We start from the raw sequence: 144,179 nt of genomic DNA on the forward strand, positions 1-144,179 counted from the left end.
TCTGGAGTCCTCATCCAAGAGGACAATAGATGCCATTCACTCCCCGCCGAAAGGTGACTACTCACAGTGGACCTGATGCCGTTACATATACCCTATGCGAGATAGGGTGACCACAAAGAGTTGCGTGTTTGGGGATTATTTGACTTTTAACTAACGGCAGGATTTTCTGTTTCTTTTTCTACCTATGGATAGGAGGGTTCCTAGAATATCAAACCTTAAATGTGTACAGTGTAAATTTTAAACTGACCTCTTCCTTTTGGTTTATTTAACCACTATTTGGTGGACTCTGCTTTCAGAATTATTGCCCACGTTTTAGAGATTCGGCTGCAAGGCTGGTTCTCCGATGAATTCCATCCTCTCTTTTATTTTAATGGCTGAACGCGGTGAAAGATTATCAAGCTACTGCGTATAGTTGTAGTCACATTTTTTCCAGCCTGGGAATGTTCTATTCAAAACGACACTTTAAAAATATTACTGGGGTTTCTCACTGGGCATAACAATACTTAAGGTGAAGAAAGGGGGCAAAATCCTCCCGCTAGAAAAACTCTTTAAAGGCTGGATAAATAGTAAGGAGTGTGTTTAATGCAACTAATTTATAGATAAATGTGGTGCCAAACTAGAATACATTAACAAGGTAAGGCTTCGGGGTCTCTAGGTAAGATAATATATTGCTTTCATTAAAAAGCAATCTGCATGGACGCTATCCACCACCACTGGAAACTGCAGCTGTCACTACATTTTAATCACTGGGGTTTGTCAGGAACGAAAAACAGCCAGCTTCCCGCAAATCAACAGACATGTATCCTGATAAGGGAAGTGCACTGGAAGAGGACAGCTACATACCACATGACACCACCTATTCCAGGGTGATCAAAGCCCCGTAATTGTTGAAGATAAATCTAGTGATTTGGGGCTTCAGGATGAAACAGTTGTCTCTGAGCAGAGCAGACACATACTTACACGGATTATCCGTGACTTAGAACATGTTTAGATCCGAGTGAATTTTGCGGTGTGGGAAGTAATGGACGAGAAAAGGGCAGTGTGAGGCATACACACCCTCACACTGATTGCTCATCTCAGGCTGTGTTATACTTTGATTAAATTGAAAAGCCATCAGGGGGAAAAAAAATGGAACAAGAGTCAGGACAAGCATATCTGAGTAGAAAAACAAAACAAAACAGAAAGAACCTGGACAAATAAGACAGGCATGGGGCCTGTTTCCCACACGCTCACACCTCTCACACTGGCACTTAGGGAAGCAGAGCCTAACCATTCAACCGAAAGTAGGGTCCTCATGCCAGATCTCCTTATTTAGGAAAGCTTGAGAGGGTCTCCATGTTTAAACATAAGAACTTGAACTTAAAAAACAAATAGTTTTTTTCCCAAGGTTGCAAACAAGCAAAAACAACCCAAAAAGTGGATATATATAAACACTGCGATTTTTTAATTTTTTTTTTAACGTTTATTTATTTTTGAGACAGAGAGAGACAGAGCATGAACGGGGGAGGGGCAGAGAGAGAGGGAGACACAGAATCGGAAACAGGCTCCAGGCTCTGAGCCATCAGCCCAGAGCCCGACGTGGGGCTGGAACTCATGGACCGCGAGATCGTGACCTGAGCTGAAGTCGGACGCTTAACCGACTGAACCACCCAGGGGCCCCACCACTGCGATTTTTTAAAGAATTGAGACACCATAAGGAAAAACTGTGCTATAGAAAGGTGGAGCTAATGCAACAGGGTTAGAATTTACAAATCAGAGTGCCTGGAAATGAATGACATCTTAAAGATCAGTCAAGTGTAGGAAGATGAGACACACAAGGACAAAACATCCCGGTAAAAAGGGGACCATTTACTCACAGCAGGGGGTCAACTGAAGGGAAACTGCATTCTAGCTTTGAAAGTCATTCAAGGTCCCAACCAAGGGGATCGTGATCTATTTTCGAAACCCAAACAAGGCTCTGGTTTAAATTACAGCTGTCAAATGCTGGCTACCCAAATATCAGTAGAACAACCTGTTAATAATACAAAACAATTTATTCCTTATCAAGGTAAGGGAGAACATAGCTCCACAAACTTAAAAACATTGTTTTACTTGAGGTGAAATTCACATGACATAAAATCAACCATTTTAAAGTGGGCAGGTCTGTACATTCAGGAAATTCACAATGTTGTGCAACCATCACCTTTATCTAATTCCAAAATATCTGCATCACTCCCAAAGGAAATCCTATAACTATTAAGAAGTCACTCCCCGCTTCCCTACGTCTATCCCAAATTCCCGGCAACCATTTACTGCCCTCTTTATCCATAGATTGACCTACTGTGGATAGTTCATTTGCATGAAACCATACAGTGTATAACCTGTTGCGTCTGGCATAATATTTTTGTGGTTTATCCACACTGTGGCATGTATCAGTACTCTGTTTGTTGTTGTTGTTGTTGTTGTTTCTGTTTGTTTGTTTTTGTTTTTTTATGGCTGTGTAGTATTTTATTGTATGGCTCAACCACACTTTGTTTATCCATTCTTCTTCCACTGATGGACGTGTGAGTTTGGTTTCTTGTTGCTGTCTCATCTTTTGGCTGTGAGGGAAGGGTAAGTTCTGATTTACTGGAATTATGAAGTCTGGGTTCAAGGGTCGTCTTCTAAAGCCAGGACATGAGTAGGACTGGGTAAGGATTATTATATAATAGTGTGAGATTCCTAGAAACAGCAAGCATTTTGAAGCACACGCTTACGGAGTCTTGAGATTGTGAGCTGCCTGTTGATGCTTTCAGTTAAAGACTTGATGGATCTTTCAGGAAATTCCTGTAATAAACAGTCCATTTATTTACTTGGGCAAGAGACTCTTGAAATAGTAGTTCTGCTTTTGACAGCAGGGGGATCATAAAGTTGTATTACTATAGATACTAGGCTTTGTGGTGTGGTCCTCATACTACAAGAGATCGAGATAGATGAAAAAGGATGCATTTTCTGGCAGCGCTGGGGACAGAACTGCTCTTGAACCATTCCAACTACAAAATTCTATAAAATAAGTTAACCAAGGACAATTCATATAGGTGCCTCTGATAAATGGCGAGATCCTTGGAGCAAGAAACATATCTGTCGGCCATTTCTATCCCAACATCGTAAGTGATCTAGCATACAGAACAGCTTCCTAAAATCTCAAAGAGTAATAGTAATAGGACATTCTTGCAGTGGTGATTAAGCAAACATTCATCTCACGATACTATGTATTTTGCCAATAAAAATGAGCACCACCTTAAATATCTTCAATTTGTTGCTTTGTACCATCTGTGCTCATGGGAAGCCATTTTATCATTGAATAAATAATGATCCTTTGCAGTTTGACCATTTACCCAATCTCTAAAAGGATATGGGAGTAGTTGGAATGTCCTTGCAAGGTACCAGCCAGCCGTAAAGACTAAAATAAACTTGGCAGCTAAGTTAAGTATCCAGTAGCCGATGCTGCCTGATAACACAGTGTATTTATAATAAGAGTTTCCCATAATTAAAGAAAAACTAACTGTAAAGGAGTAGAAAGAACAAATATTTCATTCCTGCTGCCTTTGGATCGATCAAAAAGAATATTGCAAGAGTCAAGACTTGGCTATTTAATTTCAAATAGAAATCACTCAATATTGTAAGGCACAAGGAAAAAAATAGTTGCGCTCGATAGGGCATATACTTCCGAAATCCTTGGTATCTTTTTTAAGCTAAAAAGAGTGCTCTAGTTTACCTGCCTCTAACCAGTGTCTATGGGGAAAGAAAGTGGAATCACCCCCCAGGCCACTTGTCAATGAAAAACATTGGCTTATTTTGGAATGAGAAAAAATTGCCTTTGCTGAAAATAATGAATATTACTTCAGAGAGATTTTTTTTTAAGATCTTCCTTTTATTTCTTTTTCTTTTTAATTTTGAGACAGAGAGAGAGAGAGAGAGAGAGCAAGCAGGGGAAGGCAGAGGGAGAGAGAGAGAGTATCTTAAGCAGTCTCCACCCCCAGTACAGAGCCCGGCACAGGGATCCATCTCATGAGTGTAAGCTGAAATCCTGAGTCAGATGCTCACTTGACTGAGCCACCCAGGTGCCCCTGGAGAGATTTTTTTTAAGTGGATATGAAGGATAAGGGTCATTTACATTTTTCATGTATTTCCCCGGTACTTTTCTTTCCTTTTCTTTTTGTTAACAGTACCCCTTTGTTTTTAATTGTGGCGAAATAGACATAACACAAAACTTACCATTCTAACCATTTTTAAGCAAACAGTTCTGTGCCATTAATACCTTCACACTGCTGTGCAACCATCACCACTATCTATCTCCAGAACTTTCTCATCTTTCCCAGAAGAGACTCTGTACCCATGAAACAACCACCTCCCATTCTGCCGCCCCCCCCCCCCCCCAGCAACCACTCTTCTATGGTCTGTCTCTATGACATTGACTCCTCTGAGTACAACATAGAAATAGAATCACACAGTTCTTGTCTTTTTGTGACCAGCTTATTTCACTTCGCGTAACGTCTCCAAGTTTCATCCATACCATAGCATGTGTCAGAATCCCCTCCTTTTATTTTTTCACCTAGAGAATCAGCTTGACTGTACTGGCATCATTTTGTTTACGAATGTTGGCACATTTTGTGGCATTATGAGGCATCCATGAGATGTCTGAGCATTTCAATTTTGAATCCAAAAAATAATCCCCTCTGTGACTAGATGAACACGAAGTTATCCATTGGGCACACCTTCATGGATTTCACAGAGATAAGGTCAAAATAAAATTTTGTAAGTTTTGCATGTGAAGGGCTCTGCTAAAATACATACAGAAAAGACAAAAGAAGCAAATGGTAAATACCTGCATAGTAGAAAGAGCCAGTCTATGGAGTAAGAAGGATCTAGATTTAGTCTCAGTTCTTCAGCTTTACTGATGCTTCAGAATTAAAAAAAAAAAAAAAAAAAAATTACATAGTCTTTTTCATCCTCAGTATATTCACCTGAAAACCAGATTTAATAATGCCTTTCCTGGGGCGCCTGGGTTGTTCATTCAGTTAAACATCCAAGAATCTGGATTCTGGCTCAGGTCACGATCTCACAGTCATGAGATCCAGCCCCACATCAGGCTCCACTCTGGGCATCGAGTTTGCTTAAGATTCTCTCTCTGTCCCTCTGTCCCTTTCCTGCTGGCACACGTACTTTGTCTCTCTCAAAAAAAAAAAGTAACAAAAAAATAATAATCCCCACCTTGAATGGTTGTTGGAGGGATTTACAATAATATATGCAAATGCCTTAGCATGGCACTTAGCAGAGTGAAAGCTATAGAAATTTCTCCCCTTGCTAATATTATTTGTATTGTTATTCTACTTTGGGCTCTTTTTTCCCCTTTATTTATCTATTTGGTTATTTATTTTATGTATTTATTAATGTTTATTTATTTTTGAGAGAGAGAGAATGGAGGAGAGGCAGAGAGAGAGGGGGACAGAGGATCCAAAGTGGACTTTTTGTTGACAGCTGAGAGCCCGATGCAGGGCTCAAACTCACTCGCAAACGGTGAGATCATGACCTGCGCTGAGATCAGCGGCTTAAACAACTGAGCCATCCAGGAGCCCCTATCTAGTTTATTTACAATTGGAGTGTAGTTGACATGCAATTTACATTCGTTTCAGATATACATCGTAGTGATTCATGAACTCTGTACACGCTCTCTCACCACAAGGGTGGCTACAGCTGTTACCATACGACACAACGACAATACCATTGACTCTATCTATTCCCTTTGCTTTTCATGAATAGACTTGAAAGAAGAAAGAATTTCCTTCTTTTTTCAGGCCGAATAGTATTCTCTTGCATGTATATGTCACATTGTTTTTCCATTCATCCATCAATGGACATTTGGGCTGCCCCTACGTTTTGGCTACTGTGAATAATGCTACTGTGAAAATAGGTTCAGGTCCTTGCTTCCACTTCTTTGGGGTATATAGCAAAAAGCACAATTGCGAGATCGTATTATAATTCTACATGTACTTCCTCTAAGAATCACCATGAAGTTCTCCACAGATGCTACACCATTCTGTACTCCCACCGAAGGGCACAAGGGTTCCAGATTCTCCATATCCTCACCAACCTTGTTATTTCCTGTTTGATTTTATTTCATTTATTTTTATTTTTCATTTATTTTTCATTTATTTATTTATTTATTTTCATTTTCATTTTATTTTTTCAAGTTTCCTAAACATTTCTTTAATCTCTACACCCCATGTGGGGCTCAAAATCACAACGCCGAGATCAAGAGTCGCCTGCTCCTCCGGCTGAGCCAGCCGGGCGTGCCCCTATTTTATTTATTTTTAAATGCATTTTTTAAAAGATTTTATTTTCCACTAATCTCTACACCCAGTGTGGGCTCAAACTTACAACCCTGAGATCAAGAGTTGCGTGCTCCACCAACAGAGCCAGCCAGGCACCCCATTTTATTTTATAATGGCCATCCTAATGAGTGGGAAGCGTGTCCCGAGGCTAAGTTAGACATCTCACTTTGTCCTGTGCTTTTTCTCCTCTAGAGTTCTTTTCTTACTTGGTTTGCTCCATTCTCCCGCTTTCCCATTTCTCCTGCTTTCTTCGGTCAAATCAGGAAATAGGCTTTCAAATTCACTGGGTCCATTTTGTTTCACAGGGAAGACAGGTACATGGCAATGAGTAACTCTCCACCTGTGCTAAGGGAAATGACGATGACCAATATTGACTGTTCAGAATACTTGCACATACACTTTGGGGGAATAATTTTAAGTGTGACCTTGATCTTTCTGGGCAAGGTTAAGTTTGTGTTCCCTTGAGAGGGGAGGCAAAAGAATATTCCAGTCTCTTTCAAGGCTCACAGAGTGTTTTAAGGAGCATAGTACAATGCCCTGTATGTTGTTTACGCCAATTTTGATGTTACAAACAGTAATCCGAGAGCATCACTGCATTTTGCTAGAGTGTGGTCACTAAAGTTCTTTCCTGGCTTTGCCACAAACTTGCCCAGTGGTCTCCGGCAAGTACTTTCGAAGCTTCAATTTCTAGATTTGTGAAATGAGGATATTTGAGTTTATTCCATCTGAGGTCACTTTCAGTGCTGAGATCCCCTCCCTCCCCACCCCGCCTAATATGCCATAACCCTCAGTAGTTATACAGGGATAACACACAGGGATAACTGGAGAAGAGGCACCAATCTTCTAGATCAAAGCAATGCAGAAAGTAAAACTGGATGAGTCCATTCATTAAAAAGAAATTATTCCACTGTATGTGGCTTTCTGTAAATTGAGAGAGAGCTCACAAAAAAAAAAAAAACACATATCAGAACATAGCCCATGGCTTGCTCTGGTAGAAAACCACAGAAGTGTTTTGTAACAATATTGGTAGTAATGGAAAAATCTGAATTTTATGGTCTTTAATCTTGTTCATCCAAAAATCTGTTTCTCAGCTGGGGTTATGGGGTTTCAGGGATTTCTGGGTTATCTGGAATTCTTAAAGAACATCTGGAAAATTATAGGAAAGTTGTAAGAATGTAAAGGCAAGGGTGCATTTCATTCCCTGCGTATCTAAGCATTATTCTTTAACTTTGAACATAAGTCTGCTCACAGGTAAATAGAGCTCTTGAACAAAAATTATGGTCTGGTAATTAAAATCTGTGGCCAAAATAGTTCAGAAATATCTAAACTACCAATTAATAGGATTTTTTTTTACTAATTTTCATTTTAATCCACTAAATCATGAAATCCAATGTCTTGTTTATTCTTGTTTATTTTCATGATGTACTAAACCATACTGTTAACAAAATAGGATTTTGGAGTGAGCTAGATAACCTCAACTCTACCACCTACTCGGTGCCCTTCTAAATGTGTCTCAGTGTCCAGGGGTGTCTGGGTGGCTCACTCAGTTAAGTGTCTGACTCTTGGCTCACGTCATGATCTCGCAGTTGGTGAGTTCGAGCCCTGTGTCAGGCTCCGTGCTGACAGTGAGGAGGCTGCTTGGGATTCTTTCTCTCTCTTCGCTCTTTGCCCTTCCCCAGCTCACAGGTTTTGCCTCTCTCTTTCTCTCTCTCTCTCTCTCTCTCTCTCTCTCTCTCCCTCTCTCTCTCTCTCTCTCTCAAAAATAAATAAATAAACATTTCGGTGTCCAGACTAAAATAGATGATGAATATTTATGGAATGAATTCATGTTCTATCCCTCCCAGATGCTCCATATCTCCTTGTGACCATCACTGTTACATGGTTCTGGGCAGTATTAGGTCTCCATTGGGCCATTTTTTCCTCTGTAGTGTGTCACATGCACACATGCAAGGTAGCCTCTTTCTAGGCTTTTCTCTTATCCATTCAGAAGACCCTTCTCAGGAGCACCTACCTTCAGGGTAGGAGCTTTGCGCTTACCAGTGCACCACTAGACAAACTCACTCTCTTAGACTGCAAGCTTATTTTTTAAAGTACACAACCAAATGTTGACTGGAGTTTTTATGGTTAATGAAAAGAGAGGCTCCATCCAAACCCACATGCTCATCAAGGATTCACTTTCCATGATCATACCCACTGAAAACATATGTGAGTTCTTGTGTGGTCCTATTGGTTCCATTTCCATCCCTCCATTGATATTACGAACTCGGGACGTTTTCTAGGATACAAAGAAATTCTGCTTGCTCAAGTTTAGGAAGTTCAACAAAGGGGAGTTCTGGATCACAAACCCAGATTTAAGAGTAATGTTATACTCTGATGTCCTGAATGGAACAAGCATTACATGGTTTTCTTTGACTATCATTTTCTCTTGGAATAAAAATCTCTGTGATCCATCATCCAGAAAACTACTTAAACATCACCGTTGGGCTGTTGGCCCAGGAAAGAAGCCACATTGTCTTTTCTTTTTTCTTGTACTTTTCAAGAGAGAATCTGAGTATTTCATGTTGATTGCTTGATTGGCTGCAGAGGGACTCTTTAAAAATACTAAAAAAAAAATCAGGAATCCAGTACAAATCAAACATAAGCTGCTATCAATCATGTGCTCAGGGCATTATGTGAGGTTTTTACTCAGAAAGATGTCATTAAAAGTTGCAGAAATTAATTGGTGCCATTGAATGTAATGGCCTTTCCTGCCATAGTTTCTCAAATGTAAAGAAAAATTATAGATAACGTAAATTCCTCGTGGGATCCTTGTAGATGTCTGCTTTGTTCTGTTATTGTTTATTGCAAATGTTATTACTGTGATCTATGGCCCTATCATGCTTTGTCTATACTGCACTGCTATTCTGCAGCCCACAACAACGGAGGGCTTTACTCATAAGCGAAGACTGTGTTTATTTGGAAATTCTTTGCTTTTATATATTCCAAAAGTGTCTCAAGGTGTTCATTTTGCGTGTTTAAATTTTTATACAAAAACACATTTGTTCTGATTGATTAAATATTGACTTACACCATTTTTAGAACAACTCTGAATCTTATTTAAGTTCAGGCTCTGTGTTCTGCTTTCCCAGAAGGTTTGAATTCAGTGTAATAATGGCTATTACTTTGTGTGAATCAATGGATCGAGACCCACAATGTTTCTCAATAACAACATTGGTTTAATTAGTAGTAGTTTAAATATTTGACTCTTAATTAAGGAACCATTTTATATCTCTAAAAAAAAAGTTTAAGGGAAAGGAAATTCTTTTTTGAATATCCAATGCTTTCTTGTACTGCATTATCTGTTACTCCATAGCTAAGTTATATTAAATTTTTATCTAACACCACTAGAGGTTAACCTTTTGCTTCCAGATACTTTGAAGGCAATTGTGGATGCCTGGTGATTCTTTTCTCATTCTATGGTACAAGATTCTAGAAATTCATGAAAAGGGACAAGATGCCCCTTGGAAATGAAATGAGTTACACCTAAAATTTAGTTTTCTTATCTTTTGGTTGTGTTTTGTGAAATTTTAGAGTATCTCTGGGTTAAACAGTATAAGACACCTCGAAAATTTTAATTAAGATCATGTCAAATGTGGAAAATCTATAATAAAAAGTTAAATTAGATTCAAGGTCAAGATGACTCCTTAGGTTCTCGTACTCTGTTGGCCCTAACATACAGATATGGTCAGGAAAACGGGTACCTGGGTGGCTCGGTCGGTTAAGTGGCAGTCTTCAGCTCAGGTCACAATCTCATGGTTCATGAGTTCGAGCCCCGCATCAGGCTCTGTGCTGACAGCTCAGAGCATGGAGCCTGCTTTGAATTCTGTGTCTCCCTCTCTCTCTGCCCCTCTCCCACTCGCTCTCTCTCTCTCTCTCTCTCTCTCAAAAACAAATAAACAAAAAAAGAAGAAGAAAAAGAAATGGTCAGAAAAAGAAGAAACACGTTACTATAAAAATTAGAATAAAACTTAGCGTATAGAAGAATAGTGCAACTAAAGCTCTGCGAGAAACAATATTTTGTTTGCGGTTGTATGATAGTATTTAAAACCTGGCAAGTTTTAGGGCGTGTTTGGGAAGAGTTATAGAATAACTTTCTTTGTTGTTACTAAAAATATAAATAAACATGGATATAAAATAACAGTGGCTACTAAAAAAATGTGGATGGATGGTATAGGTATCAAACCAGCAAGGGAGAACAGAAGCAGAAATGTTGAAAATGTTAACAGTCCAATTAAATGCAGAAAAAGAGAAGGAGGGAAAGCAAATGAAAAAATAAGTGTAAATAGAAAACAAAAAAATTAGATGGTGTAAATAGGTACATCACTAGTCACAAAAATTCAAATAGGTTACTGACTCTACCACAAGACAGTTTATGGAAGTATTTTTGTTTTAGCTGCAGGTACATCTTGTTTGCAAGAAACAACTTGAAATGAATTTGGTTTTTAAAGGTTGTGTGGGCTAAAACAGCTTTATGAAAAACGAGGCCAAGGCTACGTGGGCCAAGATGAAGCTAGTCAGTGGAGGACTGTATCAAAGTTCAACCGGAAAAGCAGAACCAGTATGGTATTATATTAAGAGATTTATGGGGCACCTGGCTGGCTCAGTTGGTGGAGCATGTGACTCTTGATCTCAAGGCCGTAGAGTTTGAGCCCCATGCTAGGTGTGGAGCCTACTTTAGAATAATAATAATAATATAATATTTTATAATAATATAATATAATATTATATTATAATATATTATATATATAATAATATATGAAAAAAGAGAGATGGGTACCTGGGTGTCTCAGTTGGTTGAGCATCTCACTCTTGATTTCTGCTCAGGTCATGATTTCACGGTTCCTGAGTTCGAGCTGCACATCAAGGTCTGCATTGACAGTGTGGAAACTGCTTGGGATTCTCTCTCTCCTTGATCAGAAATCAACATTCCATACCACTTCCCTGTTCAAGGGGCACAAAATAAATGATCTTGCTTTTTCTACTAACTTGAGACTCCTAAGAAGGAACAAATTTTAGGCAAACAGCCACTGGGGATAAAATAAGATATGAAATTTACCATTAGAAAGATTTTGTCTGGATATCCCATTTTGATAGGGCAGCAAGAAATGTGTGAAAACTTTAACCAACGGTGGGGTTTGAGGGGACAACAGATAAGTTATATAGAGAATGAACTAATGTGGTTGTCTCTCTTCCAGCTCAGTTTTTCTTACAAAGCAGCTAAAATGGATGCTGAGCTTTTAAGAGCTTTTGGAACAAATGCATTTGGTTACTACAGTAGTCCACCGCAATCTTAAAGAGTATCCTTCTCTTCTTAGGCATGGCCCCCACAGTGGGCACCTGTGAGTGTCCTTAAGTCCAGAGACCTAATCCAGGATGTGGAGGAAAAGGAGTTCTGATGTACTTTTGGTGGGCATGTGCAGCCACTATGGAAAACAGCACAGAGGTTCCTCAAAAAATTAAAAATAGAAATACCATAGACGAATGGGTAAAGAAGATGTGGTATAGATACGGTGGAATACTATCCAGGCATAAAAAAGAATGAGGTCCTGCCATTTGCAAAACCATGGATGGACCTACAGGGCATTGTGCTAAGGGAAATAAGTCAGCAAAAGACTAATAAGATATGATTTCGCTTCTGTGTGGAATCTGAAAACAAAACAAACAAACAACGTGGAAACAGGTCTGTTTCCAAACTGGTGGGTGCCAAAGAGGAGGGGGTGTGTGGGATGGGCGAAATGGGCTAAGGAGAGTGGGAGTTACAGGCTTCCAGTTATAGAATGAATAAACGACAGGCATAAAAGGTACAGCATAGGGAATATGGTCAATGGTACTATAATGGCACTGTAAGGTGACAGCTGGTAGCTACACTTGTGGGGAGCACAGCATGATGTATGGAGTTGTCAAATCACTGTTGTCCAGCTGAAAGTAATGTAACGTTGTGTGTCAACTATACCTCGATGTTATGTATATATAAAGCATAGATAAAACATAGAGGTCTAATGCATATAAAATAATTCCATATTTCCCTCCATAAAGAGAAGCCTTTTCTAACATACTAAATGCCCTTTGACTCTTGTGGCTGGAACTAAAGCGAAGGGATTACAAGTTAGCCAACTGTGAAATCAGCCCTTTTCATAAGCATTGGATTTCTGCAAGAACGGAACGCAAACCTCATGTGATCCCTTAGGGCTTTCCTCCAACACTGCCCATTAGCTACCGGGCTTGCGAGAGTAAATGTCTCCTGGGTATGGCTGAGTCGAGTTTGGTATCTGAGTCTCTCAGCTTGGTAGATGTCCAGGACAAACGAGAAACTCAACCCTCCTGTTCAGTAGACGCACCTCTCTTGTCAAAACAAGTAGCCCACACTTTCTTTTTCACCAGATCACGAGCCCCCTATGTCTCACCGCCAGCGCTCTGACTTGTGACCAGCTCTTCTCGTCTCCAGAGGGAAAAAAAAAAACACACCTGGACCTTGGGTTCCATAAACACTCTTTTTCATTTGTGTGCTTCTGTGCTACCTCATTTCTCTAGATATACATGGTAAAACGTCCTTTCTAAAATACTATCGACTGCTCTTCAGAATTAGGAACATCACAAGTTCCATCTGTCCTCGGGAAACAACATAGATCAAGTTCACATCTCCTCCAAACGCCCGAAGGGATGCTTTTCTTGGGCTTCTTCCTAGTGACCCTCTATATAGTATGGAAAATATGATCAACTACACCTTTAAAGAGGAATGAACTTCCAACTGCCTACTTATTCTTACATATTAGCATTTACATTCAAATATTTTGAGTTGTACAAACCTTAAAGAAAAATTTCAAGGCATGTAATACATGTTAGCTAAAACTAAGATTTGTAGCTCAGTATTCTATCAAATAAAGATCCATACATCCTAGTAGCACTTTTTTTGGATATCCTTGATATAGCAGAAATTGTGAAAAATTCAGATCTCTAAATTTTCCTGGAAATCTGGAAAATCTGGCAATGTATTGGGCATGCACTTTGTTATGATAATTGTTCACAAGAACTGACTTGTGGCTCCTCTGACTTACGCTCCTTCGTTCTCCATAGCCTCCCAAGAGAAAGGATGAGTTTCACTGTGTTTTATCATATTATGGCTTGACCTTCTATAAGCCCCTGGCCCCTGGAGACATCTGGAACTAAACCTCATCTCGTTTTCTACACACTCTGAATCAAACTTTTGGTGCCCATAACAAGGCAGCAACTGCCCTCTTGCATATAGCAATGTGGAAAAACTTAAAAGAGTCTTTGAATTCACAACTATGAAAACTAAGACGATAGAAAAATGTGTTGAGAATAACTTTTTGAGTTATGACACATCCTCTGTGCGTAAGAGCAATGCACTTACCTATATTACAGTAGGTATTAAAGCCATGCTCAGCATTTTTTTTTTTGCATTCTCAACACATCTGAGAATCATTTCCTCGGGGGGAAAAATGCACATTTACACAACAACGATACAAATTTTTCTAACAATTTTAAATGTTTCCGGTCCCCCTGAGGTCATTGGGGAAAGCCTGGAGCTCACAGATCTCAGGTGTGGACTTCATGCTCTAAGAAAGAGAGATGCTTATGTCATATCCCCCTTCCTCTGCACTCAAGAGCCTGCAAATGAACCTTTGCCTAGTATGACCAGTGGGTGACTCTGGGTCACTCACATTCCATCCAGACCCTCCTTTGTGTAAAAGGTTTTATCTTCCTACGTCTTGTTTCATACCATTCATCTTGCTTATGTGCTTAGTAAAGACACAGCCTCAGCTGCTACAGGGGTTCCCCACAGAAGGCTAGGCTTCCTTCCACTGTGCTCTGCAAATGCCAATCTCCAGCATTCCCATCGGTGAGGCTGTGCCCACCCTCTCTCACTACAGGATGAGAGAGTTCCTCCATAGGCCAGTGGAAGGAGTGAAGATTTCATAATCTCTGCTTGGAGCCAAAGCTAGGGATAGACCTGTTGCACTTCCTGACGGATGCTTTCGAACATTGCTGTGGTTGCGACAGCTCAGATGTAGCTGCTCAATTACTGTCTACGCACCGTCCACCTGGATCGTACGTAGATAGCCTTACGTAGGTGCCTTCCTTTCTGTGGAATGTGTTGATATCAGGACTCTTTTAAGGCTGTGACATTTTATCATGATGTATCCAGTGACGCCATGTTGAGCTCTTCATCCAACCCTTTTCTCTCAACCAATTCCCCGGTCCCTTCTCATTCTGGTGTCTTTGAATTTTTACGTTGCAGCTGGGCAGATAGGCTGGGAGATCCCAGATAAAATGACACAAATAAATAATTCTTTAAGTTTTTAACAACACATTTTTCCCCGAAGCTTTTTCCTTCAGAAAGCTGTTGCCAAGCAATTCTGTATAAAGTGAATTGCAGAGAACAATCATGGAAAAGAGCTCAGGAAAAAAAAAAAAAAAAAAAGAGGAAATTTATCTCGGTCTTTTTTTTTAATGTAGCTTCTCCTGTTTTCCTGGTAACATCAAGTCTTTTATCTTTAGCGTTATAACCTCTTGCCAGGCGAGAGAGTTGACATAGCTTCTGTTTGATGAGGACGCCTTTTGAAGGGTCATGCCCAATATCATGGTTTCTTCAAGGGCTCGAGATTGCTTGCACTGTTTGATGTCTTACCTCTTGCAGGCCTGATAAGCAGTTAGATGACCATGAAAAATGAGTATCATGGGAAAAGTGATAAGAATTCAAAGGCTCGGCATGAATTATGTCCTCATTCATACAGAAGTGAAGATCCTCTTATCTTTCTCTTTAATTTCTTAATTACAAAAAAAAAAAATATTTCCTATCTAAAGAGAGAGAGTTCACCGGAATATTTTGTGACCATTGTCTGATACCAACTAATTGGCTCTGAGAACCTTTTCTCGTTTGTGATCTTGTTGTTTTGTTCTTTTTGTTGGTGTTGATAGGGTTTGTCGTGAAAGCCAAGGTTCCCTGTGATATATCGAGTTGCTTTCCTGTAATAGAAACGCTTGGTTACTAAAATGGCAAACTAGCATAAATTGCCCTCCAAACATGGGCGTCAGGAACATGCATTATGTACATAAAGGCTCCAGACTCCTCTTCTCTTTTTCTCCCTCTAACCCAGCACAGCTGCATAGTATGCTCACTGCCAAAGTCATCAGCTTGCACACGAATGTGGAATCTGGCTCAAATCTACCCCCTCATGCTTCCCTCCCACTGGAGGAGGCAGAAGGAAAGAGTTCAAATCCACCTGTGCTCACATGGTTCTCCGGTAGCACACGGGGTCTTGTCAGAGAAAGAAAAAGACAGGAGCATGGTCAGTCATTGTGTGTGTGCCTCTGAGGCCCACACCATTCCCCGTCCCTGCTTTCTTCTGGTTTCTCCAGGTGGAAATGATTCATTTCCTTCTCTATTCTCCAAAGCAGCACGCTTTAGCAATGGGATAAAGGAGAAGAGCGTAGAGACTGGGAGTCTTCAGATCTGGTTAAAATTCTGGCTGTGCTATTTGTTAGCTATGTGATCTTAGGCACATTACTTAACCTCTCTAAAATCCAATTTTCTCATCTGTAAAATGGAGATAGTAGCCATTATTTATAGGACGGCTGCGATGAGGGCTTGAGATAAAATACATCAAAGTTCCTGTGACAATGCCTGGCACACAGTAGCATTTGATCAATGTTAGCTCGGCAGGAACGTGCGTCTCCCTGTAACCAAGTCCCACAGCAGAGAACTAGAACGCTATGACATGTGTATTAAGTTGGTCACTTAAATTGTAAAGTACACGAAAACTATGGGTCCGTTTGTTTCTTATCTGTACACATTGCACATTATTTTCTCTTTTGACTTTGAAAGAGGAAGACGGGCATTTATATGACTCGACTGTCACTTGAATGGCAACACCTCAACTTAGCTGTGTTATTCACCTGTAGAGACACCATTCATTTTTTTTTTCCCCTTCACAGTCAAGATCCACTAATGAAGAGAAATTTTATATCCATGTAATCTGTTCTCTCATGATATTTCTTTAGCTACAAATGACCTGTGGCTACCCCCTTGATGCACATGACTTTGATCCTCTGAGATCATTTGCCCTCGCTTCTCATCCGCCGGCACGTGAGCTTCCTGTGGTCATGCGGTGGTCTTCTGTGCTCTCTACAAGCACAGTGATTTGTACACAGTGGTTAATTAATCACTCTGTCACTCTTCTAAAAGAGAAGACTCAAAGCAAGCGTTAGGTGCCCTAGTCCAAGTACGTTAGCAGAGAAGTAACTCTTCTGACCAGGAAAGAGTCAAGCTTGCTTTAACATCTCAAGCCTTCTCTCGTGTATGTGTTTCTTTGGTTTGCTTTATTTTTATTCTCTAGTAAGGGTGGGTCTGTAGAGTATAGGCATTCTTATGGGTATGGTAGGATCCACCCCAGCTCTCCACCTTCTTTCCCAGATGCTCTTAAGAAAGTCCTTTACCCTTTCTAGACCACAGTGTGTCCATTATGTCCATATCTGTCCCTTTAGAGATGGTTTCTAAGACCCCTTAGGTCTAATACTTCATGACAGCATGAAAACCCACATAGTGGGTTTGAGGTATGCTGTCGAGCCATGGCATGACAAGGGAGCCTCCTCTGAACCTCCTAGGGAGTCACATCAGACACTTCTGTGATGGCCATCAAGTGCACACTGTGACTTCGACAGGCCACCAAGGGCCTTAGTGGTCTTTCTCCCTATGCAGGCAAGAGTGACAGGGGGCTGTTGCAGTGTGGTCACGTCAACCCCACTCTTGTTGACAAGGGCACCTAGCTTGACATTGGCTTCCCTGAACAGCTCACATTTAGAACCTTCTCTCTGGTGGATCCAGGGAGAAGTCAGAGAAGTCGGGTTTGTTCTGTGTTGGGGGGGAAAAAAATTAAAAGCCCTTAATCATAACAACCCTGGTTTGATACATTTTCCAACATGGTGATGACATTCTGTTCAATAAAGACTCTTCAATAAAGACCCAAAGAAACTGGCTACAAACCAGTTTCCCTGAATTCCCTAGTCCCCCTGAGTGAAAAGTAATGTAGCCAGAAACCAGTCCAGTTTTTGGCACTTGGTATGACCATTCTAAAGTCACATTTTGCGTGTGACGCAAAGAGCACACTCTTAACCCTGTTCTCATCATGTGAAAGGCTACGTGCTTTCAAGCGGTCTTCATGGAGCTAGAGTTTTATCTCCATTTTAAACATGAATCTCTTTATTGTCCCTATAAACTTCAATTCTCAACACATTGTTTTGCTGTGTAGATAGACTACAGAGGGACATTTTCCTTTAAAAAGTCTATACCTTTTACTTTTGTACTGAATGGGTCTTGAAGAGCGTGAATAAAAATATTGCAAGCAGTTCTCAGCTCCAACTTGGGTATCAGCACTGTTTTCAAAGACACCAAGAAAATGAAGTATAGAGTGAGGAGTGGAGAGACAAACAACCTGGGTATAAATGGTATCTTTAGAGATGCAAAGGGAAAGCATTTTGCACCATAATTATTCAGATTTCTTCAGTCTCCTTCAAACCAAGATTTGTTTACTGGAGGCATTACAATGTAGTGAGACAAATTAGACTAAACTTTTTTATCTCGGGTGGTTTGCACATGCACTGATTGAACTAGTATTTCTTCCAAAGATTGTCTGGGAAGATAAATGAACAGGAGGAGCAATTAGGGTAAGGAAAAACTAAAGATTGGCTGACATGATTTAAGTTTACCACTAAGGCAGTTTGTCATTTTGTCTCTATAATCTCTATCAGAATTGACTAAAACAGTAAACATAAATCATTATACTAATTTATTTCACTACACTGTGGTCTGGGAAAAGAAGATTTCATTTTTTTCTGAGAGACTTTGGGAATTCAGGCAGCCACTTTGAACTCATTTTCATTTATGTATTGGGAGGGAAAATGAGAAAATCGAAGATGAGCACCTCGGGTTCCTGAAAACGATATTTTTTGGTGGCAAGCCAAGTTATTTGTATTGCACGATGCTGAAATAACTATGGGTTGTGAATTAAAAAGCAGCCTGACATGGATTACATCTTAAAAGAAGAGCAAAACTTAATTCTTAAGGTAGAAATGTAATTAAACATATTACTGAAAGTGATTTTTCAAACAGCCGTTACTAAGCCTTTAAGTTTTTTTCTCTGAAGAAGGCTTTGTGACCACAGAGAATCAGAATACCATACAGTGTCTGGGAGTTCTTGTGAAATATCAAAACTCTCCACCATGAGGGCTGTAACTGTATACCCCTCTGATTATGGAATGCACCTGTGCTGACTCACCAAAACCAAAGCACCAACCACAGGCCCTTGGATGCATGATCCACCTGGCTATTTGAACAAAAAATGGCGCCATTGATTAACCTATGAAAGCAAGGTATTGCTTTTGGTTTTATTCCTTGTTTTCCTAGGTTAAAATTTTCTATCAAAGATAAGTCTAAGGGACACCTGAATGGCTCAGTTTGTTGAGCGTCGGACTTTGGCTCAGGTCATGATCTCACGGTTCAAGAGTTCGAGCCCTGCATCTGGCTCTCTGTTGTCAGGGCAAAGCCCACTTCAGATCCTCTGTCCAACCTCCCCGCCCCTCCCCTTCTTGCACTCTCTCTCTCAAAAATAAATAAAACATTAAAGAATGATTAGTCTAGGGGCGCCTGGGTGGCTCAGGAGGTTGGGCGGCTGACTTTGGCTCAGGTCATGACCTCGCAGTTCACGAGTTTGAGCCCCGCATCAGGCTTTGCGCTGACAGCTCAGGGCCTGGAGCTTGCTTCACATTCTGTGTCTCCCCACCCCTCTCTGCCCCTCCCCCACTTACACTCCGTCTTTCTCTCTCTCTCTCTCTCAAAAATAAACATTAAAAAAAAGATAAGTCTAATTATGAACTTATTATAAATGAATCATTCTGAAATGTTTATTTATTTTCTGATATTCGGATATTTTTATATCTGCATACATACTTATGTGTATACATAGGCATATACATATACTTATACATACATGTATATTTTCAGTTATAATAACTATGAAACTAAACTCTTAGAAGTATGATTATCACAATTTTCTTTAGAGTTTCCAGGAATTTCAAAGCTGCAAGCAGTACGTACAAACTTACCACACTAATGTTTCATTGAGCATCCTCTCTATCAAACCCTTTTATGTGAAAGGAATAGTCAAATGAGTTTTAAAATTGAAAACTTCTGGTCCTCCGGGAAATTACTGTACAGGACAGAAAGTAAGATGTAAACCTAAATGACGATGGTATAAAACAGAATCTCAAGGGCCCTTCGGCTGGATACTAACCGGCTGCTAGACACAGACAGAGGTGAAGATCCCACTCGACTACGATAATTGGAGGTTATTCTACAGCTGAGATGGGTATCATAGGATGGATATGATTTCACCAGCTCTTTGAAGGCGAAAGCGATAATTGGAATAATGGCCCAGGGGATGAAAAGTTTGAGACATTTCTGGGGAGAAAAGGGCTATGCCAGGATTCAAAGGGTTCATCACACCAGGAGCCACCAAGAGCATGAGGGTAAAATTGGCTGAGACTGGAGTAGGATTCCTACCTAGTTCATATTGGTGGAGGGCTCCCTATATTATGATTTAGCTTTGAAAAAGTGAGACCACTGCTTAAAAATGAAGGGCGCGCATGTGCGTGCACACACACACACACACACACACACACACACACACACACACAAATAAGATGGATAACCCCTGAGGGAGACATTGGAGAATATTTACTCTGCAAGCAATGTTGCACCATGCTTGTCAAGAGCCTTGAATGCCAACCAAAAAGGAATCCTGAAGTTTATTTAGGAAAGGATAGAGAGCATCTGAAGATTTTTACATGAGGGAGGGAGAGTTTCAGACAGTGCTTCAGGAAGATGCATTTAGCAACAGGGCTTGGAATTAAAGTAGATAGGAGTGTATTGCAGTAGCCTTGAAAAGGGCTATAAAGCTCTAAACTAGTTTGGTGATTCCTAGAAGTAAAATTATAAATGGGTACATGATACGTTGTGGGTATAGAATCGGAACCAAATTGCACAATGGGGCCAAGGCAAATCACACACCAGAAGAAGGCTTCCATGGTTACTAGAAACATAGCTTCAGGTAGAGACAAACATTTGGGGAAGGTTAATAAATTCACTTAGGGATGATTGAACTTGATGTGCTATTGGGGCACCTACCTTAGATGTCTAACAGAGAGTAGGAAATACTAGATAGAGATAGGGTATGGGCAATATGAGACTGGACATTTTAAGCTTACTGAATTTAAGGTCTGCCTCTTTGTACAAGGAAGGAGAGAAAAAAGAACTGATAACTTGAGCTCCAATCCAGTGCCTGCGATATGCTGAACACTTTACATATTATCTCACTTAATTATGAAAACATACCACCAACATGCAATCTTAGCCACATTTTATAGTGAGAACATTACTCAGTGGCAGAAAAGTAGGATCCATCTGGCTCCACAATTTTTTCTAAGGCAACTTGCTTCCTCTAAAAGGATACGGAGCACTTGCTTACCAAGGAATTTTTGAGATCATCTGTTAAAAAGGTGAAAATGGGAGTCAATGAAGATGCCAAGGGGGGAAGAATAGATAGGGAATCATTAAAAATTAGGCAAAGGGTTTTGAGGGAAAACGTACAAAATAGGGAGGAGTTCTAAGCCACAAGGGGTAGCCAACACCATAGCATGATGTATACAGAAGGTAAGAAGGATGAAAACTGGAAAATGCCCATTGTTTTGCTTTGTTTTAATGTTTATTTCTTTATTTTTAAGCGAGAGAGAGAGAGAGAGAGGGAAGGAGGATCAAAGAGAAAAAGAGAGAGAATCTCAAGCAGGCTCTGTACCATCAGTGCAGAGCCTGATGCAAGGTTTGAACCTATGAACCATGAGATCGTGACCTGAGCTGAAATCAAGAGTCGGATGTTTACCCAACTGAGACACCCAGACGTCCCTGAAAAATGCCTATTGTATTTGGCTTATAGGGATTTATTAATGACTTTTGAGGGGGAAGTTTGCTTTGAATAGTGAGAACAGAAGCCACATTGCAAGCAGCATAATGAGATGGGAAGGAAACATTGGGCTTAGCTGCTGTGTAATCGTCTTCCAAAATGTTTAAACACTAAGGGGAAGTAAAGAGCCATTATCTTTCAGGGGAGTGGCAGAGTTAATGAAAGCAATATTTGTTGTTTGTTTTGTTTGTTTGCTCTTTTCAAAAGGAAGCCTTACCATGTGTTCATTCAGAAAGGAAAATGGCAGAGAAAGAGAGTTCCAAGATGAGAGGGGAATGGATAGAGCCAGATCCCAGAACAGCAGAAAGAACTACATTTGGAAATAATGGTAGCGACTCAGCCATTCAGAATAAGAGCGTGTCTTCCTCTGAAAACAAAAACCAAGGACCTCTGAACATCGAGAGTGATGACCCATATTAATTCAAATCAGAAAGGAGAAAGAGAAAGAAAAGACCAAAAAAGTGTTCCCAAGAACTTTATCTATAGTCTTTTATATAAGTAAATGTTTCTGTTATTTGTACACTTAAAGATAAATTTATTTTCATTTTAAAAATAATTGAATATTGTCAACACTCCTGTGATAGTTGAATAATGACCTCCTGCCCCCAAAAATGTGCATGTCCTAACCTCTGGAACTAGTGAACGTAACCTAATCTGGCAAAAGGGATTTTGTAGATGTGATTCAGTTAAGGGTCTTGAGATAGAAAGATCACCCTGGATTTTCCAGGGGTGCTCAATGTAATCACATGGGTCCTTAAAAATGACAGAAGTAGGGCAGTGTGAGTCAGAGATGTGAAGATGTTGTGCTTCTAGTTTTGAGGATGGAGGAGGGGGGCATGAGACAAGACATCAGGAAGCCTCTAGAAGATGGAAAAAGCAAGAGAATAGTTCCTCCCTTAGAGCTTTCAGAAGCAATGGCAACCCTACCTACACCTTGATTTTAGCCAAGTAAAACCCGTTTCGAACCTCAGCTTCCCAGATTGTAAAATCATAAATTTGTGTTGCTTTCAGCTGCCAAATTTGCAGTAATTTGTTACAGCAGCAATAAGAAACTAGTATAACTCCTTTGTCACTGCTGTCCATTTACTTCTGAACTTCAGTTGGTCAACCAGCTTTATCATGACGGATTTTGTACCACAAATGCCACCACCATCTGAGGATTTACTCTGTGGGTTTCCTGTAAGATAGATAGTGTAAAAACAAAAATTGTAAGCCCCAGATATTTTGACTCCACCAGGGTTAAAATTGTATGTGAAACCATACACCCAAGTCACCGCAGTCTTTAATGAACAACTTTGGAAGCCTTCGATATTTTAACAACACAAAGCACTGGGCTAGTCATTAACCACTTTTGTAAATGTAAGACCAAAGGTGAGTGACTATTTATAAGCCGGTTACCATAAAAGCATAAAGATTCGAGATCATTAGCCAGGTGGGAAGAGGGTCCTGTTTAAGGTAGATGTAAACATATTCTGTATTTTGTCCTCAAAGGGACCTTGAGTTTGGTCTTCAGTTAGTCTCTGTGCTGAGAAGGATGATAGACTTTCTTGTGTGTTCTCCTTTTTAAAGCAAAAAGGCTTAATCCTATCTCCTATGGAAAGTAACCTTGAACTCAGGCCTTGCGTTATCCTTTGAGGCATGAAATTATATTATTGCGTTACATGTTTTTGTAGGAAGCCATATGCGTTTTGATGTGCCCCTACAGGAAACTAAGTTTAGTTATCCAAGCTTTAATAGACCCTGTAGCACCAGAGACGATTATTTCATTGCATCCTCACTAATTTTATTCCATAAATCTACCAGTATCTAAAGGACGTACGTTCAGTATGTCTTTTTCCTTTCCGCTACAGATCCTTAAAACAATCACGCAAAATTTTGTAACTCCTGTAAATTACATAACATAACACAAAGCCAGCTTCCTTAACGAGAGCACCTTTTTCTTTGTGTTGCTATTTGTGGTATACTGTGTGGCTCTGACAGGTGAAAAACAGGACGATCCTCATCTGGGGCAGGTGTGACTCCAGCCAGAAGGGAAAGAAAGTGATGTTTGTTTAAAAGTTTGAAAATAAAGCTTTTTTTGTTCATTGCTCTATATACGTGCAGCTGTGGTATACGCTTATCAGATATTATAATAAGTTTGGTAAAGCATACATTTTGCTAAATAACATTTTCAATGTTACCTTTATGGTACGTAATGAACAAAGAAATCCTTCAGAAATGCTGTAATTGGGGCGCCTGGGTGGCGCAGTCGGTTAAGCGTCCGACTTCAGCCAGGTCACGATCTCGCGGTCCGGGAGTTCGAGCCCCGCGTCGGGCTCTGGGCTGATGGCTCAGAGCCTGGAGCCTGTTTCCGATTCTGTGTCTCCCTCTCTCTCTTCCCCTCCCCCGTTCATGCTCTGTCTCTCTCTGTCCCCAAAATAAATAAACGTTGAAAAAAAAAATTAAAAAAAAAAAGAAATGCTGTAATTAAAACTACAAGAGGGGCCTAGGTGGCTTAGTCGGTTAAGCGTCTTACTCTTGGTTTTTGCTCAGGTCATGATCCCTGGGTTGTGGGATCGAGCCCCGTGTCAGGCTCCGTGCTGAGCGTGGAGCCTGCTTGGGATTCTCTGTCTTTCTCCCTCTGCCCTCTCTCCTCCGCTCATGCTCTCTCTCTCTCTAAAGTAAACAAGAAGTTAAACATTTTAAGAGCATGTGACTCTTGATCTCAGGGTTGTGAGTTAGAGCCCCAAATTGGGTGCAGAGATTACTTAAAATGTAAAATCTTTAAAAAAATTAAAAAGCTATACGATGGAAAAGACTTCAGAAAAATTAGAACTAAAATTTGACTTCACTGTTACTGAAAAAACAATCATTTAAAAAATTATATGTTTGTATATTGCATACCCATACAGTTCACACACAGGTAAGACAGATGTGTACAAGTGATGGCTTTCCCCACTTTCTTCTTTTCTTTAAGTCATATTTTCATAGCAGGTCTCAGGTTGTTTTTTTTTTTTTCCTAGAAAGTCTACTTTTCACTCCGTGAAAAGGGAATCCCCTCAGGGGAAGCAAGGTATAACTCACAGGACTCCTATGAGCTACAAAAAGAAGTCTCAGTTATGAAAACTGATTTGAATTAATATGGTGTCAGAATGCCCCACAGATCACTGTATGGAGGGCTTGGCCCATATAACCAGCCCATCAGATAATCTGATGTGCTTTTTTTGCTGTGATCTATGACCCATGTATATCTTCAGAGCCCCTTGTATCTATGAGCAGGAACATGACAACCATGAGGACGAGGAACTCAACTCAACTCTGCCTCATCTCATTGTGGAATTAGTACACCAGTACTTATGGCCCAAACCACACTTGGTTCTTATCTAATTAATCCCACTTATTTCTTTTTTTTTTTTGAAACATATTTTTATTTTTTATTTTTTTTCCAACGTTTATTTATTTTTGGGACAGAGAGAGACAGAGCATGAACGGTGGAGGGGCAGAGAGAGAGGGAGACACAGAATCGAAACAGGCTCCAGGCTCCGAGCCATCAGCCCAGAGCCCGACGCGGGGCTCGAACTCACGGACCGCGAGATCGTGACCTGGCTGAAGTCAGACGCTCAACCGACTGCACCACCCAGGCGCCCCAATCCCACTTATTTCTAAGACAAGATTGGGGGATATGAATCTCTGAATCAAAGAGGTAGTTAATTCATATTTTAGGCCTAGGTCCTATGACACCAAATTCCTTTTGCTTATTTCATCAGCAAGGCCAAATGCTGCACATGCAGGACATTGTTGCCCCTGTGACTCCTCACTTCTGGAAATGCTTCTGAAAATGTGAGTCCTAGAATGTGGTACGTACATTAGAGGCCCATAAACATTTGCAGAGTTTTGAGTTCCACACAACTTCAAACGAGACCCTGACACAGATAATCTTTTGACAGATTTCTGAGGTCCTGATTTTCCTAATATCTACCCAGATGCTGTAATGATGCTCGCAGATCCCAATCTAAACAACAGTAGTGCTGAACATTGTCATGAAGTGAAATTTTCCAAACTATGGAAACCCTACCGTTCTTTACTCTAAATCTAGGAAATTCTGTAGCTCATTCTCACTCACTCGTTTCCTGTTTTGGCTTTCATGAAATTGTAACTAAGGACTTTCTGTTAAGTTTTATTTTCTATGCCCGTGTTGTGCTTTCCTTTTTACACAAAATACATCTGACTCTATCACCAGTAAGCTAAGCCTCTGAAGTTTTAGTTATATTTATCCTACTCTTACCTTATCCTATCAACGCTGTGGCGATATACAGATTTCCAAATTCGCCGGTAAAATAACAAATCTTAATCTTTTGAAAGTTGAAAACTTTGTGAGAATCTGACAAAAGCCAAAGACCCTAGTTTTGGGAAAAGGCACACCCACACGTGCGTGCGTGCATACACGCACACTTTTTTATTTATTATAGTCACGTGATAGATTAGTTCAGAGCTTAGGGTTCAGAGATTTAAATTTCAAGCTCCGTCTCTTTCCAACCTATAGTATCAGCATTTGCTAAGTCAGGGCATTAAACTTGTAAAAATCTATTTTGGCCCATGAGTTCGTTATATTTCTTATAAACAAGATCGTTTCACATTTTGCCTCCAGTAAGTATATGTTTTAGACTAAAAAATGAAATCCCGATAAATAAATCAGAACTAATCCTGGAGTAAGGTAGAGGAAAAAGGTATTTTTACCCATCAGCTGGTTGTGAATGTTCTACTAAATAATTTCCTTATGATTTTTCTATACTTCCAGTATAATTTCTTCTATATAATTGTAGCCAAAATTTTAGAAACGCCTATCAATCTAGTTTCTAGATGCCGATTATCTCTAATGAGGGATGGAATTATTGGATGCTTAATTGAATGCAATCCCTGAACATCATGAAGGCTGTGATATTTCCTTGTCTAGGAAGTTAGCAATATACCACCTTCTACATGACCTGTTATTATGTTTTTAAAATATGTTTATGCCACAGAGTTTTCTTCATTTTGCTGCTGGACTTCCCTTCGGTTCTTGTGTGCATATGTACATAGATATAGCCATAAAACTCAGTATCCTAATGTTTGGACAAATGTGAATTTTTGGCCATTCTGTTGTCAAACATAGTTTAGATCACAATAAATAAGAGCTCTGACAACAAGCTCGCTAAAACAAAAATACTCCCAAGTCCCAGCTCAATGGCTGAGTTAAGGTGACTTTATTATGAAAATTTTCAGTCTTTACATTATAGGAAGGAACTTAAAGTCTTGTCTAATCATGGAAGGAATTTTCTTTCTTCACCACCACCAAAAAAGGGAAATGAGTCAAGATACTGCCTCAATTGCAGCAGGCCATTATATATATATGTGTCAAGGGGATAAAGTGTTTCTTTCTTTTCAATAAAAAAATCTGTGTGTGTCTTTATGATTATTATCAAGTGATGCATTGGAGTCAGTACACAGGGCTCTGTTTCCAAGTAGGACACTGTCTACAGAGTTTGGAAATAAGCTTAGGAAACAAATACCCTATGTTTGATACTATATGTAGAAGTACCATCCCTATGAGGTGGCATGTAAATCTGCCCCTAGAAAAAGTGGGTAGTCTTCTCATCCAATCTAATCTTTAAAACCAGTATATAACTTACTCACTTCTTTGGTAACATGTCAGGCAGGAAGAGATGATACATGGGACTTGAAGAGGAAGAATCGATCAATTTTTTTCTCCATCCTGGCTACTGGAAATTTCAAGCTCAAGTCCACTTTTGTCAAGGATGCAGGATTTCACAGACTATATTTCCCATGAAACCCTCAAGTTACTTCTGTCCCCTCTTTTTTTTTCCCCCTCGAATCTGATATTTCTAATTTTTTTCTTATTTTCTTACTTATTGTCCCATTTAAAATCTTAAAAATCTTATCATAGTTTAAATGTATGTATTATTACAAACAACTCAGTACTTCGTATTAAAACTATAGTCATCTGTGCTTATCCAGTTGTGTAAAGGAGGGGGGTTCTCTAAAGAGAAGACGTGAGTATTTCTGCAAGGTGACTCTAAGCACTTGACATTATTTACATCCCTCGAGGACCTGAGCTCTCCAGACTCTCAAAACTTGATCATGCATCTACCTACCTGGCGCCTACATTCCTAAGCAGCCTTTGGGTATGAATTCACGTTGCTCCATAGGGTAGATTATGCTGACCAGTAGACTAGAGTGTTCTGGTATGCTTGGCCTAACTTTCTTTGTAAATTTTCAGGTTTAGCATGCCAGTCCATTTACTGCTGTCTTCTGAGTTTGATTCGTGTGAGTCAGTTCTCTGAAACCTTACTAGTTTAATGATCTGGTAGAATTTTGTTGCTGATCATGTGCTGGTGATGAATGGCCCCTGAAGCCTTTGTTCTGGACCCAAAGCCCTGCCCCCTGTGGGCTCCCAGAGCAGCCAGAAAACCACTCTTTGGCTCCATTTCTCTTGAAGGAAGAAAAAATACTGTATTACACTTTTACATTCACTACTGATACATTTTGGAATGCCATTAAACACAAATGTTTCCCAGCACAAAACCCACTCCTAAGCCACTGGTGGAAAATGGTGGTGGGAAAATGGTGGGATTTACCCCAGACACCAAAATGACAAAGCAACATTGATTAGGTCTGAAACTGACCAAAGCCATCCATTCTCTGACTTTTTGCTTCCTTTCCAAAAACCCTACTTATATTGGGATCTTGTTGAATAATCAGTCAGATGCCTCTGAGTGGTAGGCTTATTCATTCCTTCAACCAAAAAGCAGTAACTGAGCATCTCTACCATGCGTTGAGTGCCATGGTGGGTATAACATCCTGCCATACAGAACAGAAAAGTTGGCTGACGAATTCAGATATTTTTAAATGCATAAATAAATGTGTTCTTATGCATTGCAAGAAGATACATGAGAAAAAATGAATTGGATGTTAAAATAGAAAATAAGCCCGGGAGAGGGGGTCCTGGTGTTAGATTGTAGAGCCTTCTCCCGCCCAGAGACATCTTTTCACAGGACATCTAATATATGTGCCTGTCTGATTGGGACAGTCCCAGTTAATGCCAGTTGTCCTAGCATAATTATTAATAGAGCCTCCTTTTCCAGTAAAAGTATCCTGGTTAAGGTAATAAATTATATGGTCACACTAGTTTTGAAACAAAGTGGGAACTTAGCAAACCACTCGGTCCCATAAGCCTTAATGACTTGTAAGTACTTTGGAAAACATCCTGAGGTGAAGATAAGCATTAGTAGTGTAATGGGCTGAGATTAACTTCATTCCTGGCTTGATTGCAGGGCAAAAATCACAGCTTCACACGTAATGTATTTAAGGGCATGAAATCAATGTTGAGGGAAGAGAAATGAAGAAAGTACTCTTTGGGAAACAAAACTGGAAGCCTTTTCAACATTGTCAAGACAGAATAAGAAGAAGAGCAAAGCCCGAGGCCTTTAGCCTAATGGTAACCAAGAAACTTTTTCATATGAAAGCAGAGAGCAGAATGTAGTCATAAAACATGTAAGTGGAGGGAACCTTGGAAGTCAGTTTGCACAGATGCCCCCTCTTAGGCAAAACGATGCCACAGGACAGAAGTGTGAATGGTGTGCTTGAAGGCTGAGAATCACTGGATTGTATCGTGCATAATACAAAGAACACAGGCACGGGCCTCCTGTGTTAGGGTCACTGTTCGTTAATCACATGGCTCATTCTCTCTGCACCTCGGTTTCTTCAAATGGAATCCTAGGATCAAAATTCCCTCCCCACCATGTCCCCGGTTTGTTGTGAAGATTAAATGAAATCATACAAGTTCTCAAGGGCTTTGTAGATTTAGTTGTTGGTAGGAAGACATCCAGTAGCCTAGCCCACGTTCTAAGCAAAAAGGTTTAATGTTACCATGAAGATGTGGCAAAAAGTCTCCATACCCTTTCGAGTTGAGTAAAGGGGATCTTGATTCGGGTTTCATGGCTTTCCTATTCCTCCCTTCTCAGATCCCTCAAAATCACCGCGTCAAATACAAATAAAAGATGATAATTAGGCAACTGCCAAAAATTAGGGCTTTACATACACTCTGGTTTGGGCTGAGCAGGCCATATCTGTAAAAGATACTATGCACCATGGTTACGCAAATGTCTTCCCTTTCAAGGCTGGATTACTACAAACCTACACAGGTTCAGCAAGAGTTGCCCGGGAACAACTAAATACATTGTAAACAAGGAAAGTGAAGTGGAGAGTGAAATATGAGCTTTCCAAATGAGCGTGGTAATACAGATTGGAGTCTAGAGTGAGCACTGCGAATGGCAGCACTGACCTGTCAAGAATCGGAGACTTGGAAAGCCCTACGGGATAGGCTAGTTGTTTGTTTTCACGCTGAACAAAATATTCTTGAATAAATACAAGAGATCTTTTAAAACCTTTATAAAGAGTTAAGTGAATCGGGTGAACATACTGAATGAGTTGAGGTACAAGGCCACAGGGACAAAAATGCTCAGGGACCAATACAATAGAAGTTTATCTTTTACTCCTGGAAAAATCCAAGCAGGGGCTCCTGGTTGTAGGAGTTCTGCACAGTGGCTCAGGGACCCCCTTCTGTGGCCCTGAGTACCCCTACAGCCTCGCCATCAGTTGTACCCAGCCCAGCCAGCCAGCCAGCCAGCATAAAGGGGGAAAGACTAGAAGACACACGGAAGCGACATGGAGTGTCCTCTGATTTGCCTGGCGCTCAAGCTCATGGCCATGTCCACCTTCAAAAGAGTCTGGTAAAGGAGTTCTAGTTGGGAAGAAAAGAAGAACCTGAATTTTTATAAACAGCTAGCCTTGTCTGCAAGAGATCAGATTTTTAGTGACGTAAATTCTGTACCAGGACCAACAGTAGATTGGAAGCAAGACAAAGAAGGGAAATAGACTATGAAATGACCCACTGTCATTTCGCTGCCATGGCAGCTTTCCATGAGGCATTGTATGTAGCACAGGCCCCAGTTTTTTGCAGAGCTGACAAAGCTCGAGCTAGCGACAGAGTATTTGTTACTCCACTGGCAAATCCTTTGTCTAATACTTTGCTAGTAACAAAAAGGATCCGTTTAAGGTATCTTGGTTTTGTGATAGCGTTAGAGAAAAGTCTTTGGCCAGATCCATTCCCCGTGACCTCTACAGAACCCTGGAATCCATAGGCTTTCTAGAACTTTTCATTTGAAAAGTTTATACGCCTTGGCAATGATTTGCAAGGAGCACAATTTTCAACCACAGAGAGTTTTAGGAACTCTAGCCATTGAGACCCTTGGGCCCAAAACCAATTTAAGTTCCCTCCTACTTTTCTCATCATTTTGGAAGGTGATCCCTGACTTAGCCACAGACTGCTTTGGAAGTGGAGAGACCAGTGGGAAAGAAGAAAGTAAGGCTTGGCTGCAGGGCCTGGAGTTTAAGTGAAAGGCAATACCTCAGGAAATTGCGAAACCACCCATCATTAAGTAGATGGTGTGAAGATGGAGAATATTATCTAAAAATACAAGACGCTGGAAGAAAAAGTGACTTTTCAGTTACCATTTGTGTCTCTGATTGTCTGTCTGCCTATATTTCTCTTTCTCAAATGAGGGAGAAATAGAATTCCTACATTTAATCTTTCCTTAACTGAGAATTAATAGGATGATATACCACAGACTTTAAATAGAACAAGAAAGAAAGTCTAAGGGGGTTTTAGGATAGAACATGGCAGGAGATGATGCCACGTCCAGTGGGCTGGCCCCTTGTGTTGGAATCATGGAGGTGACAGTTTTAACTCTTCTCCTACTGGGGGAACCAGACTCAGAAATACACCTCAGGGGCGCCTGGCTGGCTCACTTGGTAAAGTATGAGACTCTTGATCTCAGGGTTGTGAGTGTGAGCCCCATGTTGGGTGTAGAGATTACTTAAACATAAAATCTTGAAGAAAGAAAAATGAAAAAAAGAAATAGACCTCAAGTATCAGAATAATTTCTAATGAAGCTGGGTCGGGAAACAGCTTGGATCTATAGCCACAGTAAGTTTGCTCAAAATTACACACTCCTATTCAGACCGACTTGCCCATCCACTTGCAAGGTTACTCATCTAAGAGGGAGCTCCCCAGAGCTGTCTGGAAGGATCTGGGAGAGGGGAGAGGGAAGGGATGTGGATACGTGGAGGGAAGGGCAGACACACGAGAGGTTGAGACTTTGGAAAACAATAGATGACCTGAGATGCTTGTCATCAACTGTGGAACAGAGTTCAGAGGCAGAATGGATTTGGTCCTGACTTTGACAAAAATTAGGCCTTGCACACAGACAGGCCCAAGAGGGTCCAGCTGAGGGCAGGCCGGAGCCACATCAACCATGGCTGGTTTTGCATCCCACATTGAGAAGGGTGAGAGTCAACAGCAGAAAGCCATTGACCAGGAGCATGGGATTGTCACTGGGGGCTGTGGGATTGGCAGCAGCCTCCAGCTGGGCTAGGTTGCCTTTCTCCATGGTTAGCAGTGTTAAGGAAGAATTATTCCTGACCCTTGTTGAAGAACAGTAAGGCAGACTATTTAAAGAGACTATCGGGATAGATGTAGGGATCACTACAACGTGGTCTCGCAGTAGGGCAGAGAGTTTGGGCTCAACTCCAAATACAGCAAGGAAAAGAGAGAACTTATAGTCAAGGAACAGGATGGGGCTCAGTGGATGGGAAATTATTAAGAAAACATTAGAAGTAAGAAGAGCTTCTGACCAAACAGGATTCTTGCTGTAGGTAGGCCAGATGATCACACATCAGCAGGGCTTATGTCGGGGAATGAGGAACCTCATCAAATGACCAAGGAGATCAGAGATGGAGGGCATGAGATTCTGCCTAACTCGGCTTAGCAGGAGTCTTGCTAAAATTGGACAATCCGGAGGTGAACACAGAAGTCCAAAAGTTGAGGCTTAGTTGAAAAGAGCTCAGGGGGGGCGCCTGGGTGGCTCAGTCGGTTAAGCATCCGACTTCAGCCAGGTCACGATCTCGAGGTCCGCGAGTTCCAGCCCCACGTCGGGCTCTGGGCTGATGGCTCAGAGCCTGGAGCCTGCTTCCGATTCTGTGCCTCCCTCTCTCTCTGCCCCTCCCCAGTTCATGCTCTGTCTCTCTCTGTCTCAAAAATAAATAAACGTTAAAAAAAATTAAAAAAAAAAAAAAGAAAAAAGAAAAGAGCTCAGGGGAATCTGATGATAATCTGGTCCAGGAGAGACTCTTTGTCAGTAGACACATCTCCAACAGTTTCAGAATAGGGGGCGCTGACAGAAACCCCCATCTCCTCCAGCCGAGCAGATGGTCTACAGCTATCTTCCGGTGTGAATTTGCCTCCAAAATCATTTTCAAAATATTTGAGGCCCTCAATGTCTATAAAACGTTATTAGGTTGAACCATATAAAACTGCCCGTTTTGAAGTGAACAGTCTGCAAAATCAATTTCAGCGATTTCATATGACTCAACTTACTGCCAAAGCAGGCACTTGACATGGTCACTGTTGTACAGGACACATCAGGGTCGAGGAACCCCTAGGGTCCTCCTAAAGCTCTTAGGGTTCAGGCTGTCCTCAGAGGACCCAAGAATAACCCTGATGATCATGGGCACTGAATTCCTCCAGATGATAGAACACGCTCCTGGTGTGATGAATTCAGTGACCTAATCGGACCTTTAAACCTTGAAATTAGAATCCAAATTCCACCTGCCCCACTGTTAATGAATGACCTCACCACCCACATCTCAGAGAAAGGAGGGTATGGGGTAAGAAGGTCTGCAGTCTCTCACCCAGACACTATGGATTTGTCTACAGCTGAATTCACACAGATTATCTGGATGTCTTTGACTCTACTGCTAAAGAATCAACTTGGAAATCACATTTGACTCTACTGCTAAAGAATCAACTTGACTCTACTGCTAAAGAATCAACTTGGAAACATTCATTCTGATTGCATTCTATTGAGCCACAATACAAATGGATGGCAGTTTGCAACGACTGTGTATAATTAAGTTCTCATACAGGAGCCTGCTACCACCTACCCACCCTGCATACTGCCGCCAGGTGATCTTACTGAAATATAAACCAGAACGTGTCCTTTCTGTGATTTAAAGAACCAAGCCTGAACCTTGGTTGGGTTCAGGAGTCCCACCGCTCCCTTCTTCTCCAGGGTTACCCACCCACAGCCTTTCCTTCGCCATGCTCCATTACTTTGCTTCCTGGAATGTGTCGTGCATTTCATGCTTCTGTGTTTTCCACATGCTAATTCTTCAGCCTGTGCATTTTCTTCCTGTTAAGACTTTGCTCGGCTTGAGTTTTCTCTCTTCTCGACAATACTTGAATAAGATGCCCCTTCGCCGTGGTCCCATGTCCTCTTATGCATACCTCCTTCTTTGCTTTCGTGTTTTTAATGTTCATTTATTTATTTTGAGAGAGAGCGAGCTAGCAGGGGAGGGTCAGAAAGAGAGGGAGACAAAGAGTCCCAAGCAGGCTCCCCGATGTCAGTGCAAAGCAGGACACAGTGCTTGAACTCATGAACCATGAGATAATGACCTGAGCCAAAACCAAGAGTCCCAACGCTTAACTGACTGAGCCACCCAGGCACTCTCTTTCTTTGTTTTTATCTCACATTATATTTAGTCTTAGTTTACTAACTTATTTAACTGATAGGGCATTATAGGAGGTGGACACAATGCACTTTGTGAAGGAACTACGTGAAATCACTTGTGCTCACAATATGAATGGAGAATAATTGTCTACAAGTTTCCAATTTTTTTTGCATGGTTCTACTTCATAATGCTAAGATAGTTTACAATGCAAATTAATCTTTGCTGATTATTTTTGTGCACTGAAGCAGTCCTTCCGACTTTGATCAGAGCTAACAATGACTGGGTACCTATTCTGAGCCAGGCACCGTGCTAAGTGCTACCTATCTCTGGCTAAGTCCTTGCGGCTACCCTCAGAGTTCTCATTTTAAAAAGGAGAGAACGGAGTAGAGGTTCCCTTCCACTTACTGGATTGATAAATATGGGTTTTACACGTTCTTTCAATTTGGGTTTTCACCTGAATTCCAACTGAAGCACTATAATCTAATACTTGAAACCCATGGCATCTTGGGACAAAAATGTAAATATTTCCATCTTCTAGTAATTCAGCCTCTCTCTCTCTCTCTTTCTCTTACCCCATCTACAATTTCTGCTTACTTCAATAAGCACCTGGTGACATTTCTCCTAATTTGCCTGTTGTTTGGATCTTCCTTTTTTCTTCATCGAAGAGCTTAGAATCACTGCACAGCAATTGGTTCTCCAGTGCTAGCCGGATCGCTCAAAAGGTATATCCCTGCCTGGTGGATTTTCGATTGAAATAAAATAAGATGACAAGAAAGTACAGGGAAGATGAATGGCTTGAGCTGATGGGCAGCATTTGGAATTGGGTTTTGTTTTCTTCGAGAACTGCCCTGTCATTTTTCTTCGTCTTCTCCTGTCTCTGCTGCGTCTGTCTAGGGGATGTCTTTTAAAGTGAAAAATTGAGTAATAGCTTCATAAGAAGTCCTGAGAAAATGCCTCCTGGATCCCAACTTAGCCTCAATTCACATGACCCGCTCCATGGAGTAATGTGCTTTTTTTTCTCTTTTATTCAATTAGGCCTCAATTATGACCCAGGAAATCAGCCTCTGGCCTAAATGGGAACAGCAAGCAGGTAAGAAACAGACAAGGCATACCATGCTTTTGCCTTGGACATCTCTCTGGATCTTTTGTCTCCTCTGGAAAGAGTTGTGATGTGGTAGTAAGTTCTAAGTTTTCAGAATCGTCTCCAAAGCTGTAAAGAGAAGCCTCCAGAGTCATTTTGCTAGGACTCAAAATAGGACACAGGTGAGGTTAGAGCAGGTGTATGCACGGGCACGCGCACACACACAGGGAGCTAAAGGAAACGAGAACAGGCAATCCTCTGTCTAAACCCCAAAAAATCAAAGGGTTGCAACAATCATTTTCACGCATTGAACGGTAGTGTGCAGAAAGTAAAATTTAAAAATAAACACTACAACACCAAGCTCCCATCACCTGCTCGCTGCCACCCCCCCCCCTTCTTTCCCAGCGAAGGGACCAAGGCATCAGTCCCCTGCTAAGGGGGAGCTTACTGGAGCCACCTGCTTGATGATCAGAGTTGTCTGTGAAGTTATATAAGTATGGATCTTCTCCCCTGTGTATTCTGATTCCTGGTCTAGGAGAATCTATATTTTTTTAAAGCTTCGTATATGGTGGACCTTACTGGCAAAAAACAAAAAACAAAAACAAAAAACAGAACTGGCAACAAGTGTAGAACTGGCAGGAGTCTTTTTGAAGATTCTCAGTAGTTCTTCTCACTTTCTGATACTCACTTTGCCTTTTGAATGAGGGGATATTGGGTAGAGCAGGCTTCCCCGGTCTGCAGCATGGGTTTTATCATCTTGCTCCTCCAAAGAACACTGGTATGGTCTGCATTTTGGGGAACTTAGTAGAAAAACAGAATCTCCGGCCTCACCCACAACTGAATCAGAATCTGTGTTTTAACAAGATCCCCACAGTCTTTGCCTGCACATGAAAGTTTGGGAAGCTTCCCGGGGCACCTGGGTGGCCCAGGCACTTCAGCGTCCGACTCTTGGTTTCAGCTCAGGTCATGATCTCACAGTTCGTGGATTTGAGCCCTAGATGAGGTTTCTTACTGGCAGGGTGGAGCCTGCTTGGGATTCCTTCTCTCTCTCCTTCTCCCCCTGCCTCTCCCCAGCGTGGTCTCTCTCTCTCTCTCTTTCTCTCTCTCTCTCTCTCTCTCTCTCTCTCTCAATAAATAAAGTAAGTAAGTAAGTAAGTTTGGGTAACTCTGCTCCATCACTCCATCTCTGATAGACACTAAGGTGGTTTATGTAAGTCAACCCTAAGCCATGTTCCTCTGGGTTAGCATCTTTGTCTGCAAGTCTGCATGGTTCTAAACCCCTCCAGGGTTGGGCCTGCCCATTTGTTCTACCATAGAAAAGATGAAAGCTTGACCTTAAAGCTGAACTGCTGCTTTGAACCTCACTGTTGGCCTACAAAAATCCCTAAGGTCAACTGGGTCCTCCTCCAACCTGTTTTCATCAGGCTCATTTATAGCTGGGTTTCACTGCCCTTGTGGCAGGAACATGCTATTAAATGGGCACAACATTTCTGAGAACAGCCGTTACTTAAAATTCCACCTGCGAGCTGCTCTCCCTTTGATGAAATGGAAGATCTGATCTGAAGTTGCTCAAGAAAAGCATGAAGATTCGTTACAGCTGCCCATGTGCTTTGCTGTTCATAGTCCAATGCTAACCAAGAGTTAACGTATCCTTATAGAGGATACTGAAAACTATAGCACTGAAAAATCATTAACGTTGATGTTAAATGAAAATTCCAAATGAATAACGTATTTGATTAATTTAGAGTTTCCTATAAGAATTTATTCAAATAGTACCATTTGATCTTTGGAGGAGTGAAGTACACATCCGTGAAATATTTGAAATACTGATAGACTCAGTCACTTAAGTGCCCAACTCTTGGGTTCAGCTCAGGTCATGATCTCATGGATTGTGGGTTCAAGCCCCACATCGGGCTCTGTGCTGACAGTGCAGAATCTGCTTGGGATTCTCTCTCCCTCTCTCTCTCTGCCTTCCTCCGCTTGCTGTTTCTCATGCACTCTCAAAAATAAATACACTTAAAGAAAAAAATGGAAGTTCCAATAGAGAATAAATATTAAGAAATTGAAATCTGAGGCATTAAAGTGTCCAATTAAAAAAAGTGTCTAATAATGTCTCTCTTGGTTACACAACAGCTCAGTTGCAAGCTTAATAAAAAGGATTGTCCAGGGGCATCTGGTGGCTCATTCAGTTAAGCATCTAAGTCTCAATCTTGGCTCAGGTCATGATCTCACAGTTGCTGGGTTCAAGCCCCACATGAGGCTCTGCGCTGACAGCATGGAGCCTGCTTGGGATTCTTCTCTCCCTCTCTATCTGCTCCTCCCCTGCTTACTCACTCTCAAAAAAAATGTATAAATAAGCTTTAAAAAAAAAAAGACAAAGGATTATCTGCTTATCAATCAAAACCTGGCAACTTACTATGCTCGGGGGTTACTGTAGCTGGGGGGTTACTGTAGGTCTGGAGAATGGCCATTTCTCACTCAACATTTACTGAAAACCTACTCTGTGCCTCATCGTGGGTGCTCAAGATACAGAGATGAGTAAGACATTGTTCCTGCCTTCAAAACGTTACAACTTACCAGAGCAAGGCATGTAAATAACAATAATGTGATCAAGTTCTAAGAAGCATTTATGCTACAGGAATGCTCTCAAAAAGGAGGATCTAGGGGAGCCTGTGGTGCTTAGTCAGTTAAGCATCCGACTCGTGATTTCCGTCCAGGTAGTGATCCCACAGTGGTGAGACTGACCCCCCCCAGTTGGGCTCCTTTCTGATCATGGAGCCTGTTGGGGATGCGCTCTCTCCCTGTCTGCCCTCATCCTCTTGTGCTCACTCGCGCTCTCTCTCTCTCTCTCTCTCTCTCTCTCTGTCAAAATAAATAAACAAACATTAATCAAACAAAAGGTGGCTCAGTCGGTTAAGCGTCGGTCAGGTAATGATCTCACGGTTTGTGAGTTTGAGCCCCGTGTCAGGCTCTGCGCTGACAGCTCAGAGCCTGAAGCCTGCTTGGGATTCTGGTTCTCCCTCTTTCTCTGCCCCTCCACCAATCTCTCTCTCTCTCTCTCTCTCTCTCTCAAAAATAAACGTTAATTTTTTTTTTTTTTGAAAAGGATCTATTCCTCTTGGAGAGACTGCGATTTCATAGAGGATTTTGTTAAAGGATTTTCTAGACAGAGTGAGTAGAACCGTAAAGGAAAGGAAACATGACCTAAGCATGTCACATTCACAGACCTATGGGAAATTTAATATGCTTGGAGTTTAATTTTGTGAGGGGAAGCAGGCAGATGCTGCTGGAGTGGTAGACCGGAGCTAGATCATGCGTGTTTATGTTTGGACTTCTTTTCCATGGGTTGATGAGAAGTCATCGAATATTTTTGATCAGGAAAAAGTATCCATTCCTGGGTAAGGGCCATTACATGAATTAATTCACCTGATTCTCAAGACAACTCTATGGGATAAGTATTGTCCCTATTTTGAGGTGAGGAACCAGGTTTAATGTTTATTGGCCAACAAGTGGCAGAGTATGGAGTCAAACCCGTCTGGGTGCATCAATAAATTGACAAGCTAAGTAGAGATTCAAGTCTACCATAGATAAAGCGAATGGCAAGTAATCAAGCCCCATGTTATGTGAAGTTGATTATGGTGGCAAGAGGAATTGGAGGAGGTAGGAATCTTTACGGGTTGGAGCAGCCAGAGACCTCTGCTCAGCAGCTGCGGGCTTTGAAGTTGGAAAGTGAGGACAGCTTGAGAAAATTAACTCCAAGACAGCTAAGCCCCTGCATCAAACCATGCTGCCCTACCCAGTCTAATTTGTGTGTGTGCTGTTCTCTTCACTCACTGTTACGTTCTTATCTCACACACCACACCCTCTCCTCATCAAGGCGTTTGCTTGCTCTCTTCTCAAATTTTCTTTCTTTCACCACTTCTCTAAAGAGGGGAGAAGAGAGGAGGAGGGAGGGTAGAGGAGAGAGAGCAGCGTCTCCTCGTCTTCTTCTTTGTATCCTATTGTATGGTCCTGGGAGGTAGGAATCTTGTCCACACCACAGAGGAACTCTGAGCTGGATCCTCCTGGTTTTTGATACGTTAAAGGGGAAACCAAAGAAATCTATAAAATACCATCCCAAGCTACTTGATAGGGTTATTCTTTGCGCTATAAAATCCTGTGCATGTCAGGAGATGCAGAATATGTTGTTTCCACTGGCTTTGTTTTTGTAACCAAATCTTAATCTTCCTCAGGCAGATGGTTGCCTCAGGTGGATCAGGCAAAATTAATGTGCGCACAGACAAAGCAAAGAAAGCATAAAATTATAAAAGTTTGTCCCCAGGATATATCATGGGTGGTGACTTTAAGAAATATTTTAGGATCATGGAAAAATGCTGAGACTCCAGAATGCTGTAAATTTACTTAAAAATGTCATTTTTATCCAAACTCTGGTTACCCCTTACCATGGGATAGAGCTGCAGATTTAAGAATATTTGCAAACATGTCTTCCCATTAGGATGAAAACATCTCCACAGTCACTATATACTCAGTCACACTTTCTTACAGTACAAAGTACTGCCCCTTCACGTCAGCCCACATTTTATGTATAGCTGTACTCCACAGATAAATCCATATTCTTAGAAAGACATATATGGACATTCATATATACACACACTTACAAAAGGATATATACATATATGTGTGTGTGTGTGTGTGTGTGTGTATATATATATATATATGCACCTATATAAGGAGATAGATATACAGACCTATATAAGGATGTATATATGTGTATATATATATATATATATGCACACCTATATAAGGACATATATATATATATATATATATATATATACACCACACACACACACGTACACGCATATATATGGATATATATATGCATACCTATATAAGATGTATACAGGGGTCTGGATGGCTCAATTGGTTAAGCTGCCAACACTTGATTTCACCTCAGGTCATAATCTCACAGTTCGTGGCTTTGAGCCTGGCATCTGGCTCTGTGCCTACAGCATTGAGCCTGCTTGGGATTCTCTCTCTCCCTCTCTCTCTGCCTCTCTCCCTCTGTCAAAATAAATTTTAAAAAAGGATATATATATACACACACACATGTATGTATATATGCGTGTGTGTGTGTGTGTGTGTGTGTGTATGCATCTATATAAGAATATACATATAGGGGCACCTGGGTGGCTCAGCAGGTTAAACATCTGACTCTTGGTCTCAGTTCAGATCATGATATCATGGTTCGTGGTTTCCAGCCCCGTGCTGGGCTCGGTTCTGCAGCATGGAGCCTGCTTGGGACTCTCTCCTCCCCTTCTCTCTCTATTCTTCCTCCACTTGTGCTCTCTTTCTCTCAAAATAAATAATTTTTTAAAAAAGGATATATATATATATATATACACGCACATATATAAGAATATATACGCGCACCTATATATGTACGTATATATATATATATACACACACACACACACACCTATATAAGGACATACATATATACGCATGCACACATATAAGAATATATATGCACACACATACACCACACACATACATAAGGATATATACACATGCACATATATAAGGATACATATGCACACCTGTATAAATATATATACGAGCACCTATATAAAGATATGTAAATACACATCTATGTAAGAATGTTATATACGCACACCTATATAAAGATGGATCTATAATAACACCATTTAAGTCTCCGTGTAGGTCTATGTCCATATCCATCAAGAAACATTTGTTGTTTACTTTTTTAAGTTTATTTATTTATTTTGAGGGAGAGAGTGAGCAGGGGAGGGGCAGAGAGAGAGGGAGAGAGAGGTTCAGTGCTGTCAGCACAGCACCCAATGCAGGGCTCAAACTCACAAACCGTGAGATCATGACCTGAGCCAAAATCAACAATCAGACACTTAACCTACTGAGCCACCCACGCACCCCAAGATATATCTTGCTCATTGTCTTTATTTGATATTAAGATAAATGAATTATGAGTCATTCTAATGTGGTTAGTATTTTTGAGCTTTAAATTATAGCTTTTTTGTCTCATCGATGGATTGCATGATTTTCGCTCATGAGCTGTTAATTAAAATTTCTGGCCGGTCTATTTATAAGCTTTTCTACTTAAATGGTCCTTTTTCCACATCTGTACCTGTTCACTTTATTTAAGGACAAGACCCTTTGCGTTAATTTCCTGTTCTGTTGCCAAAGTTAACCTCCCGGGGTTTTTAAAAATGTGAGTCTTTACACTGTGACAGCACAAAGGCACAGGGTAAAGAAGAGAGAATGGTTCTGCTTCTCCTCGCCCACTGTTACACCTACCCGCACCAAAGCCAGACTCGGGTTTTATGTTGGCCTGTGGGGATTTTGCATGTGCCTGTGTGTGCAAAGTGGTGCAAAAAAGTACAGAGTTGGAGAGGGCACGCTGACCTGAGGAGAAGGGGGGGAATTGTGCCCCCAACAAAATGTGCAGTTGTTAGGAGACGCGCCATAACTTTTGCCCCCACGGCTGGTTGTGGCAGAGCCTGTAGGTGAGTAGCGCCCAGCACTGTGAAGCATTAGGTTTTTAGAAGTGAAGTTAAACTGATAAATTAGACCTCATTTATTGAACAGCAGTTAGAGCCGATTGCCTAGGGAGTCGTTTGACACCTTTGAAGACCCTGCTAACTTAATTGGTGATAGTTTGGGGGCTGCAGGAAACATTTAAGCCAGGAGCAGCAGGACACCGTGCCGCATGAAAATGGAAAAGACAAGCATTCTCTCTGACAAGGGGAGTCATATATAGATTTTTGTGTCCATTGTTTTCGCTTATTTGTGTGTGTGCTTTACTCAGTCAATCAAATATAATTGACACCACTGGGTTCTGTTGTTTTGTAGATGACAGGAACTAATGCAAGGGGAAAAAGCTGGAAGTAAACTTCCCCCTGAAACGCTGTGAAAAGGTTTTTCCACCCAGCCGTGACATTTTTTGCTCAATTGTATTAATTGATGTAGTGACAAGGCACTTGGAAAGATGATGGATACTGATCACTGCACCCTTTTTAAGGTTGGGTTATATCTTGCTATTAGCATAAGCACTTGTTTGTGCAAGGAATGAACAGTTGCCAGACAGAACAAAAGAAAAAATAAGACAGCAGCTTACCTGCGAGACGCACCTGACAGAGGCAGAGCATTGACTTGGGTGCCAAGGCCGCGCTGGCGATGAGCACTTCGTCAGAGCCAAGATCCCACTTTAGAGCTCAACATTCTCCAACCCTAGTCCTGTGGCCCTTGAGGAGGTCCTGCCCCAGTTTTTTAATCACTTGCCCAGAGCAGCAAATAACTGTAAGAGTTTTTCTTAAAGTCTCAAGTGTTTAAGTGCCAGGAGAGAAGAGGGAACCCTACCAGCATTGAGGCACCCTGGGACTAGTCCTGCCAAATTATTCAGGCAAGGGGAGCTGTAGGTTTCGGGATGTTCATTTCTCAGAGCCCATGACAGTGGCAATGATGCGTTAGAGTAAGCCACATGGCTTAGCGAGACCTTGCCAGGGATGAAATTACTTTGCTCATGGATAGAGTTCTTCAGAGAGGACCTTGAATACTAAAAAAGAGAGATGCAGAGCAAGGAGTTTTGTTTTTTTTTTTGTTTGTTTTTTTTTTTCTTTTTCTTCTGTAGAAGTCTCCCTGCAGGTTGCAGGAATAATCCATGTTCATTTGAGGTATCCGGAGTCGCATGCTCTCACCTCAAGTCTTCCTTGGACCCTCTCCGGGGTGTGAATCACCTTGAGTTGTCTGAATTTATCCTCAATTCATAGTGGAAGTGCGTTTCCACCCACACGTGGAAAATTCACTTCATTTTAACATTTAATTCCATTAGTTGATGGGATTCATTCGAGTGCTTTCCATAGTTTCTATTGTTTGGCATATAAATTTTGGATTGCTTCATTCAATATCAGAAAACTTAGAGGGCTGGAGTAAGGATAAAGGGGAAGTGTCCATCATCCGAAGCTAGATGAATGGTTCAAGTAGGGTGGAAGCCCAGGCGTCACCGTTGTTTCAAAAATATTCCAAGAAAGCATTTTATAAACCTCATCACGGAAGAATTGCCACAATACATTCTGAGCAAAAAGCGAAACTCAGTTTTCTGGAACAAATCCAGATACCTTCCTCTTTTTCAGGCATCAGTAGAGTCATGGAAAGTGTCCAGGAGAAATATCTAGAAGGTCTAGTCATTGTGGGTACTTCATGCTGTTCCTTGCAGAAAATCCGTGCAATTTTTCATTCATTCATGCATCCATTTACTCATTCTGTCATTTATTGAGCACCTGCTATGCACGAGTACTGGGGATGTAACAATAAGGAAAAAATATGACATCTCTGCCCTCCTGGATCATTCAGTGTAATATAAGAGACAGGCGTTAATCAGATGACAAAACCCAAGTAAACTTAAAGTAAATTTAAAATGAGGCACGTGTTCTGAATGAGAGGTAAGTGGTCCTATGAGAGTTTATCATTGGGAAACTTTACCTGAAATGAGGGTTCAGGGAAGTCTTCACTAAGGAAATAATGGCTGACCTGAGATGTGAAAAATGAAGTGACTTACGCAGGAAGAGTTGAGGGCAGGAAGGAAAAGGAGAACAGTTCAGTCACCAACACATGGGAAGAGGGACTACTTCAGTTCTAGGAACTCAAATAAGCCAGGACTGCTGTCACACAGGGAGTAACAGGCAGTGTGACAGGGGCCAAGTGAGCTACAGCCATGATAGACAGGAGCTAGACCAAACCGAGGCAAATAGCTTTAAAATAATGGTATCACGTAGATATATTGTCTTCCACCAAACTGCCCTCCTTATTGACCTTTTACTATTTTTGTTTTTGAGATCTAGTCTAGTGGTAATAGGTTTTCCAAATAGCAGTCGGGAGGCTACCTTTACCAGAGAGTCCTAAAAACACCTGCTGTCGCAAGAGCCAGGGCAAGGGCATTGACTGAAAGGAGCCACAGGCTCTCAGTGGCTAGGAGATTCCAGGATAGCAATGCATGTTTCCCTTTGAAGTGAAATGAACCTTTATCTTTGACTTTCTGCCTTCATTTCAATTTGGGAAAAGATTCAGAGTAATTTCACAGTGAAGAATTTGCCAGAGGGGTGCCATTATACTACAGCAAGAACCAGCCATCTTGGATTGTGTTCTCCATACCACTAATGGGCAAAATCCTTTTTGTTTTTTAAAAAATATAAGGAGTGAGACTTTTCCTGGAATCCTTGCTCCCAAGACCCTTCTAGAGAGGATCTACTGGCAGAGGAACAAGTCTTGGCTGTCACTCATTGCTGGCACCTTGGGTGTGGTGACAGCAATGACAGAAAAATAGAGCAGAGACAGTGGTTGGTCCTCAGAGAGAGGCTGCTTGTTAGCACCAGCAGCCCTTGACCACTGTCATCTTTAAATTCCTATGAAAAGTGAAATGTAAAGGCATGAAAGTCATCTGTGTCTGGCAATTAAGTCCTGAAAAAGAAAACTGAACATGAATATGATCCCCTTGGTAGAGATTCCTGGTGCAAAGACATGTCTCCCTGGGCAAGCTAACATACTGCACTGGACTTGAACATCTTCCAGTCAAAGAGTGTGGAACTGACCATTCACAGGTCTGCTTGATAAGACATTTAAGAAGGAGACTTAATTAGCAGAAAACAAGTTCAACAGAGATCAAACTGACCACACACCTTTGGCAACAAGCCACCTGGTGTCCTGTAGGATCGGTCAAGTTTCATTTGTTTCCCTACACACACCCTACCTTACATGCCTATATGGTGTTCAGAAGCCCCCCATTCCAGGGAAGCCTATCTCGTCACTGTCCATGACCCATACCATGTTCTCCTTCCTATCTCCACACATTTCTATGGGTTTTTCCTCTGCCTGAAATGGCTTACACCCACACATCATCCTGCCTAGCTCGTTAGACCCTGCATGGCCAAGAGGTTCCACCCAAATCCCTTTCTTCTTGGTGTATCCTTTCACTCCCCCACCTACTCTAGTTCTTTTCTCCTTTCTGGTTTGAATGACAACTCAGTGTGTTCATCTGACCTACCCAACAAGACTGTAAACGTAACAGAGTAGTACATTCCAATGATGATTAGTTATCTGTTGCTGCGTCACAAACCACCCCCAAATGTTTGGTAGTTTAAGCAACACCCGTTTACCAACAACCATTGTTTACAAGTCTGCAGGTCAAGGGTATGGCTCTGTTGATCTGGGCCAGGCTTGGGTGATCTCTGCTACATTCCTAGCAGTCAGCTGCAGGTTAAGTGGATGGATCCAGTGATCTTGGCTGGGCTGTCCAAATCTCTGTGGCCTTGGATGGGACAGCTGGCTGATTGGACTCTGCCTCAGAGAGCTCTCTGTCTACGGGTTAAGCTGGAGGCCTTGTTCACCTGGTGAAGGTCCTAAGGGAAGGAGGCCTAGGCTTAGCTTGGACATTGTCACTTCATTCTATTGGCCGCATATGTGCACCTAAACACATACAAAATAGACACAAATAATGAATATATATAACAACAGGGCTGTTACGTGGATTCTGTACTTACATATGGCCAAGGGAAATGCTGTGGGTCCCCTTCTGACACTAACCTTTGTCCATGTCATTTGCCATCCCCTTCTTTGGTTTAGGCCGGTCCACGATGCACTGATTTACGCTGAACCACAATAAAATGGCTACTTCCTTAATATAACTGAGAATTTTAGATTTTCTGGAATTTAAGTTTACACTCTACTATAAGGTTTCCATCGAATTACATATGATTCCTTCTCACTACTGCTATCAAAATCTGTGCTAATACCAGAAAAAAGAAAAAAGATCAGAAGCATGGCTCACGTTCTGTACATAGGCATGCCCTATATCCCTGCATATGCCCCAAACCATCCATTTATCTGGCTTCCTTTTTACTTTTTTTTTTTTAAACGTTTACTGACTTATTTTTGAGAGAGAACGCAAGTGAAGGAAGACACAAAGAAAGAGAGAGAGAGAGAGAGAGAGAATCCTGAGCAGGCTCCACTCTGTCCTCACACAGCCTGATGGGGGGCTCGATCTTGCGAGCAGTGAGATCATGACCTGAGCCAAAATCTGGAGTTGGACACTTAACCGACCCAGCCATCCAGGTGCCTCTTTACTTTTAACAAAAGTTCTTCTTTACTTTTAACAAAAATAAATATTTGTGTCCTGGGAGCTTCCCAAAAGGCCCTCTTCCCACCAGGAATTGGTTCTTTAACTTGATATGTACTTTGTCCTTCACATTCCCCTTTCCACCACCGCCCCCCTTTCCAGAGCCCTAGCTAAAATTGCCTACTTCTTATTTTGCGAGGATTTTGCTGCATAACTTAATTCCTATATCTGTTCTGGCAGGAATTGTGTTTCATATATCGCTTTCGTCCACGCTGTGAAAGTTAGCACTGTCAACAAGTATATGATTATAAATCTAAATCTTTGGTAAAGACACAGGTTGGGAATGTCCTCCAAACACTGGGTTGGACCAACCAGCTTGAAATCATTATTTCATGACAAATTCTGCAAAAGAAGGGGACTAAATGTCACAGCTTGCGAGTCTAGGTTCCTCCCGTTTCTTTCAGGTCCACAACTGCAGTGTTAAACAAGACACACATGGTCCCTGTCGGTAAAGAGCTTATTCTAAAGGAGGAAAACACACAAACACACACAAAAACAAACTCTAGGAAGAAAATCAAAGTGGGTGATGTGGCAGACCCTGCCTGGAGGCGGTGTTAGTCCGTGCACCAGGAAAAGGGTTCACTAAGGACATAACATTTCATGTGAAGCCCAAGGAGGAAACCAGTCAAGCAAAGAGCAGAGGAAAGCACATGTCACAAGGAAGAAACCACTTTTGCAAAGGCCCTACTGTAGATGCCACATCAGGGTGTCTGGGGAACAGCAAGCGAGGCGGGACTGCATGTGTGTAATGGCTCCCGTGGCAGGTCTGGTGATCCTGGAAGTAGATCCAAGACCAAATTAGAAAAGCATGAGAGGTATTAAGGGTGTTGCCCTCGGAATAGGAGAGAAGCAGCAGGTAAAGGATGATCCACCTTCAGATCATGATGTGGGTCCGACACCTGTGGGAGGAGAGGGACAGGGAAGGAGGATGAAGTAGGAAAAGCTTCAGACCGCCATGCAGAGCGGAGGGCATTTCAGCCAGGTCACAGGGGCTAGAGAAAACATGCCCATCAGAGGGCTTCCATGTTGGGCAGCAACGGCCCAGCGCCAGCGCCCCTGCTGTGTTGAGCCCCTAGCTGAGAGCAGCACGGGGAAAGCATGGCCACAGTGTGACTGCGGTAGCAGCGGGAGCTTCCTTCCCTTCAGGTTGTCTCTAGAAGGGACATCTGAGTGGCGCACCTCCTTGACTGGCATAATGGCTTCAGATCTTCTTAGTAAACCGACTTAGAATGCCAATCTGCCGGGAAGAGAGAATCTTAAAGCACACGTACTATATTACTTTACTTTATTGTTTCCCACTTGGGGGGTAATTTTGCCCCTGGAGGGGGGGGGTGGATATTTGGTGATGTCTGGAGATATTTCGATTCACATCAAGTGGTGGGGGAGGGCTGACATCTGGAGAATAGAGGCCACGTACACTGCTAACTATCTTCCAGTGTACAGTGTAGCCCCCCATGACAAAGAATTCTACGCATGCCTTGTTGTATTGTGCTTTGCTTTATGGTTCTTCACTGATGCTGCATTTTTCACAAACCGGAGGGTCATGGCACCCACGTGTTGAGCAAGATTGTCAGCACCCTTTCTCCAACGACATTTGCTCACTTTGTGTCTCTGTGTCACATTTGGTAATTCTCACAGTATTTCAGACTGTGCTTACTGTCTTATGCTTACTTTGTTGTGGAGATCTGTGGTCAGTGATCTTTGATGTTACTGTTGTAAACATTTGGGAGCACGACAAACCACACCCATGTAAGATGGCAATGGCAAACTTAACCAGTAATTGTTGTATATGTTGTGACTCCACAGACCAGCCGCCATTCCTCCATCTCTCTCTCTCTCTCTCTCTCTCTCTCTCTCTCTCTCTCTTTCTCCCTCTCTCTCCCTCCCCTCCTTAGCCTCCCTATTCCCTGAGACACAACAATATTGAAATTAGGCCAATGAATAACCCTACAATGGCCTCTAAATGTCCAAGTGAAAGAGTCACATGATTCTCACTTTAAATCAAAAGCTGTAAATGATGAAGCTTAGAGAGAAGGCATGTCAAATGCTGAGACAGGCTGAAAGTTTGGCCTCTTGTATCACATAGCTAGTCAAGTTGTAGATGCAAAGGAAGAGTTATTTTTTTTAATCCTTATTTATTTTTGAGAGAGAGAGAGAGAGAAAGAGTGCATGAACAGGGGAGGGGCAGAGAGAGAGGGAGACACAGAATCCAAAGCAGACACCAGGCTCTGAGGTGTCAGCACAGAACCCAACGTGGGGCTTGAACTCATGAGCTGTGAGATCATGATCTGAGCCGAAGTTGGATGCTTAACCAACTGAGCCATCCAGCCGCCCCTGCAAAGGAAAAGTTCTTGAAGAGAAATAAAAATGTTATTCCAGTGAACATACGAATGATAAGAAAGTGAAACAGCCTTATTGCTGATAGGGAGAGAGTTTGAGTGGTCTGGATAAAAGATCAAACCAGACACAACATTCCCTTAAACCAAAGCCTAATCCAGAGCAAGACCCTAACTCTCTTCAATTCCATAAAGGCTAGAAGAGGTGAAGGCCCTGCAGAAGAAAGTTTGAAGCTAGAAGAGGTTGTTTCATGAGACTTGAGGAAAGAAGGTGTCTCCATAAAATATAAGTACAAGGAGAAGCAGAAAATGCTGATGTAGAAGCTGCAGCAAGTTTTCCAGAAGATTCAGCTAAGATCATTCATGAAGGTGGTTACACTAAACAACAGATCTTCAATTGCAGATGAAACAGCCTTATACTGGAAGAAGATGCCATCTGGAAGAAGATGTCAGCTGGAGAGGAGAAGTTGTTATCTTGGCTTCAAACCTTCAAAAGACACACTGACTCTTGCTAGGGGCTCATGCAGCTGCTGACTTTAAGTTGCAGCCAGTGCTCATTGACCATTTCTGAAAATCCTATGGCCCTTAATAATTATGCTAAATCGGGGCACCTGGCTGGCTTGGTCTATAGAGCATGTGACTCGATCTCGGGGTTGTAGGTTCGAGCCCCACATGGGGTGTAGAGACTACTTAAAAATAAAATCTTGGGGTGCCTGGGTGGCTCAGTCAGTTGAGTGTCTGACTTCAGCTCAGGTCATGATCTCTCAGTCTGTGAGTTCAAGCCCCATGTCAGGCTCTGTGCTGACAGCTCGGAGCCTGGAGCCTGCTTCAGATTCTGTGTCTCCCTCCCTCTCTGCCCCTCCCCCGCTCATGCTCTGTCTCTCTCTCTCTCTCTCTCTCTCTGTCAAAAATAAATAAACATTAAAAATTTTTTTGAATAAATAAAACCTTAACCAAAAAAAAATTATGCTAAATCTATTCTACCTATGCTGTCTATATAGAACAACAAAGCCTGGATGACAGCACATCTGTGTATAACATGGTTTACTGAATATTTTAAGCCCACTGTTGAGACCTGCTGCTCGGAAAAAAAAGATTCCTTTCAAAATACGACTGCTTGTTGACAATACGCTCGGTCATCCAAGAGGCCTGATAAAGATGTACAATGAGATTCATGGTGTTTTCAGGCCTGCTAACACAACATCCATTCTGCAGCCAAGGAGTCATTTCGACTTTCAAGTCTTATTGTTTAAGAACTACATCTCATAGGGTGTCTGGGTGGCTCAATCCGTTAAGCATCCAACTCTTGATTTCAGCCTAGGTCATGATCTCACGTTCGTGGGTTCAAGCCCTTCGTCAGACTCCATGCTGAGCGTAGAGTCTGCTTGGGATTCTCTCTCTGCTCCTCCCCTGTTCACACTCTCTGTCTCTCTCAAAATAAATAAATAAAGTTTAAAAAGAGGAATACATTTCATAAGGCTATATCTGCCATAGATAGAAATTCCTCTGATGACTCTGGACAAAGTAAATTGAAAACCTTCTGGAAAGGATTTACCATTCTAGATGTCATTAAAAATATCCGTGATTCATGGGAAGATGTCAAAATATCAACATTCATAGAAGTTTGGAAGAAGTTGACTCCCACCCTCATGGATGACTGTGGGGGGGTTCAAGACTTCAGTGGAGGAAGTTACTGCAAATGTGGTAAAAACAGCAGGAGAACTAGCATTAGAAATGGATTCTGGAGATGGGACTGAATTGCTAGAATCTCGTGATAAAACGTGAACAGAGGAGGAGTTGCTTCTTAGGAATGAGCAAAGTCAGTGGTGCCTTGAGATGGAATCTACTCCAGGCAAAGGTGCCATGAAGATTATTGAAATGACCACAAAGGATTTAGAATATGACATATGCTTGCTTGATAAAGCAGCAGCAGGGTTTAAGAGGGTTGACTCCAGCTCTAAAAGAAATCCTAGTGTGGGTAAAACGCTATCAAACAGCATCATATCCCACAGAAGAACCATTGCTGAAAGGAAGAGTCAGTCAATGCATCAGACTTCATTGTTCTTCATTTAAGAAATTGCTGGGGCTCCTGGGTGGCTCAGTTCATTAAGCATCCAACTCTTGGTTTGGGCTCAGGTCGCGGTCTTGCAGTCCGTGGGTTTCAGCCCCGCATTGGCTCCATGCTGACAGTTGACAGTGTGGAGCCTCCTTGGGATTCTCTTTCTCCCTCTCTCTCTGCATCTCTCACTCTCTTTCTCTGTCTCTCTCAAATAAACTTACCAAAAAAAAAAGACAAAGAAATTGACACGGCCACCCCAACCTTCAGCATCCACCACCCTGATGGTCAATAGCTATCTACATCAAGGCAAGACCCTCCACCAGCAAAAAGATTACTGAAAGTTCAGCTAAAGGTTAAGATTTCTTAGCAATATTTTTCATTAAGGTATGTACTTTTGGGGGGCATAATGCTATTGCACACATAATAGACTACAGGACAGTACAAACGTCCCTTTCATACACACTGAGGAACCAAACGTTCATTTGACTCACTCTATTGCAATATTGGCTTTATTGCAGTGATCTGGAACCAGCCCCACAATATCTCCCAAGTAGACCTTTATCAGGCTTAAAAAGTCAGTAATGCTCACGTTGGGGAAAACTGCTTTGCAGCAGATTTTTTTAAACACCCCCATGTTTATAAAAGAATGCAGAATGGTCAGCGTGGGAAAGTGGATATCACATGTGGCACATCACTGCACCCCCAGAGAGTGCTGAAAACCCATAACTCTACCTTCGAGCCTTGTGCATGTCCTGTCTCCATGAGATGAGTCACGCATACATTGAGAAGACAGTGTGAAGGCAGCATGTCGCACAGACCCAGGAGGCCTGCTTCCTCTGCCAGCTGTTGGTATAGAAGTCCCATATATGGTGTCCACTGACTGCATGGTCGAGGGACTATCATCTTTTTTGTCAGAAGAGAAGAAAACAGCCTCAAATTGGACCTTTCTATGCAACACATACTGTGTTCTTCATAGAGTTGCCATTTTAATTTACCACGCCATTGTTGAACAAGTTGCCGTTGGGGGTGCGGCTAACAAACCCCCCATTTTCCTTTCCTAAGGAGCCCAGACACTGTCTTCTTTATTCCCTTTCTCCAGGGCGCAACTGTAGCTACGAAAATGTACTCTGAGCAGTCCGCTGACAGAACACTCTCACGGCCAAGAGTGGAATTTCTCAAAGCAGATAGGAGAATAAGAGTCTTGGAAATAATTTATTTGAAAATATGAAAGTCGCCCAAAGCATGAGATCATTCTTGGCCGCCTAAAAAAAAGAAACAGAATTGACCATTGTGCTCACAGTGTGCAAAACCGTGCTCAGCTGAAGGTTGCAGGAAGAAATCAGCCAGCCCCAGAGAAATTTTTAAAAGAAGGAAAGGCAAGGAAAACCTGTCCAGTCCCCTGCCTCCGGCCTGCACGGATGCCCACAGGAGACGCAGCCATAGCTTACGCTGAAGCAAAGTAATTTCATTGTCATGAAACAGTTCTGGGCAAAGACGCATTGGAAAGGATGAGGTGAATTGAGAGGTAGAGGTTATCTGTGGATTTCAAGTGTCTGTTTCACTCCTGTTCCACTTCATCATAAGTAATCATTAAGTGACATGAAAGTTAGGTAAAAATATCTAAAAGAGTGAGTAAGGAGAGTTGGCAGTTATACAATGACTTCTCTTGGTTTACGAAAAGGTTTGGAAACCAGGTACGGCCTTAGACTTCATGTAGTGTAAAGGTCCAACACGGCTATTGCCATCTGATAATAAAATTGTAGAACGTCTCTCTCCTTTACAGCTAGTGTGGGCTCTACTTACAAGAAGAAAAAAAAAAAGAAAAAGAAAAAGAAACAGTATCGTTTTCCATGAGGAACCTGGCTTCCATTCATGGCAGACATCCAAGGAACAGAGCCTCTTGGTGTGAGCTTCTTACATTATGTAAGGAAATTCACAGACAGAAGGGTATGCACGAAGTCTCTGGGGGCTGAGACCAAACTAAGGATTTTTAAACTTATTTGTGTCATTGAAATCTTTTTGAAGATTCAAGAAAAGAGATTTGCTTTCTCTTTTTAAGTCCTTGGGAGAAAGAGACCAATTTGGACCCCAATGTGCTCCTGGAGCCATGACCTTGACAACTAAGCCCAACATTGCTGAGTGTCAGATTTTTTTTTTTTTATATGTACCTGCCTGCCCTACCTCACTTAACAGGAAATAAATTCTATACCAGAAATAAAATCCCTTTGGCTCTTTGAAAAGCAAGAAGCCACGGAAGAAAGACTTTTTGGATAATTTCCTCTACTTCAATGGGCTCAGATCCAGGAGACAGAGGCAAAAACTGCCATCCCCCTCACCCCCCAGGTTGTGCGTTCGCTCACATTCACTACCCAAGACTTCCCGTTTTGATTGTTCCCCTTGATCGGAAAATGTAGAGCGCAAATGTGTGTTCTTAGATGCAGGAAAAATAAACATCCACGGGCTTCAGAAACACGCATGAGGAGCCTTCAGCTTGCATGATTCACTATAGCTTTTGACACTCTTCACAAATCAAGTCTGATTGGGTTTCTCATTGAAGCGATCTGACAGCCTAACCAGGAGGCCTCCTGGGGTTGTTCCTTCTCCTTTCTTTTTTTCTTAGTAATAGATAAAAACAAGCCCAGAAAATAGTCAGTTTGAAAGTGGTAGTATCCAAACTTAGTTTTCTTTTTTATTTATTGTCATGCAATTGCTTCTTTAACCCACTCTATCGATCTTGAGTGGAAGGCAGGGGTGTTGGATGGGAGAGGAGCATTGCTCAGAGTCAGGCCTCTGTGGTTCAGTCCTGAGGGAAAGAAATAAATAGTCCCAACCTAGAAGTTGGAGGGGAGGGGGGGGAAGAAAACCCAGAAGATTGACTGGTTTGCAAGGGATCCCAGTGGATTCCTGCTTACACCAGAGCATCATTTAAGCCTATGTTCTTCCATCTACCTTGTTTGCAGTAAATAGCTGCCCATTATATCAGGTCAGGCAAGTGCCGGGGCGTCACAGCTCAGTGGCCGTGATCTGCCCGCCAAGCAGCAAGAAAGGTCCCCCAGAGGGCAAACGCGTGTGTCAAGTTCTGGAGCCGTCAAGGTTCTAAGCGACAGCTTATCTTGAGGGTGTAAAACATGCAAGCTGTCCCTGCTCGTTTCTGCCTCCTCCCTGCCTCCCCACCCCACCTCTCCCGCTCCTCCCTTGTCCCTTCCCCCATTACACCGCTGCCCCCCCCACGCCCCCAGCCCCCAATCCCCAGTCTTTTTCCCTCTTGACACTCTGCTTGAAAGAAGACAGATGCTGGAGCAGTTTTCCTTCAGTTGGCTCTAATTCCGTAAGGTGCAATCCACCAAATGCAACTCTGTCCATCTTTTGAAAAGGCTAAGGTCCTGAGGCAGCCCCATTTATTATTTGTCTTGACACGAACACAAATATTTTCAGATGGGTTGGAGTCTGTCACTTTACTATCCTTATGTTCTTTACCCTCAATAAATAACACACATTAAAGTTCTTAAAGGCAAACAAAGAACTGTATCCAGGGTACCATTTGTCCTGCAGTTGCCATGTTTAATTGAACATTTTATAGCACTCTAATGCCATGTCAGGTTCTTAATGTGACATGTGTTCCACTCTTACATTATCAGGGGCTAAGAACATCACAGAATCTTCCTTGGATTCATGTGCTTGAGAAGCAAGATTTATCCTGTGCAGTTCACTGAATCATTTATGAGTTGCCTTATCTCACCTAGGCAATTTTATAACTCATAAATGGCCCCTCTGGTCTGCTGTCTGGATTTTGTTTACTGTAAAATCCCAAAATAGTATGACTATTTTCAAGATACTGAGCTAAATTTCACTGCCGTATAGAATTACTCTGTACCTGTCCTTTGCCACTTATTGGTCCCAGATAAGAGATGAACTGATGGAAAGTTCGGGGTACAAATGTCTAGCACTTTGGGGTCTGCGGTCCTGTGGTGCAAAGGTAAGAGCGGGTGTGTGTTAAGCCTCATAAAGCAATTATGGTGTTAAGCAATTACCTCTAGAAAATCTACTCTAGTCAGAGCTGAACGGTGACAGGACCTTTCTCTAGTTGCTTACTTTCTGACACAAATCAGCCGTGCCTCAGGAAGATGCACACTCCAACGTTAAAAAAGTATAGGATGCTGGGTAAACCAGTAAGAGATTCACCATGTTTTACAAAGAGGGGTCACTCTAAAGGGGGTCGTAAAAGAATCGTGGGGAGTTGTGTTTTGTTGTGTCATTTGCATTGAGGAAAAACTTCGCCAAGTAGATGGATGGGCACTGAGTCTTTAAATTGAGAGAACCTGCTCCTTGCATTACAAAATCCTTGTGGTAGACACAGTTCCTGGCTCTGCGGGTTGTCAGCCTGATGGCAACATTCCATCCCAGCAGAGACTCGAACACTGTAATTTAAACATAGTTCAGGGGCGCCTGGGTGGCTCAGTTGGTTAAGCGTCCGACTTCAGCTCAGGTCAAAATCTCACGGTCCGTGAGTTCGAGCCCCACGTCGGGCTCTGTGCTGACAACTCGGAGCCTGGAGCCTGCTTCGGATTCTCTGTCTCCCTCTCTCTCTGCCCCTCCCCCGGTCATGCTCTGTCTCTTGTCTCAAAAATAAATAAAAACATTAAAAAAATTTTTAAACATAGTTCAGAGATGGCTTCTCCAGACACTGTGGTTTGCACCAGCCGTCGTGTCACAGTTTCCCCGGAGTGTTGGGACTTTTTCTATATTTCTGGCAATAAACGCAAGTGGGTATGTATTTCTCACGTCTAATTTATATGAGGGGTTCTGTGTTAACTTTTACCAAAGCTCCGTGTAATGCATAGAATATATGGGATAGCCTTTGCTTTCAGGCGAAAGCATATATTTCATTTCCCCCAAATTCCATTTACAATGCATTCATAAGCCAACATTGGGAAAGGGTTTGTTAGTGTTTTCCATGGGAGGCAGTGCAGCACAGTGAATTGGATCTGCGTTTCATATCTGTCTCTTGTCATTTCCCTCTGGGGTCTCAGTTTACTCATCTATGAAATGGAAAGAAAGAGATTTCTATTGTAAGCCTGTTAAGAAGATTAAATATTAAGCCTATGATCCAACACCTAGAACATTCATAAGCACTAAATAAATGCCTGCTATCATTTTTGTTGTTGTCATTATTACCAGATTCATGCAAGTTCAGTTTGTGAAACCCCAGAAGAGACTCTGTATAAAACTTGGCAGACATTTTATCACTGTCTCTTTATTTCTTTAAAAAAATTTTTTTAATGTTTATTATTTTTGAGAGAGAGAGACAGAGAGCAAACAGGGAAGTTGCAGCGAGAGAGGGAGACACAGAATCGGAAGCAGGCTCCAGGCTCTGAGCTGTCAGCACAGAGCCCGATGTGGGGCTCGAACTCACAGGCCGCGAGATCAGGACCTGAGCTGTAGTTGGCCGCCCAACGGAATGAGCCACCCAGGAGCCCCTACTGTCTCTTTCTTTAACTTTCCATCACAAGTCATGGTAGTGGCAGGGATAGGGTGGGTCAGTCAACTGTATTATTTTTTAATTCCCACAAATACATATTGAGAGCCTACCAGGTACAGGCATTATGAGAAATGAGAAGAATGACGGCAGATACTCCAGCTAAATAGTCATGAGGTTTATAGTTACAGCCGGAAACTCCAGTCTTTGAGCTCGTATGAAACCCCCAGAGAGGTTTCCTAGGTGGGTGGGGAAAATCTGGATTCTATCCACCTACAGCGTACCTTCATGGGAAATCCACTAAATCTAATGATTCAGATTTTTTGGTCCAAAAACTCATTCTGTTTTTATAGATCTCTTTAAGTGTCTTCACACAAAAAACAATGTCTCTTTTTTTGACTGAGTTCATCCTAAAGGACAGCTGACAGACCCATTCTTATCCCTCCATCCTTCCAGTCCTTGTAGAAACCTGTTATTAAAAGATTTTTTACAGATGGGCAATTCGTATCAAGCCTATAATATATCTTTCCATTTTCCCTAGGATGCAAATGTGAGAAACATCAAAGAAATTCAATTATAAAAACCTATTTTCATTCAGTTAAGGACAGGAAAATTTATTATGGGTTGCTGTCTGCCATGTTTCACATGGGCATAAATGAATCCAATTTCAATCAAGGTTCCAACTCTGTCCTAATAGGTTTTGACTGGACTGAACACAGACCTCTTGGCTTGAGAAGATGTAATTCTACAATGATACTTATGGAATGAGGATATTACAAAGCTAAGGTAGATTCCTAGACACATCTTGGATTTGGCATTGGATATATATATATATATATATTTTTTTTTTTTTTTTCTAATTAGGGAACATAGAGATAGGACCATCATGATTTTGATGGGTGGCTTTTGTTTCACTGGAACAATCTAGAAAGCAAGCCAGAGCACAGGCTGAGGAGAAAAGAGTGGGAACATGCCCACTGTGACCCTTCTGGCATCCATTTGTTCCTCAAAGACTTACGCATGGTTTCTCTGCCTCAACGCAGAGGTACGCTCAAGTGCCTAGGTATGTAGGGGCCTTGCCTTCTTTGTAATATCCTGGATTGTATATCCTCTCTCTAAAAAGCTTCCCCCCCACTCCATGCTCACTTATGACAGAAAATCTCATGAGAGAGTTGTGCTTTTTCTTTCAGCAATAGGATGTGAGTAAAGTGTCAAAGGGGAACTGCTCCAAGTGAAGTACAAAGCCAGGTTACCACGGCACCCCCGTACCCCAGGTGGCAAAGTGGAGTCTCCCGCTGGATACGACATATTAGTAAAATGTCTTGTAAAATAACTTGGCATTAATTTCATATCAATTCAAACCCTGCAGCTCACGTATATATCCAATTCCACTCCCTTGTATATACCATAGAGACATTGTTGCCTATGTGCACCCAAAGAACTATACATCTTAGCCCTGTTTGTAAAAACAAAATGCCCCAAGTGTCTACTAACAGGAGAAGGAATAAATTAAATTGTACTATTTTCCCACCATAGATTACAAAGCAGTGAAGCTGAATAAATCATATCTTCATGCAATCGCAATATTAAAAATGTACTGAGGTGTGAGACGCCTGGTTGGATCAGTCAGTAAGCGTCCAACTCCAGCTCAGGTCATGATCTCACAATTGGTGGGTTCGAGCCCCGTGTCGGACTCTGTGCTGACAGCTCAGAGCCTGGCGCCTGCTTCTGATTCTGTGTCTCCCTCTCTCACTGACCTTCCTCCCTTACACTCTGTCTCTCTCTCAAAAGTAAATAAACATTAAAAAAAAATTTTTAGGGGGGCCTAGGTGGCTCAGTCGGTTGAGCGTCCAACTTCGGCTCAGGTCATGATCTCACAGTTGATGGGTTCGAGCCCCGTGTCAGACTCTGTGCTGACAGCTCAGAGCCTGGAGCCTGCTTCGGATTCTGTGGCTCCCTTGCTCTCTGCCCCTCCCCCACTCGTGTGTGTGCATGCGTGCGCGCTTGCTCTCTGTCTCTCTCTCAAAAATAAATAAACATTAAAAAGGGTAGTGAGGTATGAAAAAACAAGTCACACATATATATATAGTATATATATTATATATATGTACGTATGTATAAATACAGTTATGCTATTTTTATAAAGCTCGAAATCATGCAAAAATTAAATCTGAGGAAGTATTTACCTTCAGGAATTGGCATCAGTGCAGGAAAGGGTACCTAAGTAGTAACAACTGTGTCTTAGCAACTTTTGTGGTCCTAAATTGAGTAGTAGATATACTAGTGGTCATTTTATTACTATACCTTATGGATTACATATATCCTTCTGCATGTATGAATCATCACATGAAAAAAAATCCCATTAAAAAAATCTTACCTAAAACAAATGGTCACTGGACTTCAGACTAAACGGCAAATACGTAGACCTCATCCTGATAGATAATTTCTGAGCTCCTGACAATGGAAAGATGGGTGAGCCCTTTTTCAGAGTTTATCTGGAAGTCTTGCCTTAAATTTGCCAATGTTATTTATAGGCCTTATTCACATCTATCATGGCTCATAAATGAACTTCTAAGAGTCACATTTACTTGATAAAGCTTCCAGGAACTCTCTAAAACTGTCATGCTTAAAATACCAAATGCAATTGTACATATTCCCATTTGGGATCTCAGCAGCATGACCTTCTTCCTCCCAAGGGATTTCACAGAGCTTTGCATGCAGACTCAGAGACCAAGAAAGAAATCCTAGTAACGGTCCTACGATTTACATGCTGATGAATCTCCAGAGTAGCGTGCTTTTTGAAAAATCCTTGCTGGGGCACCTGGGTGGCTCAGTTGCTTAAACATCCAACTGTGGCTCAGGTCATGATCTTGTAGTTTGTGGGTTTGAGCCCCATGTGGGGCTCTGTGCTGACAGCTCAGAGCCTGGAGCCTGCTTCGGATTCTGTGTCTCCCTCTCTCTGCCCTCCCCCACTCATGCTCTCTGTCAAAAATAAGTAAATATTTAAGAAAGAAAGAGAAAGAGAGAAAGAGAGAAAGAAAGAAAGATCTTTGCTATTTTCTTCTACTTGAGAATAGCGTACTATAACCTATCTTCATTTGTCTCAGTGAGACAGGAAGAATGTAGAGGTTTTATGTTTCACAATTTTTAACCCTGAAAAAAGGTGCTACTCAAAATCATGAGGGATTGTACTAATGAGTGTATCTTCATTCCTCATATGTATAGTTGAAAGATATAAACATTTAAAAGTTAAAAACAGGGAAAGAGAAATACGGGTTAGCCCTTCTTAATTATTCTGCAGCTGATCTCATAGCAGAAAATGTTTTATTCCTTTAGTCTGAAATTTGGGAATTGTTTTCATTACATTATCCAAAGAAATGCCAAAATGGAAAGAAAATGTTAAGGTTAGAGTTCTGAAAAACATCTTACAATTTCCTGATGGAACCCTACGATGGCAACGGCAGTCATTTTCACCCAGTGATTAGGAAATGCCATTATGAGAGGAATTATTAGTTATAAAACCACAGCAAAATACGTTGACCTAATGGCGATTCCTCAAAGGTAAGTCAAAATGTTCCACAAGCTTCTCTTATTGATTGTTGTTCCCTTGTGCACCTCTGGGAACAGAACAGCAAAGAAATGTTTTGATTGGAGCAAGATGACCTTTTCTATGGAAGTGTTTTAATGCCATGATATGCTGAGATAAAAGGGGGGAAAAAACCTTATTATTTTGTAACCCATGGGGAAATGGGCATTTTTATACTTTTCTTCAAAATCAGGGCTCTGCAATGCTATGTTCTTGATTGTGAGACTTAATGTCATTGCATAACCAGTGAAGGAGCAGATGCCAATACTCATGGGCCCGGATGTGTGTGCTTCTTTGTGGATGCACAGAAGGGGAAGCATGAACTCAGGGAGAGTAATGAGAGGTGCCAGCCCAGATGTGCCCACCACCATGCCCTGTCCTTGTGATTACATTATCTTACTTCCCCCCAACACCCTCACGTGACCACAGTTAGCCTTACTTTACAGCTGAGAATTCTAAGCTCCAGACCAGTCAGTAAGTTGCGTGAGGTCACACAGCAAGGGGGTGGCATTCTGACTCTCTGCCTTGAGCAGGGTTTCCATCAATGAGAATTACGGATGGGTCATCAGAGGATCTGTGGCTTATCTTCAGAGAAAGTTGTCAAATTTGACATGTATCTACTATGAATAATTGCTGAGTGGCCCCTTCAAGAAAGTAAGCCCCCTTTTCTAAGTGAAACCATTTGCCATGGCAAAAACAAAAGAGAAGATGTGGACTCAGAGTTATTCTATCAGCATGGTTCTGCTTGAAATCAGCACATTGGTCCAAATCTCACTTTCTCTTTGCCTGTGTAGGGATTTTGTCTTCTTTTAGGATGAGAAGCATTTCTTAATGTTAGCCATTGTCTCTCTTTATCAACATTTTGCTTTAGAAGATCTCCACGTTTAGATCAAACAAATGGGAGCACAAAAATGTGGGAAATCGTTCCAGAAACACAAATATTAAATTTATAACCTGAGTCTACTCGAGCCTGCCATCTTCGTGAACAATTCACCGACTATTGCTATTTGGGGTTGACAGCATGAATCAAGAGAGACCATACAGTCAAGGACATGCTGTTCTAATTTTCCCAATTAAAGAACATATCTAAAACTTGTTGTCATCCTTGGGAATAGACTTTCAAATCCACAGACATCAAGAAATTGTTTAGTAACCCACCTGTGTAGACCTACATAAATGAATGAGAAAAAAAAGACACCATGTACCTGAAGGGTAGCAAATAAATACTTCTCAACGTTCTTCAAGTATGTCTAATCAAAGAACCAAATATTAGTACATCGCAGGGGTAAAGAGCATAGACTATGGAGCCAGACTCCCTGGGTTCAGATCTCCTCTCTGCTGTCCCTTACCCTCAAGACCTTAGGTAATAGTTGAACTTGTTATGCCTCAGTTTTCTCTTCTGTAAAATGGGGAAAATAATATTTCCTACCTTCTAGGCTTATTGTGAAGATACATAATTTAATCCACCCCTAAGTCTTTCCGTAGCACTTGGTAAGTGCTGCATACCGGTTTTACTATTATTTTTTTTTATTTAAAAAAAAAAAAATTTTTAACGTTTATTTTTGGGACAGAGAGAGACAGAGCATGAACGGGGGAGGGGCAGAGAGAGAGGAAGACACAGAATTGGAAGCAGGCTTCAGGCTCCGAGCCATCAGCCCAGAGCCGGACGCAGGGCTCGAACTCACGAACCGTGAGATCGTGACCTGAGCCGAAGTCGGACGCTCAACCGACTGAGCCACCCAGGCGCCCCTAACTATTATTAATAAGGCATCCACACATGCTGTATGTGGAGAAAGAGAACCATGGAACAGAGTTTTTTTAGTGACATGGCAACTATGAAGATATCTGTACACAAAGCTTCTATTCATCATGGTCTAATAAAGGCATACGGGGTCAATAATGGAGAAAAACATAAAATGAAGTTTGCCCTTTAGTATTCCCAGTTTTATGGTCTCCACTCCTCTGCTTTTGCTATGCTTTTACCTTATTTTAAGAGGCCAGTATTTTCTGTAACCTCACAGTAACGTGCTAGATCATTTATTCTCCCGATATTCACCGAGTGCCTGCCATGTGCAAAGCAGGTTGTAGATACAGGACACAGTGGTGACTAAGATAATAAAATCCTTGCTCCCCTGGAAGTTAATTGAAAATGCATATGGGGAGGGAGGGGCAGGAGGAGAAATAATAGGCCGAGGAGATGGTCATAGATTGTGACAGGTTTTAAGAGGAAAATGACGAAATGAAGAGTAAAGGAGGGCAGGGTAGACGACTTTAGTTGATAAGTCTCTCTGAGTAAGTAATGTGGAAACTGGAATCTGAAAAAAGACACAGCCGTTCAAAGACCTCAGGAAGCATCAAGTGCCAAAGCTCTAGGCCAACAAATAGCTGGTACTTTGAGGATCCACAAGTATACTGTGGGGGGAAGTATGAGGCAAGATGAGGCTGGATGGAGTGGCGCCATTTTTTTTTGTAGGTCCATGTAGTTCAGGGTCATGAGTTTGATTATTAACTTTTACTCTCAATGGAGTAAGAGGCTGTTGGAGTGCTTTATGTGGGGAGGTGATGCAATATGAGTTATATTTTTGTAAGGATTTTTGCTGTTCTGAGTAAATAACTTTTTTTTTTTAAGTCTGAATGAGTTTCAGCATCAACATTACTGCATTTGCATTTGTCTTAGCCCAAACTCTTTTGAAGGGAATTTCTGGCTTCAGAAAGCTGCTGTTGGCATAAGTTTTGTTCCTGAATTTGCTGCCTGGGAACAAACACAAGTGAATTCCTTTGGGTTCCTTGATGGATGAAGTTTTCCTCCCTTGGGGAATGTGTACTTCCCAGGGAAGAAGGTGGGGCAGTCTCCTAGGTTTGGTTTCTTGGGCTCATTCCTAGACACTGAGGGCAGTGGAGTGGGACCGGACTAGAATATTCTCTTAGCTGCAGGATCCAAATGGTCAGTCCCAATGACCACCCCCTTTTGCCTAGACCACCACAGAGCCTTTTCTTTTTCCTTCTTGCTTCAGCCTCTGGTTCTGGCCAGTGCTGAGGATGAGAATTTCCCCTCCCCTCTCTCCTTCCCATACCCTCTGTGAACAGTGCACGGTGGTTGGTATACAGCCCTTCACTCCCCAGCACCCAGGCAGGCTGACCATGTTCAGCTCTTGGCCTCATTGTGCAAAGGAAGAAACATATGCTGCTCTCAGGTCCTTCTGACAGAGTTAGAGGTGACACCCATCAACAGAGCTTGCTGCTCTGTGGTGCATTTATCGTGTGTCATTTAAAGGGAGAAATGTTCTGAATGCTAACACAATTGTGCCTAAAAAAAGAGTCCTTTGCAAAATGAGTAGATGACCCCTTTCAGGAGAAAACGTGAAGACAGGTCAGAAGAGAAGGGACATGTTGGCATGGGCAGCCAACAGGGAAAATGGTAGTAATAGTAACAGGCAAAGTTATTGGAGCACTCAGTCAGTGGCAAGCACAATTATACATATATTATTGCATGAATATTCACAAGGAACCTATGAAGTAAGTACTATCCCTCCTATTTTATAAATAAAGAAACCAAGGCTAAGAGAGGTTGGCCAAGGTCACACAGCTTTTAACAAAAGTCAGGGGTCGTGCCCAGACAGTCTATCCTCAAAGGCTATATTCTTCCTCCATTTTCTTTTTAAAGTATGAAGTCTTACACCTAAGAAATAATAATGTTTGTAGAAGAAGAAAACCTAGAAGAAATACCAGAAGGATATGATAGTTTTGAGCAGAACTGCATCCTACTCAACTGTGCACCATCATTTCCTACCATACTACTTGTTGAATTTGCCTGTGCACTACTTATGACATACCAAAAATGCTTGTTGCAAGGACAGCAAAAGATGATTTTCTAAAGCAGAAATAGACCCATAAATACAGAGAACAAAGCGATGGTCGCCAGAAGGAGAGGGGGAGGGGGAGGGGGAGGGGCAAAATGGGTGAAGGGAAGTGGGAAACAGAGAACGGGGCTATGGTATAGGACAATAACAAGGATCATACTGCTTAACACAGTGGGTCTCAGGAAAGCAATTTTCATTGTATAGAAATAAATACAGCTCTTGGGGTCCTCCTGTTCTTTGGAAAAGTTGACTTCAGTTCACTCTCAAAAAGTAAACAAATAAACAAGGAATAGATAATGTCTGTCAGCCTCATCGTCTTGATAAGGTCTAGTCCACATTGGTTCCTGATTAAAGGAGAGCCGCATTTTTGAGAGCCACATTGTGTATGTCTCTATAGTCGCACCATGATAAAAATCAAGCCTGGCCAGATTATAGAAGATCGCTATTTTTTGAAGTCGCAGCACATATTAATATAATAAATCTAGCTACCCCAGCAGATAAGATTGCAGGCTGGCAAGATTCTTTTTTGGTGTTGTTGTAATTATTATTATTTACCAAAATGGCAGAATTGTTTTTAAAGGTTTCTCTTTTGGCTGACCTTTGCAGACATATGAGATGTGTACCTATATGCTTAAAGAAATGCAGGTTTGCTCTGTACTCAAAACAAGTGTGTACCATATTGATGCTAGATATTTTCTAAAGCACATGTATGCAGTATCAGTCTTTGGGCTTTTGCATTGCTTTAAAAATATCCTCATGCCTGGATTTCTTTGACAACCACAGAAAGCTAGTACGTGGGAAAGCAGCCTTTGAAAAATCGTGAAGGTCTGTGAGTTGCATTCTGAAGTGCCAAAACTCAGGTGCCAAAAATACTTATGAAAACAACTGCTGTGCCAAAAATACACACATATTAAATTTAAGTTACAGAGTAACTCAGCAAGACACTTAAAGTAGAGTTTCCAGTGGCTCATGGGTCTCAGATAACAGTCAGGCAGTAATGTGAGATTAGACATATTTTCTTTTCTACTTTTCTGTTCATCATTGCTCTTTTATGAGTACAATAATATGTATTTGGGGCTAGAAAAAAGTTGGGTGATAATGAAATGAGAAAATAATGTTTGAGAACTACATTGGCTGGTCTTATACAGAGATGGTCCCCAAGGCCAGCATTGCTAGAAGACAGAAAAAAATATCCCTCAGGAGCCCCACACCAGTAAGCTATCAGGACTACTCTTGCCTTAGCCACAGAGGACCAGCTTTCACTTGTGTATTCATGCCCAGAGTTCATAGCATTTTCTTGGAAGCCCTATGGCTGTGTACCCAAAGTAGCAGGAAGATAGTCAAGCAGATAATACTGACACTCCTAAAGTTGATGGTAGTTGACAAAAACCTCCCAAACAAACATAAAGCCCTACCACCATTCTCAGTTCTGGTCTGCAAGGAGACTCCCTCGTGAACTCTAAAAGTTCCTAGGTGAAGTGAGAAGTTTAATCCTTTTGAGACTGATCAACTCAAGATTTTAACCTGCAGTTTATTAAGAGGTTATAGTGTGGGCATTCTCTACCTTGGCTCCACAGTCCCTAGGAGATCAATAGGTAGTCTTAAGTGGGTCTAGAACCCCTGAAAACGTAAGAAAAATTTTGTATGTGTGCGCATGCACACACACACACACACACACACACACACACATATAATGTGATTTTCAGTGGATTCTGAAATGAATCTATGCTCACAAAAAGTTAAGACCTATGGATCTCTAATCCCTAGTATCATTCATCTTGTTTGAAAATCCTGGAAGGTCTTGGAACAGTCATCTAGCATTCTATGCATGGATAGTTAACTGCATTCAGATGATTCCCAAAAGTCACAGTAAAAGCTGGCACAGCCATGGTCGTAGCACTGGGATCTGTACTTGAAATACAACAGCGTATCACGAATCGCTAAGCTAATTTCTATGGCCCTTCCGTTGTTTTTAAGATCAAGGTAGGAAAAAATAAACCCTCTGAATTTCACATCCACGTACCAAGGATGGGTATAACTTTGGTGTGAAGTGACCACCCCCCAAACCATCCTTCGTAGAGCCGCCAGAACTACTGTCCTCAACCTAGTATCTGATCAAATAAGTTACCCCTCTTGAAACCTTGTAAGCACAGCTTTCTAACATTTACTATGAGAAGTTCAAACCATGGTTCAAGGTGTTCCGTGATCTGCTCCTGACATTTTTCAGCTTCATCTCCACTACTTCCGGTCTGGCACCCAGGGGTCCAGCCGGGTCGAAATGCCCGATGGCATGAGGCTTCCACATTCTGCGACCATATACACAGCATGGCCCTCTTTGAAAGTCCCTCTGCTTCATAAACTCCCTCTCATGCTTTAAGACACAGCATAGAAAGGATTTCTTGAACTTTGCCCATAATGTGACCCATTTTCTCCCTTGTCCCTCAACTTTTAGCTGCCCCATTAGCTTTTGTCACACTGCACCATATCTATTGGGTTGTAAGCTCCTTGAGTTCAGAAATTGTGTTATTCATCAGTTGGTCTTGATTGTCAGATACGTGATAGGTAACCAATAAGTATTTAGTCAGTTGGATATTCTGTGGGTGTGGGCAAATGAGAGACCCATGCCAAGGGCTGATGTAGCATGGGAGTGAATAGGTGGCTCAAGTGATTGCCGTACATCAAAACCACGACCTCTGATTCTGCAAGATGTTTACATTCCACTGGAGCTGTATGACCCTCCCCCCAACCTGCTCTTGCATGAGATGATGGACATGGGACAGTAAGGAGGCAGGACACTTGGGTGGGTGTCTGCACTGTGAAGAGATACACCTTTGCAGCAATCTACAGCCACAGAGCCTAGTCTTCAGGGAACTTCCTTTAGTGTACTTGGGAAGGACATGGTCCTTTTCTCATTCTCTGATACATACTTTCGCCTCTCTTCCCCATCTTAGCAAGCATTGGCTTTGACTCCAATAAAGTTCAAGAACGGGAAGAAAGGATTAAAAAGAGAAGCTCAAAAGTTCTTTCTTGACAGTCCCATGATGAGATGGCTTTGTGGGTTCAGAATATGTGCCTAACATGTATTTAAAATATGACCTTTATTCTCTTGGGCACTTTCACAACTTCTGAGGTCCCCCTGGAGAGCATGTGATGTGATTACACCTCCAGCTACTGCTCTGCCTCAGGCCCATTTTTTCAGCATCTCACTCCCTGAATACCCCTGGGACCCCAATGCTTTCTCAGGCAGTCTTCTTGAACAAGATGTAGAGGAGCTCTAGTCCAGCTTTCTCTCTACCTGGCCTCTCTCTGGTCCAGAAGTAAGCTCAGCCATTCTTGCTGCCTGCCATTGGTGAGCATGTGCCTAGTTCCCCTCTGTTTCTGCCTGAAACAGAGTTAGGCATGGATTTTGCCCTCAGATTCCTCAAGCTTGGGTCAGACAGCACTCCACCGTGCCCTCCCAACTCCTAAAGACATATCGTGAGCTCTCTGGGGGCTTCCGTAAGCCCCTCTCACAAAAGTGAAGGTAAGAGGCAATCTACATGCTTCCTCTTTGAAGTGAAACTCGGAATCTCAGCACAGCCCCTCTGGATCTTCAATCTTCCTCTCCTTCTCAGACCCTCCTCTGGAAGGCAGCATCTGTTGTATCTTTGTATTTATTCTACATTCCCATTTCACATCTTATTATGGTAAGAACCTCAGGGTTGCTGTGAGAAATTCCTAACATAATCCAGATAGAGCACAGTATTTTTCAAACCCTTGTAGGAGTAACCATGGTGTTCTCAGTGCTGATACAAAGACTTTTACTTTGAAATATAGACCTGTTTAAACACCTGTCCTTTTTAGCTTTTTTTTTTTTTTTTTTTTTTACATATTTTTTTTTTCCTTTAGGGAAAGATTCTTTTCTGGTATTGATGAAAGAAGATGACTTGCTAACTTATAAAAGACACTGTTCCATTTCAGACTTTCAGCTGTCAATTGAGAAGTGTTGATGTTAGGATCCTTTTGCATTTTCCTTCACGTTCACTGAGGTGAAATGAATCAAGTTTCCACTTCCAATCCAAGTTTCCATTGGAGGTGGTGGTTCTGCATTTCTTATTTATCTACCTCCTGAAGGGTCAGTTTTGTCTTCTGACAGGAAAATTCCTTCCTTCTGATTAGTGCATATGGTCCACCTTTCAATGCTTATGTGGGGGCACCTGGTTGGCTCAGTTGGTGAAGCATGTGAATCTTGATCTCTGGGTTGTGAGTTCAAGCCCCAAGTTGGGTGTAGAGATTATTTAAAAATAAAATCTTGAACACTGATGTTTACATTTGTGAGCACCCAAACATTTTAGAAGAGGTGACATTCATTCTACTTATATGTCTAGTGAGACTTTAGTCTGACCCCACAAATTCAGAATTCAGCCTAAATCAATATTCACATAGACTAGAAGGTGGAGTTTGTGACAGTGTAGCAGAGAAGCTTCTTTGATAAAAGAACATAGGAATTCTACATAGAGTCGAACAGAAAACGTTTTCTTTGTAAACATCTAAGGTTACATGAAAAGGGGAATATAGTATACTAGAAATGAAAAAGGAATACAGTGATTTTCACAGATGCTGTGGAGGCCAGGGGGGCATATCAGGCAGAAGAGGACCCTAGTGGGGCCTAAGGGTTGGAGGCTCAGGGAACAAGTTAGAGTTTTAACCACCACAAAAGGCCAGTAGAGATGGTCTGCTGTGCATGTAGAGCAGATAGCTGGTAATGAGATCTCCACTCTTGGCAAACGTGCATGGAACATTTACTAATATTGACCATATGTTAGCCCATTAAACAACTCTCAGTGAATTTCAGAGTATTACAATCTCACAGAATATGTTGTCTGAACACAGGAGAATTAAGGTAGAAATGTGTAACCGAAAACCAACTATGGAATCCCCATACATTTTAATAATAAGAAAAATAACTTCTAAATTAGCAATTCAAAGAGGAAATTACAAGGGAAATGAGATGATATTTTTAAATGAATGTTAATAAAACATTACGTATCAAAATTTATAGATGCAGCAAACACATTGCATAGAAATGCTTTTAATTTAGAATATCAAAAATATCAGAAAACTGAAAGTCTAACAATCAAATAGCTAAGGAGTCTTCTCAAGAAGTTAGAAAAAGAGCAGGAAATTAAACCCAAATGCAGAAAGAAGGAAGAAAATAATAAAGACAAGTAAATAAATAAAACATAAAACAAATACACAGTAGAGGGAATTATCAAAACCAAGTCAGTTCTTTTTTTTTTTTTTTTAAATTTTTTTTTTTTCAACGTTTATTTATTTTTGGGACAGAGAGAGACAGAGCATGAACGGGGGAGGAGCAGAGAGAGAGGGAGACACAGAATCGGAAACAGGCTCCAGGCTCTGAGCCATCAGCCCAGAGCCTGACGCGGGGCTCGAACTCCCGGGCCGCAAGATCGTGACCTGGCTGAAGTCGGACGCTTAACCGACTGCGCCACCCAGGCGCCCCCAAGTCAGTTCTTTGAAAGGACATGAAATTCAAAATAATCCTATCAAAACTATCAAAAAAATGAGAGAAATGCATAACCAGAGTCAAGGATGAAAAGGGAAACATTATTACATATACTGCAGATATTTTAAAAATTATAAGTAGATAGCATATGCTTTGATATGTGATGAGAATGATATTTCACTTCTCTCCAAAAAACATAACTACAGTTTAACCATGAGAAAAACATTAGATAATCCAAACTGGAGGATATTCTACATAATACCTGACCAGTACTCTTCAAAATGGTCGAGGTCATAAAAACAAGGAAAGTCGAAGGATGTGGAGTATGACAGCTAAATGTAATATGATACCCTGGATGAGATCCTAGAACAGAAAAAAAGACTTCAGGGAAAAATTGATGAAATCCAAATCAAACACGGAGTTTAGTTAATTAAATGTATCAATATTGGTTCCTTAGTTGTGACAAATGTGCCATAATAACATACAATGTTAGTAATAGGGGAAATGGAGTGTGAAATATTATGGGTAATCTTTGTCCTATCTTTGCAACTTTTTTGTAGATCCAAAAATATTCTAAAATTAAAATTATATTTAAGAAAAATTATAAAGGGCTACTATAAACTATATAATGCCACTAAATTACAAATTTAGATGAAATGGAAAAATTCCTGGAAATGCATAACTTATAGATACTCACATAAGGAGAATTAGAATATATGAACAGTCCTATAAATATTTAAAATTAGGTTTGTAATTTAAAACCTTCATAGCAAAACTTTGGGCCTGAGAACTGTACCAAATATTTAAGAAAGAAACAATGCCATTCTTGCACAAACTCTTCTAGAGAATTAAAACAGAGGGAATACTTTCTTTTTTCTTTTAAATTTTTTCATGATTCTTCATTTTTGAGAGACAGAGAGATACAGAGAATGAGCAGGGGGAAGGGCAGAGAGAAAGACACAGAATCCGAAGCAGGCTCCAGGGTCTGAGCTGTCAGCACACAGCTGGATGTGGGGCTTGAACCATGAACTGTGAGATCATGACCTGAGCCAAAGTCAGACGTCTAACCGACAGAGCCACCCAGGCGCCCCTAGAGGGAGTGCTTTCTAACTCATTTTTATTCTATAAAACTTGACAAGAACATTATAAGAAAGGATCATTGTAAGTCCATATTACTAGTAACAGACACAAAAATCTTAAACAAGAGCCCAGCAAACTGAATCCAGTGATATATAAAAAGTTTAATCCAACACAACAAAATTAAGTTTATTTCAGTAACGCAAAGTTGGTTTAAAATTTGAAAATCAGGGGTGCCTGATTTCATTTGGTGGAGTGTGCAACTCTTGATCTCAAGGTTGTGAGTTCAAGCCCTACGTTGGGTGTAGAGTTTACTTAAAAACAAAATCTTTAAAAAAAATTAAAAAATGAAATAAAATTTGGAAATCAATCCGTGTAATTCATCATATTGATAAAATAAAAGAGACAAATAATGGAAGCATCTCAACAGATACAGAAAAGCCCTTATTTATGATAAAATAGATAAGCTAGAAATAGAAGAGAACTTCCTTAATCAAACATAATTGTAAATATAAAAATAAGAAAACTATAGATAAAATATTCAAATTGAGAAGTAGGTTTACAAGGTCACTGGATACAAGCGCAATATACAAAGTGGGAGTGTATTCACACAGACCAGGAGCAAGCTGTTAGAATTTTTTTTTTTAATTGTAAGATACCATATATACTAACACTAAAAATTCCTAGATACCTGGAAATAGACATATTGAAAGAAGATATAAAAATACTGCACACAGAAAACAATAAAATATTACTGAAGCAAATTAAAGGAAACTTCTGGAATCTGTGTGGAGTTAATTTCACTAGCGTGGGAGGTAAACATTTAACTTAATTTTTTTCCAATTAGTGTAGCACATGTTTTCAGCACATTCCCTAAAAATTCCTTTGCTGATTTGCAACATCACATTTCTCATACACCAAAATTTTATTTATTTCTGGGGCAGTTTCTGGGCTTGTTCTGTTGATTAGTCTAATCCTGGAATAATCGTAAATATTTAAATATGATAACCTCATAATAGACTTCATGATTCAGTCAAGCAGTTCCATCATTGCTGCATTTTTCTAATTCCTTGGCCATTTCTGTGTCCTTACTTTTGGAGATGAGGGTTGGAATATCTTTGTTGGTTCTTCTGAAAATACCAATAAGAATTTGTACTGAAATTGCAAAAAATAAATACAATTTTAAAAAATAAAAAAATAGATAATTAAAAATTTTTTTTAATTTTAAAATTAAAAAATAAAAATAAAAGAAATAAGACAATCTATTGGTTATCCAGAAGACGGGAGGAATTAAAGCCTGTTTATGATACTGACTTTTCCCACCACCCGGTAATACATAGTATATAACTCACTATTCTTGGCAACCCCATGGTAAAATGTGTTACTACCCATGATAACACATGAACTTGAAATTGCTAAATCTTTCTTTGCAATAAGAATGTTTCTTAATTCATGGAAGATTTTGTTTTAGAATGTCCTAGTTTCAAATCACAGCTCCATCTTTTTCTAGCCAGGTAACTATGGAAGGTAGAATTAATCTCTCTGAACTTCAATTTCTTCCTAGAAAATCCTTTTTCCAGGGTTTCTCTGAGACTTGAAAGAGACTCTATATAAAGTACTTAGCACATTGCCGGGCACATGGTTCACATTCAGGTTGTACTAGTGTGATAGAGCCCCTCCCTAAGGAAAGTGGTGAAAACCTCAGGACAAGAGAAGGCAGTCTGGCTATTGCATGTGCGTGACCTTCCTCACGACCTTCCTCACGACCCTGTAACATAGACTGCCCATTCAGACTGTATATTACCATATATGGGAGACCAAGGAGCAAAAATTGTACAAAAGACAACACACACACACACACACACACACACACACACATCGCTGCACTTGGGGCTCAGCCTTTTGGGGTCTTAGCCCATTGAGCCCGTGCCGGCACAAATAAAGCTCTTTCCTGGAAAGAAAAGCCTCGGTGTCTGCCTCTCTACTCTCTACACACTCTCTGTGTGTAACTGTCCTCTACGCTTGTCGTCATTTGGTTGCTGTTGTTGCTTTTATTCTCCGTAGCACCTGGTTCAACTTCTTCTGCATGAAGGCACTCAATAAATATTGGCCAAATGAATGTTGTTAGAGAGAAAACCACGGGCCCAAAATGGCATCCCTTAGGCCAAGTCTCCAAACGAGTTCAATATCTAATCTAGATGCAGTTTTAACCTCCCCCAGAAATGTAGTCTTAAGTCAGTCAGGAATTTTCTGATAAGCACCAGTGAGGTCACCTATCCCATGGGCTCTTTCCATCCCCCAAAGGAAGATGAGGTCATCTGCATGATAAGCCCCCCTGCTCTCCCCACTCACCCCAAGGGAAGGTGACCTTGCTGGGAACAATCCTTTTCTTTTGCTAATAATCTTCTTGCCCTGCCCTCCTTCCTGTTAAAACCTTCCATTTTGTACAACTCCTTGGAGCCCCCCTCTCCTTGATAGATGGGATGTGGTGTGATTCATCAATTGTTTCCTAAAGCCAGTCACATCTCTAAATTCACTCAGTTGCATTTTGTTTCTCAGCGGTGCATACGCATGCGTTTTGACCAGTGACATTTGAAATGAGGAATTAAAATTCTCTTTAATCCACCTGTGATTTTATAGAAATAATGCAGGAAGTGAACCATGCGCTTTCTCCATAGCCTGAAGGAAAATGCACTACAACTTGGCCTTCTCTTCCCCGGGTGGTACTTCCAGACATGTAAGTGGGGCTCAAGAGTGGCAACAATAAATTCTTAGCCTAAAAAAAAAACTGAAAAAAAAAAATACTGCACACAGTATTAAAAAGGGGAGGGGAGGAGGAGGAAGTCCCTGGCTGGCTAAGTCACTGGAGCATACAGCTCTTGATCTCAGGGTTGTGAGTTCTAGTCCCATGTAGGGTGTAGAGATTACTTCAAAATAAAATCTCTTTTTAAAAAAGTCCCCTTACTTTTTCTAAAACAAACTTCCATAAAAAAAAGTTTAGAGAGAGGGGCGCCTGGGTGGCTCAGTGGGTAAAGCGTTTGACTCTCAGTTTGACTCTTGATTTCAGCTCAGGTCATGATCTCACCTTTCCTGAGTTCAAGCCCGGCATTGGGCTCTGCCGTCACAGCAAGGAGCCTGTTTCAGATCTTCTATCTCCTTCTCTGCCCTTCCCCAGCTTACTCTCTTTCTCTTTCAAAAATAAATAAATGCCTGCGCGCCTGGGGGGCTCAGTCGGTTGAACGTCCGACTTCGGCTCAGGTCATGATCTTGCAGTCTGTGAGTTTGAGCCCCGTGTGGAGCTCCATGTTGACAGCTCTGAGTCTGCTCTCTCTCTCTCTCTCTCTCTCTCTCTCTGTGCCCCCTTCTGCTCATGCTCTCTCTCTCAAAATAAATAAGCAAACTTTAAAAAATTAAAAATTAAAAAATATGTGAAAATATAAAAACTATTCTTGGCCTTTGGTCTATACAAAAACATGCCAGAGGCTGGATTTGACCTGTGGGTCATAGTTTGCCTACCGGTGATCTAAAGGCAGGGTAATACGGTAACTAAAAGGAGGATTTGTAGAGCACCTGGGTCACTCAGTTGGTTAAGCATCCGACTTCAGCTCAGGTCATGATCTCTCACTATGTGGGTTCAAGCCCCGCGTCGGGCTCTGTGCTGACAGCTCAGAGCCTGGATCCTGCTTTGGATTCTGTGTGCCCCTCTCTCGCTGCCCCTCCCCTGCTCGTGCTCTGTCTCTCTCTCTGTCAAAAATAAATAAACATTAAAAAAAATTTTTTTTTTAATAAATAAACGCCAAAAAAAAAAAAGGTTGGGGGGAGGAAGTTTAGAGGGAAATATATCTTATTTAGAGGGAAATATATCTCTTGGAGATAAAAAATTCACTTATTTCAAAAAATGACTAAGACTTACCGGAGAGATTCATTTATTTTTGCCTGCAAGCCAGTCGTGAGGACTTAGCTGTTACCACAGACAGAAAGCTCAGACCCTGAAAAATATATGACGATCTGAGGAGGTTCAAGTGAGAGCAATGCGGTCATGAACGGGGGGTTTTGCTAGCCCTAATTCCCTGGGCTCCTAACCGAGCAGGCTTCTCGCATCCTGAGCGAGCAGAGACCCGTATCTTCACATTAGGCGCCAGACTGTAACACCACCCCTAACAGAAAACCCTCGGGTTCATTCTGTATTCAAGGTGGGCTGCTATGGAACAATTTGTTTCACAACCAAAAGTTGACAGAACAAATCCAAGACATTTCTGTGTACATGTTTACATGTGCAGCGATTGGCATCCACGGTGGGTCTGAAGGTGTGCCTGAAGTCCCTTATGCTTTTTGTAACATTTTCAAATTCATTGCTGTCTTCCAGATGACAGGAAATTCAGGTCTGCCTTCCTCCTGGGAGATCTTTATTCACAGACAAGTCAAAAACCCTTGACAAAAGGCAACCAGGGGAACTTGTTGACCTTTTAGCTGTCTGGCTAACATCAGTGCAAGTATTGTTCCCTGATAAAACAAGAAATTCAATTTAAGCGGAAATTTAGAAGGCATTTGAGGGCTCTCATTTTAGTTTACCTCTTGGGCTGTCTTTCAAACGGACCACAAATGTAAATAAACAGGAGCTGCCTTTCTCATTCCACGGAGCCAATAACAAATATCTGACCTCACAGCTTGATGTAAATGAGACATTGTCTTTTTTCTGATTTCTTTCTCCCTTCAGCCATTTGTTGAATTTTTTCTCACCCTCTCCCTCTCTCTCTCTCTCTCTCTCTCTCTCTCTCTCTCTCTCTCTCTCTCTCTAACACACATGCACACGCACACTAATTATTCACAAGCTAAAGCTTCATTTCTTTGGCTAGATCCTTTCTTTTCTTGCTACCATATTATTTGTTACATCTTGAAAAGCTCTATTCTTTAAAAACGAAAAGAAAAAAAAAAAAGAAACAAATCACATCCCAACAATGCACTCTCAAATATTCATTGCTTGTGTGATGTGTCCACAAGGAAGATTTAGCTAATCTTTTCCTTACATGGTGGCTTATTTAGTTTGTAATCATTTTTATTTTACCAGACATTGTATAAGCAAAATATGCTTCTCGATTAGGATTGATGAAACGTCCATTCATCCAACGATTATTAAGTGTCAGGGACTGTGCTACAGGTATAAAGTCCAGTAAGACAGAGGTGCTAAAATGCATGAATTGCACTCGTAACTATAAAAGGAAACTCCCCTACATGAAGCACTCACAGAGTATTCAATTTCTGCTTAATAGCGTCTCATATTCCCATAATTTCTACAGAGACTTCACATTTGCACCAGTCCAGCTACACTCAGCACTTTGAAGTAATCTAATAGTTCCATGTGCTATGGGGGTGCCTTGAAAGACAGTGGAAGAAAGAGGAGAAAGAAGTCATTTTTCGATCTATCAAATCTTACTTTATGAAAGTAGGTTTGAAATGCTTGCATGACAGAGTACAGCAAAGCATAATAATGGGAGAGAATCTGAGAGTCTCTGGAAGTCTCTAGAAGGGTCAGTTACTAAAAGGGGCTGTGCTCTGAGTGCCTGCCTTAAAAGATTTCTACCTCGGGGCGCCTAGATGACTTAGTTAAGCCTCCGAGTCTTGGTTTGGGCTCAGGTCATGATCTCTGGGTTCATGAGTTCCAGCCCAGCTTCGGGCTCTGTGCTGCCAGTGCAGAGCCTGCTTCGGATTCTCTGTCTCCCCCCGCCTCTGCCCCTGCCTTGCTCTCTCTCTGTCCCTCTCAAAAATAAATAAATTGACATAAAAAAAAAATATTTCTCCCTTTCTTCAGCACAAACACTGATGGTGGAAGAGGGAGATTTACTTTACCTTCTTTCTTTTATTTTTCTTTGTTTTTTAAGATTTTATTTTTAAGTAATCTCCGTACCCAACATGGGGCTCAAACTCATGACCCCAAGATGAAGAGTCACATGTTCTCCCAACTGAGTCAGGCAGGCACCCCAACTTCTTCCCTTTACCTTTTTTTTTTCAAGTTAATTTTTGAGAGAGAGACTGAGAGAGCAAGTTGAGGAGGGGCCTAGAGAGAGGGAGAGAGAGAATCCCAAGCAGGCCCCGTGAGTTCCAGCACCCCCAACTCCCCTCCGTGAGTGTCAGCACAGAGCCCAATGAGGAGCTCGAACTCAATGCCCGTGAGATCACGACCTGGGCCGAAAGCAAGAGTTGGACACTCAACTGAGTCACCCAGGTGCCCCCTTCCTTTTACCTTTTTACTTTCCGTTTCATCATGTCTCATTTGCTAGGATATAATCGCTTATCCTAGTCTCTGACAACAACAAAAAAGTCTTAAAAGCACCCAGTGGTAACAGCTAAGCTAGAAAACAAATATTTTGTGGTTGGGTCCTCCCAGTGAACCCACTTCTTTCATGCATTGAACGACTGGGTACATCGTCATCCCCTTTGTGTTCACTCCGACTCAGCCCCCAAGAATATAACTCCAGGCCAATGCATTAAGCTGGGAGTGACCGGAATGGAGAACATGGGCCAGATGGTAAGTTGACTCTTGTGGACTTTTGCCATTGAGTGACTCCTGAGGGAAGCCAGGCTCTCAGAACTCATCTGCCCCAACACAAGACAGCAAAGGAGAAACTGAGTGAAAATACCCATTCATTACCATTCACATATTTCAGTCCCTGATTAAAATACAATTCCAGAGAGGCCTGGATGGCTCAGTTGGTTGAGCATCCGACTCTTGATTTTGGCTCAGGTCATGATTCTGGGGGTCTTGGGATCGAGCCCCACGTTGGGCTCTGCACTGACAGCACAGAGGCTGCTTGGGATTCTCTCTCTCCCTCTCCCCCTCTCCCCTGCTCCCCCCCAAAATAATTTTTCTTAATTAAAAAAAAATATATATATATATAATTCCAAAAAGCCATGGCCATTCTACTCTCATCGGAAAATTCTAGAATTTCTAAGCATAATCCTGAAGGGCTTGTCACAAAGTTGTGATTAAGATGTTTGCATGGCCCCAGTCACATGACTTCCAGCTCAGGTTTCCTGTCACATCCGTTCCGCGTACATCCTGCAGCAGCCTGGTCTTTGCCATGACCAGCTCATGCGGCCAGATACCTGGCAGAGTGAAACCTCAGACCTGTTCTGGGGAATTTACCAGGAGGTTTCAATACCAGGAGCTTTGGGATTGGTTGTTTTTTTGTTTTGTTTTGTTTTGTTTTATCTTGACTAAGAAATACTTTATACCACAATCTAGTGCATGTACACACACACACACACACACACACACACACACACACAGAGTCCTAAAACTGAAACAAAAACTCCACCAAAAAATCGTAGTTCAACTTACAACATGCATTGAACACCAATTTTTTTTTCATTTTATTCTATTTGATTTTTTAATTTCTGGTTTTAAGCCATTATGTTGATTTCAAGACCCACTGGCACACCATCTGTGCTATAAAAAACAATCTTCACCTATCCACCTACTCACCTACCTCCCAACACATGCACACGCACACCCCTAGCTTGCTCTGTACAGTTTTGAGACTGCTGATAGATACTAAGTCCGTGGAACAGAGTGAAGCTGTATGACATAAACAGTAAGGGGCACCTGGGTGGCTCAGTCGGTTTCAGAGTCCAACTTTGAATCAGGTCATTATCTCATGGTTCATGAGTTCAAGCCCTGCATTGGACTGACTGCTGTCAGCGCAGAGCCCGCTTCAGATTTTTTTTTTTTTTGTAATTTTTTTTAACGTTTATTTATTTTTGAGAGAGACAGAGACAGAGTGCAAGCAGGGGAGGAACAGAGAGAGAGGAAGACACAGAATCCAAAGCAGGCTGCAGGCTCCAAGCTGTTAGCACAGAGCCCGATGCGGAGCTCGAACTCACGAACAGTGAGATCATGACCTGAGCCAAGTCGAATGCTCAACCGACTGAGCCACCCAGGCACCCCCCACTTCAGATCTTCTGTCCCCTCTTTCTGCCCCTTCCCTGCTTGCACTCTCTCTCTCTCAAAAGTAAATAAATCTTTAAAAGAAAAAAGAAAAGGGAGCACCTGGGTAGCTCAGTCGGTTAAGGGTCCGATTTCCACCCAGGTCATGATCTCACCATTCATGAGTTCAAGCCCCATTTTGGGCTCTGTGCTGACAGCTCAGAGCCTGGAGCCTGCTTGGGATTCTGTCTCTCCCTGCCCCTCCCCCACTCCCCCACTTGCATTCTGTCTCTGTCTCTCCCCAAAATGAATAAACATTAAAAATTTTTTAAACAAAACAAACAAAACAATGAAAGGCCTACCACACGTGAATCTTTCCACGCCCATTTAGAGGTAGACCGGGATACTCAGAGCAGAATTTAAGATCCTTTTAATGGGAGTTGTGCAAAGGGCACAGGGCTTCACTCTCTAGCTCTCTCTACTGTCTACTCCTAGATTGGAAGGAAGAGTATGAATCCGCAATGCCTACCCTATTGTCTCTCTCTGGTTTTGCCCCCACCCTCTCTCCCACCGTGTGGATGTTTGCATAAGTGTGTGCGTGTGTGACATGACTACATTTTCTCTTTGCAGTAAGGCTTGCATCTGAGGTCACACCTTCTATCCTAGGTGACACCTATAATTAACCAACCTGTTGAGTGCGTATATTGCCTTTCACAATAGCTGGCAACCTTTATAGCTCTGGCCCTGGGTGAGCCCTGCCAACTGTGTGTTTACATAGTAAATTACATGCTCCTTTCACAATGGCTTCACCACAGTGGGGGTCAAGGTTGCAACAAAACTACCTACTTTGTTGGGGTAACAAAGGATAGGAATCACAGTGGGGTTCATCTTTGTATTTCCCAAGATGGGCTCAGAGCCTGGGAGGTAGCAGTTGCTCAATAAATGTTTTTTGAGTGGATAGAGTGGGGATGGAGGGAGTAGGTAGATGGATAACATTTAAAGCCCTTCCTACATCCTTTGCCTCACCCAGGCTGAGGTTCATAGGACAGTCTCTCAATGGGGAGAAATCTGCCTTTTAGGGAAATTGTTTTGTTCCATTTTAACTATTTGGACTTCTTTGTAACTACTCTGTACTTGTAAATTAGGACACACAGGACTACAAATGTATATTCGTTTGTTCAACAAATGTAACTGTGTCCCCACTATGTGCTTATCCCTCAGCTAATGAAATCCCTGCCTTGAGCCTTCGATATCTATTTGAAAGGGATCAAAGAATTAGTCATATGCAACCCATATGTGAGATTCCACATCCAAGCAGATTGTGGGATTCCCTGCTTCATCCACCTTGGTGATCACCCCAATCTACCCCCCCCCCCACCATGGCCAAGGTTTTCTCATTGATCCTGTCCATAGGTAAGTCCACTTTTGTTTGAAGAAACCATCACAATGGGATTCAAGTTTAAGGACACTTCTTCTCCCATAGCCCTTTAAACATGTCCCAGCCTGAGACGATTACAATGTCTAAATTTTAAATAAGGATTTATAGTTTATAAAAGCAGTCATAATATCCATCACTATGCATATTGTAACCTGAAACCAATAATGTATGTCAATTATACCTCAAGAAAGAAAGCAGTCATATAAATAATCACACTTAATCCCCATAACAATTCTGTGAGGTAGGCGGGATCCTACAGGAGCAGAGTGACATTGTCCAGCTCTTTTCTTTGCTGGTCTTAATTCCAGTCCTTTGCTTTGGTGAAGTACAACTTTGTTCCTTGTACTGTTCCAGGGCTGCTTAGTATTGTTAGTAAATTGCTGGAATCTCAGCATTGGCCAGCTTCTGACATCAGCCAACGCTTACTCCTCACAGCCTTCTACAGTCTTAGGAGTGTTAATTTAATTTCCCTTCCATCCATATGGCCCTGTTCCTATTTTTGAGTCTAGCCAATGTATATTGGCCATCTCTACTCTAAAGTGATGAAATATAGTACTTAATGAATCATGTGCAGAGCAATGATACCACTCTCATGGGGTTGTATTCTTCTAGAAAAACATACTAAAGAAAAGGAATACTCACATGCATATTTCACTGAGTATTTATTTCATAAGAGAGAGCAAGAGATTCAGAGAGATTTGTGTAAAAGAGCCCCCTAGGAGGGAGCAAAGGGGCAGGAAATGTGGAAGAAAGGAATGAAAACATCAGCCCGTCAAATTCCACTGAGCCATCAAAAGAACAGGTTAAATGCTAGTGAATAGAGCTCTTTCTTCCTATACATGATGCCCTTGTACTGACCCCATCCTGAATGGAGTTCAGTGTCCTCTGTATCTACCAGTCGTGGGGGATATTTCTACCACTGTTAAATTGAACTATGAGTCAACTTGAGCTGGAAAACTTCAGGTATAATGATTCTGAATTGGCTAAGACAGTGTCTGAGCATATCATGCCCTGCACGGACTTGTCCTCACCCACTGGGAAATTGACTCCCTCGTGTGATGCCAGGCCCTTTAGTCCTCGTGTGGAGAATGCATTCTTTTGCAGTGGCCACGAGAGCCATTATAGATACGCTGTCAACCTGTAATGACCAAGTTTAATAGTCTGCTTCGAAGTCAGGTCACAGCCTTGTAGCTGAAAGTGGGAATTGCCCTTTCACATTGGAGTGGCCGGTAGGTACATCGGAAAAGGATGAAACATGTGGGCAGACAGCTGATTTAAAAAGAGTCAAATGCCCTTTCAGAGCTATTGGTTTCTTTGGCTCTACAGCCTTTTCAAACTCTGCATTTTGTGGAGACTGTAGGGCAAGGAATAAAAGTCTGGTCAGGTAGGGGTGCCTGGGTGGCTCAGTCAGTTAAGCATCTGACTTGGCTCAGGTCATGATCTCACTGTTCGCTGGTTCAAGCTCCGCGTCGTGCTCTGTTCTGACAGCTCGGAGCCTGGAGCCTGCTTCGGATTCTGTGCTTGTCTTTCTCTCTCTGCCCCTTCCTTGTTCACACTCTGTCTCTTTGTCCCTCAAAAATAAATGAACATTGAAAAAAAATTTTAAGAAAAAAAGTCTAATCGTTTATTCTCATTTGATCGGCTACTCTACGTTTCCCTAAAAGTTGACCCACTTGGCTCCAGATCTTACTTCTATGGTGAAGGAGCCATATTGTTTCCCTGCCACCCTCAGGAATCTCATGCAGACAAAACCCTACCCTCATTGTCACTGCATGAGCATAAGCCCAGCCCACTGCACTGCATGTCGGAAGTGGGGCTTGTACATTTCTGCAAGACCCTCAGGTGAATTTTCTATGAAGTCAACGAAGCACAGGCTTGACCACCACAAAGCCCTGGACTTAACTTTTCGTTCATAATTCTGTATCAGTTTGCTTAAAGAAGGCCTCCAAATCGATAAACTTTAAATTCCAAAGACCTGGATCTAGTTGTGGCAAAAAACAAAGTCACTGGAACAAAGAATATAAAGATATTCTTACCCCCAGTAAGCCTCAGCACCCATACTTGATGTTCATCTTTTAGTGATACTTACATGGTGACTGAACGAGAAACTGAATACTTATAGTGTTTGCACCGTCTGGGATTCTGTGGCCTGAAGCCCCATCCCCATTAGACTTTCTCAAATAATGATCAATCCAGATCCAGGAAGCCTCTCTGGAACAGGACAGGTATAGAAGTTAACGGAGAAGATCAGATAGTTCTCACTTTTTCATGTGGGATTTCAAAAGACAGGCTTCTTCCCTTATGAGTCCACTTTCATTTGCTAACATCACGGTCAGTGCACAAGGCTTACTCGAGTTGGCTGCTAAGATCCTAAGTGATGTGAGAAAGTTGACTGTGGAGGCAAATGTCCTCAAAGGCAATATCACGTAGCTTCTGGTTTCCTTTACTGTGAAGAGCCCAAGTGCCCAGTTTTTTGTTTTTGTTTTCCTTTTTGTTTCTTTAGAATAAGCCAATTGCCACCGGCAGCCTATGCCATTTGAAAACAGTAGCATCAACTGCAGATTGGTGAAAATCCGGCTGCAAGTTCCTATCTGCCTTCAGATACAAAAAGAGGTAAAAGAGGCACTTTGATTTTCAAAGAAGAGGTGTTCGCGCTTAATTAGAAGTCAGTGAAATCCAGGGAGACTCTGTAATTATTTTAAAGACCGCTTGTGTGAAATCTGCAGTACCCTTGTGAAATATGCCACTGTCACAGCTGCCCTCTGATGAGGCTTGGGTTCCAATCTGTGCCTCTCCAGCAGTCTGTGCGACCATCGCTGCCAGGTGGCATCAGCCTTCTCACAGCATCCTCCTCCTGTCTGCCATGAGGGAATAAAGCCGCATCTCCCTGGGAAGCTTCTACTGGTGGCTCAGAAGAAATCTGTCTGCGGAGAAGAGATGGCAAGCGTCCTTGGAAATGTGAATTATTGCTGTCATCAGCACATTGCCTCCCCTTTGTATTGAACCTTTGACATTGAAACAGTTTGCTGCTACGTAGTTTCGATGTGTGTCATTTGCCTTGGGCTTGCTGAACTATGGAGCTTCGGAGCTAGTTGTATGTGGCTTTGTGGGAAGCCGAAAAATCTTCGGAGACTGCGTGGAAAGGAAACCGGCAAACTGATACTCAGGGAAGTTGCCTGAAATGTTTGCAGTTACCAATTTATTATTTATTTTAAGAACGTACCCCCAGAAATAACTATTCTAACTGAACTAACGCTAAAATGAAAAAAACAAAAAATTGACATCTTTGCTACTCCAGAGACAAGTAGACAATCCTATCTATGCTTTACCCTTGGGGGTAAGCATATCCTCAAAGAAAGAAAAAAGAAAGCAAAGGAAAGGAAAGGAAAATGCTGAGAGCATCTGTTTGCTTCGGCCTGCATCTTCTGTGCTCCAGGGACAGTGTGGCAATTGTGCTGACGAAACAGAGTTTATGGACGTAAGTCATTTGTGCCAATATAGCTTCTGCATAAAGCTGTGGGTGCAGTTGGTGACTGAGAAACCAGCCATTTTGCAAGAAGACATGTTTTCACCTTCAGAAGATCCTCAAAGATTTTCCCTCAACCTTTCACTATTAAATAATCCATATTTGGCTGTTTTTTCTTCCTAGACCATCGGAAAGACCTTGAGGCGATCCTTGATCAATTTATATCCCAACGTCATATGACATCGAGGAAGAAATTTTGAACTGCTCCAAAAATCACTTTTGAAGGAATTACCTATGATGGTAAGCATTTATAAAGCAGAGTAAATACATAAGGTTTCTACCTACACTAGTGCTCCCTAGCCATCATATGTGACCATTAGGGAAATACAGTACTCACAAAAAACAAACAAACAAACAAACAAATAACCTTAATCCTTTGGAAGAAAGTTTAAGCAGCCAAGTCGTAAAGTCATTTTTCTACCGGTGGCTCTGCATCAACCCTCCCAAAACAACATTATTTTGTGGGGGTTTTTTTTCCAAATATTTTCTTTCTTTGACTTGAGGTTTTTTTTTGTTTTTTAATATGATGGAGAAAGAAATGTAATCCAAGTGCAAGATAATAGAGAATAATTCATTTCCATGACTGTGCTTTGTTTTCCTTTTCACATCTGTGACAATCAGTCTTCAATACGTACAGTGAACTTAACTCCTAGAACTGATCTTTCTCTGCAGGGCTGGGACTGAGGGGAAGGTGAAAACGCATGGAGACAAGCACTCTCAGGGCCCTGCCCGGGGCCCTTGAACTTTGCTCCCTTCCTGCCTTCCTTGCTTCCCCTGAGCCCCAGCCTGATGGGTCCCAGTCCCATAGAATTGACAGTCAATCTGCTAAACTCACATTCAAGTAGCTGTTACTTTGTCTAATCACAACTGTCAGGTGACAGTTAATTCCTCGCTCTCCATTCCGGTGAAAGATAATGATAATGGGAGGGCTCTCTTCTCAAATTCTAACTACAGACTAAGAATTATGCAAATACTTTCTATCCTGTATGGGCAGAAAACTCAGGCCATTTATGGGGTGCCTGGGTGGCTCCGTCAGTTAAGCGTCCTCCTCTTGACCTCTGCTCAGGTCGTGATCTCACAGTTTCTGAGTTTAAGCGCCACATCAGGCTCTACGGTGATGGCAATGGCCTGGGGCCTGCTTGGAATTCTGTCTTTCGCTCTCTCTGCCCCTCCCCTGCTATACTCATGCGCGCTCTCTCTCTCTCTCAAAATAAATAAATAATCTTAAAAAAAAAAGAGGGGTGCCTGGGTGTCAGTTAAGCAACTGACTTCTGCTCAGATCATGATCTCGCAGTTTGTGAATTCGAGCCCTGCTCTGTGCTGACAGCTCAGAGCCTTGAGCCTACTTCAGGTTATGTGTCTCCTCTCTCTGCCCCTCTCCCTCTTGCATTCTCTCTACCTCTCTCTCTCAAAAATAAATAAACATTAAAAAAGAAAAGAAAGAAAAGAAAAGAAAAGAAAAGAAAAGAGAAGAAAAGAAAACTCATGCCATTTTTACTGAGACAGTTTTCTTCTTAATTTTGTGTGGAAATTATCTTGTGTGCCAATTATTGTATGATCCGGTTTTCCTAATGACAATAGATGGTTGATGTCAAAAACTGTAACTTTGACTACAAGATTCAGGATCACTTTTTCTCATCATTGTGATTAAAGTGAATGACGAGACCATGGCTTTCAAAGCCTTCTACATTCTTACAGATTCTTTCATTGGTCCATATTCGTGCCTTAGTTTTGACACTGAAACCCACTGTTTAGATTGATCTCTACGCAGAATTAGCTCAGGCAAGTGACGATCCTTCTGCACTTTGTGTTACCTGAATAGTGATCAGTTATGAAAAGATAACAATCTTTTTCCTTTTTTTTTTGTTTTTGTTTTTGTTTTTTGTTTTTTGAGAGCAAGAAACAGTGCAAGCAGGGGAGGGGCAGAGAGAGAGAGAGGGAGAGAGAGAATCCCAAGCAGGTGCTACACCCGGCACAGAGCCCAATCCAGGCTCCATGTCACGACTGTGAGATCATGACCTGAGCCAAAATCAAGAGTGGGACACTTAACGGACTGAGCCACCCAGGTGCCCCAAAAAGTTAAAAATCTTTTGCTGTACCCAGATGTTAACTAATATTGAAAGCATTTAGAAAAGATGACAGCCTTAAAATCTTGTGTTTAACAATACGTATCAAATTATGGTTTGAAAATCTATTGCTAATATCACTGTAAAGTCTTAGACGGGACCTTTAAGGCATGGCTGATGTGAGAAGTTACCATTGCTTTTCAATCAAAGCATAAGGGCTCAGTCCAAGGCAAAAAACATAAATTATCATTCCTTGGTATGGTGTGTTTATGAGGCAAGGATTCTGTGGAGAGAAATGCTTGGAGGTTCATTTCTGAGGCATTTCAGAAAAACTAAACAGAGGAGTCCTGGACCGTTTTCAGATGGGGAAGAATTCCAAATTATCCTTTACAAGGGTGGGCCTCACAACCTCCAGTGAGGGCTTGTCTTCTTGTTTTTAGATAGATCCAAATCTTAGTCACTTGTCCTTTTCTCCAGAATCCACCTGGAGAATCTTTCCTTTTACCACATCATGTTCTTCCTCAGCATATTCAGTGGACGCTGCTACAATACCAGGGGTGAGAATTCATTCTACATTGACCATAGCTTGAGTGGTTATAGGCTAAAAGAAATTGTCAGCAATATACACAGGGTTCCAGCATAGGAGATGGGAGAAAAGAGGCATCCCCCTGCTCGGGGTTGACGCAATGCTCCTCACACCTCTCAGGCTGCAGAGAGACCAGGTGAAACACTGTCTCCATTCCTGACTCCCAGCCTTCACGTCAGGTAGAAGCTTCTAGAAGATCCCCCCCCCCCCCCAGCAGAAGCACGGGCTCTCTGGAGACCATGGTGATCTAAACTGTGGAAAACACTATCCATCAGAGAGATGAACATGCCCCGAGAGCAAATCCAGCAGAAGCCTCACCACTTTTTTCTTTTCTGAAGACACCTCAAAAGCCTTCTCTCATCGCTTGTAGAAAGCGGTAAATTAGGTCAGCAGGCTCAGAATGTGGAAGGCTCTGGCAGGCAGGGCAGGCTGAGTTACTGTCTTCTGTAACCTTCCCTCTCGCCCAAGAGTCATACATAATGGAGAAACAGGTAAATAAGAATTAAATACCTGATGTCTCTTTTCTCTTCTTTCTGTCCTTTGATTACACCACTATTTTATTTATGATTCCCCCAAGAGAAGAAAACGTCCCTTATGTGCCATTGCTTTTGTAAATTGTTAAAGAATCACAAAAATGAAATACTTCACAACGGGTTTTTCTCTATTGCCTCTTTCCTGCTGTCCTGACCCTTTAAAGTGATGGTTCACCTGCACACGCTCCCCTCCGCCACCGCCACCCTCTCCCCCTACCTCCCAATAAAACTGGCCTTCATCTCACTGTATCTTATTTCCCAAAGGAGATCAAACAGATCCAAAGTTGATGCTAAGGTTGGTGTTCACCAGCCCTGTGTCCGTGTTTTGCTCTACATAATACTGTTTTGTGTCTCAGGGGCAGTGTTTAAAGTAGACAGAGGACATTTCTTTGTTTTGTGTTTGCGTAAGAATCGAGTAAGCAGCTCCACACCATGAGCAATAAATAGAGAAAATGCAAACAGCTCAGGTTTGATTTTTTTTTTTTTTAATTCCTATTTTAGGTAGGCGTTCTACTCCCAACATGGGGTTTGAACTCACAACTCTGAGATCAAGCGTTGCATGCTCTCCTGACTGAGCCAGCCAGGCACCCCAGTGGTTTGAAAGATTATATTCCCAATGGCTTGGGTGGGAGGGGGGGTGAGGAGAAAATGCACATCGGAATTATCTGGGCAATCTCTCAAGGTTTCACAATTCTTTGCCCAAATAGGTAATATTAGATATAAGGCTCTCTTGCTCTGAATCTCTTTGGAAGTTTCTAGCATTTCATTTTTTTCCTACAAACAAAATTTCAGGATTTTTTTTTTTTTATATATATCACATATCCTCACCACCAGGAAACTTAAGAGATTGGGGGGATACAGGTTTTTCTTTCATGTAATCTTCCAGCTGGAGAGAATTTCTTTTTTTTTTTTTTATAATTTTTTTTAACGTTTATTTATTTTTGAGACAGAGAGAGACAGAGCATGAACGGGGGAGGGTCAGAGAGAGGCAGACACAGAATCTGAAACAGGCTCCGGGCTCCGAGCTGTCAGCACAGAGCCCGATGCGGGGCTCGAACTCACGGACCGCGAGATCGTGACCTGAGCCGAAGTCGGCTGCTTAACCGACTGAGCCACCCAGGCGCCCCGAGAATTTCTCTTAATAGAAAGGATTTGGAGTGTGAATAACAGGTTAGGTGATGTCAAGAAGAAACCAACGCGATACCTGAATGCTGAGGCCTTCATGGAATAATTCGTAACAGATTTAAGTGGCGGGAATACAGTGAGAAATAAACTCCGCCAAAAATGACAGGCAGGATTCTTTTCTGACTCAAGGTTAGTTACCAACGTTTCTGACTTTCTACCCTTCGAGATTTGGGGGGAACACCCTTCTGTCAGCGCAGAATAAGGCGTACTTGAGGAAGAAATAAAGCACAAAAGACGGCAAGGTACACAGAGAAGTCAGTAAGGGGTATTTTACTCGTGGGAAGGCAAGTCTCGGAACTCAGGAAAAGTGTGGGGCACTTCAGCTCAGGACTTCAGCTCAGGACATGTTCGCACCGTTTGTAGGTTCGAGCCCCGTGTCAGGCTCTGCTGACAGCTTGGAGCCTGGAGCCTGCTTCAGATTCTGTCTGTCTGTCTCTCTCTCTCTCTACCCCTTCCCCGCTTGTGTTTGGTCTCTGTCTCTCAAAAAAATAAATAAATGTTAAAAACTTTTTTTAAAAAAGGTGCAAATTTCTCTCACATTCGTTCATTGAATTCACTTCTCTGCAGTCTGTCGAACATGACAACCTAGAGCTTAATTTTCCTCAGTGAGTCTCTGCCCTGTGTGTCCTCATGGTGTGTGAACTGTAGTTTTCACAGATAGTCTTTACTTTACCCCATAACGATGTACGTTACATGTATGTATGTTACAGCGAACTATATTATGCTGTGTATCTACTCATATCACGTACCTAAGAATCGTACAGGCAAAATCATGTTCTGTATGGGCACTTTAAGAGATTTCGAGAGTACTCTTGGCTTTATTCAATTTTCATTTTACACACTGTACAGATTAACCCCCATGAATGGTCACTGTCATAATTATGCTGCTTTAAGTTCGGGTGCCTAAGCACAGACAGATCACAGCTACAGCACCAGAAAGATCCCACAGTTACATTCGTGCGAAGCCTGACAGGGATTTTTGAGGAATTCCAGAAGATGAGTGAAAGGTACCAATTTCCAAAAGGAGGATAAAGATATATTCCAGAAATTTAAAATTATAAGTCTCATTTGACACTGGTCTCCAGCAAGAAAAACAATTTTAAGATATTTAAGTAACTTGGAAGCATTTAGAAAATGGTTACTGTCAGCCAGCATGATTGCTCTAAGAATAATTCATAAGAAGCAAAGCTAATTTCATTTTTCAATCATACTACTCACCTGATTTTTTTTTTAAGTTTATTTATTTTTGAGACAGAGAGACAGAGCATGAACGGGGGAGGGGCAGAGAGAGGGAGACACAGAATCCGAAACAGGCTCCCAGCTGTCAGCCCAGAGCCCGACGCGGGGCTCAAACTCACGGACTGCGAGATCGTGACCTGAGCTGAAGTCGGACGCTTAACCGACTAAGCCACCCAGGCGCCCCACTACTCACCTGATTTTAAAGAAAAGCCATAAAGATGGTATATCATAATTTTGCGGCATGCTAGTGGGGAAAAAAATGAATAATATTAGTTGATGAATTGCATCAAATTAGAGCAAGCTTTCAGTTGAACTTTCACTAATTTGCACTTAGTTCCATCCTGTCCGACATTTTTATTTACATCATGGATGAAGTACAGAACAAGTAAGCCTTATTGGTGGATTACAAAAAGCTAAACAGAAGAACAATTCAGACAATTAGTATTAGCAGCATAATCCTCAGGAAACTGAATTTCAAAAGCAAAGCTAATAAGACTTGATTTAATAAGGAAAAATGTAAAACTCATCACTAAGGTCCAGATATTAACTCTCCGTACACAGAAGTGGGGAGATCTGTTCTAAACACAGATCTTGGGGAAAGAACTGGACTTTACGTTGACTGAAACTGTGACATGAGCCAATCATGTGATGACTCAGCCACAAAAGCAACAGCAATCTTTGGTTACCCTTCCAGTCCCCAAGCAAAAGGGAAGTTATCTGCCCACCAAGCTCCATACTAGTTGACCCCACGTGGAGTATTGTATTGACTTCAAGGTGACATATCTTCAGTCTAACTCATCTTCAACATGACAGCCCTTCACATATCTGTTGACAGCTTCCAAGCCACCTTCTCCAAGGTAAGTATCCCTCTTCTTAATAGAACAACATGATGTGTCACCAGGACAGTTCCTTGTTAATAACATGGCCCCATCCATGTTTGTCAACATTGCTTTGTAAATGTGTCCCACAGGATTGGACAGAAAGTTCCAGGTGCAGAATGGGCAGCATAGTAGCATGTCAGAACCTCACGTGTCCTGTGCAAATTATTCTTATATTAATCAAGCCTGAGATAACAGTAAAACTAAATGCCTATATCATATAGGCGTTTAACTTACAGTAATGCTACTATTACACATTTCAGCAAAAATAAATAAAAAGGGATAAAGAAAAAATAAATAAAAATCAAGCAAACACATGACCCAGAATAAACACAAGATGAGAAATAGGGATCTGGACACTGATGGGTCATAAATCTAATATTTCTTATAGTATGGGCTAAGTGTGTTCAGGAGTTTAAAGATGTGTATTTTTTGTGTTGCTTAGCCTTACCCCTAAATACATTGCTGTTCTTTATGGGAAATTACAGAGTTTCAAGTTACCTTGGACGCAACAAAAATGTCTTTTGTGTGACTTTTGACAACTACATAAGCCAAACCATAAGAGACTCTTAAAAACTGAGAATAAACTGAGGGTTGATGGGGGGTGGAAGGGAGGGGAAAGTTGATGATGGGCATTGAGGAGGGCACCTGTTGGGACGAGCACTGGATGTTGTATGGAAACCAATTTGACGATAAATGTCATATTAAAAAAAAAGAGAGCGAACCACATAAGAAACAGCTCTTCTATATATCTTTTTTCTTCTTGGAGTCACCTCACATCGTTGAACTTACAGGCAATTTTTAACATGACCAAATGCTTGCTAAATCAATTCTACTTTAGTTTATACTATTAGAGTTGTTTTATTTTGTTTGTACCTAAGTATAGGATTTTATGTTTATTCTTATTACTTTTCTGCCTGTTAAATTTGACTCATCATTCCAGACTTTTGCTTTAGGGGATCGAGGTGCTATTATATTCAGTCTTGTACTACCTATTTTCTGTGATAAACCAAAACCTGACCTCTCCTTCTTGGTAATTAAGACTTTTGCATTAACTACTATACTTAACATCGAAAAATGCACATTTTTTTCCCACACTGTTAGTATTTGAGATTATGTCTTAAAATCAGTGGGATCATCAAGAGAATAGGACAGGCTGCAGTTGCAGAGAATATATTTGCAAAAGACACATCTGATAAAGAAGTATTATCTAAAATATACAAAGAACTCTTGAAACAAGAGTTCAACAATATGAAAATGAACAATTCAACTTAAAAAATGGGCCACAAAACTTAACAGACAACTCACCAAAGAATATTCAGATGAAGGGGATGAATCCCTGGAATCTACTGCTGAAATCATTATTGCACTATATGCTAACTAACTTGGATGTAAATTAGAAATAAACAAATAAATAAATGAATAAATAAATAAATAAAATATTCAGATGACAAGTAAGTATATGAAAATATTTTCAACATTATATGTCATTAGGGAATTGCAAATTAAAACATCAATGAGATGCCACCACCTACCATTAGAATGGCCATTATCCAGAACGCTGACAACAACAGATGATGACAATGATGTGGAGGAACAGGAACTCTCATTCACTGCTGGTGGGAATGCAAAATGGTGCAGCTACTTTGGGAGACAGTGCAATGGTTTCTTACAGAACTAAACACACTCTGATCATACATTCCAGCAATCAAGCTCCTTGGTATTTATCCAAATGAATCGAAACCTTATAGTCACACAAAAACCTGTACACAAATGTTTATGGCAACTGTATTCATAATTGTCAAAACTTAGAAGCAACCAAGATGTCCTCCAACTGATGAGTGGATAAACAAACTGTGATACACCCAAATAACGGAATATTATTTAGCAATAAAAGGAAATGAGCTCTGGAGCCATAAAAAGACTTGGAAAAATGTAAATACATATTGTTAATTGAAAAAAGCCAGTCTAGGGGCGCCTGGGTGGCCCAGTCAGTTAAGCCTCTGACTTCGGCTCAGGTCAGGATCTCGCGGTCCGTGAGTTCGAGCCCCGCATCGGGCTCTGTGCTGACGGCTCAGAGCCTGGAGCCTGCTTTGAATTCTGTGTCTCCCTCTCTCTGCCCCTCCCCGCACGCGTGCTCTGTCTCTGTCTCTCTCTGTCAAAAATAAATACACGTAAAAAAAAAATTCAAAAGAAGCCCGTCTGAAATACTGCATACTGTATGATTCAAACTGTATCGTTCTGGAAAAGGCAAAGGTAAGGAGATAGTAGTGGCCACGGGTTAGGGAGCGAGGAAGGATCAATAGGTAGAACACAGAAAATTGTAGGGCAATGGAATTATTCTATGCAATACTACTATGGTAGATACATGCCATTATACATTTGTCCAGACCCATAGCATGCACAATACCAAGCATAAACCCTAATGTGAACTGTGGACTTTGGGTGATAATGGCATGATAATGACAGATTTCCAACCATCACAAATGTTGATGTCAACTATTGAGGAGGCTGACCATGAATGATGCCAGCGGGTATGGGAACTCTGTATTTTCTGCTCAACTTTGCTGTCAACCTAAGAATTTTCTAAAATATAAGTTTAATAATTAAAAAAGAAACTGAGATCTTGAAATCCTTGTTGGCCAGACAGCAGTCATGGGGTAGTGGTTATTACCTGTGCATAAATATGGTCTTTGCTGTTCATCTCATCAGCACTTTACATGAAGTATGCACACTGTTGAGAATAACTTAAAAATACCTTCAGGGCGCCTGGGTGGCTCAGTCGGTCAAGCGTCCAACTCCAGCTCAGATCATGATCTCACGTTTTGTAGGTTCGAGCCCCGCATTAGGCTCAGTGCTGACAGCTCAGAGCCTGGAGCCTGCTTCGGATTCTGTGTCTCCCTCTCTCTCTGCCCCTCCCCTGCTCGCTCTCTCTCTCTCTCTCTCTCTCTCTCTCTCAAAATAAACACAAGAAAATTTAAAATAAAATATAATACCTTCAAAAAGAGGACACCATAATTCAGCTTTGAAACAAAGTTATTAAGATGTGAATAGCACAGAAACAGAGCAATGATGTTAGTGAAGCAAATAATTCCCATTGGAGTCGTGACCAAAACTCTGTATTTTCTTGAGAATACAGGAACTGAGCAAGGATGGTCACCATGAGTGCATGAAGCTCTGATTCATTTTATTCCTGAGATAAAGCCCAAAAGGACTATCACAGGGCAAGTGATGTATACAAGAGAAACTAATAAATCCTGAGAATAGGTAAAAGAAATGTTACGCAGTGAGAAAAAGCTGATGTGACAGTGTCATGTGACTTGAAAGATAAAATACAAAACCAAGTCTAGTCAAATAGGAAGTGCTGACTAAGGCTGGAGATTCCTGAACATGCCTCAAAATCATACTGTCAATGCTAAAGGAACTGGGAAAGCGATCTAGGAGTGTAAGTCCAAAAGCCTTTACAATAAGTATAACAGTAAATTCTAAGTAATTAGAAAGTAACATATTAGTTTAATAGGTAGCATTTTTTTCCTTAGTAATACGGAAAATTATGGTGAATCTTATAATCAATAGTGTCTCAGGTCACAGGGGCACCTGGGTGACTCAGTCCATCAAGCCTCTGACTCTTTTGTTTTCAGTTCAGGTCTTGATTTCACAGTTCATGAGTTCGAGCCCCGTGTCGGGTTCTGTGCTGACAGAGCAGAGCCTGGAGCCTGTTTCAGATTCTGTGTCTCCCTCTCTCTGCCCCTCCCCACTCACGCTCTGTCTCTCTCTCTGTCTCCCTCTCTCTCTCAAAAACAAAAACAGATGAACATAAGAGAAGGGAAGCAAAAATAATATAAAAACAGGGAGGGGGACAAAACATAAGAGACTTTTAAATATGGAGAACAAACAGAGGGATACTGGAGGGGTTGTGGGAGGGGGGATGGGCTAAATGGGTAAGGGACATTAAGAAATCTACTCCTGAAATTATTGTTGCACTATATGCTAACTAACTTGGATGTAAATTTTAAAAAATAAATTAAAATAAAAAATAAAATGTAATAAAAAATAAAATAAAATAAAAATATAATATAATGTTTGATTAGAATGTCAATAAAAGGCGGTGAAAGTCCTCAGACAGATAAAGTCAGAGTGGACTTCCTGTTAATGGTTTGCAATTACATGAAGACTTATGTTTGAAGGAAGACAAGATAGCTGAAAGCCAATGTTTGTGATTCCATTAACTAAAAGTGCAATTCTTACCATCTTTTCGGTCATATGTATCATTTAAAAAAAAAGCTATCCAGATGAAATAGATATTTTTACAGAAACAAATTTCTAGTCACAGAGATTCAATGGAAGTTTTAGCTTGGTTTTATGCATCATGAAGGAATACAGATGTTCCTCTGTGATTACGGGGATTATGTTTTGATACAATTCCAATTATGTTTATGATATAACTGTGAATGTGACACCATTTTTATCTCAGTGTAAGAAAGCAGTGGGTTGGGGCCCCTGGGTGGCTCAGTTGCTTAAGTGTGTGACTTCGGCTCAGGTCATGATCTCGTGGTTTGTGAGTTTGAGCCCCACATTGGGCTCTGTGCTATCAGCTTTGGATCCTCTGTCTTCTTCTCTCTCTCTGCCCCTCTTCTGCTCACACATGTTTGCATTTGTGCTCTCTCTCTCTCTCTCTCTCTCACACACACACATAAATAAACATTTAAAAAAGAATATTGGCCAAATCAGTTTCGTACCTCATAGGGGTAAGCAACAAAAGCCAGCTTTGGGAATTAGAAGTTAACTAACAGGATGTTGGTGTTTCCACTGCTGGCATTAGAAGTTTGAGAAACGCTTTAAATGCAGAACAAGTGGGGCGCCTGGGTGGCGCAGTCGGTTAAGCGTCCGACTTCAGCCAGGTCACGATCTCGCGGTCCGTGAGTTCGAGCCCCGCGTCGGGCTCTGGGCTGATGGCTCGGAGCCTGGAGCCTGTTTCCGATTCTGTGTCTCCCTCTCTCTCTGCCCCTCCCCCATTCATGCTCTGTCTCTCTCTGTCCCAAAAATAAATAAACGTTGAAAAAAAAATTTAAATGCAGAACAAGTAATCTCTGGTTTTAGACACTACTTCTCTGCAAAGCCACCTGCTTTTCCAGAGAGAAAAACAGAATGAGCTAGGGCCAGGGCCGAAGCCAAACAATAGACAGTAGGAAAGGATGATTACACTCTCACTGCTGGTGGTTTTTAAATCATCTCCTCAACAAAACAAAACAAAACACCCAAACAAACCACTGTAAGCTGCTGACCAATTTGGCAAGATAAGCCAGATACAATACAGCAATTTTTTTTAATGTTTTATTTATTTTTGAAAGACAGGGCATGAGTGGGAGAGAAGCAGAGAGAGAGATGGGGACAGAGCAAATCAGCCTCCGCGATGGCAGCTCAGAGCCCTATGTGGGGCTCAAACTCACAAATCATGAGATCATGACCTGAGCCAAAGTCAGATGCTCAACTGACTGAGCCCCCCAGGTGCCCCACAAAATATTTTCTGTAATCAACTTTAAAACAAACAAAACATACTTCGTGTGATTGTTATAAAGAGCGAACTCAGTGACGGAGCAGTTGCAGAAGAGTGAGTAGTTTATAGATGTATCAGAAATGATTTGAGCCCTATGGGCAGGGATCTGGAGCATCAAGTCCATAGCTGGCAGAGAATTCATGGCTTAGGCCCCTGCAAATGGCAAGCTGGGAATGCACTATCAGCTTAAAGCCAGGAGTGAAGACGGACGACCCTGTCCATGAAATGAGAACCAGAAAATTTGTCATCACTTTCCAGACAGACAGTAAAGAAACGTCCTATATACGTTTCTATGAGAACTACGAGAGAAAAAAATTCGCTCTTGATAAGCCAGAATCCCAAGTCGCACTACACACGTGTGTGCGGTTCTCATGCATGCGGGCCCTGTAGTGCCCTTTTACACCCAAGAAATTAATGTGAAAAGTAGTTGGGAATCAGCGAAACCCATAAGGTTCTGGCAGAGAAAAGTGCAACGTAAAGATGAGCTCGTAGTTGAGGATTATAAATCACCCAAGGAAACACACCCCAAGAGGGAGATTTAGCAGACACAACAGACCAAAGTATTAACACATCCTAAACTACAAATAATAGCTTTGAAAGAGGCTTGAAAATAAATATGTGAAATATCCTCAGAAAGATCAAGAAAGAAATGGAAATTATAAGACAGGAATAGGACCTTTCAGGAAAAAAAAAAAAAAAAAACAGCATATTTGAAAAAAAATTGACATTCTTTTTTTAAAATATGTATTTATTTATTTTGAGATAGAGAGGAGAGAGAGAGAAGAGAGCAGGCTCCCTTCTGTCAGCGTAGATCCCAACACAGGACTCAAACTCGTGTACCATGATACCATGACTTGAGCCAAAATCAAGAGTTGGATGCTTAACCAACTGAGCCACCCAGGAACGCCCCCCCCCCAAAAAAAAACAATTGCCATTCTAGAAATTTAAAGAAAAGGACCTCTGAAATGAAAACTCAATAAACCACAGAGAAGAACTAAAGGGAGAGTTAGTCAATTCACAGATGGAGTTTGAGGGAAATTGCCATAATGCATCACAGAGATAAATAAATGGAAAATATCAAAGAGAAGTTAAAAGACGTACAGGGTAAATGAAAAACTTCAAGAAGATTGTTAAAAAGAGAGAATATAAAGAATGAGGGAGACAATATTTAGATAGTTAAAGGCTGAGAACTTTCTAGCATTGAAAAGGGGCATAGTCTTCAATCACAGAATGAAGGAGCGTGGTAAATCCTAAGAAAGATACAAAACAAACCTGATATGGAAATGTTGGGGTTCAGAGCTGACAGCCAAAACTTACTGAGAAGTCTTTGGTGCAAAAAAGTGGTTTTGTTAAAGCACGGGGACAGGACCCATGGGCAGAAAGAGTCCAAGGGGTCATAAGGAGTGGCCAGTTATATACTTTCAAGTTGGGAGGGTGTTAGGGATAGCACAGCCTCCAAGGTATTTTGGAAACAAGGTTTCCAGGATCCTGAAGCCATTAACTATTGTTAGGAAAGTTCATTTGTAACTGTTTAGTAAAAACTCGGGCATGAGACCCTTCAGATGTATATCAGTGGGCCATATGCTTGGAGGATAATTGCCAACATATATCTTAGGCGATAGAGATAAAGGAGGTTTCCAAAGGAATTATTATATGTTAAAGTAGGCTTACGGGATCCTGGGGGATCTGGGGAGGATCAGGCTAAGATCAACTTTTGCCCTTAGCAAAGTGTCAACATTGAGGCCACTGAACTCCCAGAGAAAGTCCACTCTGACTGTTTCAAGGACTTGTCATTGGGCTGTAGGCAGTAAAGAAATTTAATTTTTTCTCTTTTGCCTTTGTTTCCCACATCAAAACCCACATGTGGACACTCATAAATACATTACAGAAAATCAAAGACAAAGTGAAAACCTGAAAAGAGAAGACAGTTTACTTAGAATGGCAATCAGGTTCAGAGAGAATTCTTAGCAGCAATAAAAGACAATAGATTTGCGGCGCCTGGGTGGCTTAGTCGGTTAAGCATCCTACTCTAGATTTTGGCTCAGGTCATGATCTCACAGTTCGTGAGTTCAAGCCCAGAGTCTGGCTCTGTACTGACAGCTCGAAACCTACTTGGGATTCTCTCTCTGCCCCTTCCCTGCTCTCCTCCACCCCTCAAATAAATAAGCCAACAAATAAACTTTCGAAAAGACAGCAGAATGATATCTCCAGAGGTGAATGAAAGTATTCTCAAATCAGAATTCCGTAAAGAACTAAACTATTATTCAAGAATAAAAGTGAACAAATGATTTTCAAAGATTAAGAGATTATACTACTTAGAGACTACCATGGTTAATCTTATGTGTCATTTTGGCTAAGTCCTGATATCTGGTCAAACGTTATTCTAGATGTTTCTGTGAAGGTATTTTTAAGATGAGATTGACATTTATAGTACTAGGCTCTGAGTAGAGCATATGACTCTTCATTATGTGGACGAGCTTCATCCAATCAGTTAAAAGCCCTTAAAGAAAAACCAGGAAGAAAAACAAAACAAAACAAAAAAAAAAACCTCTCCCCGAAAGAGCTGGCATTGTGCCAGCAGATGCCCTTCTCGCTCATTTTGTAACTCCTCCCTGGGTTTCCTCCACAATCATGTGAGCCATCACTTAAAATCAATCTCTCCCTCTCTCCATAGATAGATCTCTATTAGATGGAGAAAGAGAGAGAGATAATACATTGAAAATAGCATCATCAGAACTTATTCCTTGCTGTTTCAAAGGAGGTACTTTGGAAATTGAAAAACTTATCGGAAAGTATCTCAAAAGTGGCATCTGGGTGGCTCAGTCAGCTGAACATCTGACTCTTGGTTTCGGCTCAGGTCATGATCTCGTGGTTTGTGAGTTCGAGCCCCACGTCAGGCTCTGCGCTGACAGCATGGAGCCTGCTTGGGCTTCTCTCTCTCCCTCTCTCTCTCTCTGCCCCTCCCCCATTCTTGATGTCTCTCTGTGTGTGTCTCTCTCTCAAAGTAAATAAACATTAAGAAAAAGAAAGTACGACAAAAAAAGGATTTATTTTGAAAAGTAATACTTAAAAGAACTTTATATTCATAATATCCATAGTAACCAGTTTACTGGCTTAAATCAGTGCTTTGTTCATAGTAGACATGTAACAAAAACCTACTGACTGAAATAAATTTTAAATGCATGCATACACTTTTTTTAAGCTTTCCAAATGTCAGTTTTAATGTAAATACAGAGTAGGTCAGTCTTTATTCCGTATATCCCCCCTCTCCCCTGTGAAGGAAGGAATGGATTAGAACAACAATGAGCAGAGCAATTGATAACATACTGACAAATGTAGATAAATACTTACTAAAAAGGAGAGACACATCAGCACATGGAAAACAGGAGGGAGGAAGTCAGAGTAAAAACAGTCTAAGATTATTTTATTAACAGCCTTAGCCTGATTCAGTATGCGTTTAAAAATTTAGGAATAGCCACTTAAAGCAGCTTTTGGATCACTTCTAAAAGAGCAGACTTAAAATAGAATAAAGAAAATTCATTAAACAAAGAAAAAGAGAACTAGTAAGGCAAAGTAAAAAAAAAAAAAAAAGAGGGGGGGGGATTTGAAAGCACCAACATCAATAACAACAATAATAATAAATATCAGTAATCTCTATAAATGTCAACAGATTAAATTTGCTTATTCAAGATGGAGACTCAGATTTAGCGAAATAAAAAACCAATATGAATCTATATCTTAGACATGCAATGATTAAATAAAAGAGCAAGTTCCAGAGAGAATAAAACCACTCATGTAAGTTTTTAAAAGTCACAAAACAATTCTATTTTTAAGTTTATTGATTTGAGAGACAGAGACAGCATGAGTGGGGGAGGGGAGAGGAAGAGGGAGAATCCCAAGCAGGCTCGCGCTGTCAACACAGAGGCTGATGGGGGGCTTGAACCCACGAAACTGTGAGATCATGACCTGAGCTGGAAGCTTAACAAACCGAGCCATCCAGGAACCCCCTCACGAAACAATTCTATATGTAATGGAGAAAGATATTCATATGTACTGGAAATACAAAAACATGGGCACACGTCTACTTCAAATGGCAGGTGCCCCTGGGGAGAGTAGAAAAAGGATCTGAGAAGGGTACAAAAAAGAAATAACACAGTGTGTTTTACAGAGTAGTTGTTTTGGTGGTGATCCCCTGCAGTCTCAGGTGAGTCTTATTTGGTTAAACACCTGTTCTATGCCAGGACTCGAAACGCGTTCTACGCTGTCACCTGGAACAGGTTAAGAAATTAATGTTCCCGAGCAAAGAGAAAACTCACATACCGAAGACGCCGGGTCTCCCTCTCTCCACCATCCTACAGAGAGGGGTGAGTCTATGCGTTTCTGTTTTTTGCTTTTCTTATGGGGCAAGGGAAGAGAGCTATCTTGTCGGTGGGGGAATATACAGACTCCTGGTGCCTCGAGGCTGGGATTTGGGATATCGTTGGTTTATAGTGTTATCTGTGAACACCACCTGCCTTTCACGTGGAGGAGCTTGAGGCTCATGGAAGTTTGTTAGAGACCACCAGTGCCATGAGAAGCTTGGGGGTATTCCCTCCAGGAAAAAAAAAAAAGAATATTGGGGTGCCTGGGTGGCTCAGTTAGGCAGCTGCCGTCAGCTGGGGTCATGATCTCATGGTTCTTGTGTTTGAGCCCCGCATTGGGCTCTGTGCTGACAGCTCAGAGCCTAGAACCTGCTTTGGATTCTCTGTCTCCCCCCTTGCTCTGTGCCCCTCCCCTGCTTGTGTGCTCTCTCACTCACTCAAAAAAAAAAAAAATTTAAAAAGAAGAAATAATACTAACACGACATACTAACAGTTCTTAAATCTGAGTGGCACATATATGCGTGCTTATTACGTTACCTTCTGCACTATCTCTGAAAGAACATACACAAAATAATATTTGAAAACACCCTTTTCCATCCTCCAATCTCACAGCTCCCCTAAAACGTTATCACTGCTAAGATCTTGATATTTTTACAGGTCATATTTTTTGAAGGATTAAAACATGCATGTATACAAATGTCAAAAAAATAGGCATATATACAAATACAGAATATGTTTCCTGGAAGAGGGTTGTTCCTGCTGTGTTTTGAGTTTTGATTTTAAGCCTTCTCTTCTGTTTCTACTTCACATTGTGGAGATTCTGGATTGCTTTACATCATGTTCGCTTCGTGTCCCTTTGTGACTGCGACCGCCTGGAAATTAGTCTTTCATAGATGTAACAGAATAAAAAGCCAGAGTCTAATTCAAGCAATATCAAAGGATGGTTGAGCAATGTTTTGTTGAGGGTTGCTGGATAAACCATCCCTTCGTTATCATGTTATCCATTAGAAGTCAAATATACCCAGAAAGGCTCTATTCTTTCCCCCTTAGAGCTGAGGTTTGATCACACTGAAGTAACTAGGTCTTATAACCAACTTGCTTCCTGTGCCTCGACTCTGACTTGAATCTTTACAAAGGGAAGTGAGTGTGGTTTGAGTATGGGCGATACACGCACGCTCTCTCTCCTGATGCTGATGTCTCTCAATCTGGTTTTTTGCTTCCTTCAACACTGAAGACAAGAACCAGCCTCCTTTCCTCGTTGGCTAAAGCATTCGTTCACCATCTTTTTATTTCTCACTTTTCAGCCAGCCCTAGAATGTCTCCTCTTTCTCCCCACTGTAGAGGAATAAAATAAAATACCTCATTTTACACCTATTAAAAGGAGTGTTTATTTATCCCACAACCCCTGAACTTGGAGATTTTTTTCAAAAGCATCTCCCCTGGCCACCGCCTTCCCTTCCCAAGGCCACTGTTTGATCTAGTGACATTTTTAAATGGAAAACATTTTAAGCAGCTCCAGCTGCTGATTTTACAAAGAATAAAAACAGAAATGATTGGAGCTTTTGGCAAGAACCCTTAGACCTGAGCAGCAAGCCACTGATATATTCCTGCTGCACAAGTGATTTGTTTTGTTTTATGAACTTGAGAAAGTAACCCTTTTTCATGGCAAAATAGTTGGTAAAACGCTAAGACCCGCACACCAGGGGGGAGCACATATTCTGTTCCTAAGCACCTTTTTAAAATACGTTTTATATGAGTATCTGAATTACATAAAGCAGGCTTACATGCTCTCCCTTGGTTTTTTTTTTTTTGTTTGGTTGGTTGGTTGGTTGGTTGGGTTTTTTTTTTTTTTTTTTGGTTTAAACTCTTCTAAAAGTGGGTGTGAAAGAATCCTTTTGCTTTTATTTCTGGGTTGGCTTGGATGACGAGTTAGGTATTAAATATGACTGGTTCAGATGTCACGTATCGATGTAGGGCGTGAATGTCAGCATTTAGATGGAGAATAATTGGATTCATATCTGTGTTATGTTTTCAAATTGCTGGGTCAGTCCTGGGTCTCCTGCTGTAAATTCTTCACCGCAGGCGCAAGTAAAAGGAATGTGACAGATTTAATACCTAGAATAAGTTATTAACTGTAAAGATGCATAAAACAGTGGCACTGCTGAGCAGAGAACATTACACTGGTCGTAATTCTGCAAATGACAATTAAAGTGTTTTTTTTTTTTATATCGCTGAGATATTTTTCTGTATTAACTCTCTTGCTTTACTCACGTGGGTTCTTTATGTCTGATCTCATGTGGAACCATCACTCTTACTTGGGCATGTGACTCATGAATGTTTAAATTCTAACACCCCAGTGTGAGAGAATGACTTCGATAAGAGAAGGGAGGTGTTTATAATATTTCATGGCCTAAAAGGTCAAGTGGCTACCATTGACTGCAACCATGATCTTTCCTGAGAACAATATCTAGGTCAAATCCCATCCTAAAGGCTCGGTAACATGTCCTTTGTCATGGCATATTTCCCTTTCTGTCTTGGAGAGGGAGCTCGAGTGTGGCCCACCAATTACTTAGACGGTTATTAGGATGGAAAGGAGAGAGGAGTGGGGGTTGGAGGAAGAGAGGAAGGAGGAAAAGGGAAGAAAGGAGGTAGGAGAAGGGAAAAGAAGATAACAGGGGCACCTGGGTGGCTCGGTCGGTTAAGCATCTGACTTCGGCTCAGGTTATGGTCTCTCAGTTCATGAGTTTGAGCCCCACATCAGGCTCCGTGCTAACAGTGTGGAGTCTGCTTGGGATTCTCTCTCTCTCTTTCTCTCTCTCTCTCTCTCTCTCTCTCTCTGTCTCTTTCCCCACTTGTGCTCTCTCTCTCTCTCAAAGAAATAAACTTAAAAAAGAAAAAAGAAAAACAAAAAGGCAAGAAGAAATGTAAGCCAAGATTCCAGAAGGAGAAGACACAGTTGTTTTTCACACCTTTCTGCCAGCATCAGCATCTTGAGTGGTGGGAAATAGCTGGGAAATAGCTTGGGGTTGTCAAATGTTAGCAAATGACTTGCCTGTGCCTGTATTGTAAGCCGCCTCCAAACACTACTCTGAGAAAAATTTCCCTTTCCACAGCGTCTTTTACCCTACAAGCCCAAGATGAGCGAGGAAATTCAACATCACGATTACATTCACTCCACCATTTATTTTATTAGTTAAATATTAACTGAATACCCCCTGCACGAGGAGCCAGTACCTGTTAATAAAGAGCATGACTCTAAGTAACGTGAGAGTTTCTCAAACTTGAGTCATTCGGCACCACCTTTTCTGTTTATTTAGCGCACATTTAGACCAGCACTGTTTTAAGCACTTTATGGATACTAGCCCATTTAATCATAACAATCCAGTGCTCTCCTTTGTTACAGAGGAGGGAACTGAGGCTCAAAAAAGTAAGTTGGGAGGCTCCCGGGTGGCTCAGTCAGTGAAGTAACCAACTCTTGGTTTTGGCTCAGGTCATGATCTCACGGTTTTGTGAGTTAGAGCCCCACATCAGGTTCCATGCTGGCAGTATGGAACGAGTTTGGGATTCTCTTTCTCCCTCTCTCTCTGCCCCTCCCCCACTCACACTGTCACTGTCTCTGTCTCTCTCAAAATAAATGAGTTAATTAAAAAAAAAAAAAAAAAACTGAAAAAAAAGTGAGTTGGCCCAGATCACACCTTCACAAATTTTGCAGTAGCCACATCTCATGTCATACGGTATTCATCTACTTACATTCTTTCAATGATTCCCTTCTTTCTACTTACAGGATATTTGGGAGATCTTACCACTGCCATAGGTGGAAAACAAACAAGATTGTGAGTTTAATGTGATCGTTGTATTTTTAAACATGCATAAAGATAAATACATAACACCACTTCATGCTCATTCCCGTGGCTAAAATATGAAAAAGGAGAGGAACAAGTTTTGGTGAGGATACGGAGAAACCAAAACTCTCACACTGTTGCTGATGGGAATGTAAAACGGGGTAGCCTCTGTGCAGTTTGTGACTCTTCAAAAGGTTAATCCCCCCGCTGGACATGTTACCCAGAAAATTTGAAAATGGGGACTCAGACAAATACTGGTACAGGGATGTTCATAACAGCCCAAACTGGGAAACCACCAATGTTCATCAACTCGTGGATGGATAAACAAAATGTGGTACATCCACACAATGATATGCTATTTGGCCATTAAAAAAAAATGGCGGGGCGCCTGGGTGGCTTGGTCAGTTAAGCGTCCGACTTCCGCTCGGGTCATGATCTCGCGGTCCGTGAGTTCGAGCCCCGCGTTGGGCTCTGTGCTGACAGCTCAGAGCCTGGAGCCTGTTTCAGATTCTGTGTCTCCCTCTCTCTCTCTGCTCCTCCCCTGTTCATGCTCTGTCTCTCTCTGTCTCAAAAATAAATAAACGTCAAAAAAAAAAAATTAAAAAAAAAATGGTGCCAGCACATGATACAAAATGGATGAACCCTGAAAACATTATGCTAACCGTTCTGAACAAAGCCAGAAACAAAAGGCTACACATGATTCCATTCACAAGACATATCCAAAATAGGTAAATCCCTTAGGACAAAAAGTAAATTAGTGAGTTTTGGTAGCTGGGGGAGGGGAACAACGGGGAGTGACTACTTGATGCTTATGGGATTTCTTTTTAGAATGATGGAAATGTTGTGGAATTAGTAGTGATCAACATATTTTGTCAGTGTACTAAAAATCACTGAATTGGATGCTTTAGAACATAAACCTGATAATACAGCTCAAGGAAAACTGCTACTTAAAATGAAAATAATAGGGACACCTGGGTGCATCACTTGGTTGAGCCCCGACTTCGGCTCAGGTCATGATTTCACAGTTCATGGGTTCGAGCCCCGCATCAGGCTCTCTGCTGTCAGGTCAGAGCCCGCTTCAGATCCTCTGTCCCCCTCGCTCTCATCCCCTCCCCCCTTGCATACTCTTTCTCAAAAATAAAATACATTTTAAGAAGCAAACAAGTAAAATTTAAAAAAATGAAAATAATAAACACATATTCCAAAGGCATTTCAGAGACACTGCAAATATTTCATTCATAAGGCAACTAGTTTTCTTTGCCAATCCGGAATTTTCTGATGAAAATGGAAACAAAACACCCCCCCCCCCAAAAAAAACGAGTGGTGAGGTTAGTAAAAATAAATACATCGATATATAGATACACATACAGACATTACATTTTGAAAGATGTGTGTGTGTTCAGCTAAAATAATTTCACACACACGAGCAGAAGTAAAGGTATGAAAGTTAGAGAAATACCATTGACTGTCATGGTGAGTAAACCCAAGTAACAACAAGCCTGGGTTTCCATCCCAGTTCTGTCACTTAATATGTGAACTGGGAAGTTCCTTAATGTCTCTAAAACTCATTCTTATCATTTGTAAACAAAGATAACAGCTCCTGGTCGTACCAATATCGAGGAATCCTGGATTATTCGCTTTAGAGAGTAGCATGTCTTGAGCCCCGGCTCCTAGCTAGCAAGGCAACATGCTAGAAACATTATGTGTAATTTCATTAAATCCTCACACACTTCCTGAGACCCAATTTTAACATATGAACCAAATGGATACTCCTTGCTGTGCACAGTTTACCCAGTACTATTGAAAACCTAATGCCTTCTAATCTCGAATCCACTCAAGCGATGCTTGATGCAAAATGATTACCTTCTTCACATTCCTTATGTTCAGATTCTGTTATCTTATGGACCATACTTTGTTTGCAAGATTTCAAAACATCAATTTATGATAAAGTAAAAAAGTTAATGGCATTATTCTAATCTTTCCTGAAAGCTGTACCAAAAAAAAAAAAGATGAATATTTTATTTCTATTTTATGTTTGACCGATCACTAGTGTCTTGCATACAAGCTCAAAGGTTTATCCCATAGAACGTTGAAGGAACTTGCCCCAAATCTATAAAATTTGCTAAAAAGATAAACTACAGAAACCATTACTCAACATTTAATTGACACTGGGGTCTTCGTATGTCCTGTTGGCATCTGAGAGGCTCACTCTTGTACAACAGCATTCATTAGCTAAAAATAAATTTCAAAGGTGCAGATTCAGTGACAAAAATAATAAACAAATGCCAAATTATTAAAATATATTATACCCTCGCTCCAGCGATCGAAATGAGCTTGGAGTCTCTAAAAGTCCATGTGGCAATAAAAGTATGGCCCCCCAATGCATCAGAAATGTGAGTGTGAAAACCCTTTTTCTTTTAAAGAGTCTATAGAACATGTCCTGAGGTAATAATTCAAATACTAGACGTAGTATTGCTTCTATCTTTCGGTCTCACGTTTGATTGAACGCTTAGGAAACCTACCTCACAGGGAGATGCTGTGTCGGCCAGTCAACTCCGTAAAGCAGTCAAGGTTACTGAAACAGGCTGTGTTTATAAGACAAGGTCAAAAAGAATTTAAACCAGTCTTAGTGCATCTGAGTTAAGCCCTACTTTAGTTTTTGTTGTTGTTGTTGTTGTTTTCCCAAAAGTTCCCGGTCTGTCCTTAATTATTTCTCTTCAACTCACCCTTTACACATACAGAGAGCCAAGTAGGGAGAATTGGGCCCATGGGTTTTACATTTTCATTAAAAGCCAGAGGTAACATACAACCAACTTGAACTGTGGGTGGCAGCTCACGTTGCGATTTCTTCAGAGGAAATTTGACTGAACACATGGAGCTGGGCTGTGTAGCAAGATCACTGTTTGCTTTGTAAGTGGGCGCATGTAAAATGGTTTTTGGCACGCCTTCACTAAAACTTCGTACATTGGTCCACAGCTGAATTATTGTCCTTTCTGCTACCTTTTAGTTACCAAAATAAAAAGGTCAGATTCATGACACTTAAAAGGCAGTGCACATGTGAGCTCTGTTAGTAATAACTGCTTGTAACAAATTTCTGTTTCTATTAACCACGTTAGGCCTGCGTTATTTCCTACAGGTCATTGATTCTGTGAGCTCATCGAATGCTCCCCGACAGTGCTGAGCCGTTATATGTGCATAACTGTAAATACATGCAAATATATACAAATTACCAAATCATTTAACCTCTGTGTATGTGTTTCCCTCAAAGTACTACACTTTGCAAGCTCCCAAAATATAAAGGCATACGTATATGTATATATGCACACACACACACACACACACACACACACACTAAATTATAAACAAGTGAGAAAAGTATAGAGTGTATGTGTCTTATAGTACACACATTTCATGGGGCAAAAGACAGTTTAGTTCAAACTTTAAATAATGGCAAAATGCTTAGAAAGTATCATCTGCTTACAATTACAAAATACTGAATACATTTATTTTTCAACGTAGATAGGCACTCCCATATTTCATAAGCGGTCTTCTATTAGATTTGTCCTCTGTAAATTGAATCAAGAAAGAACAATAACAATTAGGGGCTCCCTGGGGGAACATTTTGCCAATCAAATTTTTTTTAACTCCTATATGAAAAAAAACCACGTAAGTTATAAAATGAACTGGAAAAAACATGACCTACGTGACAAAGTAAGACCTAAACAGTGAATATATAAAGAATAATTTAAAATCTATCCGAAAAAATAATTGGTGATTTGTCTCAACACGAGTCATTCTGATTTTGTGGTTCAGGAGATAAAATGACCGTACCTTTCCTGAGAACAGTCAGCAATATTGTATCACGATGTAAATATGTCCACCCTTAGATGCAATAATTCCAACTCCAGGAATTAATCCTAAGGAAATAACCAAATGAAAGAACAAAAAGCTATATGCACACAAACCATATAAATAAAAACATATGAATATATAAATATGTATATGTACATTTATATGTGTACATGATGGCATTGTATATAATGCCCCCAAAACTTGACTCTTATCTCAAAAATAAAACCCATCAGGATTAATTAATTTATTATGATACTCATATAATGAAGTAAGTATTAAAAAATGATTATGCAGAGTTATATTGATCAACAGGAAAATTCAAGTATATTATTAAGTAAGAAACCAAGTTTTAAAATAGTTTTGGTCTCAGGGCACCTGGTTGGCACAATCAGTTAAGTGTCCAGCGTGGGCTCAGGTCATGATCTCTCCATGAGTTTGAATCCTGTGTTGAACTCTTTGCTGACAGCTTGGAGCTGGGAACCTGCTTCGGATTCTATGCCCCCCCCACCCCTCCCCTGCTCGCACTCTGTCTCTCTTTCTCAAAAATAAATAAACATAAAAAAATTAGAAAAAATAGTTTGGTCCCATTGTTTTGTAAACAAAAAAAAAAGTGCATAAAATAACATTTTAATCTCTAAGCAGTGAACTTTCCTATGATTTTTTTCTACCTGTATTGTTTAACTTTTTTGCATTGTACTTATTATGCGTACAATTACAAAAATACCTCAACTTGATCATATTTACATTCTCTCCCAGTTTCTAGAAGAGCACACAATTATCGCTTGTCATTTTAAAGATTCCCTTCTCTCTATTTGGGAACATTGGATTTCTAAATAGCAATTTCTTTTTTTTTTTTTTTAAGTTTATTTATTTTGACAAATAAGAGACAGCACGAGTGGGCAAGAGGAAGAGAGAGAGGGATAGAGAGAATCCCAAGTAGGCTTTGCACCGTCAGCCCAGAGCCTGATGTAGGGCTCAAACCCACGTATCATGAGATCACGACCTGACCTGAAACCAAGAGTCAGACACTCAACTGACTGAGCCACACAGGCACACTTAATGTGCAATTTCTAACTTGCCCTTGACATGTGGAACACAACAGATCAATCGGAATGATAGAATAGTGACAGGTATTTATGTTTCTTTTTCTTCCCCAACTCTTGTAGTACAGTTCTGTGAGAAATACATATAGTATTTACTCAGTAAATACTGCTTCAAATGCAATTTCGCGAGGACTCTGGAAGGTTTCCTGCACTGTTCATGGTAGTCTGATATTCATTTAAGGGCTAAGTTGAGTTATGTTAAAAAAAAAAATGAAATAAACTATACTTTGCTGAGGTTTTTTGTTTGTTTTGGTTTTGGTTTTGTTTTTTTGTTTTTTTTTTTTCTAGATCAAATGAATTAACACAAAATCGAGTAAAACCATAATACATAGGAGGGAGAGATTTCCTTCATTTGAAAATGACATGATTTATAAAACACAAAAGCCATCACCCAATAGAACAGCTATTTTCCTACATTATTTAGCAATCATGAAACAGGACCCTGGGAATTTGGGGGGGGGGCATTTTTTAAAAAGCTCTTAACTAGAGTTGGCATATGAGTTGAGGGTTTGAGTTCAGAGCACCATGAAGATGTTTTTCTTGTCATCTGGTGAGAAATGTTGAGATCAGTAAGTAGGAGCTCACTAAACATGATGGAAAGCAGTGTTTTCAGTTTGCGTAGGAAGAGGGCAGAGCATGGTCATGTTCACCTTGTAGACTTGTTCCCCTGGACTCTTTAACATAATACCAAAAATTATATCATCCATTCATCAAATATATTCATCCATTCTCAAAATGTAATTCAGGTCCTCAGATGTACTGGACTATTCTTTGCCACTGATTCGTCTTTGACTAGAGAAGTCACTCCATGGCACAGTTTTACATCGTTATCTGTAATGTTAAGATAATATACAATCCTTGAAGAGTTTAGTTCAGACGACTGGAATGATGTCATGTGAGGATCAGTTGCATTTTTTTATTGCTGCATTCTTCAGGTGGAGGAGGAGTTTTTTCCCCACTCCAAATTTTGTTGTGCTAGTCTGAAAGTAACACATGCCAGTTGAAGGAGAAATTGTGGCAGTCCCTAAGGAATAAAAGTTAAACGAACTCACTCTCTGCCACCTTCAAATAACTGCATTAGTATTTTGGTACGTTTTTCTTTAGACAGGAGATTGTGAAAGGAAGCCGTGGATTCCGATTGCCTCGGTTCACACTCGATATACCAGTTCTAACTTTGTGACCTTGAGCATGTGACTCCAAACAAGGGACTCTGGGTTTGAGTTTCTCAAAGTGGCAGGACGGTGTTAGAGCAGATGCCTTACTGGTGGTTATGATAAATATATAGGTTAATGTATATGAAGTTCTTAGAACAGTGCTCTTGGACATCATCTCCAGTTAACAAATTTAAGCTGCTATTTCCTTTTTAAATTTATGAATTAATGGGGCACCTGGGTGGCTCAGTTGGTTAAGCGTCTGACTTCGGCTCAGGTCATGATCTCGTGGTTCGTGCGTTCGGGCCCCGCATGGGGCTGTGTGCTGACAGCTCGGAGCCTGGAGCCTGCTTGGGATTCCGTGTGTGTCTCTCTCTCTCTGCCCCTCCCCTGCTCATGCTCTGTCTCTCAATAATAAATAAATGTTAAAAACATTTTAAATAAATAAATTTATGAATTAAATAGATGGAATCATAGTGTTTGGTATTCGGCTTTTTCACTTGACATGTACCTTAAGCATATTCTCCATTTCCTTTTATTCAACATATCTTTCCGTGTCAATTAATATAGAGGAATATAATCGCTTTTTTTTTTTTTTTTTTTTTTGAGAGAGAGAGCAAGCACAACACAGGGAGGGGCAGAGGGAGAGGGAGAGAGAGAATCTTTTTTTTTTTTTTTTTTTTAACGTTTATTGATGATTGAGAGACAGAGAGATACGGAGCATGAGCAGGGGAGGGGCAGAGAGAGAAGGAGACACAGAATCCAAAGCAGGCTCCAGGCTCTGAACTGTCAGCACAGAGCCCCACCCGGGGCTTGAACTCACAAACCATGAGATCATGACCTGAGCCAAAGTCGGACGCTTAGCTGACAAGCCACCCAGGCACCCCGGGAGAGAGAATCTTAAGCAAACTCCAGTGTGGAGCCCTATGAGGGGGCTTGATCTCACAACCAAGAGATCATGACCTGAGCTGAAATTGAGAATCAGCCACTTACCTGACTGAGCCACCAAGACGCCCCTGTGTAATCGTTTTTAATCACTACACAGCATTCAATTCTATGGATGTACCAAGTTGTTTAGCCAATGAAAGAAAACAGTTCTAACGGATCTATTATTTGATAATATAACCTCATCATGAAGATCCAAATTAAGTTATTAAGCCAAAAAAAAGTGAAAGTATACCTGCTACTAAATTTTGAAAGTGTTTTACTGGCTTCAAAAACTAATGTCAAAAGAAGGAGGAGGAGAGAGCACACCCTGATCACAAAAAGTATATAATGAAAAAAACAAAAAAAAACTAATGTGCAATCCTTATAATGCTCCTGATTGTTTATCCTCAGAAAAAAAAAAATCTTTAAAAGCCAATCAAACTCTTTTTAGTTTTGGCTGGTTTCACCACCTATTAGATATTCCTGTAGATGGCTTCCAAAGGTGAACTGTCAATCGGTCAATTCTGTTTATTCACAGTGTGTGAAAATAACCAAGAAACAGCAGCAATTTATAAACTAAACGAAACAGCAGCCATTTATAAACCAAATTTTAATAAGAAGAGGACCCAATCAGGCTGATCTCAGATATTTGTGCTAAAAAAATACAGAAACCATTTCAGTATATATTTCTTTACAGAAACTTTTTAGTGACGGAGCGCTGTGAAGTTTAGGGTCTCATGGATATTTTTATTGCTATTTGATCATATTTACAGTGCCGTTGTTGAAAAAATCATCTGGTTAACCATATCACCCAAGATTTGAGTTCATGGTTATATCGGGCTCCCAGGCCAGCTTTCCAAGTTTTAAAGCCATCTTCTTATAGTCTCGGGAGGTTATATATAGCCAGCAATATTATTTTAACAATCTTAAAGAACAGTCCAAAAAGTTCTCGATTCCAGAAACATTTCAAATCTCTATTTCACTAGCTCTTCCCATGTTTACCAGTATTTGGCAATGTAGATAGCAATGACATCTGACAGCAGTATTTGTCTACATGGATAGGGGATGATTAACTTTAAATAAAGTTACTACTATTTCCATTTTCTCCTGGCCCAGTCCAAGTTCTTCAAAATCATGGTTTTGTGCTAAATTTGAAATTTTTGTGTAACCTGACCTACCTACAGGCTCAGCGCTTTGGACTTGGCCAGGTTCATTCGCAGTCTTGGTAGACGACAGTGGACAAGTATTTTCAGAGCTAGAACTTAGTTTGTGACCGTGCAATGGGCAGCCTTAATCAAGATACCCCGCATGTTCAACTTTTTTTTTTCTTTTTTTGCATTATCCTAACCCGTGGTTCCTAAACTAGCCATGACTGGGAATTACTTGGGAATTTTTTAATGCAGATTCTTAGACCCAACCTCAAACGTACTGAATTAGAAACTCAGGAATGGAACCCAGGAATGTGTATTTATAACATCTTCCCCCCAAGAAATACTAATGCAGATAGTAGACACCTACCTCTGGTCTGGGATTTGAGACCCACTTCTCTGCCTAGGTTTGGCAGTATACTCATGTAACCAAATATTTCTAGCAACTTCCTGTGGGTTTTTCTGTGGGTAATACAAAAGAAAGTGTGCATGAGCCCTGTGCCCAAGCTTACTGAGCCAGTTTTCCAAAATAGACTCCATGAGATGTTTATCGGTGTTGTATTAAAAAAGTAATTCATGGGACGCCTGGGTGGCTCAGTCAGTTAAGTGTCCAACTTTGGCTCAGGTCGTGATCTCATGGTTTGTGGGTTCCAGCCCTGTGTCAGGCTCTGTGCTGACAGCACAGAGCCTGCTTGGGATTCTCTCTCTCTGCCCCTCCCTAACTCGTGCTTTCTCACTCTCTCAAAACAAATAAAGAAACTTAAAAAAAATTAAGTGATTCATGATCAAATAAATGTGGCAAACTCCAGGACAAACAAATTTAACATACTCTTTTCTGCAGGATTTCTCGCGTCCTTTACTATGTTACGACTTTCCAAGAGGGAAGTTAAACTTCTTTGTGCATGGAATTCTTTTTTCACAAGGGCAACTCTTAGAACTAGCGTTCCAAAGAAGACCGTTCTGGAAATGTTGAACTAAATTATCAGTTTCTTATAGACAGTGACTGTGACTTTATATATTTTAACCCCCTCATAGTACCTAAAGCAAAGCTTAATAACACGTTAGTTTAATGAATTCTCACAGTCTAACAGGGTAGGTTTATCATCCAAGAGGACAAAGATTGGCAAAGCCCACAGAGTAAACTTGTCATTGGTTCCATTGCTTATTTGTATTTCATCTCTCCTTTTGGAGTGTTGGCTCATATTGGTGCCCCCATTAAAGCAATGATTCCCTTCTGAATCGTCAATTCATTGGTCTCCTACCCCTGTTCAAAAATTAGGCTTCTTCACAAATGTTGATAGGCCAAAAAGCAAGCTGTTACATGTCAACTCTATTTCTAGGAAAGAAGATTTTTCGGGGCGCCTGGGTGGCTCAGTTAGCTAAGTGTCTGACTTCAGCTAAGGTCACGATCTCGTGGTTTGTGGGTTCAAACCCCACGTTGGGCTCTGTGCTGACATCTCGGAGCCTGGAGCCTGCTTTGGATTCTGTGTCTTCCTCTCTCTGCCCCTCCCATTTGCACTCTCTCTCTCTCTGAAATAAATACTAAAATTTTTTTTTAAAAAACTTTTCATTTTTTTAATTTAAAAAAAAAAAAAAAGGAAGTTGTGGCTGCAGAATGGCACTGGGTACGTGACCATGGACACCGTAGGAGCCAAGGTCAGCATGCCTCAGGAGGTAAAAATGGAACATACATGCACCAACCTTTTATTATTTTTTTTTTATTTTGAGGGGTGGGGTGCACATGGGCAGGGGAGAAGGGCAGAGGGAAAGAAAGAGAAAATCCCAAGTAGGCTGCATGCTCAGTGCGGAGTCCATTGCAGGACTCAATCCCATACCCCTGGATCATGACCTGAGCCAAAATCAAGAGTCATTCGCTAGGGGTGCCTGGGTGGCTCAGTCACTTAAGCGTCCAACTTTGGCTCAGGTCATGTTCTCATGGTTTGTGGGTTTGAGCCCCGTGAGGGGCTCTGTGCTGACAGCTTGGAGCCTGGAGCCTACTTCAGATTCTGTGTCTCCCTCTCTCTCTGCCCCTCCCCTACTCACTCTCTGTCTCTCAAAAATAAATAAATGTAAAAAAAAAAAAATTTAGGAGTCATTCACTCAACCAACTGAGCCACCCAGGCGCCCCCGTGCACCAACCTTTTGAATCAAAGCAGATCACAGCTTGTACAGAAATATATGGACACCAAGAAGGAGAATAATCAAAGCCCCCGGAAGATAGCTTACTAGTCCCGCAGCCCATTCTAGCAGAAGTGTCTTGCTAGGCATTTGCTGCCAGGCTGTAGTAGAGGAAAACATTGGACGGCATGGCAATGTGAACTTGGCAAACGAAAGATGAGAAGAAAATCAAAATAACAGTTTCTGTCATCAATTCTGCTTTCCCAGGACTTGTTTGATATTGTTTGTGTGCTTGATTCTAGGAGGCACGAAAATGCTTCCATTTTACTGGTGAAGGGCCAGCTGGAGTAAAAATCAAATGACTAAGAGCTGAGGTTTTACATCTTATCTTTTAATATAGGGAAGAAAAGAAAAAAAGACCGTATCTTAGAGTGGTTTGAAACCAAATTGTTTTTCCTAGGCTGCATCATGCTTTCATGAAATGGGGGCGGTTTTCATGATGTCATCCACATGGTTTAAATAAACAGAGTGCTAACATTAACAAGCTGCAATCCTAACAGAACCAGTGGGGGATTATGGTAGAGCTAATTTGATCAATTACTTTTAGTTCCAGAGGTCTCTGGATGAGACAGAAGCCAGTATACACATTTTGGCAGATGAAAAATCAGTTTGGTCCACATGTACCCTCATGGTAATGAACATTCTTTCAAACTTCATTTTTCATCCCCAAGATGAATCTCACTAATGCCAGTCACTGCTGTTCAAAAGCAGCCAAAAAGATAACTGTAAATACTTTTAGGAGCCAGAAACGTGCATTCCATGGGGTAGACTGACTAGTCTATTGGCTCCGCCATTGTGCCTTTATATGTTGCATCTTTCATTTTGTTCTCGTTAGTTTCTTATTAAAAATGAATTGGATGGGGGGCCTGGGTGGCTCAGTCAGCTAAGCACCTGACTTTGGTTAAGCGCCCGACTTTGGCTCAGGTCATGATCGCACGGTTTGTAAGTTCAAGCCCCGTGTCGGACTCTGCTGTCAGCGTAGAGCCCACCTCAGATCCTCTGTTCCCCTCTCTCTACCTCTTCCCTGATCACACTGGCGTTCTCTCTCTCTTTCAAAAATAAATTAGCATTTTTTAAAAGCTAATTGGAGCTAGAAATAACTATGTGAGGTTTTTAGTCACCGAATGCTAGACCCTCGTTAAAAGTTGATATTTGGTAGGCATACATATTACTCAATTACATGAAACTAGTAAACACTTTCATGTACATGAAGTATATGAATGAGCTGAACCCTGAGCTTCAGAAACTTGACTTGGATTTATCAGCTTTATGAAATGTTAAATCTACGGAAGTGGTTTTTGTTGCTGTGTTGTTGTTTTTGTTTTGTGTGTGTGTGTTGTGGGTTTTTGTTTTTTTGTTTTTTTTTTTGGTGTGTGTGAAAGAAAGAAATGCATAATAAAAGAAAGAGAACTAATTCCACAATGGCCCACTATATACCGGACACTAGCTTGATGGACGGGGTACAAAGTTGTGTAAGTCATGGGCCCTGACCTCACTCTACTAGGGGAGGTGATGGGGACTAAACACTGCAATGTAAGAGGGGCGCCTGGCTGGCTCAGGTTGTTTAAGCATCCGTCTTCGGCTCAGGTCATGATCTCACAGTTCGTGAGTTCGAGCTCTGCGTTGGGCTCTGTGCTGACAGCTCAGAGCCTGGAGCCTGCTTCAGATTCTGTGTCTCCCTCTCTCTGCCCCCTGCCCTGCTTACACTCTGTCTCTGTCTCTCAAGAAGTGAATAAACATTAAAAAAAATGTTTTTAAACTGCAATATAAGCTAGATATGCCACAGAGGAAGCTTAAAAAGATCTTGAGAGGAATCACAAGGTGGCAAGACTTTATCTGGGTGCAGGAGTCAAAAAATCCTGAAGAGCCTTTGTTTGAGATGGCCAGGCCAAGATGTAGGCATTAAGGAAGAAGTCATAGGAAATAGCAAGAGGGGAAATGAATTATATGCAGGGAATACCAAGGAGTTACCTTTGGTCTGCCCAGATAAGTGTGTAGGTATAGGGAAAAAATATGGAGAGAAAGTTAAGTTGGAATCATTTTTGAAAGACTTGGCACTCCATGGAATTTGAAATTGGACAAAATAGCATAAAGGAGTTGTTGAACATTTTGACAAGAGCGTGTCAGAATCAGAAAAATTAACCTGGAGGGATGCCAGGGTGGCTTAGTTGGTTAAGCATCCAACTTCAGCTTAGGTCATGATCTTGAAGTTCGTGAGTTCGAGCCCCACATTGGGCTCTGTACTGACAGCTCAGAGCGCGGAGCCTGTTTCGGATTCTGTGTCTCCCTCTCTCTCTGCTCCCTCCCCACTCCCCCAACTCCCACTCTGTCTCTGTCTCTCTGTGTCAAAAATAAATAAACACTTAAAAAAAAGGAGACAATATTTAAAAAAAAAAAAAAAAGGTTGAGAGGGAAGAAAGATTAACCTAGAAATGGTATTCAGACTTGTGGAATTGGGAGAGCCCAGAGGTGGAGAAAGTCAGAAACTGTCATCACACTAGGTCCAGTTGAAAGGTAATGAGAGTTGGAATTGGAGTGGTGGCAGTGGGAATTGAATGAAAATAGAGGTACTATGACAGGAAAATCTATAGGACTTGACACTGGTTGCATCTCGTAATGAGATTAGAGAATCAAGAAGGTGGATTTCAGCAACAGGTGGATAAAAACGGTGGTGTCAACATTAGTGATACGAAGAAATGAGAGAGAGATTGTTTTGGTGGGTTTAGTGAGGAACGTGTGGGATTGAGACACTCCAACTCAGAAATGGATATAGCTTAGAAAGTTTAGTTGAGGGGAGGTTCAGTGGGATTTGGAGGAGCAGCTGATCCACTATGGAATGTGAGGTCCTCCAGCAAGAATTTTAGGTTCTTGTTCAGCAAATATTCAGTGAGCTTTTCCTATGTGCCAGGCACTGTGCTGGGCATGGTTGGGAAGCTAAAGTATACAAAACTGAGGTGTGCGGGAGTTTAGAACTTAGTAGTTTGTCCCTTTGGCTCTATCACTTGTTTGCATAACCTGAAGCAGTGAACGTTTCTGGGATACTCCGCCTGTTTTTACCCTGGGATTATGGCGCCCTATGTGTTTCACCACTTAAGCGGTAGCATTGGGTTTTCAGGTGTAAAATTGTTTCGGATCATGGGGGAGTTGATGGGAAATGATATTATGAACATTCAGAAGGACTAATGGAGGCAAGAAATGAGGTGAAAGCCAAAGTCCCAGTCAGAATGGAGAAGGGCAGCACACAAGAATCATTTTAGAGAAGTCTCTGAGGTTAGAACCGAAGCCAGAGCTTTCCACCAGCGCATCACTTTCCAGGGGCAGGAGCCAGTAGTGTCTCTGAAATGCTCCCACGCCATTTTAGCACTGGATCCAGAGGCCAGAGAAATTATATATAAGTTTCCAAAAATGGGACTCTGTACATTAGGAGACAGCACAGAAGTGTGAAGACTGTAGGTGTTGTCTTTCGGGGCTGGTGTTCAGTCATTCAGTTGATACTTGAGCACCTACTGTGCGCTCAGGGCTACTTGTTGAGCACACAGTGGTGTGCAAAACAGACACGGCCCCTGGTGTCATGAAGTTTATAGTTCAGTGAGGCAGGCAGATATTAATCAAATCTCTACCAGACTGCCAGGGCGCTATAAAAAAAGAGAGGCAAAGTTCAGCGAGAGCCTCTTGTGGGAGGCCCTTCACTGAGAATGGGAAATCAAGAGGCCCGCTCCAAGGAAATGGCATTTGAGCAAACCAGGAATGGAGCCAGCTTTCAACAAAGTCCTTTATTGTGGTGGGGGGTGGACCACGACTCAGATCTATTCCTTTGCCTGGCAACTAGAGCATCCAAGTGCAGAATCCTGAATGAATAAAATATCCAAAGGTCCCAAAACGCCAGAGCTGAGCCCAGTGACTGCAGTACAGAGCAAACAGGAAATCATTCAACGTCTAGCCATGCTGATCTCAGAGGTGCTGCTGCATGATGGTAAAAACCATGTGACGCGAGGCCAGTTGTTGAGTCTCTGTGATCCTCACTTTGTTCCTCCGTGAGGTGGAAACGGTAAGAGTATCCCTGTGGCTGTTGGGAAAATGAACTAAGATAATCCACAAAACTCAGATCACAGTTTGTAGCACTATCCCTGAATAGATGTTCGAGATTATCATCATTTTAGGTGAGATTTTTTTATTAAGATCACATTCGTCTATCCTAAAATTCATGCTTTTAAAACGTGTACATCAGGGTTTTTAGTACACTCACAAAGTTGTGCAACCATCACCACTGTCTAATTCTGGAACATTTTCATCACCCCAAAAAGAATCCTGTACCATTAGCAGTCATGGTAATTTTTGCAGTCAGGGATTTTTTGATCCTGGAAAAAAATCAGCTCTCCAAGAAGGAACAGCTCATTATTACTTGCTGTCTGCCTTAGTAAAAAATGTTAGATGCTTTAGAACTGCAGGCATGGAGGTTCCTTCACGGTAAGGCAGACATGCTCTCTCCATCTCACGTCCCCTTTTGGAAACTCTGGTTATCCCCCTCTCCATGTTGAAGCTCAGTTTTGTCCCCTCCTTTCTACCGAACGCTCCTATTTTGGCCTTCCAATGCCATCCTGCAACATTAATACAGAGACAGGTAGAGTCCAGAGGGGCAGGAAACTAGTGAGTTGCCTGTCTTGTGTCCCCTTCTTGTGATGCTTTCCAAGCTCAGGGCCTGGAAAATGGTAAAAGAACAAACACTTTCCCTTCTCTGATCTCTTGCTTAACTGTGAACCCTGTCATTTCTGTGGTTGGTAGCAGCAACAAGGAGGGAAATATCCAAGAACTAGTGACAAAAAGTGAGTTCTACCTCCTTAGGAGCTCTGTGGCCTAAGGCAAGTTGCTTACCTCCTTCGGAGTTTGGTTTTCCTCACCTGCAAAATAAGGATAATAACACATGCTCAATCTGTCTTCTAGAATTGTGTGAAGAGGAAATGAGCTAATGTATGTAAAAGTGCCTTGTCAAATGTTGTATAAATGAAAGCATTATTACCCAGAAGTGAGAACACAGCCTCCAGATAGCATCGGTTATAGTTGAATAAGCTCCAGAAAGTAAATCTCTTTATACAACACTTGTGGGTAAAGTCTGCCATATATAGTTTGTATAGGGAGTGTAATTTTGCATTTGGGGTATAGCTTCATTCAGGAAGTCCTGTTTGCAAAGACTTTATTTGAAAATGAGCTAACAAATTAAAATCACCTACATTCAACTCATTCACACATAGGCATATTTAACAAGAACTTATAATTTCCCTGCTTGAATATCTTACCCCCAAACTAAATCCAATATTCAGTACCATATACTTCAAATCAATATCTGAGCGAGAATTTTTATCTAATTCATTTCGAGCACTTAAAAAATTCCAGGTACTATGCAAAGCCTTACTTCACTTACTCCTCTTAACATTCACATGAGAAAATAGTCATCGTTCTCCCATTTTTCAGGTGAAAATAAAATGAAGACTTAACAAAGTCAAGGTCACCTATAGTTAAGAGATTAAGCTGGGGTTGAAACTATAGTGTGTTTGGCCCCAGATCTTACCCTCTGAACTCCCATGCTTGTGATGTACAAAAGAAAAAAAGAATTCTCAAGAATCGGAGGGTGCATTCCTTCTGCATTTATTTGTGTGATTTATTTTCACATTTCGTTAAAGGATTATCTTGGACAGAATCCACAAAAGAAAAAAAAAAGGATTGAAGAAGATAATTGATTTATGGACAAGGGTTCGTTGATTCCCATTTGAGATTTATTTAAGAAATGAGGAGGAATTTACTGAGAGTCATGATTGTTATCAGTTCTTAAAGGGAGTTGGGGCTGGGGGGGGGCGCTGGCTGGCTCAGTTGGTGGAGCGTGTGACTCGATCTCAGGGTTTTGAGTTCGAGGCCCATGTTGGGTGTAGAGATTACTTTTTAAAAAATCGTTAAAGGGAGTTGGAATATCTGCTTTTCTGAAAGGCACTAAGCGAGGTAAATTTCATTTTCTGTAGCCTCTACTAAATTCAGTTAGGAAACTAGACTCAAAGGAGTGAATAAACCTTGTTAAACTATAGTCACCCTAGAATAGTACAGCATATGAATATTTATTTTAAAAATTCAAATACTAAAAGAAAAGAGAAAAAATTAAAACTCCCTTAAAAGCCCATAGTATTATGAAAAAAGACAAAAAAAAAAAAAACTTTGAAAAGTTACTAAAAAAAAAAGAGATAAACGAAGTTAGCCAATATTTCTAACATCTCTAGATACAGTTATAAGTTAAAAATAAATAGATGAATAAATAAACACACCCATATACCCACTCTTAATCAGATCATTTAAATAACATCATGGATGTTTGTTTTGTGTAATGATGTATATACAAATTAATATAGGAATTAAATATTACCTTATGGGTAAATATATATTTTAATGGGTAAATATATTATAGACATGATAGATATAGATATTGTTGTGAATTGTTCTCAGCAGTAAGGGTAAACTTTGTTGCAGAAAGAATAAAACCAATCGAAACCATGTTCTAGAAACATACTTGAATGTCACACTCATATCGCACTCTGACATCTTTTATAGTCTTGATTGTTTTTTTTTTTAAATCTCACCATCTTTCCAGTTACAAACTTGCCGTTTTTTTTTTTTTTTTTTTTTAACATTTATTTATTTTTGAGACAAGGAGAGACAGAGCATGAACAGGGGAGGGTCAGAGACAGGGAGACACAGAATCTGAAACAGGCTCCAGGCTCTGAGCTGTCAGCATAGAGCCCGACGCGGGGCTCGAACTCATGGACCGCGAGATCATGACCTGAGCCGAAGCCGGCCGCTTAACTGACTGAGCCACCCAGGCACCCCAAACTTGCTGTTTTCTAATTACCCACTTGGTTCAATCCTTGAGATGACATGAACTACACTTTTACAAAGTATAAAATTAAAATTTGTATTGCCTCCAAATCACCAGTTCAAAATAAAACCCAGCAGTGCGAGTTTTTCCATTAAAAGCTGTATTCTGTTCCTCTTACCTTTTTCATGCTTCATGCTGGACAGAAGCACAGATTCTAACATGAACAGTGAGTGTCGAATTGAACCTCTGATGAGCAACCTAATTCTTTTTCCAGAAGGTGAGACTACCAGTTTGCCCAGCAAGCTTTAAAGAGGATTTTTCAGCAATCCTGCCAACTCAATACTTCCTTTGTATCAAATGTGGTTTCTGACTTCTGTTCCAGTTGGAGAATTAAGTTTGAAACACTGTCTGGAGTGTTCTGCCTCAAAGTGGGACGTGCTGCCTTGTTTGGTAGATGTCAGGAGCCTATTAAACACAATCACCCAGTAACGTATTCGCTATGGAAGCAGCTGAATCATTCAAGTAATGCCAACAAACCAAATGCTTCTGTGAACAAAAGCTGGGTTCTATCTGTGCTTCAGACAGGCTGAGACCAAGTTAGTGTGCAAAAATTCAAGCAACTCATGGCTAATTATCAGTAGAGAATGGTTCAAAGAGTGGAAGACATTTTCACAGATGGTGTTCACTGTACTAAAACAAGCACTTTGGGACATACACACATGCAAACAAACACATGCCTTAAGAATCTGAATCAGGGGGCGCCTGGGTGGCGCAGTCGGTTAAGCGTCCGACTTCAGCCAGGTCACGATCTCGCGGTCCGTGAGTTCGAGCCCCGCGTCAGGCTCTGGGCTGATGGCTCGGAGCCTGGAGCCTGTTTCCGATTCTGTGTCTCCCTCTCTCTCTGCCCCTCCCCCGTTCATGCTCTGTCTCTCTCTGTCCCAAAAATAAATAAACGTTGAAAAAAAAATTAAAAAAAAAAAAAAAGAATCTGAATCAGGAATAAATCCATTCTAAAATTTTCCATTTTAATGAGCCTTCCAGATACTCAGCTATGGAAAGCAAAGTCTGCTGCCAAATTTTACGTGGATATATTACTCCCCAAATACATTTTAGTAAAATAAAATTGATGCTAATGAAAGCCTAGATTTTAAGTCTAGTACTTGGAGGTACTTATTAAAAAGCCATAAATTATTTCAAGAAAATATTTAAGTTACCTCTGTTTTCTCTATAATTTGGTTTACTCTTCATTCGGGGTGAGGGTTAACAGGGAGACTACCTACATCAAACATATTTGTTAAGCTCATGTTCACATGGGCTCCCAGAATAAGGAGAATTTCAGTAACTTTATTTGGGAAAGTATTATCCCTGTTTCTCCTTTCCTTTCTCTTTCCAAGACATGTCTCATAGGTATTATCATTCTCGGTTTCCAATTTGCTCATTCGAAATAAATGATGCTCGAACTCAGAGAATCATTTAGAGCCACTGAAAACATTTATTAAAAGGGTTTATAGTTAACAAACCAAACTTTGCCATCACAAACTTTCACCAGAATAAATGAAACAACAAATGCCTCTGGAGAGGCTGGAAGACACACAGACTTAGAAAACTTGGCTGTGCTTCTTGATGAGGGAGTGGAAAAAGAATTGGGCTGGAAATCAGAGAACCCAGATTCTTGTCTTGGCTTCACTACCTATTAGCACAGTAGACTAGAGAAAGCTGTCCATCCCACGTAAGCCTCTATTTTTTTTTTTTATTTAAAAAGAGGGGTGGAGGTGGGCAGAGGAATAGCCACTAGTACGTATTTTGCTTCCTCTCTCTGATCAATACCCCATAATCAGCACACGATCCCAAATTCTGAAGCTCTTCATCCGTTGCCCGCTCTGCCACTGACCTTAAATGAAACCTGCGTCCCCAGTGAGAACACTTCCATCAGACCAACACTCCTCCAATCTCATATTTTTAAGAAAAAAAATCTTCTCGGGCCTGTCGTGTCGATCTTTTAATTCATTTATCCCACACTCTAAACTCAAATTTCCATTCTTCCAGCATCTGTGCTTGATAACTCCAACTAAAACTGCCTGTTGACCTTACTGGAGCCTCCAAGCCATTGATGTGTCTGCTTTCTCCCATCTCACCAGTCCTCTCCTCTCTTCACTTCCCCTGAATTCAGCTTAGATTGCATTATTTGTCATTCGACACCTCTTGTTAAAAACTCTTGCAAATACCTTGTACCTCCTTATTTTTGCCACACATTCTTTGCGACAAGCTGATCGTGGATATGGCCAACATTCCACTTTCTCCAGGCCTGCATGTGAGCACTTTGGGTTACGGAAAGCCACAAAACAGGGCAGATGGAAATCACTACAAATTCATGACCACCAACCTCAAGAGGATCTTCAACACAGCAGGGCAGTTTTCTCTCCTACTCTGCCTGAAAGGTATTTCGGGCTTCTCTGCTGTCCTCAAGCCCACAACTTTGTTACTATCTGCAAAGGACCACATCTCCCCCTTCAGAATGGTTACAGAAGTCATCAACAACAGCTCCCCAATCTACTTTCAACCAAAATGGAAGAAGCTACCTATGTCTGAACTAACCTGACCTCCACTTGTTATACACAGGGCAAAATGAGGACCCACCTCATCAGCATCATCTGTGGAGTTTTAGACATGCCACTTCTCAGATCCCACTCCAGACTTACTGAATCAGAAATGCTGGGAGAGAGTGGGACAGCAATCTGTGTCTTAAAAAGCCTTCCAGATGATTCTAGAATAGCTAAAGTTTAAGCACCACTGCTCTGGCAAAACCATTCCTCATCTTCTCTAAGGCTAACTACCAACCTAAGCTCTGGATCTCATCCCCTCTTATCTTCTCAGGAACTTTTCACTGTCTCTTATGGCTTCTCTGCTCCATATATTCAGCCTGTCCTTCTCATTCCTTGTCATTGTCATGAAACATGCTCCAACCTCTTCTGTTCAAATGATCGCCTTACTGGAGATGCTTCACTTTATCGGAGGTTCCCCAAACACTTTGTGCCCTTGACTTTCAATACAGACCCTTCAGATTTTTCTTCTTCTCTGGTCGGTTCTTCTCTGTCCCCTTTGCTGCCTCATCTTTTTTCTCTGCCATTAAGTGTTGAAAATTTCCTTTGTCTACTTACACCAGCAAGTTCCCTAAGTAAATTATGCTACTTTCACTAATGTGAAGACCATTTATAAACAAACCTATATAAACAGTCCCAACATCTGCCTGGCTCCCATCAGTTCCTAAGTATCTTGAAGGCATTTCAAATCTGACATGTTCAAATTACAATTCATGAGCCCCCTCCACCAAAATGAGGTGCTCCATAGTATCCATTTTTCCGATACAAAGGCACCATCTTTCTTTGTCGTTTTACATATTCAATCCCTTATCAAACTCCATTGATATTACTTCTTTTTTTTTTTTAATTTTTTTTCTTTTCCAATGTTTTATTTATTTTTGGGACAGAGAGAGACAGAGCATGAACGGGGGAGGGGCAGAGAAAGAGGGAGACACAGAATCGGAAACAGGCTCCAGGCTCTGAGCCATCAGCCCAGAGCCTGACGCGGGGCTCGAACTCATGGACCGCGAGATCGTGACCTGGCTGAAGTCGGACGCTTAACCGACTGCGCCACCCAGGCGCCCCATTCTTTTTTTTAAATGTTTATTTATTTTTGAGAGAGAGAGGGATAGAAAGACAGAGTGTAAGCGGAAGATGGGCAGAGAGTGAGGGAGACACAGCATCTGAAGCAGACTCCAGGCTCTGAGCTGTCAGCACAGAGCCCAACGCGGGGCTTGAACTCATGAACCCTGAGATCATGTCCTGAGCTGAAGTTGAACGCTCAACCGACCAAGTCACCCAGGCACCCCTCATTGATATTACTTCTTAAATGTCTTACAAATCTACTTAATTTTCATGATACCCACCACAAACACCATAGACCAAATCTCTACCATCTTTCCTTTGGATTACTGATAGAACCCCCCAAATATTGTTCTTTGCTCTAATCCTTTTCCTAAAACACTTGAATGGCTCCCATTAATCTTAGGATAAAAATTGAAGTCCTTAACTTGAGTTACAGACCCTGCACAAGGCATCCCTTACCTGACTGTCCAACCTCATTCCTATCACATTCCCCATCACACTCTACTCTGTCATCACACTGGCCTTCTTTCAGTTCCTAGAACACTCCATCCCAACCAGGCCTGTACTGTCCTGAACTTCTCTTCCTTCCCTCCTCTCCTACATAACACTTACCCTTCCTTAAAACCTCAGCTCAAACATCACTTTTTCGAAGGAACCTTTCTGAAGCAGCCTGCTACGCATCACACTGCAACTTTATATTTATGTGACTATTTGATTAATGACCATCTCTCCTGTTATAATCAAAGCTACATGCAAACAATGTCCATATCTTGTTTGCTAAGCATAATATCCCTAGTACTTAGCATAGCTCCTGGGACTTAGTAGGTACTCATTAAGATATGTTGAATGTGTGGTTCTAATTATGAAATAACGTAATGGTAACATGGCATATTTTGCCTACTTTGTGTCAGAATTAATGATCCTAATTGTTTTTTTTTGTTTGTTTGTTTGTTTTAAATTTTTTTTTTTCAACGTTTATTTATTTTTGGGACAGAGAGAGACAGAGCATGAACGGGGGAGGGGCAGAGAGAGAGGGAGACACAGAATCGGAAACAGGCTCCAGGCTCCGAGCCATCAGCCCAGAGCCTGACGCGGGGCTCGAACTCCCGGACCGCGAGATCGTGACCTGGCTGAAGTCGGACGCTTAACCGACTGCGCCACCCAGGCGCCCCGATCCTAATTGTTTTTAATGAACTCACATCACTGTACATGCTTAGAGAAGAGCTACACGTTCATTGCTAAGAAGAGACGGTTACTGGAACGTAAAGTGATTTCTACGTATGAGTCACAGTCATAAGAGGCCAGTCTCGGAGGGAAAAGGAGTGGACATTGGTTAAGTACAAGAAGATAGGGGAGAGAAATGAGAATAGCACCACACAGCATCTCTGATATCCCCTAGCTTTGCTGCCAAGATACTATCTGAAGAGGAAAGTTACATTCGTGTCAGGCCTCAAATCTGGTTGTCACTGGCTGGGTACTGCTTCAAGCCTACTCTCTCTGGGCCAAGTACGGTCAAGGCTTTCAACCATGAAAAGATGAAAACATCACTCTTGGATCTTCCCTCTCTCGCCCTGAAAATGCTTTTGTATATTTTATAAACCACAGAGATCACGGGGCAGATGAGAAGACGCAGAATGCCAGGGAGTGGGGGAGAATCGAAGTGCTTAAGCTTAGGAAGGCAAACCATCCAAGTTTGCCAATTACTTATTTCTGCAATATTTCAAAGTATCAACCACAACTGATACACCACTACCGGTTAAAAATCGCAGTTTGCCATTATAGACATAATTCAGCTGAGTGGGTTCAGATAGAAACTAGATGTGGGACAGGACCACTAACCGAAAGAAAGATGTATGGAGTCTATGTAAACAATAAGTCAGAAATCTTTCTAATGCTGTCAGGTAACCAGTATGTCACATTTTCCCCCATGAGGGGAAACAAAATCTAATGATCACTGACTCTATCTGAAAACAGCCAAAATCACATCAACAGATGGGTGGTTGTCAATTAGCCATTTGTTAACCGGGGTGGATGTCTTGGCAGCTCTCACGCATCCCCAACAAAATGAAGGAGGGAAGGCATGAACGAGGATGAAGGCGTGAGTTCTCCTGAATCTCATTTTTAATTTTTCATGACATTTTATATTCTCGATAGAAGAACACTTTGGTGGGAAAATAATGGCCGGAGAAAAAGAGAATCGTGTCCAACATAAATCGGAGTCTCTCCAAGGCCTTTATGGGTTGGCATATTTCTCAGAGAAGTTACCTTTCTGACTTGAGATCTGCTGTTGTCAGAAACATCAAAGGAAGAGACGGCAGCCTTAAGGAGCTCTTTCTAGTTATTAAAATTGCAAGCATTTTAATGTATAATAAAATCTGATCGTTGCTGTTCTCCGAATAGTACTGATTCTCATACCAGTTTTTTCATTAGGACATTAACAAATGTTAATGTTCGAGAGCAAATCTGAAGACCGAAAAGAGAGCGAAACTATCTCTAAGATGAGTTTCACCAACTTTAGACCGAAGTGTATAAGAATCACCAAGATATATGTTAAAAATGGGGATTCCAAGACATGTCTCCATAAAATGTTAATTTAGTAGAACCGAGGTATGGTCATGGAACATGAATTTTAATAAGTACTCCAGAGGATCCATCTGCAGACTACACTTTAAGAATAACTGTCATGGAAGAAAGGAATTTCGATTGCTCTTAGGCTTCAAGTGTTTCAGTTTAAAAAAAAAATGAAAACCTTAGTTCTGCAAAACATAGTATAAAGGAGAGACAGAATATTTTCATATCCTTTACTTTTTTTTCATACGATCTATTACCAGCACATACCCATCTAGGTAGACCAAGTGTTTCACAGACTCTAATGGTCACGAAAATCCCCTGGGGAACTTATTAAAATGTTGATTCTGAGTCAATAAGTCGGGCGCAGAGCCCATATTCTGCAGTTCTAATGAAATCCCAGGCGATGCCTATGCCTCTAGATTTCAGACCACACGTTGAGTAGCAGGGTTCTAGAGAATGGTACTCCAGCTTCACAGGGCACTAGAATCCCATGGAGGCCTAGTCAAAACACAGATTGCTGCCCTCATCCAAGCATCTGATTCACAAGACCACAGAGGTAGAGACTGGAGCCGTGCAGCTGCAAGTCAAGGACTGCGGGCAGCCACCAAGCACTCAAAGAAACACTATGGCGCCTGGCTCAGGGGGTTAAGCATCGACTCTTGACCTCAGCTGGGGTCTTAATCTCAGAGTCATAAATTCAAGCCCCGTGTTGGGCTCTGCAGTGGGCGAGGAGCCTACTTCAAAAAAATAAATAAGTAAATAAACAAATAGCCAAAAAAAACAAAGCAGAAACAAAGGCCAGCTCCAAGAAACACAAAATAAGTTTTCCCCAGGGCCTCCTCTGGAGGCCTGGCCCTATCATCACTTTGAGTCGGGGTGATGCCTGCGGGTTTGCATTCCTAACAAACGCACGAGTGATGATAATACTGCTGATCCCAGGACGAGGCTTTGTAAATTATCGTTCTGGGCCATATTCTTGCGGAGGTACTGTCACTAATAAATATCTTTCAACACTTAGATTCTCTTTTCTCAAACTCACTGGAGAGGTCCGGGAAACAGCAAAAATCTGATATCTCCATGAATCGTAGAGGTCAAAATCGTTATCTCCCATGATTTCCCTCCTCTGATCCTTTTGGAACAGTAAAGGACATGAAAGATACAGGACAGTGCAGGCCTCCAACTCAAAACAGACGAGTAAGGACTTGTTTTAGGCGAAGATTAGAGTTCGTGTACTTGGAATTTATACTTCATTTTGCCCTAGTACAAAGCTTTGAAATGATGTCACTTTACTCGAAAATGTGTAACCTAGTGATCCATAACCAGTGTCATGATAGAGTAACAAGATGGCGGCTCGCGTGGAGCTTGTGCAGAAAGTGGGGAGGGAATCGTAAATAAATAAATAATAAGAAAACAATGCCATTTCGTAAGTGATGCGGACAAAGTAGTGTGAGATGATGAGGAAATTATTGCTTCTTTACATTGGGTGGTTAGGAGAGGTTGCTCAGAGAAGCTACATGGATGACAAGAAAAAGTCACCCATGGTGTTCATTAAATGACCTCGCCACCGTCATTTATTATTTTAGCGTGTGGGTAAGGCATCGTAGACAATTCGTGATGAGGGAAGAACAGGAAAAAATGTGGAAAATCTAACAAATTGGGAGCTGCTTGGAAAATAGGACCGGTGGGTGCGAACGGTGCTGTGGGATTTGGGTTGCCAGAAACTACATGAAGATGTGAGTTTTTCTGGATGCGTTATATACTGAGCCACATCTCTCAACTATCTTTAAAACCCATGCTTTAAAACCATCATGCTCCAATCTGGTGAGGTTCTAACCCCAGCTGAGTCATTGCAGTAGTGAAACACTTAATTATTTTCAGGTTTGAGCAGCTGCGAGGCCCAGCCCCACAGGCACACACTTCAAAGACTTGGCAGTTGTTCGCAATCTTTCCATTTCTGAAGCAACAAAGAACAGCACTGAACTCCTGCCAGTCTGGACAACATGGTCAGTCAAGGTTTACCCAGGACCCCCACAAGGCAGACCCGTGTCAGGTTCTTTGGCGAATCGAGAGGAATACCATGCAGCATCCCAGCACCCCAGTGCAAACCACACCCAGCATCCATTTCCTCTCCCTCCTCCACCACGTCCCACCCCCATTTCTTCCCATCATTCATTTGGATAGATTCAATTTTAAAGGCGGGCAGAATATCCCAGTCACTCAAGAACAATAGTTGATTCACATCTTCCTGATTGGTTAGATTCTCAAGTGCATCCATACGTAAGTGGGGGAAATAGGAAGGATATAGGTGCCAGTTTGCGAGTCCCAGCATTACCCTTGGCTAAATGTGTGAAGAGAGGACGTTTTTGATTCAGTCGTCTTCAATCTGCTTTCCTCTATTATTCTTCCTCCCTCTCCCTCTATTATTCTTCCTCCCTCTCCTGTAGGCTTTACAGAACACGCTTTTGGTCACCCACATGTGTATTTGTCCTCCATGACATTTCTAAACTCCGAAATTTCCTCGTTCTCCTTTCTGTGTCACAATCTACTATTCTCTTGGCCATTCTTTCGAATCTCCATTAGGTAACTGGCTAGTCTGAAAACTTCATTCTAGAACCATGCTTCTCAAAGCGTGATGCCTCTACCAGCCACAGCTGCATAACATGGAAACATAAAAATGTAAATTCTCTGCATGTTCCCTACCTGATGAACTGTGGGAGAATGGGGTCATAATCTGTGTTTTTATATGCTCTTCATGTGATGGGGCACCTGGGTGGCTCAGTGGGTTAAGCATCCAACTTCGACTCAGGTCATGATCTCAAGTTCATGGGCTCAAGTCCCGCGTCAGGCTCTGTGCTAACAGCTCAGAGTCTGGAACCTGCTTCAGATTCTGTGTCTCCCTCTCTCACCGCCCTCCCCTACTCAAGCTCTGTCTCTCTCTCTCTCTCTCTCTCTCTCTCTCTCTCTTAAAAATAAACATTAAAAAAAGTTTAATATATGCTCTTCATGTGATTCTTATGCACATTTAGGATTGAGGAACATTGCTATTGGGTATAAATGAGTGATAGTGGATTATCGTCGCTTCCAGATTCATGTATATTCTCTTTAAAGAGGACTTCTAAGTCCTGTTCTAAAAGTACGATGATATGAAAACTGGGGAAAGGTGTCACACTGCATATCACAAAGCAGCCCACATCGTGGCTACTGGCTTTCACCGCTCTGAGAATAGACCTGATGACAAGGAGGTTAGTTTCAGACAAGGACTTCTGAATGCACACCCAAAAGCCATCAGAACATCTTGCTTGGCATCCCTGACAGATAGATTAGAGTACTGTGGCATTCAGCCATAGCCCCAGTGTTCAAGAGAGAGAGAAAAAGAGCTCCTAAAACATCCTCCCTCGAGATGTTAATGGCCGGTCTCTAATCGCACGTCATTTATTGAATGTGAAAGCAGGTCTGATACGAGCAAGGTAGGATGACCCGGCAATTCATTTTACTTCTCAGTATCACAGACATGTTTCTCTGGACTCTGCGGGGTCAAAGAGCTTAAAACATTTATCTAGAATAAGACAAACATGTAATTTTCTTCTGGCTTTATTCTTTTATTTTTTTTTAATGATTAATTAAGAGACATTCCTCTACTTAAGAAATTTGACATAAGGCAGTATCAGCCCTCACGGTAATTCATAAAAGCTGAAGTCTACAAAATTATGCTTGCTTTGGAAACCTTGGGCCAGAATTTCCAGCTGAGAAAGAATTTCTACCAATTCTTACGTACCCCCAAATCTTTTCTGTATGGTAACATCCTTCCAGGCATAAATTTTCCATCCGTACTCAGCCTTCTCTATAAAGCCTTTTAGAGTGATGTGTCCTCTGGCTTGCAGCATCTGAAAGTCAAGCAAACAAGCTTTCCAGGGCTCGCATTGAGTTAAGAAAACATTTTCTGCATGACATTTAGGGCCAAATTAGGGACCAAAATCCTCATTCTTTTACTCAAGACTAGGTTTATGTCTCCACAGGCAATGTGAAATGGAGTGTGGAGAAGTGATCTCATGAAATAAATTAATTTAGACAGGATGCCTGGTTTGTTCATACCCCACAGAGCGTGTGTGTGTGTGTGTGTGTGTGCGCGCGCGCACGCATTTAACAGCAGGTTAGGGAAACAATAACACTGAAGAGATGAAGGGAAAGTCTGTACCAGCAGTCAGATTGGTCTCTGACTCCAGTCTCCATTGCTTAGCATTCATGTAACCTTGGGCAAGGCTCCCTGAGTCTCCGTCTCCTCACCTGTTAGGTATCTTAGGAGACCCGTTCAACTACCTGCCCCCCGGGGTTGTAAGGAACAGCAGGATCATTAACAAGAACATTCTGCATCGATAGACCAACATTCAACATTACTGTCATTAAATGTCCCCTCTAATATTTGCACCCAGTTCTGTAGAGACACATGACTGTATTCTTGGGTACATGCTGACACACCATGGCTTTGACCTTACCTTCTCTCCTGCCAGGACCTTAGAGCTACACATTTACCACCACCAGATGAACTCACTCTCTTAGTCATGATTCCCACCATAGCTGCCTCCAAAACAAGATATCAGAATAGGAAATTGAATCTGAACTTCTCACATGGAAGGGCCAGAGCATTAATCATGGTGAGAACACTGGGGGTTTTTCATCTGAGTTTGACTGGTTGGGTTCATAAAATCTCTTTCATTTTTCATCAGGAGATTCCAAGTTTTGTATATTTATTATCCCTCTCATTATTTCACAGCCAGCAGCATATTTTACTTGTAGCAGTGCCTAACTTGGAATAATTTTGGAAACCACAATGCTTATGAGGCATGGCTTACTGGGGCACCAGCAAGCAAACCATACTCTTTATTAACAGACTGGGTTAAATATTGCTTACATTTGCACCCTGGTGTGCCCTGCCATTTCAGCTTTTTTCCCTAACGCCAACTACAGGACATGGGGATAATTCAAACTTTGGACTTCCCCACGCCCGTACTTCTACGTTGTCACAGTTTCAAGGGACTTGCTATAAACGTAATTTATGTAACTCCCTGTATTCATACTGAAAGGCATTGACCATTGAGTGGCAACGGCAATAACTGTTATTTTCATGGCAAATGCACTTCAGTGAAATATAGTATAAGGTTCCTCTGCTTCCTTCAGGCCACAGTCGACTCTTTAAAAATTAGTGTCCATGGGTGGTTGTCAATATAGATCAACCTCAAGGGGAAAATATGTTCACTGAGAGGTCCTTTGGCTGAGACTGTAATGCACAAGGAACATGGTGATTATAGATGGATTCTTGCCTCTTTATATATTTCCGTTCTTTCCCTACACTGCCTCCTCTGTGAGTCCATTTGGCTTATGTTTGACGGATTTGACCATAAAGGAGTGAGTTTAGGTCACCCAGTTTATTTAATAAAACACAATTTGAATGTCTATCTTCAGAAGTAAAATGTTTATATATCTCATTTGGTGTTGTTGTCTATCACCTTGGTAAGATTATTGAGTGAACAAACACATTTCTCTCTAGTAAGGAAGATTTGGGTAATTCTCTTGAGCTCCCATTCAGGCAATAAGCAGAAAATATATGGACCGAGAGAGATGGGAGAAGAAGGGGGAGAGAGAGGTGGTCTTAGAAGGAGAGGAAGAGGAGGAAGAAAAGGCCAAAGAGGAAGGTAAGATCCATGTACATAGGAATCCAGGAGAGTAACAAGGAGTCTTTCAGCAGAGTATCTAGCATTTCTGGGCTCTTGTAAGAGTGTCCAAAGGATCCTGATAAATCAGTCACGCTGTTCGCTTTCTCACCTATTGGGTTCATAAGATCTCTTTCATGTTTCATCAGGAGATTCTAAGTTTTACATAACCATTAACTATCCCTCTCATTATTTCACCTGAGGAATTCATGACAGCACAGCTATTTTAAAACTTAAGGAAAAGACAAGTTTCTGAGTTTCTACAAGTTTCTACAAGTTTCTGAGTTTAAAGTGGGCCCAAAACGAGGCTGCTGAACCACTTTACTCTAACACTGAGCACAATGACCAGAACACTCAAAAAATGGTTTTGCAGCGACGAATGAGTGAGCAAAGAATGTTTCCCTTGGGCTACTAACTAGTTCAGGGGCAGTTTGGCATTATGATTATAAGGCCAGACTCTGATGCCACATTTGGTTTCAAATCCCAGCTCTGTGACCTTTTTGCACCTCGAAACTTCTTGCACCTCAGTTTCCTTATCTGTAAAATGAAAATATTAGGATCTATTTCATAGGATCGTGGTGAAGATTGAGTAGACTACTCTTAGTATCACACATGACTCATAGTCAATGCTATTGAAGTGTTACAAGGCCACCATGTTGCATAACTCCAAGGAGCATTACCCACTTCAAAATGTGCATGAATGACACCCCCTAGAGTCATGCAGCATACAACGTACAAGGTCACACAATGGTCCCGACCATTTCCTATTATTATGACACCCTGCAATGATCCACATTCTCCTATTCCTCTCCATTCCAGTATCCAAAAGCTATGTAGAGAACTATAAGCATGCATTATCTAAAATGCAAAATAAAGAATACCTTTTTGTGCAAATGTAAGAAAACCAAAGCATTTTCTGTACTATATATCTTTTTAAACATGTTCCTTCCCCAAAACAAGCACAAGGAAAACCACCTTCACTGGCGGGAATGAAGATCTTTTTAGTCAAGGAATAAAACATTTGGACCAGGACCAAATCAGGGTCTTGAGGTTAAGAGCCTGCATAGTTGCCAGCCTCAACATTCTAGTATGATAGCCTGGAAGAAAGGAAGTGTGCAGAGAGGTGCACAAAGGACTTTCCAGAAGTATGGCTGGTGGAATGTCTAGATCCCATCCCCCAAACACAGGAACTCAACAGATCAAAGCAGAGACACCCCTGGAGCGTGATTTTTTGCCTCCTCAGAAACCTAACAGGACAACTGCCTTGAGAAACCATCCCCACCCCCACACCCATGGCTTCTAGCTATTCCTTCCTACTCAGTCCTTCCACTTCCATGTCCTCACATGCCCTCGAAGGACAGCTTCATAAACAGAAACTTAAAAAAAAAAAAAAAAAAAGGAATCAAGTTAACTTTGAAAACTCCAATACTTTTCACATGGAGAACTTCTTTCCTCCAAGAAACCTGAAGCCTGGAGAAATTCAGTTAACAGAAATTCTCTCAGAAAGTGAAGTTGGTTTCTTCATGTTTATAACGAGGTAATGTTTGAAGAGTCTAGTGAGGAAAGGACAGTGCATTACCAAAAAGAAGGAGGACTTGCTTTTTTTTAATTGCCATTCCCAGAGCTTAAAAGCAAAGCTGTGCCCCCACCCTGAAAAAAAATATTATATAAAGATGGCCAGATATATCCAGATTATATAATCTCTAGAATTGCAAAGAACAAAATGGCGAATGGGAGTGGTTTCTTTCATGTGGCAGGTTTCCCCTCCCACACCACCACTCTTTGGTCCTTGTCCACTAAAATACTTGCTTCACTTTAAACACAGAGGCAGACACTAAATTCTGGATTGCTCTCAAGTTGCCATTACCTAGAGTCAAAAAATTAGAAAAGAAGAAAAGAGAAAACAGAGAAGTGCGGGGTGGGGGTGAGGGGAAGACCTCTGGCATATAAATCTCCATCCTCAGGGTAGTGAGGTGGCCAGTGAGCCTCCAGAAACCACATCCACGTTCCAGGGAAAAAGAAGACAAACAACGCAAAGCCTTCTTCTTGAGGGAGCCAGTCTCAGAATACTTGCCTCTCCATTTCATTGTTAGACCTGTAACCGGTGACTACCACTGGATGAAACTGGGCTACACACTTCCAGCTTTTTGCTTCTGAGTTAGAGGAAAACAAGGAAGCAGATGCCCAGAAATGGGTGTGGACTCAGCCAACCCAACTCAGCAAAATGGATTAGAACCAATGCACTTGAAATGAAAACAACTGGGGGCATCTGGGCGGCTCAGACAGTTGAGCGTCCGACTCTTGATTTTGGCTCAGGTCGTGATCTCACAGTTTGTGGAATCGAGCCCAGAGTCGGGCTCTGCACTGACAGCACAGAGCCTGCTTGGAATGCTCTCTCTCCCTCTCTATGTGCCCTCCCCAGTTCGTGCACGTGCATGCACACTCTCACTCAAAATAAATACATGTTTAAAAACCAAAAAGAAATCAAATAATTTTTTTTTATTTTTTTTAACGTTTATTTATTTTTGAGACAGAGAGAGACAGAGCATGAACGGGAGAGGGTCACAGAGAGAGGGAGACACAGAATCCGAAACAGGCTCCAGGCTCTGAGCGGTCAGCACAGAGTCCGACGCGGGGCTCGAACCCACGGACCGTGAGATCATGACCTGAGCCAAAGTCGGACGCTTAACCGACCGAGCCACCCAAGGCGCCCCGAAATCAAATAATTTTTAAAACATAAAATGAAAGTATCCGAATTAAACTAGAAAACATTAGAATGTGCTTAACTGTTTTAGATCAACATCTATAGTTTTAATGAGAACCCAAAGACTAAATGCAATGTCAAAGAACACCATATCATTCATTCTGTGTACAGCTTAGGTATCACGAATGTGTAGGAAATCTGCTGAAGAAGAGGAATATTTGAAATTTATTGAACCCAAAGGATTGGGGTATAGACCAGCTTTTGTTACACCATAGAGCAGAGAGACTAAGAACATGGACTTTGCAGCCAAAATGACCTAGGTTCAAATTCTGACTCTGTCCTTAACGAAACTTATAAGCTCAGATAAGTAATTAGCTTTAGAGACTTGGTTACCCTTGGTTACCCTTTCTATTGGTTTCGAGTACTAATTAAATCAGATAATTCTGTAAAATGCCACAGCAGAATCTACCAACTATACAACCCTTTTTCCATGATGGTGGAGTTGTAGCTGGAAAATAGCTGCCCGGTAAGAGACTACATTTCCCAGACCTCTTTGCATCTAAGTTTGACCATGTGACCAAGACCAATCCAAAGGAATCCAAATGCACAATGACCCATCATGGACCATAAACCTTGCACACCTAATCCTCCAGGCTGAATTTCCACTTCCTGCTGCTTGGAATGGCACCAGAGGGACCTTAAGAGACGGTACAGACTATAAGCCTGAGTCCCTGAATGACTAGAACAACTAATGCAGACTCTTACCTGAGAGAGAAACAAATTTTAACATTTCTTCAGCCATTCATTTACTGTAGTCTCGTGGTAGCTTACCCTACCTTAACATTGGTCCTGGCACATAGTAGCCCTGCAACAAATTGTAGCAACTCTTCAAATTAGGAAGAAGGCAATGTCATCAAATACTTTTTCCTTGGCAACAAAATCATGGTATTGACACAAACAAACTTCTGAATCCTTCTATTGCCCAGGCCTAAAATCAGGAAAGTTATTTATAGAGATTGTGGCATGTTTATTAACTTTACATTTCAATGAGTGTTGGAAACCTAAGACTACAGTCAAATAATTTGGTGAAAAATGACACAGTAGTGAGTGTGTGCACAGTTACCATATTACTTTTGTATAACAAGTCTTAAGCAAAAAGATTGACACTATTAAAGAAATAATAGGAATATACTAATCTAAGAAAAATGAAAGAATAATACCCTTAAGGGAACTCTAAGCAGATAGTTTCAAATAAAACTATAGTGATTCGATTAGAGCAATATTGACTTAAAGAAAATAGTAATTTAAGTAATCATAACTGAGTTCCATTTAAGTAAAAATATTTAACATGCTCAAGGTTCAAAATGTGAAATCATAAAAATAAATTACCCAGCAACACAGTGATATCAGAATGTGGGGTTTTATACATCTTTGACTTGTTAGTTTTTTAAATTCCTAAAGTCTTTCCTTTCAGGAAAAAAATTATGTAAAGCATGCCTCCTCTCTTCTGACTTCTACTCTCAGAATAAAGTGGGAAGGGGCGCCTGGGTGGTTCACTCGGTTGAGCAGCCGGCTTCGGCTCAGGTCATGATTTCATGGTTTGTGGGATCGAGCCCCACATCGGGCTCTGTGCTGACAGCTCAGAGCCTGGAGCCTGCTTTGGAGTCTGTGTCTCCCTCTCTCTCTGCCCCTTCCCGATTTACACTGTGTCTCTCTCTCCCTCTCTCTCTCTTTTTCTCTCAAAAATAAGTAAACATTAAAAAAAAAATTTTTAGAACCTTCCTTTATCTCAACTCCCCCAAGATATATGCTGGCAATCATTATCCAAGCTTATGGCCCCCTGATACACATCTGAAGGGTCTCATACTGAGGTTTTAGTAAATGGCAATAAATGGCATTTTCCTAACAACATCTAACCTCACAAGGTCCTGGAAACCTTGCTTCCAAAATTCCTTAGAGACTTTCGCTGTCCCTAACCCCCTCCCAACCTGAGGGTGTATAATCAGTTACTGGTCACAATCCCAGTGCAGCTTTCTGCCCATGGGTCCTGTCCCTGTGTCTTAATAAAATCACCTTTTTGCACCGGAGGTGTCTTCAAGAATTCTTTCTTGGCCATCAGCTCTGAACCCCCAAAACCCCATCACTACTAAGTGAAGAAGCAAGCTACGGAATAACACAGCTATTTCATGCGAGTTATGTTAAACCTACTCCAAAATCCTCGATACTTTTCACAGGAAATGTGCATATAAATAGCAGTTATCTGGCAGAGAGGACACTAAACAAATAGCAGTGTTCTTAATGTCTGGGAAGGAGACCTAAATTCCAGATGCTAGTCAAAAAGGACTTTACCCAGGTCTTTCGAGTCAGAATTTTAACCAGGACAATGTATGCATTTATTGCTTGTATAATCAAACTTTAAATATTTTTAAAATAATTTTAAAATTAAAAGAACTAAAAAAGATCTACTTATGAAACTAGGTATTCTAAATTTAAACATTATTTAAATCAATCTATCTTAACCTTAAACATGTTAACACCTTTAAAGTAAACTATAAAGGACATGGATATACTAGTTGAATTTCTAGATCCCTAATAGATGAAGTGAGAATATTTAATCAGAATCACCATTGAGAGGGATGTGTTTGATATTCTGAAATTATCTTAAAATACTATTTCATAAAATAACTGTAAGGTCTCGCTTTCAAATCTGATTGATTTATTAATGTTTCCTAAAAGAATATTTACAGCCTAAAATATCTTTGACCACAGAAAAGTATTAGCTACTATGGACTGCATTTTTGTAATAGCTTGAGATCCATAGGACACTGAATACTTCCCCATTTTTAGCTCTAAGGAAGAGCAATGAACAAAAGAAAAAGAAGTAATAGGGCAACCCACTGTGGGTCAAGAAATGTTACTTCTTTTAAACAAGTCCTTATGTGTCGGTGAGAATATGTTAAAATACTATTTTAATGGGAATTTTGAGGCTATTTATTTTCCATCCTCTTTATAATCAAAAGTTCAACTGTAAATCTCTTCTTCCTATGTAACAGAAATATTTCGGACTCAGAAATGCTGTTCCTACTCACTTCAGCTTAACTTCTCTGAGTTTGACCTACACTCTTATCTACGTGGGTTATCTTCACCCCAGTCTCAAGAATGTTGTGTTTCAAATGCTAAAACGGTAATCTTCGTGAATGATCTGTTACAAGGGAGACACCACAGGGATGGGAGACCAGATCAAGCCTGTTGGAGATCCAAACTTGTTTTTCCAGAAAAATCAGGCCTGAACTTAACAAATACCCACAGGAGTAAATGGAAGCAGCCAGAAGTCATTTCTATTTTGATGCAGACGGCATTAGATAATTTCTGAAGTAAATTTGCCCTTTTAATTATGTTTGTTTACACTGACTCTGAAATGCATGTGGTTTGCATTCCTGAGCACGAATGGATTGATTTTCAGAGAAGGTGCTCAGAAGGGGGACAGGAATACACATGGTTTTAATAAGGACTAGGGATAGCCTGCAAAGTAAGTAATCCACATAAGGGTAATAAAAGACCATTTAGTTCGGTCAATTATCTGGTTAGGTAAATATAGACTAGCCAGGCTTCCCTTATCCACTTAGCACACTTCTGGAGGTGGGGGTGGGGGGCTCCGTTCAGGTCAGTGGACATAGGCTCCAGGAATACATAGGCTTTGTTATTCCAGGTAAAACATTTTTTTACAATCAGTGAATCGTTAAACCGAGTGAGGGGCATTCACACTGCTAACATTTGGGGGCAGGATGTTCTTACACAAGGGCCAGAAGATAGGCAGGAAGAATCAGTCTTTGTGAGTTAAGGACAGTTACAGATCCTCAGAAGGGGTGGGGGGGTGGTATCACCTCTGTTCCTCCTGCCTTCATTTTGGCCCCGTCTTCCTTCTTTCATCTGGGCCTGAAGTGTTTCCCACAAGGTGCCAGGTAGGATCCCAGCTCTCCCAGGACATGGTGTGTTGATTTTTCATGGAAAATGCCTTCTCCTGAAATTAAAAAAAAAAAAAAAAAAATTAATGTTTCTTTTTCTTTGAGAGAGAGGGAACAAGAATGAGCAGGTGAGGGGCAGAAGAGAGGGAGACAGAGAACCGGAAGCTGGCTCTGTGCTGGCAGCACAGAGGCTGCTGTGGGGCTTGCACCCACGAATTGTGAGATCATGACCTGAGCCGAAGTCAGACACCCAACCGACTGAGCCACCCAGGCACCCCTCTCCTGAATTCTTTTTAAAGCCAATCAATAAACAAGGGAACAAACACACTAAGAGAACCCCTCCTCCTTCCAACTTTAATTCAGCTTTAGATTATTCACAGGGTTCAAAGTCAAGTAGGGTCACATGCAGTTTGAGCTGAACCTGGCCATCACCCAGTTCAGAACACTCATCTGCAGATGGGAAATGAAGAGTCCCAGAGAGAACGAATGGTTTGCCTAAATGCATCACGAGTTGATGGCCAAGTTTGGACTAGAACCCTGGTCAGCCGGAGCCAAGGCTGAAGGCTTTCGTGGAAACCAGGACCAAAAAAAATAAAATGAAGAAGTTAAATCTCCTTCAGAAAATATCATGCGTTGCAATGTAAACTTCAGACAGTGAGCTTAAGAACTATGTCTGATTTAGGTTTTTTTTTTTTTTCTATAGTACAACTCTTTTTTACATAACACAACTAGAAGACAATTTGGAGTTGACAATATTTCACACTTTCTGTCCTGATTGTGAACATCCCTTTATCTGGGTGACCTAGTCTCTTATTTTTCTAGTGTATTTCAACTGAGAGTGTGAATCTTTGCAAAAGAACTATTTCTTGAGCTATTTTTTTTCTTTGCCCTTTCAAGGTCCCACTGTGAGAGCTATTTGAGCTAGAATATGATTGTGAGGGATGGAACTTTTTCCACTGGTAATATGGTTTCCCTTAGGGCATAGTCTGCCTTTGTACTCGAAAATCTTATTAATTGAGTTACTATTGTATGATCAAAAATACTTCACATTTACAAAAAGAAAAACACATTAGAGTAAGGTCAGTTTGACAAAAGTGTGATATTTGCAGAGAACGCCAAGGGTTATCCATTTAAAAGGCCAAGTCAAATAAGACACAATTAGATCTCATTTGGCCTCCTACCTCTCCGGATTCATAAACTCACATTTCAGCGATCTTGGGGGAATGAGTTTCGCCTTAATTGTATCTTGTTTCCCTTGGCCAATCTAACTTACTCAGAATCTTCTGACAGGCGCTTTCAGCAAATATCACACGTCCTTGTGTCCTGCTGACCTTTTTTTCCAACTGGCTTTTCTTTTACCTTATTAAATGTTTTTGAACAGATATCCTATTTTATTTTGTTTAGAAAGATAAAATAAAGGGTAAGAATGTATTCATCCACATGGCTGCGAGAAGAAAACAGACATCAACAGCAGAATTTTTAGAAAAACGTGTTTCAAACCAGTTCTGAAAATGCAGTTTTCTCCCAAGAATATACATGGCTCATCAGCCTGTGTTCTGCTATGCAATGAAATCGCAAAGATTTTTCTAAAACTCAGAGAAAGAGATCTAAAGTGCCAAGACTTTGCGCGAGGTAAAAACTTCGTCTAAAAATTTCAATTTCGAAGCGGCTTGTTGTAAATGGGCTTAAAAGTTCTGGAACACAGTAGAGCCCTTCAAGGGGACCTGGAGTGGCCAGGACTTGCCTGCGGCGTTATCTAGACCCACCCACCTGACCACGCCTACCTGACCACTCGCTCCGTATCAGCCCCCAACTCTGGGTGCCTCTCATCTATTTTTTTTTTTTTCTGCTCTCAAGCTGCCAAGACTTGAACCTCAAAGGTACAAAGTACACTGAGGGAGTCTACTACAGGTGCATTCTGCAATACCATTGAGTAGTAGAAATACATGGGCTTTGGCCCCAGACGGGTCACCATCTTTACCACGCTACAGTCTCCCCTGGGGGGCCTCATCGACTCTCACCGCCTCAAAGGTCATCTCTTGGTGCTTTATGTCACCACGAACTGCTGGGCCGGGAAGTCCCCCGAATTTCCGAACCCCTGAATTTGATCGGAAGTTCCACCACTTACTAGCTAAATAACCGTAAGCAAATGGCTTCAATTCCCTGCTTCTCTTTGTCCAATTCAATCAGGGTAGTCGTGTTGATCACGCAAGGCTACTGTGATGAAAGTTACACAATACACACGGTATAGGGTCTGGTACCTAACTGGGTCATCACAACACTTCAGCGTGACTCAGCAGTTTTTCCTTCCTTTCTCTTTGACCCCCTAGGGCATTCCCCCAAAGCCACTCCCGACAGATTCGAGAGTCCTTCCCACTCTCCACCAAGGAGAAAACCAAAGTCATCCTGCCAATGGTTCATAGCCTCCCCCGTCTTGGGCCATCCTGATGTCTCCCCTCAGGCTCAGGATCTCTCCACGCTCCCCTCAGACCCTGACTCTGTCCTGGCTCCCCTCGGGGCCGTGCACTTCTGTCTTCCTTGCTTTTCCTATCACATCTTACTTGCTTGTTCTCCTGCATGTTAGTCATTCATCAAATGAATGTTGGTTAAAGGTAGGCTCTCCTTCCTCCCCACCAGCTCCTTCTCCCCTCTTTACAGGTGTTCAGAAATCCTTAGTCTAAAATGAAATCTCTGGGCTGGGCTCCCCTCTGCTTTTCACGAGCTCTTCACCCACCACAACAGCATATAGGATTGCAGAGTCAGGCTGCCTCTTCCACTTACGAACTGTGTGTTGTTCTTGGACAGACATCTTAACCTGTCTAGAACTCACTTTCTCTATCTGTTAGCGGGAGGGAAAGACAACTGTCTTGAGAGGAGTTAATTCACCTAAAGCACTTAAAGCAGTGCTCAGTACACTAAGTGCTCAGTGCGATGTGTTAAACTTCGCCACCCACAACACACACCCCTTACCCCCTTCCTCCTTCAACCACAGACTATCAGAGACTTGGAATTTCTTTTTTCTTTCTTTTTTTTTTTTTTTTACATTTATTTTTGAGAGAGAGAGAGAGAGAGAGAGCAAGAGAGCATGAGCAGGTGAGGGGCAGAGAGAGAGGGAAAGAGAGAATCCCAAGCAGCTGACAGCACTGAGCACTATGCTGGTCTCTATCTCACCAACTGTGAGATCATGACCTGAGCCAAAATCAAGAGTGGGAGTCTTAACTGACTGAGCCAACCAGGCGCCCTGGAATGTACTTCTCAAAGGTATTTACGGCCTCCTAACCTCCAAATGAAATGCTATTCCTCTTTCCCCCCTCCTTCTCCCCAAACATTGTCTTCATTCTTCCTCACAGTTGACACCACTCCTATTGGGGTATTTCTTGTCTTGAAATAAGGGAGGAATTAACTGACACGTGTCTCCTGTGGTCCTCTCCTAGCCAGGCTGTGACCTTGAGACTAGCACTGCTCCAAGAAACAGGACTGAAGTGTCAGAAAGAAGCTACAGACAGATGTCTAATTTTTGGCCCTTCACTCAAAACTCCTGGTAGAAGGCTTTGTGATTCCCCATCCCTTTGCCCAAATTGAGTTCTCATGGGTTGGGAGAAGAGATGCTAGAGAGAAATGCAAGATATTTAGGTACAGCAGAGCTTTGAAGGGAGACATGGAACATCTTCCCCACTTATAATGTCAAGGCCAAGGTTGAATCTAGAGACAGCACGGAAGCAGAAAAGAAGCCATGGCTAGCTGACATAGCCCCCTGACAAAGCTTCCTTTGGAGCCCAGAAGGCAAAATAAAGCAACAGGAAGTTTCCGTTCCCCTTCCACCAGAGAGATAAGGAAGTCCTGAAGGAAGATGGAAAGATTCAAAGGGGTTTCATGGTTATGTTGAAAGGATTCAGCTCTGGAGGGCAGCATGCCCTATGGGGCTGGAAACCCAGTGGGATCACTAACATTTCAGAGGACTCTAGTGGGGACGGAAGCCCAGAACTAAATCCATGACCACAGGCCTGTGAAAACCCTCCCAAGCAAGCCTCATGCCTCTCCCAAGGTGCCAAGAGTTGCGTGCTGCACAGAGGAGACAAAGACAAAGAATAACCCAGACTCTAGCACATACACCCTCCGTAGATTATCAGCTCCCTGAGGACAGAACCCTGTCATTCTTTGTGTACCTTAGTACTGTACTCACACTGAGCAACAAATTTCTTTTGAATTGAGTTAGTGGATTACTTTGTGTCCCTTTCCGTTACATTGAAATGGCACAAAAATCATCTCCCCATGTCTTTTTTTTTTTTTCCGCCTTCACCTTAAATGGTGCGTTAAAAAGCAACAGTGGTTCTAGGGGCGCCTGGGTGGCTCAGTCAGTTAAGCATCCAACTTCATTCAGCTCAGGTCATGATCTTGTGGCTCGTGAGTTCAAGTCCAGGGTCAGGCTCTGTGCTGACAGCCCAGAGCCTGGAGCCCGTTTCAGATGCTGTGTCTCCCTCGCTCTCTGCCCCTCCCCCGCTCACACTTTGTGTCTTTCTCTCTCAAAAATAAATAAACATTTAAAAAAGAATTTTTGGGGGCGCCTGGGTGGCTCAGTCGGTTGAGCGTCCGACTTCGGCTTAGGTCATGATCTCACGGTCGGTGGGTTCGAGCCCCGCGTCAGGCTCTGTGCTGACAGCTCAGAGCCTGGAGCCTGTTTCAGCTTCTGTATCTCCCTCTTTCTCTGACGCCCCCCCACCCCCGTTCATGCTCTGTCTCTCTCTGTCTCAAAAATAAATAAATGTTAAAAAATTTTTTTTTAATAAAATTAAATTAAATTTTAAAAAAAGAATTTTTTTTTAAGCAACAGTGGTTCTGGATAGATGAGGAAAGTTTATGAGAGAACAAATTTCAACATTGGTACAGTATAGCTACACATTCAGCTGGAATGTTTAATAAATATTTTAAATAGCTTCAACCACTAGGGGGAGTCCGCACAGGTGTGCTTGAAATGGCTAACAAATTGCATTGCGAT

Source organism: Lynx canadensis, chromosome A1 (assembly GCF_007474595.2).
Source record: "Lynx canadensis isolate LIC74 chromosome A1, mLynCan4.pri.v2, whole genome shotgun sequence".
NCBI lineage: Eukaryota > Metazoa > Chordata > Mammalia > Carnivora > Felidae > Lynx > Lynx canadensis.